Raw genomic sequence first — 129,941 nt, forward strand, 5'->3', positions numbered from 1 at the left:
AAAATGGGGTAGGAGGACAAGGAATCCTTAAAGGGCAAAAATTAGGTTGGATTTTGGAGCTGGGATGGAATCTACAGTCAAAGGGAATTTATTTTCTACCACCTGAACCACTAGTTAACAATACTATCCAATTTGGCTTCAATTTGGCTTTTTTATCACCTGGGGCCATTAGCCATGCTGGGAGTTGTGGTTCAGCGACATCTTCAGGGCCAAAGGATCCCTGCAAAATTGACCTCTGACTTTGCTAATGCGTAGGTAGACTGCCTTGCTTCTTTTTATTGCTGTTGTCTGCCTAAGTAGGAACCTACACATTCTGCTTTAAGGCATGAGACAAGCCTGGGTAACAGCTGTGCTTTGTCCTTTTTCAAGGTTTGCCATACATCCGAATTTTCTGGACATATCCAGAAAACTGTGGTTGGTAGCAGTAGCTGGGTGGAAATTGGGAAAATGTTCGGGAAAATCTGGATGCATGACAACCCCATGTCAGCAGTGTTGTTTTTGCTGATTTTCCATAAAAATAGCTCAACAACTTTTCTGTCCGGTTTTTCACTGTTTGAAATACGGCAGCCCTATTTAAACATGGGGACCAACCACTGCTTTGTTATTCTTGAATCCCAGCAATGACCTGACCTGCAACCTCCTTTTTTGAGACTGCTATGACTAAAATAAATGCAGACCTCATGGCTGCAACATTCACACCATTATTATTATTATTATTATTATTATTATTATTATTATTATTCCTCTTCCTCCTGCCACCTGCTTTGTCTAACATCCAGCCTGACGAAGAGTGAAGTTGGAAGCTTGCTCACTATTTCATGAGATCTGGCTTGCTCCCAACTATGAATTTTGAAGCACACAGTGCTTCCCACATTTCAATATGTTACAGGTTTGGTGTTTTAGCAGTTAAAGTTAGGATTTTGGTGGGAAAGGAATGTAGCAGGTGTTAGTGGTAATAAAAATATCCAAATGCTGTTTCTCTGCCCCACCTTTCCAGGCATTTGATGTTAATTCATCATGATTGAACATAATGTATATTTTATATGTTGTATGTCATGAAGGCTTCTAGCTTTACAATAAATTACTCACATACTTTAGAAATTCTGTTTAATCTTTGTGGCATCAAATGCCGCATACAGATGATTTTGTGGGAGTCTTCTTTCAGATTTCACTGGGAAGTATATCTATTGCTTCCAAAATAACCTTCCACCTCTGAAATGGATACAGCATGCCTAATAATATTATGTCATGGAACTTTAAAGTGATGATCTTCACCCCTGAACCATATCTGATAATAGGCTATAATTTTTTAACAGCACCCATTAATATTTTCTCTGCCTTCAGTACGTTTTTATTGGACATTGTGTGTGTGTTTTAAAATTGTAATGGGAACTGAAGACAAATGTAAATTGTTCATGCATCCAAAATGAGGCAATTTTTTCAGGATTTTAATTGGCTTTTTGGCATTGGGACATTCTTCCTTATCTTCAAGAAAATTGACACCTCCAAACGTTGTTTTGCAAATGTGACTTTGAAGGATGCTTTTACCTCTGTAACTGATGAATTGGAAGTGAATCCCCTGCTTTCGTCTTTGTTTTCCGCCCCAGCATCTAGAGTTGGGGATACTGGGAAAGGGCTGGGCTTTTGGGGGGGGGGTATTAAAGAGTGAGATGGAACAAAGCCCCTAAGTCACAGCAAGGTCCTCCCGACAAGGCTGAGCTTCCTCGCCGCTCATTGCAAAAAGTAACCACTGGTTTGCAACCAGAAATTAAATGGTCACCATAGGAAAAAACGACCCCGTCCCCTGCCTAAACTTGGCTTTGTTTGTTTCGTTTGTGCTGTGAGATCAGTTCGATTCGGAGGATGGGAGAGAAGGCGGGAGGAGGAGATTGTTATTGCAGGTTCTCTTTAAATTAAAAAAAAAGGGTACCTCTTTTGCACTGTGACTGTTTCCTGCTTCTGGGGTGTGTGTGTGTGTGTGTGTGTGTTCTCGGGAGCAGGAAAGAGGAGCTGCAAAACCAAGGGAAGTGAGTGCGAGGCAAGAGGCTATACCAGGCCAGCCAGGAATGAGATTTCAAAACATTTCCTCCTCCTTCCAGAAATGTGATCGCCGTTTTCTTTGGGCAACGGGGAGGTGTGGCGGAGCATCCTTAGGCCACAGAAGGTGAAGCCACCACGTGGGACGCGTGGCGGTTCTGCCAGCCTGATGATGATGGCACACTTCGTGGCGTGAGCCCTGGGGGAGGGGGAGAGAAAGAGAGAGAGAGAGAGAGAGAGAGAGAGATCGGCTGGATCTCGAGGAGGGGGAGAGAGAGAGAGAGACACCAAAGAGGGGGGAGGAAGCCCCTGAAGAGAGCCTCCCCCCTCCCCCCAGCAAGCACCCACTTCTACAGCTCCTGAGGATGGAGGATCTTTCCCCACCAAGCGGGGAGGTGATGTAAGTCCAACCCTCCCCACACCCTTAACCTCGCCGCCTCCCTGCAAAAATAACCGGGGGAGGGGGGTGTCGGGGGGAGGAAGAGGGGGGGTGTCGGTGGTTGCATAAGGGGCGGAGGGGAGAGCATCCGTGGGGGCAGCCGGTAGTGGTGCCTCCCCACCAACGCGCTCTCCCATCGCTGCGTCCTCCTGGTGGAAGAGGATGATGATGATGATGATGACGAGGCTGTTCCCGGGAGAGGGGAGAAGGTCCCCCCCTCTAACTCTGGGGTGGGGGCATCGCAGGACAACCCGCTCAGCTGGGGGCTCCGGGGCCTCGGCCCAGCGCCTGGTCGGCGGAGGCGCTTCCTTCCTTAAACAGACAAGATCGCCTTCCTGTTGCCAGGCTCGCTCCATCCCAGTTATTTGTGCGATGCTTGCCCCCCCCCCCCAGCATCTAACTGTATGGCGAGCCCCCAGCACTCCGTGCCCTAAATCTGCCCCTTTTGATCTCCCCCCCCCACCTCCCTATCTGCTTCTCTTGCATGCTGACCCCTTGCAGCTCTGCTCCCCCCCTCTTAGTTATTCCTCAGATCTGCTGACCAAGCGCCCCGTCGTCCCCAAGTGCCTGCTGCCCCTTAACTTAGCATTCTACTTCCCGCCCCCCATCAAGCCCACCCTTTCCCCCTTCTTGTCTAACTGCAGGCCAGGTGCTGCTCTCCCTCAACACCCATTTTCCATCGGGAATTATAGAACTGCAAGTTGGAAGGGACCCAGGGGAGGGTTGCATTCTGCCCCCTGGCCCAATTTCACATTGTCCCCACTCTGGGTTTTCTTCCCAGCTGGTTTACCCCACCTGGCCCAGCCCTGTCCCGGTTGCTTAGTGTCCATCTGATAAACTGCACCCGCTCCCTTTCATAGGACTTATACTAAGTCAGTATTGTCTACACTGGCTGGCAGGATCGAACCTGGGACCTTCTGCATGCAAGGCAGATCCTCTCCCATTGAGCTACAGCCCTTTCCCCTGACTCTCCCGCGTTCCTTACCTTCCACCCCAACTTCATTTGCATTTCCTGCTCCTTGGGATCTGTGCTGCACCATATCCTAACTGCATTCTGGCCCCTGTGCCCCCCTGGCTGCCCTAATCTCCTGCCAAGAATTAGGAATTAGGTTCCCACATTCACATTGTATTTGCTGGCCAGCTGTTTTCATTTCCTTCGCTGTTCAACTGTGCATACCGCCCTGGATCAGGGCCTCCTCCATTTACCTGCCCATTCAAATCGAATTGCATTCCTTGCGATTCCCACCACCCATGCTGTATGCTGGTTACTATCCTGCTGTGTCCCATAAACTGTATTCTGATTCCCTTACCCTAGACTTGCTCCCTTCTCATCTAATTGCTTGCTATTCTCCTTGTCCCAGAGATTTGTAGCACTATTCCAGTCCCATTGGACTTCAGGGAGCATGCTACCCACCCAAAAATATATATCCATGCAATTGCACGATGAATTTCCTGTTTGGTTGCTTCCATTTTTCCCTAACCTGCTGATTCACCCCACGCCCAGGAACTTATTTCAGTTCTTCCATTTTTAAAAAAAATATTGACCCTAAGCATATTCTCTACCTCTGCAAAGCTGAGTTTGGGGCTCACCCTTTGGAATTTGATTTATGAAGCAATAATAACAGAGAAGAATGCCTCTGAGTACATACAGAGTACAAATGCCTCAGCAGTGAGTAGCCACTGCTTGTCCCTACGTATTGAGGATGATGGAACTTAGCCCCAGCCAACCATCCTTCTGGGTCTGCGAAAAACAGGCCCCTCTGTTGTTTTCCTGTGGTTTTGCATCTGTTCCTTAATCATATGTATTGTTGAGCATTGGTAATATTGCCTTGTAACAGAAAAGGTGGGAGGACTGAGCTGGTGTGCTTGAGGACGGAGTGTTTTGTCTCTGAATCCTTCATCCCTGTGTTCTTCCATTCCCCGCCACCCAGCTCCCTAAACATCAGACTTCTGCGATCCCTTGCACCCACACCATGGTCCCTTGCCAGGGTTTAATGCCAGTGCCCCAGTCTTAAGAGGTGACCTTAGTTATATCCTTCCCTGGGTGGGAAGGCAGGATGCAAATTTAACAAATAAAAGGGTGTAGCATTTGCTAAATAGTGGTGCTAAATTATGTTTCCTACTCTGTTGCTCTTAAGCGGTGATCTGACAGGGCACAATCTGCTGGGAACTTCTCCAATGCAGCCCCCCATTGAGATGAATGGGATCTTCGCAATACAATCCTCTGTATTATTTTTCCAGTGCTGGGTCTGTGCAACATGTAATAGATGAGAATGCCTTTGCACATGTGCAGAGAGCTCATTGTAGACACTCTATGCATGAGCAGTCAGAGGGAGGCATAACTCCCTCCTAAACTTTCTACATGTTCATTTTTTCTATCTTATATTTGAACGAATTCTTAAACATTCATTGCCTGCCCCAGCTGTGGTCTGAGGCGACCAGTGAGATTTCTGGAGCATTTTCACATTGTCCCCGATTATAATTATTAATAATTATTATTTATTTAATTTATATACTGCCCTATTCCCAGAGGTCTCAGGGCAGTTCACAAAATAAAATCAAAATAGAAAAACCTCAAAATACATAATCAAAACAACAACAACAACAACCCAATAACACCCCCCCCCAAAAAAGCCACCCAACATTTTAAAAGGGCATAGGATGTCAATCAAATCAAGCAAAGGCCTGGTTAAAAAGGAATGTTTTTGCCTGGTGCCCAAAGGTGTATATAATGAAGGCGCCAGGCAAACTTCCCTGGGGAAAGAATTCCACAGGCGGGGAGCCACTGCAAAGGAGGAGGAGGCACACGAAGAAGGGCCTCAGAAGATGGTCTCAGGGTCTGGGTCTTCTTCGTCTTCTTCAGCAATCACTCATAGCCGAGTAGGTTCACATGGAAAGAGTCTTGAGGTACTGCGGTCTTGAGCCATTTAAGCATTTATAGGTCAAAACCAGCACTTTGAACTGGGTCCGGAGCCAGTGCTACCAATGTAAGGATCAGTGTAATATGCCTGAGTTCATCTGGCACATTTTGAAGGGTGAAAAAGTGTTTGCTTTAGCGATTCTTTCCCATGTTTAAGAGGCAACCTTCTACAGCAGTGCTGTGCTGGAATTTTTTTAAAAAAATTTAAGTGCAGCGTTCTTTCCCCTGCACGCATTGTGTTCACCTCGTTGATCATGGCCACATAGGGGAAATGGAGCATTTATGGTTTTAACATGAAATCCTCTCGAACATCTTCCCACTTAGTGGCTACTAGTGGGATCTGCAACAAAAGCGTGTGTCTCTTGTCCTGGGCGCCAGCCAGCCCTGCCCTGCCCTCCTCTGTTCCAGCATGCGAAGCTGTAATAGACTCAAGCAGGCCAGTTTCCCTCTTTCCCTTCCCTTTTCAATGTTCTGTTTTTCCATTTCAAGCCGGCATTCATCATTCCATGGCTCTTCTTGGTTACACAGAGTATTCCCAGTCCTCATTAGGCTCTTTGTTGTGTAGCCTTCTTGAGGGCATTTTTCTTTGGGCTACGCTTGTGGTTCCCCCAAACGCTTTGATAACTTTCCTATTGTTTATCAGTGGACCCATTATGGATCCTTTGCAGTTGGCTGGCGTGGGGGGGGGGGTAAGAGGTTCATGAAAAGAGGCAGCTGCCTTGCGTGCTTCCAGGCGGTCTCCTCTGGCCTGGCCTGATCTTCAAACCCGACCTTTGGGCTGTGCCATCTGTGCACCGAATCTACAATGGCATACGGAAGAGGAATTCTCGGCAGCTACCCCAACCGTTATAGACCTTCATATGTTATGCAGCAGCAAATTCATATTTGGGCTGTGTGTGTGTGGACAGCTCTGGCCAATCCAAGACTCCCTTGGCATGTGAACTTGTGTGGAGTATAAGCACATTTCTTGTATATCTTTTGTGTATAGCACCAAGTGCATTTTTTGTTTGCATAACACATGAAGAGAAAGCGAGCATGGACAGGTCTGTGTGGTTTCTTCCTTCACATCATGCAGGATAAAAAGGTAAAGGGACCCCTGACCATTAGGTCCAGTTGTGACCGACTCTGGGGTTGCGGCACTCATCTTGCTTTATTGGCCGAGGGAGCCGGCGTACAGCTTCTGGGTCATGTGGCCAGCATGACTAAACCGCTTCTGGCGAACCAGAGCAGCGCACGGAAACGCCATTTAACTTCCTGCAGGAGTGGTACCTATTTATCTACTTGGACTTTGATGTGCTTTTGAACTGCTAGGTTGGCAGAAGCTGGGACCGAGCAATGGGAGCCCCGAGCAATGGGAACCCCGTTGCGGGGATTCGAATCGCCGACCTTCTGATCGGCAAGTCCTAGGCTCTGTGGTTTAACCCACAGTGCCACCTGCGTCCCTTATCGTGCAGGATACTGACTGCAAAATGTAGCATTCTGAGAAGGTTGGCGGCTTCTTCTTCTTCTTCTTCATCTTCATCTTCATCTTCATCTTCATCTTCTTCTCTCATTGTGAAAATGTGAAGTTTCTAGATCTTGTGACTGTGTGACTGTCAATAGAAAGAATATGAAGAAAGCTTAGAGAATTTAGTACATAGATAGATATACGAATGGGGTGTTGTTGTTCAGTGACCGTTACAGCTCTTTCAGTCTGGGAAAAGTAACCGCTCTTGAACCCTGGAAAGCCATGACCCGTCCGGGTAAATAGTACTGAGTTTACATAGTCTGCTGGTCTGACTTCCTGAGTTCCTCTGCCCACCCTGACAAGTAGAAGCGGAATAAATTATGACGAACTGTGCAAATGTAATGCAGACATTCTGTTTCGTGAACTTTTATTGAAGGCTTCAGAATCCAGCTTTCCTTGGTCCAGAATTTTACCCTGCCAGATTCTTGGGTACAGGACATCCTGTCTGGGCCAGGATTAGGGGCTGGTCTACGTTGCCCCATGGAATCCTTCCCAGCTCAGTGATTTTAGGTAACACTGTGTACCAGCTGCTCTTAGAAAACAGTGTCCCTTCTGGCTGTGTTCCTTTCTGATGGGACCAGAGCTTCTTCCTTCCTTCTGCCAGTTACTTGGCTGTGACGAGGAAGATTTTTGCCTAATTGCTTTCAATTCCCTGGCCATCGTTCTTTTTCCATTTCGTGGCTGAAACAGCATTGGGCAGAAGGAGCGGAGCTGATTCTAGGGAGAGAGTGAGAGAGAACAACAACTCCAAAAGGTTTCACAGCCTATAGGTGCCGATATGTCACATTCCCAGGTCCGCTATAGAGCACACAGAGCACACAAAGAAAGGTGCCTTATAGCAGGTTAGATTATTTGTCTATCTAGCTCAGTTTGCCTACACTGACTGCCAGCAGCTCTCCAAGGTTTCAGGCCTCTGATCCCCCAACCTGGCACTCTCCAGATGTTTTACACAGTACAACTCCCATCAGCCCCCAGTTAGTATGGCTACCATGGCTGGGACAGATGGGAGTTGTAGTTGTTTTGGGAGCACCAGATTATGGAAGGCTGGCCTACGCTGGATGGCCCAGGAGGAAAACAGAAAGAGTGAGAAAGGGACCAAGATAAAATGAAATACAGTGGTACCTCGGGTTACATACACTTCAGGTTACAGACTCCGCTAACCCAGAAATAGTGCTTCAGGTTAAGAACTTTGCATCAGGATGAGAACAGAAATCGTGCTCCGGCAGCACGGCAGCAGCAGGAGGCCCCATTAGCTAAAGTGGTACTTCAGGTTAAGGACAGTTTCAGGATAAGGACGGACCTCTGGAACTGCCTTATACCACGTCAGACTGCCTATCTATTTAGCCTGGTATCTGCAGACTCTAACAAACTCTGGCAGTGGCTTTCCAGGGTTTCCAGCAGAAGTCTTCTCTATCATCTGCTACCTGATCGTTTTTGCTGGAGGTGTTGGTGATTGAAGCTGGGGCCTTCTCCATGTAAGCAGATGCCGTTATCCCTGGGGATGGACAGATTAGTTTGTTTCTGGCCCGTGCCACTGCTACATGTGTTCACTTATAAATTTGCTTTGTCCCTGATTCTACATTAATGCCTGATTTGTGTGGGTGGGGGGATAATCTGCACACACAAAAATCACATTTTAATATGCGTTTTTAAAACACATTTACCCTTGAAACATGTTTAGAAATGCAGATTTTATCTCAAAATGAGTATTTTTTAAAAAACACCTTTTTTATAGCTGAGAACTGCATCAAAGCATTTGGAAAAGTGCACAGTGCAGCTCAGAACAGAGCTATTCATTAGTCCAATAGTTGTGGATCTGGTCAGTCTGTATCAGAATTTGCAAACATTAGATTCCTCACGCACCCCTGATCTGTGGTTCCTTCCTTCCTAATTTAAGACTTGGAACAGCATCTTGCCTTGCTTTGTTCCTTGTTCTTGTCCCTCCCCCTTTTAATGTTTGGTCTTCGAGGCATGGGTGGCGTTCCTCTTTTATGTTGTTAATGATGCATTTCTATTCTATATATGTGCGTGGGCTTTTATTTAATTGAATGCATTTAAATACTAATTCTTTTGGTAACCACAATTCCAACCCCCCTCCCCAAACAGAAAAAGGCACATTAGAGAATGGGGGCGGGGGGGGGGAATGGAACGTAGAAGGGAAATAAATTATCTGCAACAAGAAATGCTATATAGGGGGAAACCCTTCAAAAAAACACACCCCATTCCTCTTTGCTTATCTGAATTTCAGTTTTCTTTGCCTGGGATTAGCTGGGAAATATATCTCCTTATTATCAACTCACCTTGTTAGGCAGGCGATTGGGCTGGCCGTTGATTTAATTTAGATATGTTTTGCTTAACACTTCTGACAGTTCCCTCACCCACCCATGGGATTTTGCCCATGCCAGCAAGGAGGCCATGTGACATGCAGGGCACTCAGGGAAGCCAATATACGGTATCTAAGTCCCATCTTTGCTAGGAAGTTGTTTGACAGCCTTGAGCAAGTCACTTGGACTTAGTTGTCTCTCTCCTCCCCCCACCATCACTTTGTAAAATGATCATAATAGCAAATCATCTCAATTTGCATGCACACACCATACATTCAACTTGCTTGGCTTCCCCCAAATAATCCTGGGTAGTGTAGCTTGTTAAGGGTGCTGGGAATTGTAGCTCAGGGGGGGTAAACTCGTGTTCCCAGGATCCTTTGGGTGGCAGCTTTGTTCTTTAACTGTATGGTGTGTATGCAGTGGGCCGATAAACCATCAGCCGTTTAATGGATTAATAACTTTGCTAGTAGGGATAGCTATATATAGGTGCTTTTAGAAATACTGAAAAAATGTGCAACAAGTTATTTGCATGCCCCCTTTCGCGATACAAACCCATCCAAGGCAGTTTTCAAGTAATGCAAAAATACATAAAATAAAATAAAAACCCACAGCAAACGAGAGAGATAGAGATGAATCCTTCCTACAGGGAAGTTAGTGGTAGACTGAATTAACCAAACCTAGCACTCATAGCCTTCTTGATTTTTTATCGTGTTCATTCGGAACTCCACGTAGTTTCCCACTTTTTTAAGCACATGGGTGACATTTCTCTCCATCCCCATGAGACAGAAAGAAGGTGGTCACAGAAACTGATGTTTCAAGAGACCTGGGTGAAGGTCAGATCCCTAGAATTACCATATCTAATGCTCACCTTTTCTTTGGCCAAATGACGTTGCGAAAATTAAGGTGCTCATTAGATTCTGTTAAGTTGTGGGTGAACATATCAGACGACACAGCGATTCTTCAAACAGCTCTTGTTTATTCACAGGCCAGAACAGAACTGAACTGAAGGGTTCAGCCAGCCTGCTTATATAGAGCTCCACTACAATGCAGCTGTAACCACTTTCTGTAACTATCCAATCACTGAATGTCACTTTCAGTCCTCTATTTGCATATGTGGACCTGAGTGAAAACTATCTACAGTATCCCCCTGCTGGCCCAGGGTGAGAACTTCAGTACATAACAGATTCGATGGCACATTTACATTCTCCACCAGCAAATGCTCTTTTTTTTTATTTTTGCTTCGAGGTTCTGAAAACTGATGCCGCATTAGATTCAAGTAAATACGGGGTAATAATACCTGTACAAGCCTCCAAAAGCCCATAGAGCTGAAAGAGGAAGTGGGAAACTTCCTCCTTTGGCTCTATGTACTTTTCAAGGGAGAGGGTTAAAAAAGGCAACTGGCCATTTAGGAAGGCTTAGAGGTTAGGCTTTAGGATAACAACATGAGAGCAAAATGCAGCCATCCTGTGGGTTTTGGAATTGACTTTGGATTTCTCTCTTTTTTAAAAATTCTCCTCCTCTCTCTGTTTCGGATTGCCAGTTTTTACCAGCCCTGCTCTTCTGCCTCCACTGCCAGCCTGACATGGAGGAATTTAGCAGGAGAAGCTAAACTTCTAAAGTACAGTCATACCTTGGTTGTTGAATGCCTTGGTACTCGGACGTTTTGGCTCCCGAATGCCGCAAACCCGGAAGTGACTGTTCCTGTTTGCGAACTATTTTTGGGAAGCCGAACATCCAACGGGGCTTCTGCAGCTTCCAATTGGCTGCAGGAGTTTCCTGCAGCCAATCAGAAGCCGTGCTTTGGTTTCTGAACGTTTTGGAAGTCAAACGGTCTTCCGGAACGGATTCCGTTCAAGAAGTGAGCGTGGCCGCTCAGTAATAAATGGGAAGTTGGCAGCCCAGTGTTCACAGTTGCCATGACAGAAGAAGAAGAAGAAGAGTTTGGATTTGATATCCCGCTTTATCACTACCTTAAGGAGTCTCAAAGCGGCTAACATTCTCCTTTCCCTTCCTCCCCCGCAACAAACACTCTGTGAGGTGAGTGGGGCTGAGAGACTTCAGAGAAGTGTGACTGGCCCAAGGTCTCCCGGCAGCTGCATGTGGAGGAGCGGAGATGCAAACCTGGTTCACCAGATTACGAGTCTACCGCTCTTAACCACTACACCACACTGGCTCTCAGGATGACAGGATACGTGGCTCCTCCGCCATGTGATTCTGGAGCCGCTAGGCCTGGACCCTCTGCTGCATTTGAGGCCTTTGACGCTGCCCCTTATTGCTCCCACAGCTCTTTCTGCCAACCCACCCAGCTGGGTGCTCAGCTTGCTCCACTGCTTCAGCAGTCGGAGACCAAGAGGGCACACCCATCTGCCTGGCTTCTGGCTCAGAAAGGAGTAAAGGTAAAGGTAAAGGTACCCCTGCCCATACGGGCCAGTCGTGTCCGACTCTAGGGTTGTGCACCCATCTCACTGTCCGGAGACACTTCCGGGTCACGTGGCCAGCGTGACAAAGCTGCATATGGCGAGCCAGCGCAGCACATGGATACGCCGTTTACCTTCCCACCAGTAAGCGGTCCCTATTCATCTACTTGCAGCCGGGGGTGCTTTCGAACTGCTAGGTTGGCAGGCGCTGGGACCGAGCAATGGGAGCGCACCCCGCCACGGAGATTCGAACCGCCGACATTTCGATCGGCAAGCCCTAGGCGCTGAGGCTTTTACCCACAGCGCCACCCGTGTCCCCAGAAAGGAGTAGGTTTCATTTATTGGCTGGCAAGGGATGAGAACCCTGCACGTCCTCAGAGGCACTTGCTACACCCAACATTTGTGGACTGAGCCCTGCCCAAGAAATCTGCGTTAAACTCCCTATTTAGCCAGATCTGACCCGGCCCCCTCCCCCATGCTGGAGTCCTGAGCTGCTCCCACTTTCAGTTGTTTTGACACAATACATGGTCAGTTTCACTCCCAAAGCTTCTACGCAGCAAAAGCTTCCTTGTCAAAATGTCTCTGGAAAGGGAGAGTCTCTTTCAGCTATTTTATTTATTTATTTATTTTTGGACTGGCTGTAGCTCCAGAGTCAAGCACATGAGAAAGGCTCCGGGTTCAGTCCCTGGTACCTCCAGGTAGAAACGGCAAAGACTCCTGCCTGAACCTGGAGAGAGCCATTGCCAGGCAGTGTAGACAATGGCGAGTGTCCTTTCCTCCCTGTAGCCAACCAAGATGGGAAGCCTGCAACAAGCACTCTTCTCACCTGTCCCAGCCACTATCTTCCAAGAATTTCTCCATTTCTCTTTTTTAAAGCCTTCCAAGGTCATGGCCAGAACTGCCTCTTGTGGGTGTGAATTTTGCTTAGCAGTGTGAAGAAGTACAATTTCACTTTCATGTCTTTCACTTTCTCCTTTGTTATCATTACCTTTCTCTCTCAGTAAGTAAAGGTAAAGGGACCCCTGACCATTAGGTCTAGTCGTGGCCGCCTCTGGGGTTGCGGCCCTCATCTCGCTTTATTAAGCTTCCGGGTCATGTGGCCAGCATGACTAAGCCGCTTCTGGCGAACCAGAGCAGCGCACGGAAACGCCGTTTACCTTCCTGCAGGAGTGGTACCTATTTATCTACTTGCACTTTGAGGTGCTTTCGAACTGCTAGGTTGGCAGGAGCTGGGACCGAGCAACGGGAGCTCACCCTGTCACGGGGATTCGAACTGCTGACCTTCTGATCGGCAAGTCCTAGGCTCTGTGGTTTAACCCACAGCGCCACCCGCGTCTCTCAGTATTCTATTATGATTTCTCTTAATATTATTTCTTACTGTGTTTGGGTAAGGAACGCCCTCCCACCAGATGTCAAGGAAATAAACAACTATCTGACTTTTAGAAGACATCTGAAGGCAACCCTGTTTAGGGAAGTTTTTAATGTTTGCTGTTTTATTGTGGTTTTTAATATCCTGTTGGGAGCCACCCATAGTGGCTGGGGAGGCCTGGCCAGATGGGCAGGGAATAAGTAATAAATGATGGTGATGATGAACAGTTTGAAGGACCCTGTGTGAGATACAGGGAAGGGAAGATCTCCCACGGTGAGAGGCTGAGATGATCCCAGGTGAGTGCTTGGAGGGTACATCTTTTTCTGTATGGGACAAAAGTTAAGGTACCCTTGTGAAATAGAATCTTGTATTCTTTTACAAGAATACGCTTGTATTCTCTTGGCTTCTTTTTTCCTTTCTATTATTCTTCGTGTGGGTTAGCTTGTCTTGTACAGTGGTACCTCGGGCTAAGTACTTAATTCGTTCCGGAGGTCCGTTCTTAACCTGAAACTGTTCTTAACCTGAAACACCACTTTAGCTAATGGGGCCTCCTGCTGCCGCAGCGCCACCGGAGCACGATTTCTGTTCTCATCCTGAAGCAAAGTTCTTAACCCGAGATAATATTTCTGGGTTAGCGGAGTCTGTAACCTGAAGCGTATGTAACCTGAGGTACCACTGTATTGCATCGTGGAGAAAATTTAATAAGATTTTTTTTAAAAAGTACTCTTTCACAAAATGCATGTAGTGGGATAGCTCAGTTGGTTGAGCATGAGACTGTTAATCTCAGGGTCCTGGGTTCAAGCCCCACTTCGGGCAAAAAGATTCCTGCATTTCAGGGGGGGTTGGACTAGTACTAGATGAGCCTCGTGGTCCCTTCCAAATCGACAGTTCTATGATTCTATGAATGTAGAGCTGCACAGAAAGATGCTTCTGTTTTGGCCTTTAGTGGTACAAGTCGTCCCAGGTTAAGCCCCCAGTATCTCTTGGTAGTGAAAGACCCCTGCTTGAGAGCCAACTGTCAGTCATTGTAAATAAACAGTAGCTTGGTTAGGTGACCTGATTTGGTATCAGCAGTTTTCTATCTTCCTTATCTGCACTGATAGTAAGTACAGAGCCGGTAGCTGGTAACTACTCCAGATTTTGCTTCTCATCAGACGAGGGGGTGTTCTTGTAAATGTGGCGGAAGATTCATTCATTCGTTCGTTGCAAAAATGCCCCAGCCTTTTCTGTTTTTTCCTGAATGGCGCCTGCAGCCTCATTCTTCTAACAAATGCACCCACACCATCCACCTTAAATGCGCTGTTACGCCGTCCAAGTTGCTGCAACACAGTTTGGACTCCCACCTTTTTCCTGCGTTTGCTGCTTTTTCCAAATCTGATACAGATTTCCCTTTCTTTGCTGTTGAGAGCTTTTTCCTCTTTTTTTAAAAAAAATCCTGTCTGCGTGGTGTTTTGTTTTCCCAGTTTGTGGCTATGACTGTTAAGTTCTGTGTTGTATGAGCTCGCCATCTGTGTGTTGGGTTGATTGATCCACCTTCTCCCTCAGTGTCTGATAGCTGAGAAGTCTCACTCAGTGGTTATGTCACAGATTTCCCTCTTCACTTTAGCAGGGAGGCATTCAAAACAGACGGTGAAGGAATATGTGTGTGTCTTTCTATTAGGAAGTGTACAGAGGCAGCTGCATCATGAAATGGGGCAAAATGGCTGCCTTGGGTATCAGGTGTTGGGGTGCTGCTAAAGGAAGGGTGGGGAATCCTTTTCAACCTGAGGGCCACAGTTTCACAGAGGCAAGCTTCTGGGAGCCACATCCCTAAGGTAGGTGGGGCCAGAGGCAAAAAGGGGTGGAGCCATGGGTGTGACTTACCTTTGTGGAGTAGGCTACATTCCAGCCATGAAAAATCCAGAGCTACACACACACACACACACACACACACACACACACACACACACACCTACCTCCACCCAGGAAAGCAAAAGCCATTCTTAAAACCCAAGGATGCTTAGCTCTGTTTCTTCCTTGTTTTGTTTTATTTAATTTACTAGCAGCCATGCACCTGGTGTTGCTTGGGAAATCTAAGCCCCCTTCCGCCAAATCAGTGCTGTTTTGAAATCTGTGGTTGAAATCATTGCATTTTTGAAAGGTTCAGTCTGCCATCTTGATTCAAAATGGCTTCCAATTGTATCCAAAAGCCTGCTCCTTGTTCTGAGGAACCAACATGCGAAATTTGGTTGCGATATCTTGAGAGATGTACAAATGCATGGCAGACAACTGATCAAAATCTATAATATTATATTATATTATATATTATATATTATATATTATATATTATATATTATATATTATATATTATATATTATATATTATATATTATATATTATATATTATATATTATATATTATATATTATATATTATATTATTATTATTTGTCTTTACCCTCCTGTATTCCAGGTGAAAACTGTCCCCCCAGAGCACTTCACAACAATTAAAGCCAGCGCTCAATGCCACTGGCAGATGCTGTGCAATGTGCATAAATGAAAATAAGACACAGGCTTCCAAACTATTTTTGAAAAAATAAAAATTCCCAGACAAAGGGGAGGAAAAAGCTTAGAAGAAGGAGCCATGCTGTGCTGTGTCTCACTCCTGTTTCTTGCCATCTCCCATAGCTGGAGTTTGCCAGGCACTGGCGTTTCCTGCTAAACGCCCGTCTGTCCCTGATTGTGCCATGGACTCCATGTTTGAAGATGACATCAGCATCCTTACCCAAGATGCTTTGGTCCAGGAGGATGACTGGCTGGACAGCCCCAATACTGACCTCTCCAGCGAGATGTGTTCTGCCTCCCACTTTGCTCTCATCACGGCCTACGATGACATCAAGAACCGCCTGACAGGGCTGGAGCGGGAGAACGCTAGCCTCAAGCGGAAACTGAAGATGTATGAGATTAAGGTGAGTGGCGGTTTGTAGATGCCTTTGCTCCTGTTTGCTTTCCTGGTGATCTGTTAATGGTTCGACGGGTCAAACCCGGTAGGTAGCGCAAGTGGCTGATATTTTAAGTAAATAAATAAGATTACATTAGCCTTCTCTGCTCCCAGTCCTTTATCATTTTCCAGTGCTGCTCTTGATGCTCAAAATGGGAGAACTAAGGGGGAGCAGGGCCTTTTGGATAGTAGCCCCCAAACTCCAGAATATCCTGCCAAAGGAAGTCCTGGTCTTTGCTCAACTTCATGTTTAAATATGTTTGATGGGCATTTTCTTTGAAATTGATGATCAGGGACTTCGAGACTGCAATCCAGTAAACGTGTACCTGGGAGCAAGTCCCACTGAAGTCTTACTTCTGAGTAGGCATGCAAAGGTTTCCCACTGCTAAAAAAAATGCGCAACACCTTTATGGCTGGTTTTGATAATTATTGTACATCACCTACTTGTTTTTATCAGTCTTCTGTTCAATGCTCCAGTGTGGCACAGTGATTAGAGTGTTGGATTACAGCCAGAGGGATCTGGGTTCAAATTCCCCCCCCCCCTTGGTCATGAAAATTCCTGAGTTGACCTTGCATCAGTCATACCCTCAGCCAAATCTTATCTCACAGGGTAGTTGTGAAGATGCTTTTTTAAAAGGTGTTGTTCCTTTTAATTTGGTATCTTGATTCATTTATTTTAGTAGTGCTGTTGTTTCTTATTTTTTACTGTTGATTTAATGCTGTTGCTGTTTTTATTGTTTATGTCTGTTGTACATTGCTGAGGGGGAGGTAATTGCAGAAAGGTGGCATAAAAATATTAAAACAAATTTAACATTGGAGGGGCTGAAGGCCATGCATGCTGCTTCGAGTTCACTGGAGGAAAGGTGGGATAGGGAATAGAATAAATAAATAAAATTAACAGCTCCTGCAATGAGAACCAGTGTGGTGTAGGGGTTAGTATGTCAGGCTTGAACCTGGGAGACCAGGGTTCAAATCCCCACTCAGCTATGAAGCTGAGTGTGAGAATGAGATAATATTGTGTGCGTTTATATATAGATATATATTGAATTAGTTGCTGGTTTTTTATTTTAAAATTTGCTATTGCGCCTGAGGTTTGGGCTGTGGCCCATGAAATGTTGTGCCACTACATGTCACTTTGTCTTTAACACTAACCCATGTTATATAAAACCTGTACAGTCGTGCCTTGGTTTTCAAACAGCCTCGTTCTCAAACATTTTTACTCCCGAACAATCAAAATCCAGAAGTTTTTGAACGTTCTTTTGGAAGCCGAACATCTGAAGCCGAACGTTCCATGGCTTCCGATTGGCTGCAGGAGCTTCCTGCAGCCAATCAGAAGCTGTGCTTTGGTTTTCTAGTGTTTTGGAAGTAGAATGGACTTCCAGAACAGATTCTGTTCGACTTCCAAAGTATGACTGTACATTAAATGCTTCATACTGCTTTATTATTGTTCCCCACTTTGCCTGCTTCCCCCAATATTTCTGCAATGTGCATTTTCTTTTTTTAAGAGAGTAAATGCTTGGTGTTTTTTTTCCTTGTGCTCCTGGGCCGCAGTTCCCACTGATTAGTGAGTTCGGAGAGGAGCGCATCTTCCCAGCCTACGACTCCAAGGAGGCCTCACTTTTGAAAAGCGAGAAAGCCAACCTGCAGCAGCAGCTGAATCAATTCCAGCGCGAGGTGAGCAGGGCTTCCCGACATGCTTGGAAAGTAGCTTTTAAAGAGTGAAAGCACTTGACTTGCCCATCTTGCCTCATGGCTTTTTGTGTTATTGTCTGTAATAGGTAAAGCGTACGGGACAATTGCCTCATGGATCGTGGCACGTTGCTCAAGAACATGTGCCTGCAAATTTAGTTATTAAATTCCTTTTGCCAGCTTGGTACCCCAACGAAATCACAGGCAAGGGCACAGTACTATATTAAGAGCCGCAGAAAATACTGAAAGGCATACAGCCGTGACAATGATTTATTTATAAGAAGAGGCAACTTTTTATTTCAAGTGTACGTTTCAACAGGGTTTACAAAGGTCCATAATAGCACAAGAATCATATTAAAGAATGCACTAAGCAGCTGGCAAATATCATTACACTTGGAAAACGTACGTCTCAGCAAGGCTTACAAAAAACCATTATTATTATTGTTGTTGTTGTTGATAATGCTCTAAGCAGCTGATGACAGGCTTCCGGATAGCATTCTGTTTGAGAAAATCTTCTCCAGATGATAACACCTGAAGTTCTCACATATGGGAGGATTTCAGGAATGGCTGTCTCTCCAAAGAAGTTACTCTATTCCAATGCAAGGATCCAAAATTTTGGGCAGGGTTTTTTCTTTTTCATTTTTGGTGTTTGCCAGCTTGCCACCCCCCTCCTGCTGTGACCAGCTCCCCTCTCTCAAAACACGCAGAGAAGTGAAAAGAGCATAGCAGAGGTTGTGCTACTTGGGAAAGACCCCGGAGAGGACGAGCCTTAGAAGGCAGGGACCTTTCAGTCCTCACAACTGCCTTCTTGGAGCAAGACCTACTGGGAAGAGCTTCTGGGATCACTAGGCCTGCGCTGTTTTGGTTTCCGGAATAAAGAGTTTCCACTGACGCCAGATTTTCCTTTGCTTGCTGAGCTATGCTTGACTCCAGCTCCTGGCACTGGTGTGCGGAGGGACTGGCTGCCTCCCCACATCAGCAGCCCAGGAAGTCTTCCAACGCCAAAGGAATCAGTATTTTAGTGGGGCAGCACCTGCCATGTGGAACTTCCTGCCTGCTGATGTCCCTACCTTCACGGTACTGTTTTGGATGCTTGCTAAAAACCACTTCTTTTTCAGTAAGCCTGTTCCAACACATGGCTCCGTTTTATTGGGCTCATCTTTGCTTTCGGTGTGGACAACTGAAGTTAAGACTGGGGAAAATACGGAACTGAAATTGGCAGTTCTAAGCAACCTTCAGGTCCCAGGTAGCTTGGCCACACAGCTCCTAAACGTGCTGCTATTTCTGCTTTTCACAGAGAAGGAGTTTGCTGGACTGTGTGTGTGTGTGAACCAGTGCTGAAGTGAGTCGTTCACACTACATATTTCCCTATTTAGGGGGGGGGGAGTGGACAGACTTTGCCCAGTGCACCTCTTTAAATCCACTGCAGTTTCGTGGCAAAGGGGGGAGAACACACTTTACTGTTTCAACTCCCAGAAATTCCATAGCACAGAACAGTAGCAGCAAAGGACAGGCAGGAAGATAGGGTTTCACATGTCTCAAAGCACACCTTCAAACTAGGTGAGGCTGGCCTGGTTTGTACGATCAGGTCCCTGCTTAATAAGCCATGATATGCATGAGCTGCGTACATGGAGATTCTCTGCAGCAGTCCCCCCCCCCCCCCCCCGCTTTCCCTGAGAGACTAAGCAAACCAGGACTCAGCTGTTAGCCATAGTTTCCTATTATTTGCAAACTATGGTTAATGGCTTGCAAACTACAACTTACCCGCCGTTTTGTAGGCGCACAGAATTGGTTAATTTTTGGATCCTGGCTTGTTAAGCCACTTACACGAAGGGCGGAGCAATGTGGCTGAAAAAGGATTGCTTGCAGCTGCACACCGCTCATTCATATTTGATGTACGCTTCTCAAATGACACATGTACCTGGCTCTAAATTCAGTGTGGCTTATTGCCCCTCCAACTCGTGCTTCAGGTGGGCTGCCTGCTTTGTTTTGTTTTCAACTTACCTACACAGTTATCAGCTCAGCTGTTGGTTTGGCACTCACCCCCTCCCATCCATAGCCATATAAAAAAACCTAAATCTCATCTGAGAAAGGCTGTGTGAGCATGTGGCTTTATGATCGACACAAGGGCCAGCCTGTCAGCTCTGTGCATTGTAGCCTTGCTTTCAGAAAGTTCGTTTCACGATTGATTCCCAGGGCTGGCAGGCCAGGTCTGTGCAGATCTGATCTGAGCCAGGTTGCCTGTGAGCTTAATCTGGGGCAGGAGATGGTAATGAATATCTAAAAAGGCAACGAGCGTGCTGTCGCCTTGTCTCCAGCCTTAGGGATCAGGCAGTTCCAGGATCATGTGTTGCTTCATGCTGCTGCTGCTGAGCCATGATTTCCGCCTTTTTTCTTCCCCTCCACCCCCGCCCACCAGCTGCAGAAAAGCAAGGAGAGGGAAGAACAGCTGGGTGAGATGATCCAAGCCTATGAGAAGCTGTGTGTGGAGAAGACTGACCTTGAGTCGGAGCTGGGGCAGATGGTGGGTTTCATTTAGCATTCTGGCCGGATGAGAGGCATGCTGTAGGCCTCCGTTGCATGTACCTGTTTGCATGACGTGTCTGTAAAATGAGATGGGGCTCATGTTTTGTAGCTGTGCTGGCTTGCAGCACAGCTTTGCTGTTGCTGCTGCTGCTGCTGCACACTTCTGTTTTGAAACGAAGATTTGGAGAATCTGCAAGATGTCCAACCCGGGGAGTTCAGTTTCTGATCAGAAGGAACTTTTTCTCATTTCAGCTGTTCTGGCATCAGGTGGCAGGTTTCTTGGGCAGTAAGAAAGGCTTTTGCTTTGTCTGATTTTATGAGAAGTTTTAAATTTGTGTTTTCCCTCTCCCCATAAAACAATCTGCCATGATTCTTCAGAATGGAGTGGTAGAAGACTGAAAAAATAAAAATGTTGACTTTGGATCACATTCATCATCCATTTGGACTCGCCTCTTATGCTCCACTTACAGTCAGCCAGAGTTTGCTGGGAAGTTCTAGGAGAGGCATGGTCTTTTGACAGGAATGATCAGGGAATTTAGGAAGATAAGTTGCCTACCAGTAAACCACTAAGCCTCTTGGGCTTGTCGATTTGAAGGTTGGTGGTTCGAATCCCCGTTATGAAGTGAGCTCCTGTTGCTCAGTCCCAGCTCCTGCCAACCTAGCAGTTCAAAAGCATGCCAGTGCAAGTAGATAAATAGGTACCACTGTGGTGAGAAGAAGCGGTTTAGTCATGCTGGCCACATGACCCGGAAAGCTGCCTGTGGACAAATGCCAGCCCCTTCAACCTGAAATTGAAATGAGCGCTGCAACCCTGTAGTCCTTTGACTGGACTTAACCGTCCAGGGGTCCTTTACCTTTTACATACACTAGCAGTGGTGCTGCAGGGTACCAGATCAGGAGTCTCTTTCAGCTCTACTTGGAGAAGCTGGGGATTGAACCTGCGACCTTCTGCATGCAGTTCAGATGCTCTGCCACCGAGCTACAGGCCATGCAGTAGATTTGTGCTGAAAGAAGGCATATACCCTATTTTTCTGTCTATAAGACTAGGTTTTTTCCCTAAAAAATGATGTAAAAAATTAGGGGGCATCTTATACACGGATAGTGTCGAGGGTGGACTGGCGATTGGTTGTTGCCCCCAAAATAGTGAGCGTCTTATACATGGGGGCGTCTTATAGACAGAAAAATACAGTAAGTTTTTGAAACAGATTTTCAACTTCTGCAAGTAAGTCCTTATGCAGTGCTTGAGCTTCTGGTTATTGTTGCTTCCAATTACAAAAAACAAACAAACAGCTAATTTCCTTAGCCTCATGACAATTTGTTATTTGTGAAAGTGCTCCAGCAAAGGACATAACAGTTTCCCTTCCTGGGTCACGATCATCTAACTTCTGGAAGCTCACTAGTAGGTGAGGTAGCCATCCTGGGTTATTTGTCCTATCGTGTATTGATCAAGGCAAACTGCCTCTGGATAAGGAAGTCCAATCAATGTTTGCCATTCTTGGCTAATACCCAGGAAGGTGTCTTGTTTAAAAGGCTCTCTACAGTAGTAATGGGACGCGGGTGGTGCTGTGGGTTAAATCACAGAGCCGAGGACTTGCCGATCAGAAGGTTGGCGGTTCGAATCCCTGCAACGGAGTGAGCTCCCGTTGCTCGATCCCTGCTCCTGCCAACCTAGCAGTTCGAAAGCACGTCAAAGTGCAAGTAGATAAATAGGTACTGCTCCAGCGGGAAGGTAAACGGCGTTTCCGTGCGCTGCTCTGGTTCGCCAGAAGCGGCTTAGTCATGCTGGCCACATGACCCAGAAGCTGTACGCCGGCTCCCTCAGCCAATAAAGCGAGATGAGCGCTGCAACCCCAAAGTCGGCCACGACTGGACCTGATGGTCAGGGGTCCCTTTACTGTTACCTTACAGTAGTAAAGGTTAAGAAGACAAAAGGGCAGAATAGGGAGGGGAAATTGAAAATTGAAGCTTGCTTTTAAAAAGCGAGCAAAAAGAAGAATAGGAAAATGAGGTTTGAGAACTAGAGTCAGGGTAAAACAAAAAGTGAATCTTGTTTAACAGCATAAATGGAGAAGAAAGAGACAGAGGAGGCAAGCAGGTAGAATAGCAAGATAAAAGAATTAGGGTTCCCCCCCCCCCTTTGATTTGAATCAGCTAAGCTGTGGGAGAGCCAGTTAGTTGGTTCAGGGTGCCAAAAGGAAGGAGAAGCTGATGGCGATCAAAGCAGAATTGGGTGTGAAGATTTCAGAGCCAGGAGGATGGGAAATTGGTCTTAAAATCGGGAGCTGTCTTAATTTTTTTCATCAGTTGGCTTAGTGGCAGCTCATTGTCAAGACTTCTGTGCACCAAAGTTAAAGACACCTTCTTTTTTGTTGTCTTTGTCTTCTTCTTTTTCTCTTTCTCCATTCCGGCCTTGTTCCTCTACAGAGAGCTCTGGTTGAGACACATCTGAATCGTATCCGAAGCTTAGAGCAGCAGTTGAGGCAGAGAGATGGCAGCTCGTTCCAGAATCTCAACTCTCAGCTGCAAAATCAAGAAGTCCAGTATCTGTCGCTTCATGGGAGCCACGGTGATTTTTTTAAAATAATAATTCTAGTCTGGCAATTCCCCATCCCTTGTAGTCACCTCTGTACTCTTCCCCGTTCTGAAATTTGACAGGACATTTGTGTCCTATATTGCCTGAATTGGGAGGGAGGGTTGAAAATTTAACTCTGAAGGAAGGCTGACGATGTGGTGTGTCTACTTATGAAGATCATGGACTTGGGATGTCTCGGATTCAGATTTCACCTCAGCCATGAATTGACCAGCTTGCTTTAGGCTGAATTTTGTTCCTCAGCCGCAGCTGCTCATATACAAAATGGGTAATAAAGAGCCATAATTAAGGTCACGGTGTTTTATTTCCATGGTAGGCTTTTAAATTTCGTTTGTCAGAACTGAACCACTCAACTGCAGCTTATCTCAGAGTTACTAAGGCCTGAGAGTCCTCCAGAAGTACAACTCCTGTTGTCATCAGCCACCATAATCGGTGGTCAAGGATGATGGGAGTTGTAGTCCCAAGGACATTGTGATGTTGGCTAACCCTGGTTTAATTGACTAGTTGGTTTGATTCATCAGTTCAGGAACGTTTAAATCGAATAAACAGGTGCCCCCAAGTAATCAGGCAGCTAGTTAACAATTTGTCAAACATTCAGATAGGAAGCATCATCTTAAAAGAGGGGTTCCTTTTCTCCCCTCGGTGTGAATGGAAATGTTCTTGCTATGATTTTGCTTATCTATGACTATCAGGCCGTAGACAAAAGGAGGTCACCCGCAGTTGAGGGGTCTAGTTCAAGAGAACCAGAGGCAGTTGACATGGACGAAGCCAAGCTAGTGATCAAGGTCTGGATGGAGGGCAGACCAGATCCAATGCATTGCTCACACTGAGGAGCTGACTTGGATGTGAGGGCTTGATGTGGCCTGGTATGTCTCCATTGACTTCCATTGATCACAGGGTGCCCTTAACTACAGAGGCTCAAATCTACCTCCAGAATGCTCTTGTTAATTGAGGTTTGCTAGGCCCTGTTGCTTTGATGTTTTTGGGAGGTTAGTAAAATCCCGGTTGTTATTTTTAAAGTGCCGTATTTTTCGCTCTATAAGACGCACTTTTCCCCCTTCAAAAATTAAGGGGAAATGTGTGTGCGTCCTATGGAGCGAATGCAGGCTCCTTGGCTTCAGCGATAGCAACGCGAAGCCTCTGAAGCGCAGAGGGAGAGCTCCCCCCGCGCTCCGGAGGCTTCGTGTTGCTTTCGCTGAAGCCGCCTGAACACCCCCAGAGCGCAGGGAATTCCCACTGCGCTCTGGGGGCTTCAGACAGCTATCCGCAAGCCTTCGGAGCGCAGCAGGAGTTCCCGCTGCTGTCCGAAGGCTTGCGGATAGCCGCCTGAAGCCTGGAGAGCGAGAGGGGTCAGTGTACACCGATCCCTCTTGCTCTCCAGGCTTCGCTTCGCTGGAGAGGCGCTACACAGTTTTCCCTCTCTTCGCAGCGCCCCTTCAGTGAAGCGGGAGGAGAAATGGAAGGGGCTCCGTTTCTCCTGCCACTTCGCTGAGGGGGCGCTGAGCAGAGAGGGGGAGAATTTTTTTTCCCCCTGTTCTCCCCCTCCTATGGTCCAGTGTGTCCTATAGAGCGAAAAATACGGCATTTTAATTTTATGATTGCTGCCCCCAGGTATTGTAAATTATTATTATGTCAGTGTGGTGAGCTTTTTATTTTTTGGTTTGTTAGCTGCCTTGGGTTCCTTTTGTAAGTAGGGCAGGATATAAAATTGTCCAAATAAACGATCGGTACATTGGCCCCTTACACATCGTACCATCTAAAAACGGCATAAGTGCACTTTTTTTGTCTCATGGTGACTGTTTTCACTCCTATGCAAATTGACGCAGGTTTAATTGATTCATTTATATTCCTTGGCTTAGCTAAGAGTCTTAGTAAGAATACAAGGATTCATACTGTAAAGAATAGTCATGTACATGCCTACCTGGAAGTAAATCCCACTGAACTTGCTTTTGAGTAGTCATACACAGGATTTTGCTTTCAAAACAATATACGTTAAGTGTTTTGAACACTAAAAATGTGCTTTATAAATGCTAAGTGTCAATATTAATAAATATTCAAGAAAGGTGGACTATCCTGAATGTGGGTGGGGAATTGTGTGAGCCAGTGATTGTTTTGCACACAGTTCCCTTCCTGGATCAGAGTGCTAGGATTGTCCGTTTGTAGGCATAAACACACACAATAAAACTAGATTCCCACTGATTAACTATTTCTAATCAGAGATAAGTGGCTGGATGAATTGCAGACTGCACTAGCTAGTCCCAGAGTGTCCTGTGGTACATTTCCAGGGGCCTGGAAAAACAGTCAATGCATTTGTGCCCAGAGGCAAGAACCTAATTAATCAGGCCGGCATAATCTAGTTTGTCAATTCTCTCTCAGTGTGTGTGTTTGTGTAAATGCAGGATTTATTTGTTTTGAGACACAGGCTTTGTTTCTGCCCGGTAGATGGCACTGTGATTCTTGTTTTCTTCGTACATGAAATAGCGTCCGTTTTCAAAAGGTTGCAGAATAAACTTTACCCCCCCCCCCAAGTAGAGCTTTAAAATGAATTTCCCACGGTTGGCCAAGGTTGCAAGGTAGTGATTTTTGTGTGTGTGTGTGAGAGAGAAAAATTAATAACAAATTTAGCAAAGAAATAACAACGCAGGAAGGAGAAAGAAATGAAGGAGGAGGGCGCACCTTCCAGCAGATGCAATAACCATCAGGACATCAACATTTAAGTTGATATAAGCCATCCCAATTCCCAGGAATATTATTATGTATCTATTATTATGATGTATTATTTATTGCATTTATATTCCACCTTTTTCTCCAAGGAGTTCAAGGTCAAATAATAATAATAATAATAATAATAATAATAATAATAATAATAATAATAATTTTATTTATACCCCACCCTCCCCAGCCAAGACCAGGCTCAGGGCGGCTAACACCCAATATAAAAACAAATTGATTTAAATACAACATTAAAACATTAAAATACAGCTTCATTTCAATGGAAAACTCAAATCAAAAACTTTTGGGGGGATGAAAACGTCAAGTCTTCACCAAGGCTAACTATCCAGACTGGCCCTACATGGGCCAGAAAAAAAGCCAGGGAAGTCCCCAAATAGGAGTTCCATCACAGGAGGAGAAAGGGGGGAAAAGGGCACGGTTCTTCGCCTCCTCAGCTAATCCTCACAACAACCCTGTGAAGTAGGTTAGGCTGAGAAGCAGGGACTAGCTACCAGCATTACCCAGTGAGCTTCATGGCCAAGTGCCTGTTTTTAATGGGAGGTGTTTTTCAAGAATATGATGCCACAGAACATTTTAACACGTGTCAATTTTTAAAAAAATATGTTGCTCAAGACTTCCTGCGACTCCAGCTGTGAGGAATTGTCAATGAAATGGCTGCTTGTTGCAGCTACGTTTGGCCACTTCGCAGCCATGTGGAAATATCACTCACCTAAGCTTAGACCTCTTGACATTAAGGGGGGGGGGGAAGATTTATAGCCATTGCAGAACAGTTTAAACACCAAATTTGTTTTTTCCAAGGGACGGTCAAAGCCAGACTCATTTTTCTCAGCATGGCATAGCTTTTAAAAAACACAAACAAAATAGTCTGTGCAAGACCACCCCAATCCCAGAATACGCATTTGGAGCAATGTGTTTAAAAGAATGAACAGGCCAGGCGTCCATTACTAGAAATGAGCTCATTTTTACTCATTGTAACAATATTGGGTAACACGATGATTTTACCTGTATTTCTTGTTACTAAGATTAATTAGTGATGCTACAGCTTTCATTAAGGTTTGTTTATTCATTTGTGCCATTTGTATGCTGCCCCATAATGTCTCTGAGCGACCTAAAACAAAGTAAAAAACGGGGGAGACGACCAAATTAAATACAAAATAAAACATGAACCAGTCAAAAGCTACATAAATATAACAAAGACAAACCTCACCGCACCCCCTAAAATTAAAATGCAGATTTAATAATTATAATACTAATACTACTAATAGTAATTTATTATTTATACCCTGCCCATCTAGCTGGGTTTCCCCAGCCACTCTGGGCGGCTCCCAAGAGAATATTAATAATAAGAATAAAAAAGCGACAAAAATCAAAACAGGGCTGCCTTCAGATGTCTTCTAAAAGTCAAATAGTTGCTTATTTCCTTGACATCTGATGGGAGAGCATTCCACAGGGCGGGTGCCACTACCAAGAAGGCCCTTTGCCTGGTTCTCTGTAACTTCACTTCTCGCAGTGAGGGAACCGCCAGAAGGCCCTTGGAGCTTGACCTCAGTGTCCGGGCTGAACAATAGGATTGGAGACACTCCTTCACATATAGTGGAGCGGTACAGGTGATCTAAGTTCTTTAAAAGCCCCAGCTGAACAGAAAAGGCTCCCCTTGACCCTAACAAGAGCACAAAGATGGCACTAGGAGGGCCTTCCAGGAACACAGCTCCTTAACTGGGGTACCACTCCTAAAAAAAGCAGTCGCCCACTTCTGTTCATTTGATGGGGCCACTCAGCTGGGCTTCTGAAGAGGCAGGTATGAGAGAGTAGCAGGGTACACACACTATAATAGGATTTTTACTTATTACTTGTGTTGAGAACTTTCCAAATGGCAGTAGCTTCGCCCAAGAACCCTGCCCACCCCTCTGCTACACTTTCCCCGTTAACTTATTTCCTCCCGCATCACCCACCCTGTTGCTATCAAAGGGTTAAAAGGTAGCAGAAACGCTCTAATCACTGAGCAGCTGGAGGTCATTAGGCTTCCAGGAACATGAGTTTGTATAAATAGTCTCCCGTGTGTTTGTTCTCCCCTTCTCCCCTTTGGGCGTATTTGCTGATATGTGTGGTTCGTCGCCGGGGTGTTTTTTTTTTTTGTAAAATAAACCTTTCTTTGAGTTCCAAAACCGCTTGCTCCAAGACTCCTCTTTGGAAAAAAAATACTGCCTCTCCTGCCCTTCTTAAACTGCTGCGCGAAATGCTCTGCTGTAATGGGACTTGAGACGATGGAAGCGCACCGGACATTTACTTTGCATTAAACTAATTAAAGTTTAATGGGACACACCCAACCCTTGCCTGCCTCTCGTGTTTCCTAGTGCTGGATTGCTCGATGAACTGGCAGAGCCCCAGGGGCCTCGAACAGGTGGAGGGGCTGGAGGTGCAGAGGCTGGAAGTGGAGCTGGAGGAGACGAGGCAGGAAGTCCAGAATTCGCAGCACCGGGAAGAGCAGCTGAAGGCCGAGTGCGAGAGGCTGCAGGCGGAGGTGAAGCAGCTGCAAGAGACGCGGGCTCAGGTAAATTTAATAATAATAATAATTTTTATTTATACCCCGCCCTCCCCAGCCAAGGCTGGGCTCAGGGCGGCTAACAAGCAATAATAAAAACAAGTTGAATGAATACAACTTAAAAGCAAGATTAAAATACAACAATTAAAATATTGAAACATTAAAATATTAAAATGCAGCCTCATCACAGGAGAAGAAAGGACAAAGAAAAAAGAAAGGGGGAGGGAATCAAATTGGCTCCAAGCTGAAGGCCAGGTGGAACAACTCTATCTTACAGGCCCTGCAGAAAGAAATCAGATCCTGCAGGACCCTGGTCTCATGAGGCAAATTTAATTTAAATTTAAAGCCGGTTGGGAGAACGCGATGCGGTGGGGATATAAAGGGTGCAAATTCTGGAATGGTTTCCGCGGCTCCGGAGCTGCTTATTTACATGGGAGACTGTGGCAAACTGAGGAACGAAAATGTATTTTGAAATATATGCAAGGTGTGACCATAAAGTTTGGCGAATGGTCCCGGAAATCGGACAGCGAGAAATATTCGAACATATAATCGGCATCGGAAACCCACGAAATGCTCACAGTTGTGTACGGAGATGAAGCTGTAACTGGAAAGACAGTGTGCAAGTGGTTTAAGCGTTTCCGTGAAGGGCGGCAAACCGTCGAAGATGACCCTCAGTCTGGCAGGCTGTCGACGAGCAGAATGGCGGCAAATGTCGACAGAGTTCGTGAGTTATTGATGTGGGATCAGCGTTTGTCTGTCCGAATGGTGGCGGAAGAATTACATATTCCGCATAATATCGTTACTGAGTTGTCCCACCCTCCATATTCTTCCGATCTGGCCCCACCGGATTTCTTTCTTCTTCCAAAACTGAAATCTGCACCGAAAGCGTACAGATTTTCCAACATTTCACACATCCAAGCTGCTGTGACGAGGGAACTGAAAGCAGTACAAAAAGAGGACTTCTCCAGAAGTTTCCAGCAGTTTTACAAATGTTGTCAGCGGTGCATTGTATCAGAGGGGGGCCTACTTTGAAGGCCTGTAAGGCATGTATGTTCGAATAATTCTTGCTATCCGATTTTTGTGACCATTCACTGAATTTTCTGGTCACACCTTGTAATTCCTGAAGGTGAGTTTGATTGTGCACCTAGCTTTTAAAAAACAGACAGTCTTCGGGAGCATGTATACTGCAGGCCTAGGCTTGTGTACAGACCATACGTTTAAAGCACATTTCCCTCCGCTCCTCAGTGACTCCTGGGAACTGAAGGATGCTGGCAATAGTCGCTCTGAGGGATCAACTACAGTTCCTGGGGTTCTTTAGGGAGAAATGTTCTTTAAGTGTGTGATCTGTACACAGCTTCCAAACATCTTGGATGTTTGGGGCTCTTGGAAAATCTCAGAGATGGTGGCTTTGTGAGGGGTGAAATCTCTGTGGGAAATTTTCAAGCCCTCATAGGACCAGAGAGTCCAGGGTGCTGTGGGAACATCGAGACCAGATGACTTGGTTTAAGTCCATAGCACAGGTGTGGTTTTGTCATGGGCTGCGAGACCTGTGACATCGGAAGCTTACCTTTACACCTTTCAGTTAATATGCAGCTAGCTTGTGATAAAGATCAGTTCACACCAACATAGTATATGGTGTATATTTTGTACATATTGCTGAGAATGCAGGGTTTGGGTTTCAAGAATGAAAACAGTTGCCCTGACTACAAAGCAACAACAAGCTATATAGGAATAGAGATAGACTTTCATTTTACAGAGTCCAGAAATACAGATCAGTGACAGTTTTATATTGCCACTCGCACAGATATGTGTGTCAACATGAAAGCAGGATGTTGTTAAATTTAATAAAAATGATTGCTGTGGCTAAAGTAATATATGGTTTCTGGATTGATTGCACAGTACTCATTCGAGACAAGTGGCCTGGTAAAAGTACAGCTGCTTCCATTTAGTAGGCTTTGCTATTTTCTCAAGAACTGATGCGTAGTAAGTCTATTCTGAGATACCTGCAAGTGAATGTATGGTGTGGGAGATGATATACTGCAGGTGTTGCTGGACTACAGCTCACAGTATCCCTGACCCTTAGCTGTGCTGGTTGGGGCTGATGGGAGTTGGAATTCAACTACATCTGGAGAGCCACAAGCTACCTTTCTGTGGTGTGCTGTGACAAGAACAAGACAGATGGTTGAGAAAGGGAGATGAACCCAACACTATATGTAATATGAGGGGAGTCGGACTAAGTATGGATTCAGAAAGCCCATAGCTTCACCCTGGCCAAGGACAAATTTAGATTTAAAAAATCTGAAGATTACTGACAGTTAAATTACCTAGGGTTTCCTAAACTGGAGTCTCCAGCCATTTTCGGACTACAATTCCCATCAGCCCTGACCACCAAGCTAAGGATGTTGGGAGTTGTAGTCCAAAAACAGCTTTGTGAAACCCTGGGCTACTGCATGATTTAACTGTCAATAAACCTTTCCAGTGTATCCTGGCTTGTGTAGTCTGAAAACCCACACTCTGGCTCCGTTTGCTTTTACAGTATACACTTCCTATAGTGCAATTTTTTAATTGCCATCTAAGTCAGTTTTGTCTTTGCATTATTATTGTGAGATGCTTTTGGGGGCCTTATGATGAACAGGCCAGATTAAGATGACTTTTAACAAATAAATACACTTTGCCTAATATATTCCAGTTGCTCCTCTGTTTGGATTATTAGTATGGAAGTGTGAGGTTGCACTTGCTTCTTTCTACTCTCCCACCCTATTATATAACAGGGATTGTCTTAATGTTTCCTAGGACCTTGCAACGAGTCAGTCGGAGAGGGACATGGCATGGGTGAAGAAAGTTGGAGATGACCAGTAAGTGTCAATTCATATCAATGGGTGTTTTAAGTTTGGTGGGTTGAATTCCTTGGGCCCCCTCCAGACGCCTACACTGTTGTAGCTGTATGCTGCAGCAACACACTCCGGTCACAATAATAGTGCATTTGCGGTGAATTTGTTTTGCTTTGTGAGTTGTTCTGTGATGCTTTCCCAATGGAAATTCAGGTCAGCGAGGCCTTGGGACCTTGGGAGCCAATACCTGACCTGGCTAACCTGCCTTAAACTTGCTCATCAACAGTTAGCACCTGGAAAGCAAACTGAGCAGCCACAAAGCTGGTCATAGTCCTTCCCTCTATGGAGAGATGTATTGAATTTCAATTGAAATGGCAGTACAGTGGTACCTCTGGATACGAACGGGATCTGTTCCGGAGCCCCGTTCGCATCTAGAAGCAAATGTAACTAGTGATGCACGTCTGCGCACGCGCACGTCGCTTTTCGCCGCTTCTGCGCATGCGTGTGACGTTATTTTGAGCGCATTCGCAAGCGGCAAAACCAGGAATTAACGCGCTCCGTTACTTCCAGGTTGCCGCGGAGCGCAACTTGAACGCGCTCAACCCAAAGTTCATTCAACCCAAGGTATGACTGTAATGATTGCCAAATGCGCTTCTATGCATATAAATTAGTACATGCAATTTTTACGCAAAACTGTCTTGTCTTTTTGGTGGTATATTTTGTTTCAGGGATAGTATGGATAAGTGACCGCCCTACTTGCACCTCGCCACAAGAGCTTTTCAATAAGGAGCCAGCTGTGTGCTTAAATATATATGTTTCTAATATTGTATATTAGAAATGTTGTATATTGGTCCTCACCCTGCACTCAGCTCTCCCTTGTGGCTCCTAGACGCTGTCAGCATGTGACAGCAGCCACAGCCCAGGAAATGGCTTTGATTGGCTAAGCCAGGTGAGGGTAGCCAATGGGTCTCAAGCCCTTGTTGAGGTGGGGCTTCCCGTCATGCGAAGACAGGCTCTGGCGTATTGAGCAGATGAGATCAATAGTGGGTCCAATGGTCTGGAAGGTGGTTTCTGCACTTGCTGTAAGTGAGGGGCAGATGGGGCTCATCAAACTGGGAAGGTAGCCCATCTAGGAGAAGGAAAACTCTGATCCTAAACCTCCACTGCCTTGTGGGATATCTTTCGGAGCAAAAAAGGCTAAGTAATCCAGAGTGGAGTCCCTAAGATGGTTGGATGGCGCCTTGAATGCCTCCTTCCAGCAACTCCTTCAAGCAGGCAGGTGCCAAAAGTATTGCTCTGCTTTCCTTTGGGGCAGATCAGTGAGGCCAAGAAGGGAGTCTTGTTGTCTGGGCAGCCCAGGACTTCCATATGCACTTGTGCCCAGGGGCAGTCACTTTGGTGCTGCTAATGCAGTGGTGTGACTTCACCCCCAGAGGTGCACTCCATTGTCTCTCAAGCCAGATGGATGCCAACAAGATGGTATATAAAATCATAAGGATGTCATCATGCTGCAGTTCACTTGGTCACAGGCAGGCGGCACTGTGAACTATAGTTTGATAACCCTCTGGGCCATCCAGGGGAGGGGAGAGATCCAAAGGATGGAGGTGTGGACAGGCAAGTGGCCCATGGGAGGTATAGCAAGGTCTGAGGGTTGTTGTTGTTTCGGCGACGTATAAAGGGAGAAGAAGGGTGTTGGCAAGCAGTGGCGCAACCCCTACTGTGTATACATTTAGAATCCGCCCCCCACTAACTTTCTGCCTTGACAGTAAGCCTCCAAGATGGCTGAGAATAAATTCATACATAATAAGTTATTTGTGTATGGCAGTGGTCACAGATGAAGGCTCGTTATTGGGGGGGGGGGGAACGGAAGGGAGGGAATGAGGATGTAAAATGACGGCTCCCCAGGCCATAGTCTCTGGATTTAATGGTCTGACAGGAGGAGGCTCTCTTTATATAGTGATGTGCCTTACTTTGCTTGATGCAAAAGATGGGAAACCATTCCTGCTCTATTGGGGGCCTTCTCTCTGAGGGTCCGGCTCCGAGGACCTTCTGGCGGTTCCCTCACTGTGAGAAGCAAAGTTACAGGGAACCAGGCAGAGGGTGGTCTTGGTAGTGGCACTGACTCTGTGGAAAGCCCTCCCATCAGATGTCAAGGGAATAAACGACCATCTGACTTTTAGAAGACATCTGAAGGCAACCTTGTGTAGGGAAGTTTTTAATGTTTGATGTTTTATCGTGTTTTTAATATTCTGTTGGGAGCCCCCCAGAGTGGCTGGGGAAACCCAGCCAGATGGGCGGGGTATAAATAAATTATTATTATTATTATTATCCCTCTCTCTGTTGAATGGGGCACTGGGCATCACTGGTGAGATTGTGGTGGAGACAGAACACGTGGTACTGTGTGCACAGACTAACACAGGGCAAACCCTTTGGAAATCTGGACAAGTTGCAATATTGTAGGAAATAATGCCCCCCCCCCGACATTAGATGCTCCCTTTTGTGGCCAGAGAACCAACCAAAATGGAAACCCATATAGAGGGCAGAAGAGCCCGTGTTTTTTTAATTATGTATACATTTTAGCAGCTCTCATGGCAAACGTTTGGTGGTGGAGGAGGTTTGGGGAGATGTGAGGGTTTTGGCTTTTGCTTTCTTGAAAAAAACCAAAAAATGTAGCATTTCGATTTGCATGTTCTTTTTAATTAATTGAGGTTTGAGGGAGGAGGAGGGGGAGAGGGCTTGCAGAAAGGGGGTGTGAAGTGTGAATTAAAAATGTGTCAAAGGGAGTCGATGTGACACCTACCTCCGCTCTTTATTTGTGCTGAGTGAGAAAAGAGGCCTCTGAGCCATAGATCTGTTTGAACTCTGCAAGGAGGCACAGAAGGAGAAAGGGGACGATGGTTCTGAATGAACAGTAAGTGTATTGCTTCCACTGATCACCTCCTCAGTAAAACAAGAACTGCTTAGTCACCCTCCTGACTCAGCTGAAATCCAGCCAAGACTATTGTCCAGTGGCTAAGAATCATTTTTTATTCTCCCCTCTTCCGGTCATTTCCCTTTACTGGGTCTCACAGCAGCAGGTTGCGGCTCATCTCCCTCCTAAGGTTCATATTAACAGGAGCATTAATGGGCTGGTAATGCTGTTTTTGAGCTTGCCGTTTCAAATTCGTGACTCTGTCCCCCCTCAACATAGCAGCTCAATAGCATATCCCAGTAGCTTTTACCTCAAACCCACCCCCACCCCCCACAAATCGCTAACAAGATGTGCCTTGAGAGAGGAGGTTGGGGGTCCATTTTTTCAGTGTGCTGCTTCTCTTTCCCTCTCCCCAGAAAAAATAAAGAGTATAAAGAGATGTGGCAAGAAAGCTAGAGTGGCAGCTTTGTTTGTTGCAGAGTGGTAATGAGGGTGGCCTTATTATAATGATGTGAGAGGGCAAGGACTCAGGGGGGCCGTGTGTGTGTGTGTGTGTGTGTGAGAGAGAGAGAGAGAGAGAGAGAGAGAGATATGATGGGAAGGCTTTAGGTTTTAGGTTTGATGAGGCCCTAACTCTTTGGGTAGGCAAACTAAGGCCCAGGGGCCAGATCCAGCACAATCACCTTCTAAATCCGGCCCACGGACGGTCTGGGAATCAGCATGTTTTTACATGAGTAGAATGTGTCCTTTTTATTTAAAATGCATTTCTGGGTTATTTGTGGGCAGTGGCGTAGCGTGGGTTGTCAGCACCCGAGGCAAGGCAAGTAATTTGCGCCCCCTAACCCGGGGCAAGGCAAGTAATTTGCGCCCCCTAACCTGGGGCAAGACAAGTAATTTGCGCCCCTAACCCCTAACCTGCCGCCGCTGCCAGCTTCCTCTTGCTGCTGCCTGGGCTGGGGTATTTACGGTAAGGTAGCCACGGCGGCAGCGGGTCCGTGTCAGGTGATCTGAGGCGAGTTGCCGCTGGCGCTGCCGCCCAAACGACGCCGCTTGCCCAGAGGAGGAGGAGGGTAGAGAGGCGAGGAAAATGCAACATGGCCCAGCAGCTGCAGCTGCAGCAGCAGCAGCGGTGGCGGGGCTGTGAGGAGGGGCTGCTGGCGCGCCCTCTGCGACCAGCGCTGAGAGCCGCTGCCTGCCGGACGCCTTCAGCCTGGACACACGCCCAGACATGGGGCTCTGCTACAACCTGCGCCCGAGGCTCTTCGGCGACTCCGGAGGCGGCGAGCGCGCCCCCCCAGATGTTGCGCCCGGTGCGGCCGGCACCCCCTGCACCCCCCACGCTACGCTACTGTTTGTGGGGCCTGCCTAGTGTTTTTACATGAGTAGAATGTGTGCTTCTATTTAAAATGCATCTCTGGGTTATTTGTGGGGCATAGAAATTCGTTCATCCCCCCCCCAATATAGTCTGGCCCCCCACAAGGTCTGAGGGACCGTGGACTGGCCCCCTGCTGAAAAAGTTTGCTGACCCCTGCCCCAACCTACTGAAGGTAATGGGGCCCTTTATATGTCCAGCTGTCCTTTGTCAACAACAAATTGTCACTGCTTTTTGTGTTGAATATATGCTATATGGTAATTTATGGACCTAATAGGTATCTAAAGCCATTTGCCACTGTTGCTGTATGTTTTTTATCTTATATTTTAGAAATGTACATCCAGGTTTCCCCCCCCCTTAATTTTTTTTGGGGGGCCCCCAAGAGAGTGGGGCCCTTAGCGATAGCTTATTTAGCTTATACGTAAATCCGGCACTGGGAAGGCCATAGGAACGTAGTGAAAAAGGACCCAAGGGGCAAGGAGGAAGAAGAGGGTGCAAGGGAAAAGGGTGTTGTTGGGAAGACACTGGGGTCCTCTGTTCATACTGGCCCTCCTACCTTGCCTGCGTCAAGTTCCACATCTAATAAATGTAAGAAGAGTGCATATAATTAGCTGGTTGTTTTGGGCAAATGCTGAAAGTGCTTCACTTGCGCTCTTAGCTCGGTACAGTCGTCTCAGGCGAGGCAGAATTTGCACAGCTGCCTTTGTATCTATGGAATCCACTCCCACAAGAGGCAGTGATGCCCATCACCTTTAAAAGAGACTTAGACAAATTCCTGGGGAATAAGGCTGTGTCAGTGGCTACTCGTCACAATGGCCACGCTCCGCCTTCACATTCAGAGGCGGGATGCCTGTGAATGCCAGTCGCCAGGGGTTACAAGTGAGGAGAGTGCCGTTGTGCTGAGGTCCTGGCTTGCGGGCTTCCCATAGGTATCTGGTTAGCCACTGTAGGAATAGGATGCTGGACTAGATGGGCCTTTGGCCTGATCCTGCAGCAGCTATTCTTATGTTCTTAATTAGGTTTATTCTGTTTGCGGGGGAGGGCGCCAGGAACAAGGAGCAAAATGAAGCCGAGAGAACAATTTGTCACCCAGTGCGCTGTTGAAAAAAGATTTGAACGGGGGACTTCCAGCACATGGCACGCATGTTTAACAGCCTTGATAAGACCATTGATGTCTGGTATAACCTCATCTCCCTTGCATTGATTTCTTTTCTCCCTCCCCACCCCCAATTATTTGTTGAACTTCTCCAGTGACTAAAGCATTAATATAACTGATGGGAAGTCTTTTGAGACAACTACCACAACCTTCTTCAGAAAGGGATGGGGCCTTCAAATTAAACCTGAGGCAGTCTGAAACAGCATAAGAAGTCTTAAACTTTGCCTCACTGCAAACTGCTGTTCTGGTTTTGCAGGATGTCATTTCTTCCATTACAGTGGTACCTCAGGTTACATACGCTTCAGGTTACATACGCTTCAGGTTACAGACTCCACTAACCCAAAAATAGTGCTTCAGGTTAAGAACTTTGCTTCAGGATGAGAACAGAAATCGTGCTCCGGCAGCGCAGCAGCAGCAGGAGGCCCCATTAGCTAAAGTGGTGCTTCAGGTTAAGAACAGTTTCAGGTTAAGTACAGACCTCCAGAACGAATTAAGTACCTAACCTGAGGTACAGCGGTACAGATGCTGTTTTGTAACAGCCCGAATGCTGTTTTGTAAGGCACCTGAATGAAATCTCAGTTCTTTCCAAATTCTTGGTTTAGCTTGTGAAGGAAAACTGGGAGGATTCAGCAGGCAGCAAGTGCATACCGATAAATTTGTATATGCCCCATTTCACTGTGAACCGTGAAAGATTCTACTTTTCAGGGAAGAGGTGCTTTGACTGACAAATATCTCAGAGACATGGCAAGTGCACAGACCAAACAATGCTTGCCCACTTCCCCTTTCCCCTGTGCATTTACTATAGTTGCATCCAAATATAGAAGAAGCTGAGCAGAACATTTGTTCGAGGTCTTCATTATTTCCCCCTGTTCTTTTATTTGTGCCCCTGGCGAGCACCTGAAACCGCACAGCAGATCAGTTGCAATTAATTTTGTCACAGGAATTTATTGTTGTTGTCGCTTAACGCTTATAAAGCACCTCAAAATTCCCATGCATGATGCATGAATGCAAAAGATGAGCTGGTCCCTGCCTGCACGTTCGCAATCTGGATACAAGATACCAGAGGTGCCAACTTGAATAAAATATTGGGGGGGGCCTAGGTAGGTCCCACCCCACATAATTGATCGCATAATGTGCTGCACATACACTATTCAAATGGCAATGCCCATCAATTTTGGTGGGGTCTGGCCCCCTCAAACATTTTATTGAGAGGGCCCAAAGACTCCTCGGCCCCTAGGAGTTGCCTCCTGTGCAAGATACAAAAGGAAAAAGAATGAGGAGGGAAGAGGGAAGTAAGCACTCGAGTGAGCAGCTGCCCCTTCACCGACTGGTGGAGAAATCCCCAGGGCAGTTTACAAAATTAAATTTCAATAAAAAGCATAAAAAACTACAGAATCAAAGCAGGAGGATCTTAAAAGAGCAGTGTAAGAACATGGATCTGAAAACATTTTTGGGGCAAGCTTTTACATTTGAAAAATGTAAAAACATTGACCAAACATAAAGTGTTGTCTTCCAAGACATAAATACAAAAAAAACAACAAAAAACCCATAAAGATAAAAGCAGTTTAGATGGAAAGGCCTGATAAAATAACAGGTCTTTCCCTGCTGCTGAAATGACATCAGTGTACGTGCCAGATGAGCCTTCCTGTGGAAGATTTTCTACATTGGGGGCATCATAAGTGTGAAAGTCCTTTCCCTGGGAACTGCCACATGACGGGAGAATTCAGAGCTTCTGATCCCATGGATCACTGAGAGAACCACAGGATCACTTTTAGCATTCTTAAGACAGCTTTCAGTTTGCCCAGTTTTAAGTTCAGCTCAGTAGCTGATTCCCTAACTTATACAGTGGTACCTCGGGTTAAGAACTTAATTCGTTCTGGAGGTCCGTTCTTAACCTGAAACTGTTCTTAACCTGAATCACCACTTTAGCTAATGGGGCCTCCTGCTGCTCCCGCGCCACCAGAGCACGATTTCTGTTCTCATCCTGAAGCAAAGTTCTTAACCCGAGGTACTATTTCTGGGTTAGCGGAGTCTGTAACCTAAAGCGTCTGTAACCTGAGGTACCACTGTTCTGGGAGAATTTGACATTGTTATAGGTATTGTCTCTTCCTCCTTCCCCCCTTTGAACCTGAAAAAAACCCCAAGCAGATCTTCCTGTCAGCCTTGGCTTGAGCCAAGTTGCATTTCATGTTTTGTGTCTGGGTTTTCATTTTATTTGTTTGCTTTTATCGATTGCCAGCACATCAGGTTTGGCCTTGTCCAGATTGCTCGCAAGGTGCGAGAGGATCCTTGACAACTGTGTGTGCCGTGCAAACGGAGAGAAGACAATGGCTTTTCATAAAACCAGATCAAATGTGCCACATTGTGTGTAGCGGGGGGGGGGGGGGCAGGGCAGAAGTCAAATAGGCAAAGCTGAGCTGTGGACAGATAGAGAATGACACCGTGTGGAGGGGCTAATGTGGAAGTGTTGGAGTGCAGATGGCAGAGAGGAGCTAGAGGGTTCTGTTCCCCTTTGTTTCTGTTTTCACAATAAAGGAAAGAGCAATCCGTTTGGAGATCCATTGATTTAATGGAGATTTGCACAAAGAAGACAGCTGCGGGGTTCATATATATATATATATATATATATATATATGCGCGCGCAACTTAGGGGAAATGAGGTCACTTGCTGAATTTTGTATTGCTGTAAGAACTAGATCCATCAGCTGTATGCGTATAAAAAAATGGGAACCCAGTGGTCTATCTAGAGCTGAACGTCCCAACACTAGCAAGTCCACTAGGAGGAGCGTTGCTTTTGAGACAGTGGATCAACAGAACATGGCCCCAGAATCTGTTTTCCATGGCACGGGGAACAGCCAAGGAATTCCAGTGCTGCCCCTGAGCATCTGCCGCCTGATGACGTCGACCCACTTTGCCAAATGGTAGGGCCGGGCCTGGGCAACGTCTGCTATCAGTCTCCCTGGAGTTGATGACGCCTTCAGTATTGGAGGGAGGCTGCTAAGGAGGTCCCAATATCGACAAGCTGAACATGCTGTTTTGACCTCTGTGTACTTTATTCTGGCTTCCTATTTATAACTCTGTGTTCCAAATGCCCATTTTCATGCAAACTTTGCTGTCTCTTCCACCTGCCTGCCTCTTGGTTCAGGCACTGCAGCTCCCGAAGCATGCAGCTGCTGCGGTTAACTTTTCTTCGGTTCATCCTATTACAAATGGCCTCTGGGGCGCAGTTGTGGTCTTTCCTTTCATTTCCAAATGTGCAAGTTGGGCAGCTGCTTAGTACTTAGTTGCGTTCCTTCCAAAACTTGTCTTTCATCTCCATCCATCCATATAACCATGCCTCCATCCAATTTATACTTCTGACAATTGAATCGTTATTTCAGGGGTCCCCCCCACCTCAACCTGGCATTAACTACAACAATACAAGTAAAGAAAAAAGTAAGGAAGGGGTATGTGAGGCTGGCACGCTGGACTCTTGGTCACATAGATGAGCTGATATTTGCCCATAATTTGACGTGGACAAATGCACATGGCATGTCCCCACAGTGCCACGTTATTTAGTCCATGTAGGCATCGTAAGATTGGCAGCAGTGCCAGTCCTTGAGAGGAAGGAGCGACCAGCGCTTGCAGCTTTCTTGTAATTGCCTTTCTTGTAAATGCAGTTCCGTTTTTTGTAAACTCTGCTTTTCCATTGCTTGGCAATACGGAGGGCACAATTTAATTCTAAAAAGTTTTTTTTTCTTTCCTTTGGTCTTTTAAACTTCCTGAACTAGTCACTTCTCCCCAAAACCTTAGCCACAGAAAGGCGGAGGGAACTGTAGGTTTTTAATCACGTTCTCATTCGTTCATTATCTCTCCCCCCCCCCTTCCTTTCCTTTCATTTCTCTCTTATTTGAAAATGAAAGCTCCAAGTGGAGAGGGACGGTGGGAGGGAGAGGCTTATCCCACATACCTGAAATTCACTCTCGGGTCATGCTAGCTGTGCCAGCTTTTGCCAAAGTGCCCACATAGCTTTTTCGCGCACTAGAGTTGTAAGGGGTGGGTGGGGGCAAACTGGCCTTCCACCCTGGCACGAGGCGGCTCAGGCTCGCGGCAGGAACTCAGCAGGGGCACCTAAGCATAGTCGAAAAAGTGAGTGGCAGTTTGTTTATTCAGTTTTTAATCTATAGCATCCCAAGGATTAGGGGTGAGTAGCAGTAGGTTTAAACAGAGAAAGGGCCTTCCAAAAATTTAAGCCAGAACTCTTGGATTATCATATCCAGAAAAGAAAAGAAAAAAAAACCTATATATATTATGCCAGAAGATTCTTTGAGCAGCTTTGCCCTTTTCCAGGAAGCCTAAGTGAGTCACAACTCCTCTCTCTTTTGCATCTCTGGGGGGTGGAATCTGATTGCGTTTTTATCATGCGCTTGCTTGCTTTGTTTTTAACATTTTTATCGTCAGCTAGCTTGTGAGGAGTTACCCTAAAAGACACAGCCAAACTAGGAGCAGAGGAAGCTGTCTTGTGCTGAGTTGGACCCATGGGCCCATTTAGCTTAGAAGAAGGAGGAGGAGGAGGAGAAGGAACAGGAGGAGGAGTTGTTTGGATTTGATATCCCGCTTTATCACTACCTTAAGCAGTCTCAAGGGACGCAGGTGCCTAGGACTTGCCGATCAGGAGGTCGGCGGTTCGAATCCCCGCGACGGGGCGAACTCCCATTGCTCGGTCACTGCTCATGCCAACCTAGCAGTTTGAAAGCACGTCAAAGTGCAAGTAGATAAATAGGTACCACTCCGGCGGGAAGGTAAACGGCGTTTCCGTGCGCTACTCTGGTTTGCCAGAAGCGGCTTAGTCATGCTGGCCACATGACCCAGAAGCTATACGCAGGCTCCCTCGGCCAATAAAGTGAGATGAGCACCGCAACCCCAGAGTCGGCCACAACTGGACCTAATGGTCAGGGGTCCCTTTACCTTTTTAAGGAGTCTCAAAGCGGCTAACAATCTCCTTAGTCTACACTGGCTGGCAGCAGTTCCTCAGGGTTCTGGCAGGGTCCTTTCCCCATCCTACCTGGACATGGCAGGGCCTGAACTATGAACCCTCCAGCATGCAAGGCTGATGCTCTGCCACCTAAAGCTACAGCCCTACCTCTGCCGATTGCTAAAAGAACAAAAGCAGGAGCAATAGTGATGATGTTGGAAGCGTGAAATGGTGGATTCCTGAGGCCAGACAGCTTCTACACCAGCCCCTTGAGCACCGTGGAGAATGATATGCTGGGAAATAGCCCCCGCAGGTGCCTCATTGAAATGAATGGGGACTGTGCAAGAGCCACCTGTTAATTTCAGCGGGGCTTTCGCAGGTGAATTTTGCGGTGGTTTGAGACCCTGTGGGGCTAAATCTGCCTCCTTCCGACGCCTGCAATGGCTTTCTCTGAAGGGCACGCAAATTCCCCCCTTCACACATTCCCCGGCAACAATCAGAAAAGGAAACATGACTCATATGTGCTTCCTCTACGAGCTTTTGGGTTTCATACTCCAAAGGGCACTAGAGTCCACTGTTGAAGGGCAACCTCTAAAACCCATCATAGTCCTCCTATGTTGGCTATGCATGGACAATAAACTAAAGGTGGGGAATCTGTGGCCCTCAATCACACACTGTTGGGCTAGACATGGATTCCAATAATATCTCGAGGGCCCCAGGTTCTCCATCCCTCCATGCTTTAAAAAGGATGTGTGCTTGCTTGAGGTTGTGACACGAACTGCAGCACATTTTTTTCCCTTACAAAAACCATATACCGAGATCAGCACGTGCAAATTTTATGCAGAGCCGTATCCCGCTTTTGTCCTCTGTTTTGGCAATGCATAAGGAGCCACCCTACCGGCATAGATTATAGATTGGTCTGATTTCAAGCTGAAAAGAGCCTCCTTTGTTTCATAGGAGGACAGAAGAAAATAGTCTTACGGCACCTTTAAAGACTAGCAGATTTATTGTGGTGCAAACATTCACGACATGCATGAAGTTTTACCCTTCAGTGACTCCAGGGTTTCCCAAACTTGGGTCTCCAGCTGTTTTCGGACTACACTCTCCATTATCCCTGACCACTGGTCCTGCTAGCTCAGGATAATGGGAGTTGTAGTCCAAGCAGCAGCTGGGAAACCCTGAGTATGTATATAGACTAGAGAGAGATGGTAAATTCTGGGGCCAAACGTGGACTCTACTCCACAGTAGCCTGTAGTGCAATAAATGGCTTAGTCTTCAAGGTGCCGGAGAACATTTTTGTGCGTTCTTGCTGTAGCAGACTAAAAGGCCTACCCCTCTGGCTTTCATCTCCTCCCTCCACCCCCCCCCTTTCCATCCATAGAAGCACGTTTGAATTTTGCAACCACATTTTGCTGACCTCGCCCTCTTGTGGAAAACGAGATACAACAAGGCCACATAAACTGCTGCTGGGCAATATCTCATCTGCCCTCCGTTGCAGTTGGGGAGGTGGGTGGTGAAGCTTTGACTGAATTCCTGGAGCCTGGCTGCTGAGGTCGGAGGAAAGAATAGGTTCTTGCAAGCTTATTGTTACAATAGAGGCTTCACCGGAACTTCGTTCCAGAGCAGCAGCAGCTCAGCCCTGGAAGATGTGAAAAATATGAGTTTGCTCTTGAGAGTGCGTGGGGAGACTTTCCCGTAGCCGCTCACCCACTCGGAACGACTGCAGCCGCCTTCCTCATAATGCCAGCTTGGCAAGGTGCCCAAGACAGAAGGTGAGATGGCTTGTTTATTTAATTTTTCACACTTTACATCCCACCGTTCCTTCAGGGAGATCAAGGTGTTATACACAGGTCTCCTCTTTCATTTTATCCACACAACAACCCTGCGAGGGAGACTGCCCATGCCATGAGCCTCATGGCTGAGTGGGGATTTGAACTCTGGTCTCCCCCCCCCCCGGCACTGAGGCAGTCTGTGCTTGCTTAGGGTGGGGAGTGGGGGCTAAGGAAAGGCCCTCTGCCCATGCTCAGAGGCATTGTTTCATTTCTGCTCCACATGTCCCAGACTTGAGGTCTTGCTTTGGAAAGAAGTTCTGAGGAGCCACCTCCGATAACAAGATTACCTGCTCATTTTGGCTACCTTAAATCACCAGTCCTAAACTTTGCCAAAATTCATAATCTGGGCTTTCTTGTGTTGTTGCTGCTCCTCATCTTCCAAATGCTCATTAGTCTATTTTTCGGGTCAAAAGCACCTTCCCTGTCCCCACTCCCATTAGTTAATACAGTGGTACCTCAGGTTACATACGCTTCAGGTTACATACGCTTCAGGTTACAGACTCTGCTAACCCACAAATAGTGCTTCAGGTTGAGAACTTTGCTTCAGGATCAGAACAGAAATTGTGCTCCGGTGGCGCGGGAGCAGCAGGAGGCCCCATTAGCTAAAGTGGTGCTTCAGGTTAAGAACAGTTTCAGGTTAAGAACGGACCTCCAGAACGAATTAAGTACTTAACCCGAGGTACCACTGTATGCAGTGTGTAAGCAAGCACCGACAATCTTTAAAATAAAACAAGAAGCAGTGGGAGTATCTGTGGCTGGTAGCCCCGTGCATTTTCTTGTATAGTTTTTAAATTTATTTTAAGGGGTGGTATGTTAGTTCTGCCCGGCCATTTCCTCTCCCCACACAGCTCTGCTCTCCTGCCCACTGAGCCACGCCGAGATGGTAGATAATGCTGTGGTTTCGTGCTTTTTCTCATTTGGTTGTGCGGCAGGCCTGTTTACGAGGCTCGCTCTTCGCTCCTTCCACCCGCAGTGGCTATAGATTTAGGCTCCCCCCTCCCCAGCCACATAGAAACCACCCACACAACCCTGTGTTCCATTGCACTGCCGGCGGGGTGGGATGGAGGGGCTTGAGGAAGGAGCCAAGCAGTGGTGGGAGGGGAGAATATCTTGCTCAGCCTTCATTTGCAAAGAAGGGGGAACGCCTTGAAATATACAGTGCAACATGCTCACCATTTCTTGCAGATATAATATATACATGCTCAGTATAAAAGACCAAGCAGTAGGGATAAATTCAGTTCAGCTTGTATCTAAAAGCAAGCTTGCTTAATTTGCACGCTTCCATACAATACACAAACACACTGAAACACCTTTGAAATTTTTCACTTCTGTGCAGGGCTTTTTTTCTTTTCTTCCAGAGGGAATTCACCAGAATTTTGCATTGCAGTTCTCCAGCCAAATTAATGTGTGCAAAAATGCATATCCTGGGTTGAAGTGTGTGTGTTTGTGTGTGTGTGTATATGATTTTCTAATAGCACATTGTGAGACCTGCATGTACGGTATATAAATAATCCACAGCAAATATACTTTATCCACGTTTGATTAATTTGGCACAGTTATCCAACTTCTGCCAGCAATGAGAAGGGGCAAGGTGCATTGCAGATTAGGATAAACCTACCTAGACTCTTGGTGGAGCCGTATGGTCTATAAACTTGTTTCTGGAAAACAAAAACCCTGAAAAGTAAGATTCTCTCATGCTACTAGATTCTGAGGTTACGTGGTGCATGAGTACCGTTGCTTTTGGTGGCTTGTTTTGGTCCTGTTGTTTACATATGTGCTACCTCCTCTTGAGAGTGTGGGCGATTGTTGAGATCAGGTTAATGGAAATAATGCGAAATGCACAAAATAGTTGTTTTTTTAAAAAGCAAAAACCACTGAAAAAACATTCCTCAAAATGGAATGCTTGAATTTTTTTTTTTTAAAAAAGGCTGATGTTTTTAAAGTTTAGAAGGTTTTGATTTACCAAAAAAAAAAAAAAAGTCCCATCAAGCTGAAACTGGCAAATTTCTCACACTTTGGCACCATTTATTGTATTGATAGCAACCCTGAAAGAGGAATGCAGAAACTGGAAATGTTTGTTTATTTATTTTATTTTATTATTTTATTTATTTTATTTCTATACCGCCCTATATCCGAAGGTCTTGGGGTGGTTCACATAAAATAGCAAGTACATAAAATCAAAACAAAACCAACAACCCAATAAAAAAAACCCAAAAGATCCAGCATTTTTAAAAAAGTATAATATACTTCTTAATTTTATTTCAGTTCAACAATTACTTTGATAAAATACATATTTTGTTATGTACAAATGGCTTTCTGTTAGGTCCATAAATTACCATATAGCATATATACAACAACAAAAAACAGCGACAATTTGTTGTTGACAAAAGACAGCTGGACATATAAAGGGCCCCATTACCTTCAGTAGCTTAGGGTCTCATCAAACCTAAATCAAGCCCTGGGAGGGAAGGAAGGGATCTGGTGTGAAACTTTAAAATTGAAAGTCTACAAACCGAACTAAAAAGAAAGGGAGACTGCAGTATTTCTTTTTACGTTTGCAGTGCTTAAATTTTTATTATATTATGTGCTGGGGCTCCTATATACTTGTGTCCCATATGATACGTACAGACCTCACTGTTTTATTCCTAAATGTGTGGAGAGACTGTGGCTTTTCGTGAGATGGGAGGGGGAAAGGAGGAAAATGCATTTTGCACATGCTCAGAGGTATGCTTCACACTTTGCATATTACAGAGCTGATGTTTTGTTTTGGAAGAATTAAAACACACAGTGCCTGCCTTTGAACAAAGCTCTACTTTCACAAACCGATCCTGCTAACATAACTTGCACTGGGGAAGCAAGATTCTGTGCAGGGATCAAGACACCGCAAATGTTCAGAAGCTGCAGCATGCAGCCACACAATTTACGCATGCACTCACACACATATTCCCTAATGCGCTTCCCCCATGCAGTTTCCGTGTGTGTGTTTTTGTAAGCTGCACAGAGCATAAAAATGGCATTTTATAAATACAGCTGTCCTTTGTCAACAACAAATTGTCGCTGTTTTTGTGTTGAATATATGCTATATGGTAATTTATGGACGTAGTAGGTATCTAAAGCCATTTGCACATGTTGACACGCAACCAGCCCATGCAGAATGTAGGCACCCTATATATAGAAAGGAGCAAACCAGTGATATTTTAGGGAGCAGGCTAGCAGGCAGGGTCCATTACTTACATCATAGGAGCCTACACAACACAAAACACTGTTGCTGTATGTAGGTTTTGTTTTAATTGTTTTTTATCTTATATTTTGGAAGTGTACATCCAGGGTTTTTTTTCCTTTAAATTTTTTGGGGGCCCCCAAGAGAGTGGGGCCCTAAGCTATAGCTTGTTTAGCTTCTACGTATAACTGGCACTGCGTACAGCCACACTTTCCCTAATGCGCTTCCCCCATGCAGTTTCCATGTGCGTTGTTTTGTGAGCTGCACAGAGCTTTTATCAAGAGCTGGTAATAGTCGGGAGGTTAAAGGCACAAGCCATAAGCAGGAAGCCCCTGCTTCACCTCGCATTTCACATGCGAACTTGCTGAGTGGCCTTAAGTGAGCTGTTATCTCACATCTTTCCACCGCCTCCTCCCATCTGTAACATTTAATACGGGGATTAATAATACCAGCCTTCTTAACAGAGCTGTTTGTAAAGTTTGCTGAGAGCAGCATCTGTGAAATGGGCTGAGTACTTGGGCATTGGGCAAGCAGCCCTCTCTGTGCCCATGGGCTCTCTGGATCGGGGCTCTGAAATGCAAAGTTTGTGGTTTTGTCAGTTTCTAGGCGAACTTTAGTTTAACCAAGCTTGTAGCTAAGACCACACACACACACAGAGAGAGATAAATATAAATCTACAGGGCTGATTCCTGGTGGTTGCAGACGGGGCTATGAAACCACAGCTGTATCACTTCCAACCCCTAAATATGCCTCTAGTGTTAAAAGCTTCTCCCCCTGCCCACCCACTGTGACCATGAGGGCTAGAAACCTATATATAAAGAAACAGGCTTCTATCATTTAATAATAATAGCTACTTTTAAAAAGATTAATGTTAGATTTAAAAAAAACCCTTTGATTAATGTCTAGCCCCAAAGGAGAAGCAAAGACTCTGTAATAAATTGTTTGATGAAACCATTGCCTCTTATGAAGGAAATGTGTTATGTGCAGGGGACTTCAATGGGATTATAACCCCAAAGTTGGACATAAGACGTTAAACTGGAAACACCGAAAGTACTCTTCCTCAAAGCTTTTTTAAGGAGATCCCAAACTTTGCATCTGATCGATGCATGGCTTTTTATAAATATATATCTAATTTTTAAAAATCACATTGTTCAATATCAGACCAAGCAAAAACACAAGTTTACTTTTGAAATTCTCCTTTATTTGCTTTATTAGCTGATGAGCTACTATCAGAAATGGGAATTCAAAGCATTTCTGATAATGGGCCAAGATGTTTAACTTGGGAAGGAAGAACAGCGTGTTTAAGCCTCAGAGTTGGAGGTTAACTATATTCTTATTACAAGATTCGAGAATTGTACAGACAATACAGAATAATCTGCAAGAATTTTTCCCCAACATAATGTCACTAGTGAAATAAATTGGAAAATAATTTGGAATATGGCAGAGCTTTTGCATGAGGTTTGTTAATAAATATGTCAAGTTATTTGCAGAAACAGCGCACCACATTAAATAAATAGCTGTTTGAGAAAATAAGAAATTCAGAACAGCAACACAGGGTTGTGATGTCAGATAGTACGTATGCAGAACTTGAGAAATACAGAAATATGTTAGAACTGCGAAATGTTCATGAAGCAGGAAAAAAAGCCTTTAATTTTACTCAAAAATATCTTGAGAAAGGAAGGAAAGCTGATAATCTGTTAGCATGTACACTAGCAGAGGAGCAAGTAAAAAAAAGCCCTGATTCCACATGTATTTTAAAAAGAACATAGAATATCTAAAAATATTGAAGAGACAATTAAATTATTTTAAACCTTTTTTAAAAAAAAAAAATAGACTATACCCATCAGTACAACCCCATCAGTACGACTACGCAACCAAAAGCGATAACAAGTCCCATAGTTTCCATCAGTATTATGATTGGACCATAGGCAATATATGGGTGTGCTGAATTGGCATCTAGTACCACCTGTGAACCACTTTTAAAGTACTTTTTCTAATATATGCAGAGATGGATTTTGCCAGGGCCAAGAGCCATCATTTTGTCTCATCTATTTCTTGCCCTAAATCTGTTTCCCAAACCCTTTTCAGTCCAGTCAAGACCCCTGTTTGGTTGCTAACTAATGCCTTATATATAAAAATAAGGCTTCTGCAGTTATAACAAAAGGATATCATCTTCAAACCCTCAAGCTATGTCATCGTGTCATAGTCTTAGAGTGCATGTAATTTAAACCAATTTCTGAACAAGAATGGGGATGGGATTTTACTCGGGAATCAGCACAAACTCTTTTTGCTAACATACAAAAAAATCAATACGAACCGCTCTATGAATGGTACACGACTCTACAAAGATTGAGTAAAATTCACATTCTCTGTGGTAGAAAGTGTTGAGAGATGTGTACATTTGAAAGCAGATATTAGGGTTGTCATACATCTGGAGGTTCCTGGACATATCAGGAATACCACAGTCGTCATCAGTGTCTGGGCAGAAATCAGTGCAGTATCTGGGGAAATGGCAGTCCATGTTGGCAATACCGTTTTTGCTCAACAACTTTTCTGAACAGATTTTCACTGTTTGAAATATGGCAACCCTAGCAGATCTGGAACATATTTGGTGGACCTTTCCGTTGATTAAAATCTTATGGGGAGAGGTAGTAAAGATAATATTGTTAATAACATTTTGCACTTTATTACAAATTATTATTGTATTTAGACCCAGAAACATAAAGAGTTAATGGGGAATTTAATAGTAACTTTTGCATGCTTGTTGCATCATCAACATCATCATCATCATCATCATCATCACCATCATTTATTTATACCCCGCCCATCTGGCTAGGTTTTCTCAGCCACTCTGGGCGGCTTCCAGCAGAATATTAAAATACAATGATTTAATGGAAAAAATAGGTCACCACCCACAGTGAAAGAATGTTTAACAAAAATTTGGAAGGTAGCCATTCAAGGTATAAGCTTACGGGCTTGATTAGAGAGAGAGAGAAGGCAGAAAAGAAAGATGAAATTTTAAAGATAAATGGAAACTCCTTATTGAGTTTATGAGGTATAAATGTAAGTATGGACAAATATAGCATTTTACTATGCGGAAAAGCCAAGTATAAATATAATTATACTAAGTTAGTTATTGGTATGAGCTTTCATGTGCATGCATACTTCTTCAGATACATCTATTTGAAGAAGTGTGCATGCACACAAAAGCTCATACCAATAACTAACTTAGTTGGTCTCTAAGGTGCTACTGGAAGGATTTTTTAAATTTTGTTTTGACTTTGGCAGACCAACAAGGCTACCTACCTGTAACTATAATTATACTGTATTTCTTGTTTGTATGTATTTTGCTATATTGTGGATTTTTTTATTTATATGTATATATGGGATCTAGTAAAGTTTGTTTTCTTAAAACCAATAAAACAGTTAAAGAATAGTTGTGGGGGGACGGGACTCCCACAGTCATTAAACAAATGCTTCAACGCTGCTGCCCCACAAATGTGTAATTAATTTTGGACTCCTATGAACCCATGATTGTGTGAGTGGGAGATGGCATATAAATAAAAACGTGGAGATCCAGGTTGCGAGGAGAAGGAAGAGTGGTGAGCTTTAAAGCTGCCCGTCTTGGTATCTTTAGATGCTCTAGAAGTGCATCTTGGATTGTAGCCACAGAGGTGATTCTAGGTGGGACACTTCACCATCTTAGAAGCAGACATACCTTCTCTATCAATAGGATACATCCTCTGTGCGCACGCTCCATGCTGCTTGTCAGGCTCTGACAGTCATTCATAACCAGATCTTTCGGGACATTTCAGTTCATCTCCTATCACAAGCCCTCAACGAAAGCTTCCAAATGTCAGGAAAAACATCCGCACCCCTCGAAGGGGAATTCGCTGTCCCTCTTCACTCGAGAGAAGAAAGAAAAGAGAACACAATTGAATTTTCTTTGGGCAGAATTGAATAATTCCTCCCCCTGCCCCTTTGAGGAGCCTTGAAGAGACAATTGGCGACAAATCCATGGAAAGGGGATAGCTGTCTGGTACAGTTAAGTGCACCCCATCTCCCATGTCCTGCCCCCCCTTGTCAGAGCCATTCAGTTTAACTCAATGGCTTTCTCTGTGCAAGATGTCCACGTGGTGACGTGCCTTTCGTAACGTCATCAGACAGGTTCTCCATTCTCATAAGCGTACTCAATATGTTATTTCAAGGTGACATAGAAGTTCAGGGCAAGACCTGACTTCTTCTTCTTCTTTTCTAAAGGCTTGATGGTTTTGTCAGGGCGTTGATGGGCAGTGAGTGGGTCATCCCCTAAAGGGAGGAAGTGTTTCCACAACATCTCATGGTTCAAGACAGTATTGTGATCGTAGGGCTGGACTTTTGCAGCCTTCTCTTATCTGCCATACCTGAAGCTATTCTCTGACTGAGGGTCCTCATTTCTGGCTAGACTGAAGTTCAGAATTGGGGACTGAGAATTCTCTGGGAACAACACTGACTGCTCGCAAAGGATGATGATGATGATGATGATGATAATAATAATAATAATAATAATAATAATAATAATAATTTTTTATTTATACCCCGCCCTCCCCAGCCAAGGCCGGGCTCAGAGCAGCTTACAAACAATAATAAAAACAAGAAGAATGATTACAACTTAAAAACAAAAATAAAATACAACATTAAAATAATGGAACATTAAAATGGATATGGCTTTGTCAGTGGTGGCACCCTAATTATGAGATGCCTGGCACCTTCATTAAGATTCTTGTGTGTGTGTGTGTGTGTGTGTGTGTGTGTGTGTGTGTGCCAAGTGGAAACCTTTCTGTTTGATTGTCCTTGGCCTTTTAGAACTGTGTTTCTGCAAGGGTTTAAATGCTGCCATGCTGCTAGTGCTGGTTTATAAGCTGGAGATTTACAAGATTGGTTTTTAATGTGTTTAACTGTACTCTATGAATTCTCCAAGGGCTCTGGGGACTGGGTGGGCCAACAAGTGCTCTAAATAAAGATGTGTGAAAAGGAACCGGGGGTGAAGGTTGGGGGAGAGAAGTAATGTGTGTTCACATTACTGTTTCGGAGCACAGCAAAGTTGGGTTTTCCCATGGTGTGTTACACAGCCCTTTCCCCTTTAGCTGTTCACACTAGTATGGCTTCGTTAGTGTCAGATTAATTTCTTCTTCTTGTGCAACCTTTTGTAGGAGCAAATGCTTACGAATAACTAGAGAACCCGTGCAAAATTTGCACAGACCTCTGGTTTGTTTTCCTTGTGTGCACCATTCTTCGGATGCAACCCGGTAGTTTGGATCAAAAGTGTATTTGGGATATCTTGCCAATGATAACAAAACATGAATTGAGAATAAAGCTGTGACCATGACCAGGAATGCTAACTTGGCCCTGCGATTGTGGGTGCCTGGGGCCATAGGTGCCATGCAGCGTGCATGTCCCTGGCACCGAAATTTGTGGGTGCCTGACTCCTTCATGGGGAATTTTGTGTGTACTCAAGGGAGTTGGCATCTATGGCTATGACTGATGCTGTGAGCCTAACATCAGATCATGCCCTGGCAAGCGAGCCAGGGAGTTGGGAATTGGAAACCACCTGAATAGAGATACAGTGGCAGCTCTCCTCCATCTCCTTGGAGTGAGCATGGTGTTCCCTGCAGCTTCTTCCCGCACTGATCCAGTAGTTTAATAGAGGAAGGAACCAGGTGGGTAGGCCAAAATACCTGGTTCCTTTCCACATAAAGGTTGTAAGCTGATGTTCATGTAGAACAGGGTTTCCCAAACTTGGGTCTCCAGCTGGTTTTGGATTACAGCTCCCATCATCCCTAGCTCGCAGGACCAGTCGTCAGGGTTGTAAGCTGATGTTCAATTGTAGAACAGGGTTGTAAGCTGATGGGAATTGTAGTCCCAAAACAGCTGGAGACCTAAGTTTGGGAAACCCAGATGTAGGAAGCAACGACATAATGACCTAGTTGCCACAAAGAGCAACTAAAGTGGTTAAACATGTTTGTGGACTATACCCCTTTGAACACGTGAAGTTACTTCTACCGAGCTATTGCTCCATTTATTTCATGGGGTGGGGAAACTGTGCCCTTCCAAATGTTGCTGGACCACAACTCCCATCATTCCTGGCTCCAGCTGATAGGAGATGACTCCCAACATCTGGAGGCCCATAGGTTTCCCAAGACAGTTTTTAGCTCTATATTGTCTCCTGGCTGGCAGCTGCTTTCTAAGATCTCCAGGCCAGATGCCTTTCCCAATATTGTTGCCTGAGATCCTTTTACCTGAAGGTGGTGCAGATTAAAATCCAGTGCCTTTTGCATGCAAAGCAGGTGGGAAACCACTGAGCTATGGCCCCTGAAGAATGTAGGTAAAGAATTACATGGTTGAATGCTCCTCCATTTGAATGGGTGGAAAAGGTTAGTGAAATGTCTCACCCTGCCTTCCTGGCACTGAAACAGCCATTCAGGAGCCAGACAAGGAGTGCAGTAAGTAGTGTTGCTACCACTGCCATGGCAACAGCAGCATTGGGTCGTGTGGGGGGGGCATTCATGCACTGGCAGAGGGTGGTCAGCAGCACCAGGCTGAGAGGTCCCTGAAGACTTGGTGCCAGCCCTGGCTATGGGCCCAGCTCCTAGTTTAGTGGATCACTGCTAGATTGATTTGTTTTACTGTGGTGTTCATATCCGGAAGCTTGACTTGCAGGAGGAAGGTTAGGAAGGGTGGCTATTCTGCATTCGCTTTCTGCCTGTGGTGACCCACTGAAGATCACAACAGATGGCAAAGGTTGCCTCCAAAGCGGTTGTATAAATCTCGCCCATCTCTCACCCTCCAAAGAAAGTGCCTCCTATTGCAGAGGCTGCCGTTTATACGCCTTCAGGGCTTTCCCCCTTTTCCCCTCTTTTGTCAGGGTAAACCTGGCCCTTGCCTACACGGAGCTGACCGAGGAGTTGTGTCGCCTGAGGAACCTGAGTTCTCTCCAAAGCCAGATTCTCCGGACGCTTGTGCAAGAGCAGGCCCTCAATGGTGGTGAGTGGGGCATGGGGGAGGGAAAAGCCAGGGGAGGCACGGGGTTTGGGAGCAGGTCAGAGGAAGAAGGAGCTGTGATAACCAGTGAAACCAGGCAAGTGTGAGTGTGTTTATGAGACCTGGAAAGGGCCAAAGGCAAGGCAAGTCTGCCCACCAGCCCGAATTACAAAAAATAAGAAGAGCCATGGTGAATCAGACCAAAGGTCCATCTTGCTGAGAGGTAGCCAGAGTGGTACCCTTTTGATGCGTTTCCGAGCACAATTCCAAGTGTTGGAACTGACCTTTAAAGACCTAAATGGCCTCTGGCCCTGTATAGCTGAAGGAGCGTCTCCACCCCCATCGTTCAGCACTGAGGTCCAGCGCCGAGGGCCTTCTGGTGGTTCCCTCACTGCGAGAAATGACGTTACAGAGAACCAGGCAAAGGGCCTTTTGTGGCAGCAACGCCCTCCCTGTGGAACGCCCTCCCGTCAGATGTGAAGGAAATAAATAACTCTCTGACTTTTAGAAAACATCTGAAGGCAGCCCTGTTTAGGGAAGTTTTTAATGTTTGATGTTTTATCGTGTTTTTAATATTCTGTTAGGAGCCGCCAGAGTGGCTGGGGAAACCTAGCCAGATGGGCGGGGTTTAAGTAATAAATTATTATAATATTATTATTGTAAGTACTTCTTGGCGCAGCGAATAGTCAAATGATGGCTATGCTCCACCTCCGCAGTTGAAGGCAGTTGGAACTGGAAACCACAGGAGGGGAGAATGCTCTTGTCCTCCTGTTCTGGTTCCTCATTTCCCACAGGCTGACCCCCGTGAGAACAGACGGACCATTGGCCATGATGCAGCAGGCTCTTCTTATGCTCTTAAGTGACCTCTTACTGGTACAGTGGTGCCTCGCAAGACGAAAAGAATCCGTTCCGCGATTCTCTTCGTCTAGCGGTTTTTTCGTCTTGCGAAGCAAGCCCATTGACGGATTAGCGCTATTAGCGGCTTAGCGGCTTTTAGCGGATAAGCAGATAAGCGGCTTAGCGGCTTAGAAAAAGGGGGGGGAGGGGGAAAAAGTTGGAAAAACTCGCAAGACATTTTCGTCTTGCGAAGCAAGCCCATAGGAAATTCGTTTTGCGAAGCACCTCCAAAACGGAAAACCCTTTCGTTTAGCGGGTTTTTCGTCTTGCGAGGCATTCGTCTTGCGGGGCACCACTGTACAAATCAGACGAATGGTGCTGGAGGTGTTTTGCTTGCTGGTTTTGCAGACAGCTATGTGGGGGAGTGGGGAAATGCAGCCTCAGAGCAACTGCTGCCTCTCAGTTTCGAAGCAGGATCCTTCTCTGACTTGCTCCTGCTCTGTTCCAGGTCAGCGGCACTCTCCTCATTCGCAGCGCCATTCCCCCGCTCAGCAGCGTCGATCTCCAGGTCCTCAGTGCTCGTCTCCAGCGCAGCAAGGGAGATCTTCATCTGTCCCTCAATGCCAGTCTCCGGGCCTGCAGAGACGGTCGCCAGCACCGCCCCCTTGCCAGTCCCCCGCGCATCAGCGCCGTTCCCCAGCGCCGCCCCCTTGCCAGTCCCCCGCCTCGCAGCGTCGTTCACCTGCCCCGCTGCCTGCCCAGCCTCCTGCCCCGCAGCGCTGCTCGCCGGGCCCCAATTGCTCCTCCCCCGCCATCACCTCGCAGCACAGGTCACCGGGTGGCGAGAGGAGCATCATGGATCTGGCCTACTCCAAACCCTTGAGCCACCACATCAAGGCGAGCTTCCAGGGTCGCCGGAGCTACTCGGAGGTGAGCGATGCGGCTATGTACCAGCAGAACCGCTCCCTCTGGCTGCAGCCGGAAGCTTCCACCTTACCAAAGCACCGTCCCTACGGCGAAGTTTACGCCAGAGACGCCTTCGAGGAGCACTTGCGCTTTGAGAAGCAGTCCTCGGACGAAGACGACTGGGCCCTCCCAAGTCCCCCCAGCCCTGAAGCGGGGGGCATTCGCTGCGCCTCCTTCTGTGCAGGGTTCCCTATCCCCGACACCTCCACACACCGGACTGATGCCTCATACTCCAGGGCTGAGCATGCCCAGTCCTGGCCTTCAATCAATGTAAGCAGCACCCAGTGATGTTTATATGCCATCATTCCAGTTCAAATGCTATCCGGTCTCATGGAAGATCATCCACACAGATATTCTTATATTGCTTATTTTATTTATAAATTAAGTTTTGTGCTTGTTTTTAAAAAAACATTTTCTGGGATTTTTATAATGACTATTTGAGTGGCACAGGCAAAAGACTTGAGTTCCTATCTGCACCATACATTTAAAGCAGTATTATATCACTTTTTTAAACAGTCACAAGCTCACCACAGAGAATCCTGGGAGCTGTAGTTTGTTAAGGATAGTGAGAGTTGTTAGGAGACCCCCTATTCCCCTCGCAGAGCTACTACAGTTCCCAGAGTCCCCTGGGAAGAGGGACTGGTTTTTAAATTGCTCTGGGGGTTAAAATGGTACTCTTTGGCTTTAAGGGGGCTTAATACTGTAAATGGGTTGGTGAAATATCGCAAATGGATGTTAGCAGCAGGGCTGAGTGTGCTTTAACATACTGCAATTTCCCCAGAAAGAATATATCCAGATTAACTGGGAAAATACAACATACTGTATTTTGATGACAAGAACAGCGTGTGTGAGCACGGCATTAGTTTGTGCGGTTGAGTGTATAGCCACATCACCTCTGTAGCAAGAGGGGCGGGGAGCCATTTTCAGTATTCCATTCTGGACAGCCTTTTGAAGACCACATAACGGGGTGGACGGAGCCACAGGCAGAAGTGGGTGGAGCAACAGATGCAGATTCTGCCATTGTACAGAAGAGTAGTTTCCATGCACATTCCCAGATACCTCTATATCCTCCATCCAGAGACGCGAAAGGATGTGTTCCAGCCAAGCAAAAGCATTTGCAATTGGGTGCAGGGCTGGTGAGGTGTGTGGCCTCTGGAGTGGGGGTTTATGCTTAGGGAGAGTTCTGAGGGTCATATGGAGAAACTTGGAGGGCCACATTTGACTCATAGACAGAGGTTCCCCACCCCTACTACAGCACTCCCCTTGTTTTAATATTCCATTTTGTAGGGGGGGGGGGTTTGGGGATGTTTCTCCAGCACTTAGGGGGAGTGGCAGCAGAGGTCATCCAGTTGCCTGGAAGAATCAAGAGGTTTTGGGTCCTCCTGGAGGAGGAGCCAATGAATGGGCCCAAGCAATGAATTGAGGAACTCAATTGGAATGAGCATGATATGATGCCTAGGGTGTGTGCAAGTCTTCCAGTTTTGTTTTATTTTAATTGAAGGGAAGGGGTTGGCTGGAGGCCCATCCACCATGCACCACCTAATTTTAACAGTGGGTGTGGAGGACAAGTGGTTGCTTCAGGTTTAAGGAAATTATATTACATTGATAATTGCGTTAAGAATTAACAGAAGCAAAACCAATAGCAAATTGGAAAATACCAGAGGGGGAATGCGAAAGAGGCCCTTGTGTTGGAGCATCCTAAGTCTTCTGGAGTAATGAAACGTTAAGATGTCAAACGTATTTTCATTCTGTATTTTTATTCCCGACTTGTCTTGAGTGCAGGTGCTCTGGTTCTCAAAAGTCATTCATAAATGTAAACTTTTGATCTGAACTCACAGGTAGTTGCTGCTATATAGAAACACACCATTTAAATGAATACGTTGTTTACAATTTTATACCTGCAGTCAATATAGCAAGCAATATATGATACTACCATATTATTATTATTTTTTACTCCCACTGGGCTGTGCAGAGGATTCTAAAAATCACCGTTCAATGAGCTGTACATCCCCTGTGGGAGTTTCCCAGATACAGCCCCATGTGCTTTCCCTGCCGCGCTGCACCCCCCGCCTTTTCTGTGACAGAAGCCGATCAGTTTCTGCAACAAAACAGTTTCCCTTCCACTCTTTATGACCAGCCAAGCCCTGCTGACCAGGCACATATTAGGAAGGATCCAGCTTTTTATCCTCCAGAACACTTAAGAGATCTACTTTTAACAAGCAATTAATTTTCTTAGATTTGTTTGTTTTAAAATGATGTCTTCTCTCATCTACTTCCTTCCCCGACCTGTATCCTTTAGTTGCTGATGGAGACGGTGGACTCTGACATCCGAAGCTGCCCACTCTGCCAGGTGGCCTTTCCCATCGGTTACCCAGATGACGCTTTGATAAAACACATTGATTCACACCTGGAGAACAGTAAGATCTGAGGCCTGCACACCTGCCATGCCCTTCCTCTTCCGGCTTCCTTAGTGAGACCCGTCCACCTCACTCACCAGGCCCCCCCTCCCACCCACTCAACTTGGATGCTGCATGAAAAGTGGTGGTGCAACAGGGGCTCGCTCTAAAATACCTCCAAGTCTCCAGTAGACTGAACCGGAAGAAGAGTTTTGCCTCTCCCTCTCCCTCTTCTCTGCCTTGGTTTCTAAAGTGGGTTTCCTCTTCCTCCTGCTCTTGATGAGTAGGGCCTGCAATATTTCTCCAATGCTTGAACCAGTCGTGGAGGTTGTGGGGATAGGAGGCGAGAAATGCGCTTCGGCCAGGCTTAGCAGACAGAGCATGCCGCCGCTGCTCTCCATCTGAACGCTCAGAACTGAGGGCAGAGGATGACTCTTTATCTACGTGGTTCTGGTTTGGGTGTCTCTGGAAGATCTCAGGGTAGGAGAAATCTCTCGGGGTTGTGTGTGTGTTTTTTGGGGTGGGGCAGGGGAAATGGGCTGAGGAACTCTTGGACTTGCTGAGGTGACAGCCTGGCACTCAGGTGAAAGAAATCGGAAGGTTTCGTTTTTGTGCCCCTCCCGCGAGCAGGAAAGTCCCAAGTGGGTCCAGTCTCCCTGCCTTTTCTGCTACTAAGGAGGACGTTCAGGTCTCACTCCTTGTTGACCATTAATTATCAGACACAGAAAGCCTTGGCCTCCAACTGCTGGTTCAAGTGTCTTGGTCTTTTACATTAAAAGCCCACTTTAACGATGCTGCTTAGAAATAGAGCCAACTTCCAGAGGTGTAGCATGGATGTTCTTATGTTATTGCACTGGACATTAAAACACACGGAAGCTTTTTTCTTTCTTTGTCTTTTCCACAAAAGGAGCTGCTCCTCTCCTTCTCCTTGCCGGTCTCTTGTGAGTTGGCACTGGAGGAAATGTGCACTGCTGACTTGAGTCGAGCTCCAGAAAGCGTCCCCACGTGACTGTCTGTGTTCTCTTTTGGCGACTGTTCTTCCACCTTTCTCATGAAACAACTTCTCACCTTGCTTTGGGTAGTTAGTTCCAGTATAACAAGAAGTGTACTTGCCACATTCTGCGTCACTGTTCTCCTGCAATGACAGCATGTTGACACTGTTTTTGACAACTGCATAAATGTAAACACCCTTCTCATATTCTAACATCCACTGTTTCTCTTTCTCTCTCTCTCTCTCTCTCTCTCTCTCTCTCTCTCTCTCTCTCTCTCTGGCCTTACTGAGCATATCTTTCTCTGTACTGATCTAAAACAATTGGCATGTTTTGGTTCTTCTATCGCTTCCGGTCATAAGCTCCCTCCGTATTGTGAGAAGTGTCTCCTTGAACAGCCTGTCCATGCATCAGGCTTTGGTAAGACAAAACAAAACAAAAAGATCTGTATGGGACTTCTTCTCTTGAGGCAACTGTCTTCCTATCACCCCGTTCTTTACTAGCCAATGTATGTGCTGAGATTTATAGCCTGCCTTATCCCAAGGGCTCAGAATGCGCAGTGGCAGACAGGGATGGGTCTTTGTGGCTCACTGTCCAACCCATGTGGGAACTAAGAGGAGAATAGAATTTTTTTTAATGAAATGTAGAATAGAAAGGTTTGTTGTTTTTTTAAAAAATAGTTCCTTTATTCCCTCTCCCTTATTCCCAGAAAACTATTAGCAGTCCAACCCAGTTCGTTTTTTCAAAGACTTCAGTCCATCACAAACATACCATTTTCCTCTTCTTCCTCTTCCCTGTCCACACTATGATCTGTCACAATTGGCAATTCCTCCTCAGCATTATATCCATCCTTTTATTGAGCTCCTCTTCGGTAAACTAGATGTGGTGGCAACAGACCCATGTCTTCAAAGGTGAGTTGCTGCCAAGCCACTGCCAAGTGTGGGGTGGGCAGGTGATTTCAAGTGAGGAAGTAGGTGAGCTGCAGGAGAAGAGGTAAGCCCATTTTCTTGCCCTGTGCTTCCCTTCTGTTCCCGCTCTCCCTAGCCACATGCACCCACATCATCTTGGTTCACATTTGGAGCTGGCCTTCCGACATGGTCAGGCCACATGCTGAACGAGAACATACCCACCTCCTTTGTCAACACAGTCAGTGTTCTTGGACGCCGGTGCAGCCCTGCACTCCTCACTGTCCTCTGCCCCTCCCACCCCAGGACAGTTACGGGACTCTCTAGGTCAAGCTGCTTGATTGAGGGTTCCCCCAAAAGCTGGAACCAACCTTGCCCCCCTGAGATGCATTAAAAGGGGCGAGGGGAGACAGAACAACTGTTGACTAGGATTCATGCATATCAGTCCTTTTGCGCTTGCAAGCCAAGTTCTTCGTCTGATTCCCAGCCCATCACTTCCTGCCTGTCCCAAATAGAGGGAAAGCTCAGTTGGCTAGAGTGTGGTGCTGATGATGCCAAGGTTGCAGGTTTGATCCCCGTGTGGGACAGCTGCGTATTCCTGAATTCCTGATGATCCTCAGGGTCCCTCCCAACTCTGCAATTTTATGATTCTGTGAAAGGTGTTTCATTGGAAGCTGAACCCCATGGACAGTCTTCAGACCCTTTGTCCGCCCCCCTTCAGTCTCCTCAAAGTCTCAGGGGCTGAACCCTTCTCTGCTTCCCTCTAGTAAGTAGCAGTGCAGAGGGGTGATTGGGGTGTACCTCCTATTCATTACAATGATGCCTGCACCAGGAGAACTTCCAGTAAGTCAGGTCTGTCAGTCTCCCACTCTGCTGCCCTTTAATGGTGCCCCATTAAAGTCTCTGCTTCAGCCAGAGCAAGCCCACACTGTCTGCAATTTAGGGGAGTTTTTAATCATGTTTTATCGTGTTTTTAATATTCTCTTGGGAGCCCCCAGAGTGTCTGGGGAAACCCAGTTAGATGGGTGGGGTATTATTATTAGCCATGCATCTCCCGCATACTCTTATAACGAAGGGCTCTTATACCCATCACAGCTTCCACACGGAGACCCCACGTTTTTAATTTTTTGGGGTGAGTTGTTGCTACAAAATGGATCAGTTCAAAGCTCAGGCAGTACTATTGATGCCTGTGCAAATGGTCCCAAATCACAAAGGCTCTGGGTAGCATGGAGAAATGTTGTGGGCCATTGTACTCTCAGGCACAACTCACCCAATGGGGGTCTTTAAAGGGACTTCTGCTTGACAGACATGTTGTGGGGACCTTCCCTTAACATAGAACCTGAAAATTAGCCACGGAAAAAACCTTCATCCACACAAATCACATTATTTCACAGATTATTTGGGGATTTTCTGAGTAGGAAGAGAGCCACGTTCTGTGGAGCAAGGCTGAAAATGCATCTCTTCCAACTTGTAACCTTTCTTCCATTTCTCTATGGGAAATCTACCTCAGAGTTTATGAGAAGCAGGAATGATAATCAAGCAAAAAAAAATAAAAAAAATGGAGGGAGCTGTTGGGTGATGGGAAGGTGTGTTTTTTTTATTATTCTTATTTTCTGTAGCCTGCCATAACCTAAGGGCTCAAATATTACCCATATATTTTCCTTTGCCCTAAAGCTTCACAATCTTTAAAAAAACCCCAAAACTGAACCAAAAAACTCGAGCAGCAATGGTAAAAGGGGGCAGCAATGCCCATGAATATATAAAAGTAATTCGCTACCAAGAGCCTTCATGCCTGTTAGCATAGAGTGGTGGCTAAGCTGCTGAACTGCAACCCAGAAGGTTCTTACTTCAAATCTCATCTTTACCATGGACTTGTTAAGTAGCCTTAGGTAAGGCCAAAGAAAATCCATTCTCATTGTGTCCATGAACATCCCACCCTACTGATCCTCTGAGAAATGCACAGGGAATTGTTTTAGAAGACTATAAACATGAGGCTGACAAAGAGTATTCCTGTTTCTCTATTAGGCACTACTATTATGCACCATGGTTCATAATAGGAAAGTGTCCTGTAAGGGACATTTGCAGATGGTTGCCACTTTCTGAGTGGGATTCAATTGCAGACCTGCAAATTCAAGTGAAGTGATGGGGAAATGTGTCGAGAAGTGTGGGATAATAGTTGCTTGATGCACTATCATATAACAGGTCAGAATGAGTGGCCAATAAACAGCTGACAGCTTATAGCCTCCCTGCAAACTTCGTGCAAACAAATCAGGAAGAATGCTCAAGAAATGGGTCATGTGGAAGTGATCCTGGACTAGGGAGGTCTTAGCAGTGCTTAGATTGATCTTTGGGGCAGGTTTTCATCTTAGCATGATGTGTTGACCTTTAAACATAGTATCATCATCGTGGTACCTTCCTTGTTCTCACAATGGGCATGGTTAAAGTATGGGTGACTCATTCCACACACTTCACAGTGCATGTTTATGAGAGTGTCCTTCCAGCCTCTTTGTTTGTTTTATGCCTTTTGTTCCATATCAGTTTAACGCAGATACCAATTGCTAATACAGATTAGAATCTCCACTCAAAATGCCTTTTGAAAGTGTAGCCCTTCGCTTGCCACTATTTATAATGCTGCTTACAAAACAAATATAAAGTTGGGTAAGTGTGTTAAGGAGTAACTGATTCATGTTAAGTGCTCTTGTGAACAAGCTCCCCAATTGCTGTCGCTTATGACCCCCTCATCTTTCTCCTTAGTATTTTTTTTTTTCTTAGAAGAAATGCATTCTTTGTTACGTCACTTGTTAGTCAGAAAATAGACATCTCTGCTCTAGCCCCCATCTCTCTAGCTTGATTGCCCCAAATGTGAAGATGCAAGGAAGGCCGCCTTAGATACTTGGCTGTGGAAAACCCTCGGGAGAGAGATTGGTCTGTCTGTATTGTTCCCATCCCTTTCTTTGGTGTGTGTGTGTGTTTTTTTTCCTTCTGAAGAGACTCTGTGCTCTGTGATTCAGAATAACTCCAATAAAAGTTGCCAATTGGTGAACATTTTCATTCATGGCTGAGTGTTTCTTGGGTTGGCAGTGGAATGTAGGAAGCTGGCTTACATAAAGTAAAACCACTATTCATTCTACCTCAGTTTTGTCTATTGCACCAGTGTTCCTAAGCCTTGGGTCCCTAGATGTTGGACTACAAGTCCTGTCATCCACAGCCAGTCAGGGATAATGAGACTTGCAGTCTGACAATACTAGGATGCAAGGCTGAAGAACACTAACAGCAGGTCTCCAAGGTTTCAGGTGTCCCCCCCCCCCATACACACCTTTTTCAGCACACCCAATTCCGCCACCTTTCCCCCCACTTTTGCATTTCTCCCCAAACAACTTCTTTTTTCCTCAACTCTTTTGTACTTGTACAACCTTCCTGCAAGCTTGGTGATATCCCCATCATTTGTGGGTGCTACTGTTTCAGCTTCATGATGTAGAAAAGAAATCAATGTTTGGGCCAGGTAAATTTCTCTGTGGAGAGCATTCCCTGCCCAGGGTGCCACGATTGACAAGTTCCTGTCTCCCACCTAACTTCAGAAAGGAGGGGGGAGCGTTTCAGGTGAAGAATGCAGACTTCTGTGGAAGAAGACAGTCCTCTAAGTATTGCTCCATTATGCTCAGGGATACCTAATACATATCAAATCTGGAGCAGCACTGGCCCAAGACGCTTTGGTGATGGGAAATCCATGCAGCACGCTCTCCCACTCATTAATAAGTGTCACAGTCCTGTGGGAAATTCTCCTGCACAGGTCTTACTGAAATGAACAATATCTGTGCAAGAGATCTGGGTTCCTCTTTCTTTCAGTGGGACTTGTGCACAGGTGGGGATGGGCAAAAAAACTCAATTTGGCTGGAAAGCACAATTCAGAGTGTGAATTCTGAAGGATGGCTGCGTTTCGGCTAGTGTATTGTTTTGGAACGTGCAAATCAGGCAGGTTCACCCTCAAGTGTTAACAGAATAACATTTCTCCCCCCATCTAATATACACAGGTGACCTTCTCAGTCGTTTTTGCCCATTTGTCTCCCAGTCTGCTGTCCTTAATAGCTCAGCAGGTCCACTCCTTGAGGAAGCCATATCCTCTTGACATGTGACAGTACCACCTTTGCCCTCATGAGTTTGTAACACGTATGTGGGGAGTTCTTTGGCTTCTGATCTCTGAGGTAACCATCTCTAATAACAAAATGGGGCCCCAGCAATAAGCAGCACTTCTGAGGTTTAGGAAGTTAATAATACATATACCCACAAAACCTCCCTTGTTAGTTTCAAGCACTGTTTCTAAAAGTTCAAAAGAAGACTTGAGGTTTTGATGAAAATCAGAAGAATGGCATGGGGAGGGGGTGATTTTTTTTTAACTTAAACTTATGGCCAACTTGCAGCCAATTCAAGGCCAGCAAAACAACAACAACATTTTCACACAATGTATAATTAAATTAGGGACTTCACTAGCACATTGTGTGCTCATGAATGCCGTAACTTCATTACACATCTTTGGGAAGAAGTTCTCTTCCCTGCCTCTCCCTTATTTTGGTCTTGACCGTTTGGTCTTTAATCACGGTGCTGCCACCTCTGATCTAGAGCAATTGTACAAAGCTGTTGGGAAGATGGGTCACTAGCTTAGACAATGCAAAAAGAAAAGTGAAAGAAACAGCACAATCCCACACATGATTCTATTCAGAAGTACGTTCTGCTGTGAACAATGGGCTGTTGTTGCTGGTATCTTGAGAAGGGTGGGAGTGGCTGGAGATGGCATATGACCTGAGGGGACTCTCAGGCCAAATATGTTTGGAAGGCCACATTTGGTTCCTGGGCCTGAGGAATCCACCAGTTATATTAAGTCGGACCATTGGTCCCATCTAGTTCCATACTGGTAACACTGATTGCGGCTCTCCAGGGTTTTCAGGCAGGGGACATTCCCACACCTACGTGGAGATGCTGGGATTGAAACATGGGACTTTCTGCATGCAAAGCAGGGACTCTTGCAGTGACTTTCCCCTGGTCCATATGTGTCAGGGAACTGACATCAGAGCGAGAGGTGGAGGCAAGGCTCCAAAACGATGCAGGAGAGGGGACCAGCAGGGGGGAAGGAATTCAGCGTAACACCAGTAGAGAAGAGAAGGAGATGGAGGATTTGGAGACAGGCTCCAAGACCCTTCACCAGAGACTAGTGGGGAGAGCGCTGACATGCCTCTGCCTTCCCCTTACTTGCGCAGATGAGTTCCGCGCAGGGAAAGTAGGAGGAGACTTGGCGTCAAACAGCTCTTATGCTGGAAGAGGTTCAAGAAATGCCCACTGACGGATTCTGCAAGTGACTGACCGGCCAAGGGGTGTGAGCCGTCAGCCAAAGCATGGTTGGCCAGGCAATCTAACCAAAACTGAAGGCAACTTACGCACAAGTAACCCCTTACAACCATTACAATATGCAATGTGGGAGAAAAAAGCAACTGAGCTCAGCGAAAGAGGGGTATGCATTTCTTTAAAAGACCTCATGATTGGATTACTGCAATGTACTCTAAATGCGGCTAACTCTTGGGGTTGGAGCTAAAGCTGATGAAGAATGTGGCAGCTAGGTTGCTTGTGGGGGCAAACTACCACCAGCATCCTGCTCACTGGATTTGAACCAACCACTAATCTGCTTCCAGGCCATGTTCAAGGTGTTGGTACTGTAAGATATAAGTACAGTGGTACCTCAGGTTATAGATGCTTCAGGTTACAGACTCCACTAACCCAGAAGTAGTACCTCAGGTTAAGAACTTTACCTCAGGATGAGAACAGAAATCGCATGCTGGCAGCTGTGGGAGGCCCCATTAGCTAAAGTGGTACCTCAGGTTAAGAACAGTTTCAGGTTAAGAACGGACCTCCAGAACGAATTAAGTTCTTAACCCAAGGTACCACTGTACTAACATGTAAATCTCTATACAGCTCAGGACCAGTAGGTGGTTGTGGCCTGCAAGAAAGTTTCTCTCACAAGTTTGAAAGATCTCAGAAGCCCACTCTACAGCAGCTTGGAGCAGGGCTCTTAGCATGGCTGCCCCTGTTCTGTGGAATAGCATTCCTGACAAGATATATGAGGTGCCTACTATCTGCACTTTCCAGAAACAATTGGAGGCATTTTGTTCTGGATAAACGTGGTTGCTCACCACAAGTGCCCACTTGTTAGGGTCTCAGTATTGCGCCAAATGTATTTGTTGTTTTTCTTTTTTAAATTATCTTACATGTACTTTGTTTTCAGGCGGTGGTTTAGAAGGTGATTAATAAAGCATTAATTAATTAATTATAAATTCCAATAATAAATTGATCACAGTCCAAATTGCAAACAACATTAATAAGTCGCTCAAGTCACACGTCTGCATTTGTATCTGTTTGCGCAAATCTTGATAACTGGCTGTACACAACAGGACAATTCCTCACAAACTCTTCTGTTTTCGAAATAGCATCTGTTATTTTCATAATGATAAAAACATGCATAAACATTACAGAACTAATGCAGCGTATCAGAGCCAATGAGGTGCATCACATCATCTCGTCTACACTCCGAATTTCCTAGTTCTGCTGAAAGTTTTTGCTTCCCCTTTTAGACTGTCCTATTTCTTATTACCCCACCCCAAATACATTCACACACACACACACACACAGAGAGAGAGAGAGAGAGAGAGAGAGAGAGCATTTTGTTCTAAGATTACCAGCGTGTGAAAACTACCACAGTAAATCTGAAACAAAACTGAGATCAAGCTGATTCAAGCATTGCTGCTGTCAGAATACTGGGTCATTTTGCAACAGGGCTGTGTAACACCCCGCCCCCCAAGCAATACAGTACCCATAATGCCTTCCCAGAGCAAAAGGGTTAAGAATGTAAGAAGAGCCTTGCAGCTGGATCAGGCCAAAGGTCTGTCCAGTCTGGCATCCTTTTCCCCAGCCAGATAGTAATGGAAAGCTAGCAAGAAGGACATTACAGTGGTGCCTCGCAAGACGAAAATAATCCGTTCCGCAAGTCTCTTCATCTAGCGGTTTTTTCGTCTTGCGAAGCATCCCTATTAGCGGCTTAGCGGATTAGCGCTATTAGTGGCTAAGCGGCTATTAGCGGCTTAGCAGCTTAGAAAAAGGGGGGAAAGGGAAAAAACTCGCAAGACTTGCAAGACGTTTTCGTCTTGCAAAGCAAGCCCATAGGGAAATTCGTCTTGCGAAGCACCTCAAAAAACGGAAAACCCTTTCGTCTAGCGGGTTTTTCGTCTTGCGAGGCATTCGTCTTGCGGGGCACCACTGTATTTCTGCATCACAGGGGGTTGGACTAGATGATCCTTGGGGTCCCTTCCAACTCTGTGATTCTATGAAGGGCAATAGCATTACAGAGTGGGGTCCCTCCAACTTCTACCTGGAGATGCCAAGGATTGAACCTTGGACCTTCTGCAGGAAGAACAGTTCTCTACCACTGAGCCCTGGATAACCGCACCTTCCACAAATGTGTCTCTTCCCCCTGTAAATCCATCTAGGCCAGTGGTTCCCAGTTGGGGGTCTGCAGACACCAGGGAGTCCATTTAACCCACCCAAGGAGTCCATGGCACCACCCACATAACAAAAGCTACCTAAGAGATATCAAATGTAGGGAGGTCCATGGCTTGGCTTTTGGGGAAAAAAAACAGGGTCTGCAGTACTTAGATATCTGAGAACCACTGAACTTGGCTAAAGGCCATCACTAGTTGAGTCTGAGACACAGAGAAGAGAACAAATTCAAACTGGGGACTCGCTGATTCATAGCGTTTAGTCTCTTCATCACTATACTGCACCACCTAGATATTGTGGCTTTTAACAACTAATATAATCTGAATTGCAAAACTATCTTGGTCTGAGTGTTGCCAGAACTCACCATGAACACCTCCCTTGTTCTCTCATAATGGCAATGGAGCCCACCTGAGAGGTGCCAGAACTGAGTTCAGGCTGGAAAAAAAAGCCCTAGATACACAACCTTGTTAAAGCAAATAAATAAATACAAGGGAGTAAGCTTCCACAGACCACTGTAAGACTTATTTCAAAGTAAACGTGAGCAGGAGTTTGCAATACTGTATAGAAACACAACACATATTTTAAAAGGGGTGTTTGTGACTCAACGGCATGCCAATGTGAAGTATCTTTTGTCTATTTCCAGAAAGTTTAAAAAACTTTATACTAGGTATCTGAGGATATTCAGCAGAATATCACACGCTTTCTCAGTGCTAGGTCGAGCATATCTTTCTGCTGTATTTTTGGGGGCAGAGGGGGATTTTTGCCTTCTAGGCTTATAGCACCAGGCACTTAACTATTAATAAACACTTGATGCTGGTTGTGGTATTTGGATAGTCCCCCAACAGCCGGAATTCACAAGGTTATTTTGAAGGAAGGTGAAGACAGGTGACCCCACCTAGGCCTGAAGTCACCCCCCCAACCAGGCCTCTAAACTGTCCAAAATTCCTTTGTCTTCTAAAAATCCAAAACAGCTTTTCTCACAAGATGCTGTGGCAAGGGCAAACCATTATTTTTAAAGGCTAATGAATAGGCTCTGTCATTGCCAAGAATACTCAGGCCTGAGAACTGAATCTTATCTCATTCTAGTTGCAACATCTTAGACATGCAAGGCTTCTCACCCCCCTTTCCTGGGAAAGGTGCCAAGAGTCCAAGAGTCCCAAGACAGCTTTCTGTTCATGCTCAGAGGAACTCATGGGCAGGACTCTGAAAGGAGGAGGAGAAACGGGGAGGGAACTGGAAAGGGGTATATATGCTCTGTGCACATGACTGTGAACCCGTGCATGCTTTTTGTGAGTTATCACACTTGCTCCTTCTACCAGTTCATGGATGGTAGAAATAAAGCCTTTTCTCTGAAACTATTCCTTGAGTGTCTGTTGACTCCCACTTCCCTTTCCCGGGCGCAATATTTTTCCCACCCGAGGGCAAAGCCTCATAAGGCTACAATTTGACTATCTAAAATTCCAGTATAGTAAAAGGAGGCCTCCAAATACTTATGGAAAAAATAACAGTTGGAAGGCACATGTCTGAAATAAGTTGGGCGGGGAGTATATAAAAACAATTGGCTGGTTTTTAGGCCTCTGCCTGTAGTTAAATTAGCAAGATGGCTTCCCCTACCACCTCACAGGAAGCTTCCGGAAACAGGTGCGGGGCAGCGCTAATGAAGTCTTCTTTAAGAATAAGGCGTCATACACCTGCTTGTGAATCAGATGTGTTAATGGAAATCAACTCGCCTGGGATAATTAGAACTTAATTAGTGGCTGATACTTCATGCTCGCTGTGGGTGAGGAACATACCACCCTAACCCAGGCAGTGCAGAGGCCTGTTTCATTATTAGGAATGTGGGGAAGGTGTTAATAAGCTCTTCCTTCTTTGGGGTAAAGACGGTGACACCTCCTTCACAAAGACACGGCTGTTCGACTTCTCTTATTGTTGCTAAGCATCGCTGACCCAATTTGACTCAAACGAGAACTACTTCTCAAGGAGGAGTTGAAGGGGTTCAGGGTTATCCGAAGCAAAGCAAATGAATTGAGTGTTGCTGAAGAACTGGGAGCATTGCTGTTGTTCTTGCAGATTCACATTCATTACATGAGGGCTCCATCGGAGTTGGAGCTTTGTCACCCTGATCGTGCTTTCCATTCCAAGGAGGATCTACATCAACCATCTTGTTGTGATGTTTCATTTCCAGTTTCAAACTTATATCATCATTTTTATTGTCATCATTTCCTCCAGAAACTAATGGGAACTGTCATTTGGTGCGATGTTGAGAATTCTCAGTTTGAGGTCCCTTGTCTAACCTCACAGAACTACAACTCCCAACATAGGCGCCAGGTCTAGGGGGCCCTGGATGACAGGACGCCCACAAAAACGTGACTTCTGTTTTCTAGCCATGCTGTTAGATTTGATGGAAGATGTGAAGGGCACCATGTTGGGTATCTAGGGCTGCCATACGTCAGATTTTTCCAGGAATTGGTCAGCATTTTGGTGTCCAGGGAGATTTTTGCGGAATCAGCAAAATATCTGGGAAAATCTGGACGAATGGCAAGGGAGGGGTTAATTTTTTTTTAAGCCCCCAAACTTTATATTTTGGGGGAGATGTTCCCCAAAAAAGGGCAACAACTTTGTTTGAGAAAAGAAAAAAGAAAAATATCAATATCTGGATTTGTCCAGATTTTCAGTTTGAGGAATATGGTAACCCTAGTATCTCTGCTTTAAATTTTAAACTGAGCCCAGAAGCAGACTGACAACCAGCAAAGCTCACACAAAACTGGTGTGATATCCTGTTTTATCCTCACAGAAACCTTATGAGAGAGTTGAGACGGAGATACTTTGACTAAGATCAGAATTCTGAGTTTGTCCCCACAGTTCAAAACCAGTGCTATTCTTTACACCACCTGGGCTTGCTAATGGCAAGAAAAATTAAAGCGCTTATGTTTGCCTTGCTTGTTTGCCAGGGAACAAGTCTCACTTTGAGAAAACTTACAACACGTGTGACATACGGCATTGGTTCAGAAAGAGAAAGGGCCATTGCCAATGATGGAGGCTGAAACAGTGGCTAACAAAAGGGATTGCGGAAACATTTGTAGCTCATTAGTGGGGAAAACAGCTAAACTTCACACATTAAATTTCTGGTGTACACACAAGGTGCTTGATGCAGAAAAAGTTAAGCACTTTTACATCCCCTTGAAGTTTGAGCTGTTCAGTCACCATCTTTCAGCACTAATTTACCTCACAGGGTTGCTTTAAGGATCAAATGGAGAGGGGGAAGAAGCGTATATGCCACCTTGGATAAAAGGTGGGATATAAATGCAATAAATAAATATACAGTGGTACCTCTGGTTACGAACTTAATTCATCCCGGAGGTCTGTTCTTAACCTGAAATGGTTCTTAATCTGAGGTACCACTTTAGCTAATGGGGCCTGCCGCCATGCGGTTTCTGTTCTCATCCTGAGGTAAAGTTCTTAACCTGAGGTGCTACTTCTGGGTTAGCGGAGTCTATAACCCAAAGTGCTTGTAACCTGAGGTGTTTGTAACCCGAGGTACCACTGTATAACATTTAAAAAAAAAACAAAAACAGCCCTCTGATTAAAATCAATGAAACTTGAGAGCTCTTAATTGTGGCTCTGTTGTACCTAAGAACTTTTAATGTGTACACCTCACAGGGCCAGCCCTATTATTAGGCAGTGACACAATGACCTCAGGTGGCAGAGGCTGGCAGGGGCCTTGCTTTGACTGTAGCCCTTGGCTGGAGAACTGAGGGGTATGTGTGTTGCAGAGCCTGCACACCTGTATCTAGCTTACTGCCCTCAGGTGTGGTGAAGGATGCCCTCTCATTGCCAGTGATGAAATAAGTTCCAGCTGCAAAACCAGTCAGCTTTCGTACATGGAATGGCGAGGATGCCATTTTGTCTTTCACTTCAGGCAACAAAATGTCTTGAGCCACCCCTTACATCTATAAAAAACAACTACCGAACACTGGATGCGATGAGCATTTAGAAGCACATAGGCAGGTGCTATAATAACTGAGAGGGGGGTAGGCCACAGCTTCCTGTTGAACGGAGTCTCAGTGGCAAACTCAGTGGGTTGCGATGTGGCCATATAATTTGTGAAGCAGCATTTCTAGTTTCAGCTGGGATATCTGAGATTGGAGGCAGTTAATAGTGTTTAGGAGTGATTTTGTGGTTAAATAGCTTGGGCAGTTTTTTGAATAAATGCAAAAAACAAAAACAAAACAAAACCCTGTTTCTCTGGCAGGAAAAATGGGAATGGTGTATATGCCTCAATCCTTCTTTCAAACTATCTTCACGTTGCTTGCGCAGCTGAGTGGGTTTCCATGATCACTGAACAACTTCCACAACCCCCCTGCTCCTCTTCCTTTGACCCAGGAGAAGAGGGAAGGCTTCTAAGCCAGAGATCGCTACTTTCAGACAGGCTTGGGCCGCTGGCACCTTATCAGTGTGACAGTGAGGGTTGCCAGCTTCTTTCCCTGACAGAGGCTCCTGTGCTGTATGATTCAGAAGTTCAGCAGCTTCACAAGTTTCCCCCGCCCACCTTTGCAGTTTCGGTGACTCCAGTGCACCTGTTGTACCCCTTCCTGTTAAAGGCACAGGTGCTTCTCCCAGAAAAGAAGTTGGCAACCCAAAGCACTTACGCATATGCAGATATGCATTAAAGGGGAAACAACCTCAACTGGGGTAAGGTATTTAGAACCTGGCTTGGGAGGGATGATTTTGAGCGTGGAAGCCAGGGGCTGTAAAGGTTAAGGAGTCTTTCACCCAATCCATCCGTTTAAACTCTCAGCCTCTATAGGCTGCTTTTCATTAGCACCACTGGAGCTTCATTATGTGCATCTGTGTCTGACATGTGGTCTGCCCCTTCGGATGCCTACATGAGGGTTCCCCATAATCTTTAAGCTGTGTACACATTGCAGTTTGTCGTTTCTAAAGCTGCAGACATCCAACAGTACCCTCAATCATATCTACCTTGTCGTTTCTTGAGAAATACTCCGCTTTGAATGTGTTGTCGCCTCAAACCAGCTTCCACTTGAAGCTCCCGAACGTAAATAGTGGTTAAGCTGGGGTGTGTACATTTGAGACAGTCATTGCACATGTGCAGATGACAGCTTCACTGAATAGGAGTTTGGGTGTTGCGGGCGCAGGGAAGCAAAACTGATAATCCACATTGGGTGAAGGCATGCCCACACTCTCTCTGGTGTGTACAGCAGTGCAAAAATGCGAGTTGACCCTGCTACATTTTAAGCCGCTATTGTGTACGTAGCCTTATTTGTGGTCCCACTTCCCACTCCTCTAATTTCCCCCACCTTCTTTGCTCATCTTGATTCTGAAGATCTTTTGTGGCTTGCAGAGCAACAAACCAGCACAAGGCCCTGGCCAGATGGTGTGAAGGAGATAACCGAGCCTTTCAGCCTTGCCAGAAAAACCCAATCTTTACATTTTAAGAAAGAGACAAGAACCCACAGCGAGAAGCACTTTCAGCTTCCTTTGCATGAGGCTGCAAGGAGAGGGCAGCCTTCACCAAGTTGGTGCTCTCTGGGCATTTTGGTCTACAACTCCCATCAGCGCCAGCTGGCCCAGGGTTGATGGGAGTAGTAGTCCTAAATATCTGGAAGGCGCTGCATCAGTGGAGGCTGGGGACTGGGGTAGAAGGTGGGGCTTCCAGATCAGAAGGTTTTAACACATCCAAAGGCAATGTGTGTGAAAGTACAAGAGGCAATCTTTAGGCCTTGTAGCAGCATTAAGTGTGTGAATAAGATGTCCACCATGGGATGAAGACAGTGTATCAGAGGACTCAGCTATACAGTTGCAAATAAAACGTTTTAAGTGTGTTGTAAGGTGCATTATGTGGGACGTGGGTGGCGCTGTGGGTTAAACCACAGAGCCTAGGACCTGCCGATCGAAAGGTCGGCGGTTCGAATCCCCGCGGCGGGGTGAGCTCCCGTCATTCGGTCCCAGCTCCTGCCTACCTAGCAGTTCGAAAGCACCCCTAAGTGCAAGTAGATAAATAGGGACCGCTTTCTAGCGGGAAGGTAAATGGCGTTTCCGTGTGTGGCGCTGGTGCTGGCTCACCAGATGCAGCTTCGTCACGCTGGCCACGTGACCCGGAAGTGTCTTCGGACAGCGCCAGCTCCCGGCCTCCTGAGCGAGATGAGCGCGCAACCCTAGAGTCGGTCACGACTGGCCCTGATGGGCAGGGGTACCTTTACCTTTACCTTAAGGTGCATTATACAAATGTGACACTAGATGGCGATGGTGAGCTATGGCAAATTCAATATATTTTTCAAAACTTTTTTTTAAAGCATTTTCACAATGTTTTTTTATATGTGTCTAGATTCCACCAGAGTGTCCTTTAAAAATAAGCACACTTAGAGCTCAATCTGATAACCCAGGGGTGAGAAATCTCAGAGTGGGGACTCTGTCAGGGCCACATACCCTCTCTCCAAGCCATACCCCTCACCAACCCTCTTCCTCACTCCCCTCAAGTCAGGGGTGCCAACTTAAATAAAATATGGGGGGGCAGGTAAGCCCCACACTGCATAATAGATCACATGATGCCACACACACACACACCAACACACACACACACACACACACACACACACCATTTGAATGGCAATGCCCATCAACTTTGGGTAGGCAACCCCACAAAATATTTTATGGGGGTGGGGGCTAAGGAATCTTGGCCCCTAGGACTTGTCTCCTATATCTTAAGTGCTTTAGGATTGTGTCCCTGAACTCTGCTAATGTCACTTGCTTGCTTGCCTGGGTGGAGTATAAAGAGTTTGGGCAAAAGCTAGCCTATTGTAGAAATGTAAAAATTTGTTCCACCTGCTTCCAAATCTAATCATAAGGCCTCAGGTATAGGGTTGCCATATTCCCAAAACTGAAAATCTGGACAAAGTTGCTGAGCTGTGTGTGTGTGTGTGTGTGTGTGTGTGTGTGCGCGCAAAGCATCAACTAATGTCCTGGCAGCCACATTCTGCACTACCTGAAGTTTCTGGACTGTTGTCAAGGGCATCCTAATGGAGAAAGCATTGCAGTAGTCCAGCCTGGATGAAACTAAGGCAAGCATGACTGAACTGGATATCATTCCTCCATGTCAGGAGCAGCATTTTGTATCTGATGGATATTCAAAGTTCAAAGTTCAGTGGGTCTTTTGCTACAAAGCGGTGTTGCAGAGAATTGAAGTGGCTACTCCTGCCGCCAGGTAGGTCCATCAAGTAAGCCCACCAGCATTGGAGAAGGCCCATGAGAGGCGCTTGACAGAGAGAGCCCCTCACACCTTAAGCTTGTCAAGGACCTGTCAGGCCACAATATATGGCTCTGAGTCTGAGCTGCATTTGGGTCACGAGCTGAGCCAGCCTGCTCTGCGGAGCTGGTTTTTGTAAACACATCGCTGGTTCATGATGAGAAGGCCCTTCTGTTTTCCTAAATCACATGATAATACTTCAAAGCCACCACAGTTGTTGCGATTTGACTTGCAATTACTCACTTGCCTGGGCAAGGTTTCCAGTGAGGGCAAAGCGTATGAGTCAAGGAGGAGTATGAGGGAGGCAGTGTGCGGGGAGGGGAAGGAGCCTGCCTCCGTTTGATGATTTGCTAACATTTATTTTAAACTCAGAACCAGTGTTAAACCTCGAGTTTCCCAAGCAATGGATGTACACTCTGGCTTAAGATGCAGAGCTCAAGCTGCCACTCTCCCCTCTGCTTTCTATGCCTTTAGCAGTCATCTGTGCTACGGAGAAATCCAACAGGTGCCGCTCTTCCCAGCACAGGGATGCTATACCGGTTGGAATTCTTTCTTCTAGGCTACCTTTAAAAGTGCAGCTTCAACCTGTGAAGAAATTAGCCCTTTCAAACCTAAAGTGCACAAGTCTATTAGTTAATAAACAAAACAACCCACCAAGAAGCAATCTTTCCTCCAATTCTAAATGCTCATCAGGGCTTAACCTCAGGAAGATATAAGAAGAAGCTGCCAAAAAATTTAATAAAAATGCATTTCTCTCACTGCTGCACAAACTTGGCTTAAAGGCCATGGTTTTCCAGGCAAGCTTGAGCTGCAACACCACTCTTTACAAATTAATCCTTGGGAATTATGCAGAGTACTTACAAAGTTGTAGCTTCAGCAATTGGCTTGTTTTTAACAAGTTTCTAGTCCTTGTGGCGTGGAAATACTTTTGAAGACATCACTTCAGCGGCATGCCACCCAAAGGGTCCAGCATTTCCAAAAGGTGGGGTCTGTATACCCCTGCAGAATCTAACTGACCATCCTTCATGACCTCAAAAAACCAATAGCGATGTGCTTCACATACCTGTGTAAGTTAGTCCTTCTCTTTTTGTTGTTTATTGAAGACATTTATATGCCACTTAATTATTTGAATTTCTAAGTGGTGTACATAAAAACAGTCCTTTCTCATGCATGCTAAGAGCATGAGTGGGGATGAAGCCACTAGGTGCATCAGCAGCGAGGACTCCTAATCTCTGGACCCAGCTTCTCACATTCAGGAGAACGCCTGGGAGATGGGCCATTCAGTGAACAAAGGAAAGGTAATGGGCCATAAAGAAAGCAAAGGCTCTATGCCAGATGCCAGAGCCCTGTCCCTCAACTCATAGCTAGTTAGAAGGCAAAGCTAGAGTTTGAAGTAGAGCTGGGAGTTGACTGTGAGGTGACCTAGAGCAGTGGTTCCCAATTAGGAGTCCGTGGAACATACCCAGGGGGTCTGCGGCCTCAACCCTTGCCTCCACCCAACTAATTTTTATTTTATTTTTGGTCATTTTTGCATGGTAAAATCACAAATGTTATGGTCTGTTTTAGCGCTGTACAGTTTTTCAATATGCTGGCAAAAATCAGTTTTGAAATCACACCACAACACCAGCAATATGCAGCGATATATTGTGAGGGAGAGCAGGGCATTTGATTTCAAGGCACTGCCAATATCACACGATAATCTCAGCTGATATATTGGAATATTGCAACGTTTAGCTGCTGGTATATCATGATGGTGAAAATTTTAGTATACCTAAAATCCTTTGCTACCCCACATTTTGTTCAAAAATTTGCTTTGCAGAGGTAACTACCATAGAGTTATCAGAGTTTCCAAAAGCAGGGGGTCCATGGTTTGCCTTTTGAAAAATAAGAGGTCCTCAGTATTTAGTTAATTGGGAACCACTAGCCTAGAGGAAAATTGGCTGCAGGCTGGTAAAGTTAGCGAGCTGGAGAGAGGGTCAGAACACAATGGCTGATTTCTGTTGGAAGCCAAGGCTGCGACTATGGGAGAAACTAGACCCTTTTGGAGTGTTAATACTGTGAACCCCTTCATCATAAGCTCAGGTTATATATACAGTATGTGTAAATTAACCATTTGTCATAAAGGCATCACAATCTGCACTGTGCCGCATTTCCAAAAGGAAATACGGACCCTGGGACCCCTGGAATCTCACAGCACTCAGTGATTGGTGTGGTGTGCAACAATATGCCTTTATTTTATTATTTTATTTTATTTATATACCCCCGTCATTTTTCCTTATACTGTAAAATTCCTTTAAAGCGGCTTCCAAAAATGACTAGAAAACACAATACAACAGGTGAAATTACTCTAAAAGTGACTTAAATTGCAGTGGAAGCAATTCTGATAGTCTGAATTACTCATATCCGTTTGGGGCATTAAAACCAAGAGGATAAAACCAGCCAGTGTACACCCCAGGAAGCAGGAATTTATCCTACTCTAACAGCTTGACATTTATTAATTTATTTATTTTAAAAGGTCTTAACAGCTCAAAGTCCAAAACTTAAAAATCTGATATGGAACTTCCATGTTCAGAGGAAGTACACATGAGTACCAAGTGCTTGGGACACACAACGGTGCTGTACTGCTTGTGGACTTCCCAGAGGCATCTGGCTGGTAGCTGTTGGGAAGGAGATGCTAAATTTGATGGGGATGCGGGTGGTGCTGTGGTATAAACTACTGAGACTCTTGGTCTTGCTGACTGGAAGATCAGCAGTTCGAATCCCTGCAACAGGGTGAGCTCCAGTTTCTCTGTCCTAGCTCCTGCCAACCTAGCAGTTTGAAAGCAAGTCAGTGCAAGTACATAAACAGGTACCGCTGCAGCAGGAAGGTAAACGGTGTTTCCATGCGCTCTGGTTTCCGTCACGGTGTTCTGTTGCTCCAGAAGCGGTTTAGTCATGCTGGCCACATGACCTGGAAAGCCGTCTGTGGACAAACGCCGGCTCCATCGGCTTGAAAGCAAGATGAGTGCCACAACCCCATAGTCACCTTTGACTGGACTTAACCATCCAGGGGTCCTTTACCTTTACCTCAACCTTGCTAAACTTGGTAGACTTTTGGTCTGATCCACCAAGGCTCTTTTCCTTTGTCCAAGCTACAAAGGTATAAAGCACCCCAGCCCAGTTTACATCCATACAATAAACTTAAAACAGGTGTCATACCACTTTAAGTAGTCATCCCCCCCCTCCCCGCAAAAAACCTGGGAACTGTAGTTTGTTATGGATGTGGGGAACTGCAGCTCTGTGGGGGATAAACTGCAACTCCCATGATTCTTCACATGGGAAGCTACAAATGTTAAAGTGGCAAAAGAAGAAGAAGAGTGCTTTAAGCGTATGGGGTGGATGGGCCAAATGTCTGGTGCAGTCAGCAACCCTGAGGTAAAACCAAATCAGTAGATCAGGAGAATGAGGTGATGTACACATGGTTTGAGAGAAAGCGCATCAAGCAGCAGTATTTCTCAATGAGTTCCAGGACAGCTCTTTTGCATCATGGGTGACCGTGTGTGTACAGGGATTCCAAAGCCACTGGTGGGATCGCTATGAGCCAGAGTAAATGATGTACGCTGCCCGAGTTTCATGTACCCTCCCTTTAGTTTACAACCTTCCTGTGTGTTAAAACTGAAAGCCGCCATCTTTTGATTGATCTTTAGCCCAAACCACAATTGAACGCTGAGGTTTCACCTGTCCTTTTGTGAGATCATTTTACAATGTCAAGGCAGGGACAAAAGAAACGTCTCCACAGAAACCACCACTTTTGTACCCCAAACATAATTTGGCCTCTTCTCTCCCCCCCCTTCCTCTCTGTGCATAAGAAAATTATAGCTATGTGGTCAAGTTACCTAATTAACTTTTGATAGGGTTGGAGTGTTGAAAATGGTTTGCAAGGAGTATTTAAATTATGTTACGCTGGGAGGCTTAAGCACTTCAGTTTGGGGTCAGTGCTCAGCATTCATATTACCGGTACACTGTGTTCTCTGGCCCACAAAGGCAGAGGATTAAAAGAGGTACATGAGGGGTGGGGACCCTGTGGCCCTCCAGATGTTGCTGGATTACAGCTCCCATCACAGTCGAATCATTGCCCATTCAGGCTGGGGCTCTGGAGTCAAACCTCTGGAGGGCCACAAGTTCATCACCTCTGATATGCTAACTCACAAGAAATAAGAAAATTGGAAAGGTGCTGTGCATCATTCCATGAAAACCAGCACAGCTGCCTTGTTAGTCTTAGGCAGTGTGTACACACTCCGGTTTAGTCTCCCACTTCAGGTTTGGGAAGTGGTGTACATATGACACTAGCCACAACCCACATCTGTCTTGTTGTTTCTTACATACCCTCCAACATTTCTCCGATGAAAATAGGGACATCCTAAGGAAAAGCTAGGGACACAGGTGGCGCTGTGGGTTAAACCACAGAGCCTAGGACTTGCCAATCAGAAGGTCGGCGGTTCAAATCCACGCGACGGGGTGAGCTCCCGTTGCTTGGTCCCTGCTCCTGCCAACCTAGCAGTTCGAAAGCACGTCAAAGTGCAAGTAGATAAATAGGTACCGTTCCGGCGGGAAGGTAAACGGCGTTTCCGTGCGCTGCTCTGGTTTGCCAGAAGTGGCTTAGTCATGCTGGCCACATGACCCGGAAGCTGTACGCCGGCTCCCTCAGCCAATAAAGTGAGATGAGCGCGGCAGCCCCAGAGTCGGTCACAACTGGACCTAATGGTCAGGGGTCCCTTTACCTTTACCTTTTAAGGAAAAGCTGGACATTCCAGGATCAATTCAGAAACCGGGACGGCTTCTTTAAATCTGGGACTGTCCCTGGAAAATAGGGACACCTGTTCTTATGACATACTGCACTTTGGTGCCCCCCCCCAATCTGCTTCAATCCAAATTGAGGAAAAGAACAACCCAGCTGTGTTTAATGGGTATCTAGCCTTTGTTTCCTTCCGAAAGGTTGGAGGACTGAGATCCAGCATAACTTTATTCCGTGCTTAACCACAAGAGGGCTGGAGCCAAGAAGAGTTCCTTCTATCCTGAAAGATGAGAAACTTTATACCTTTTATGTTATCCAACCAAATAATGCCTGCAAAAGATTGTGCAGAGTGACACAGAATTCCTGATCAGGCAATCTATGCATAAATGTGGGTTGTTTTGTTTTTGCTATTTCCCCTTCAGGTGAGACACATGCATTTTTTGCAGGTAATCCCCCCCAAATTAAATACAGGGTGGGGAGTACTCAGAAACAGCACTTCTCTTATAAAGAAAGGGCAGAGTTTCTCCTAGGTTCTGGGCAAATTAGCAGCTCGTGTTCATCACCATCACTACTACCGCATCTTGAAAAGTCCTTACGTAAGAAGCACTGACCTCTTTTGTTATGTTCCAATGCTCAGCTTTGGCACTGCAACTGTGGGAGCCAGAGAGTTTCTAGGTGGAAAGGTAAGCAGGAGAGTGAGCCAGCAAATGAACAAGCAAAATGTCAGAGGTGTTTGAAAGGAGACTCAAGAACACCACTTGCCCTCCTGCTGAACCCAGGCCTGGAAGTAATACCCTCGTATCTGTGGCTGCGAAGTGCGAAGCACTTAGTGGAGCACCGCTGGGAACTCTGGCCTGCCCAGCCCAAGTGTGGGCAATCGTGGGCGAGGTTCACAGATGTGTCAGTATCGATTGAGCCCGGCCAACGCCTGCCACGTGGCAGCAGTGAAGGTGAGAAGTGCAAAGAAAAGGAAGAAAGGGGCACAGAGAGAATATGGGAAGCTTTGTGTGTATTTATAAGGGTCTCCTATGCCCCCTCCCGGAAAGGTAACAGGGCCCTTTGGCCTGTGTTTTCTCTGTTCTTGAAATATCCATGCTTTTCTCTTCTCCCTGCTCCTCCTTTCCTTGCATTTAATCCTAGCACAACAAATCCACTTTAAAACAAACAAAACAACAACAACAACAACCCCAACCTTAGTTTTTGTGCTTAGGAGAGTGAAGGGAAAATGCACTACGGCAGGTGAGATGAATGCGGGACGACCTGCAAACATCCTCCAAGCAAATTGGGATGAATCCTCATTGTCGTATGACCTCCCAGCAAACAAATCAAAACAAAGCTAAATAAGGACTGGGCATCCACACACACACACACACACACACACACACACACACACACACACACACACCCTAGCATTTGGAAAGGGGGATAAATTCAAGATGGTTAAGATTTTATTGCAAACTTACCCAGCTTATGCTTTCCGAAACAATACACAAACCGGGAGCACAGCCGTCAATCAAAAGTCACACTTCTCTGAAATCTGTGATGCAGCTCCCCAACCAAACAATGTGTACAAAAATGTGTATATCAGGGGAAAGTGTGCATTTAAATATGCATATCAGAGAAAAGAACATATAAAGTGCATTATGCCAAGGGGAAATTGCCTGCAAAAATGTGTGAATCAGATAATATTGCATACAAAAATGTGTACATTTAGAGGAACTTCCACTAAAACTGGATGAGTTTTAATGAGGAAACTGATGCAGAAATCTAGAAGAGACCATAGTGGAATATGCTGTGGGGCACAATCAGTGCTTGAATTATTGTGGGATGGGAGTGGGGGGAGATAGATAGCCCCTTTCTGAAATCTACAACCCCTAACTCATCCAAATTTTAGCCAATTTATGCCCCCTACCCAGTATTCTAAAAACAATCCCTAAGCATGCCTTCCAACATTTCTCCGATGACAACAGAGACGCCCAATTCAACAACAACAATTATTTATGCCCCACCCACCTGACTGGGTTACCCCAGCATATAAAAAACCCCAGAATAAAACATTAAGCAACTTCCCTATAGAGGGCTGCCTTCAGATGTTTCGTAAAGCTTGTATAGTTACTTATCTCTTTGGCTCAGGGGTCGCATAAATCCACACCCTCCAACATTTCTCCAATGAAAATAGGGACATCCTGAGGAAAAGTGGGACTTTCTGGGATCAAATCAGAAACTGGGATGGCTTCTGTAAATCTGCATCTGTCCATGAAAAATAGGGACACTTGGTCCGCCCAAGGAAGTCACCAGGTAAGGGGACTGGGCCTTCTTTTCCTCCCCTGCCTTTCAAGGAATGGGTGGGAGGCGGGGAAACCAGGGATAGCAATGCTTCAGGAAAGGGACCACATGCCTGCAAGATATTTGAGGAAGTAACTTACTGAAAGGGCAGCTCAGTCCAAGTCCAGTTTAAAGATCCAGAACCCTAAGACTTGCTTCAGGAGCCTTGAAGTTGCCCATCTGCAGTGCACACTTTGGCAGCAATCTGAACAGGTGCAGAGCAGATTGCAGAAGCACAGTCCTCCCTGCTATGGTGAGATGTATTTCAATTTATATTCAATTTACACTGTAGTCATTGTTTCTAAATTTGTACACATAGATGCAAATCTGTGTCCTCTGGTGCATTTCCTCTTATTTGCCAACACAGATGTGGCCACCCAAATGCTATGCCTATTATTACTATGATGTAGTATACAGTTTTTCAAGCAGTGTTCTCAGAAACAACGGTATTTCTATGAAGCTGAGCAGGAGGTGTGAGTTCCTCAGTGAGAAGTGGCAGCGATGGCAGATAAGTTTCCCTGAAAAACAGGCCTGCTTCAGGTTCGAAGCGGTCTCCAGCAAAACTTAATCTAGCTTTGCTTAGTTATAAGTTGCTTTTCCACAGTGGAATGTGCCCAAAGCAGCTGGCTTTAAGCTTCAAATAAATACCAAATACAAAGTGGTTTTCTATCAAGTAAGCGGTCTATAAACTATAAATTCGGGACTCTGTGGGACAAAGGGTAAAGGTAAAGGGACCCCTGACCATTAGGTCCAGTCGTAACCAACTCTGGGGTTGTGGCACTCATCTTGCTTTATTGGCCGAGGGAGCCGGTGTACAGCTTCCGGGTCATGTGGCCAGCATGACTAAGCCACTTCTGGCGAACCAGAGCAGTGCACGGAAACGGCGTTTACCTTCCCGCTGGAGCGGTACCTATTTATCTACTTGCACTTTGACGTGCTTTTGAACTGCTAAGTCGTCAGGAGCAGGGACCGAGCAACGGGAGTTCACCCCGTCATGGGGATTCGAACTGCCAACCTTCTGATTGGCAAGTCCTAGGCTCTGTGGTTTAACCCACAGCGTGAAGCCATTATTAAGAGTTTTCGTGACAGTCCCAGAATTTTCAGGGCTGTTGGAGGCTATGCTCTATGAGACGGTGATAAGACCCAGTGGTGGCAGGTGCCCATTGGCCCTGGAAGAGCAGGGAGGCCAGTGGAGATGGAGACAGGCAGAGCCAGTTAATTCTCGTTTTGTCCCTATCCACCTCCTTGCTGAGTTCTACAAGAACAAAACTGAGATAAAGGAGGAAGACTCTGACACCCAAGGGCAGGCTTCCTCAACCTCGGCCCTCCAGATGTTTTTGAGACTACAATTCCCATCATCCCTGACCACTGGTCCTGCTAGCTAGGGATCATGGGAGTTGTAGGCCAAAAACATCTGGAGGGCTGAGGTTGAGGAAGCCTGCCCAAGGGCATGCACTGGGCTGGTTTAAAATAAGAAGGGAGACAGCTGAAGGAGGTCAGTGGGCCAGTGCCCCATTTGCTCCAATGGACCAGTTTTCATGAATAAGACTAGCTTGTCTACCTTGGGCCACATCTGCCTCCTACATTTAAAGCTGCATCATACCAGTTTAATAGTCAAGGCTTCCCCCAAAGCATCCTGGGAACTGCAGCTTGCTACATCTGCCTCCTACATTTTAAAGCATCATCATATCACTTTAACAGTCATGGCTTCCCCCAGAGCATCCTGGGAACTGTAGTTTGTTAAGGCCTCTGAAAGTTGTTAGGAGACCCCCCCCCATTACCCTCACAGAGCTACAATTCCCAGAGTTGCCTGGGAAGAGGGATTGACTGCTAAACTACCCTGGAGAAGTCACTGCCAGTCTATGTGGATCAAGGGTTGCCACTATGGGGCCCTCCAGATCTTGTTGGACTCCTGATCCCATCAGCCCCGACTAGTGCAGCCAATGGTCAGGGATTATGGGATCTGTAGTGCTACAGCATCTGGGAGCTACCACATTGGCTACTCCTGGTGTGAGCAATAAACTATACTGAGATGGATGGGACAGCGCTCTGACTCACGCCGCATCTATAGCACACTTTTAAAGCATGTATCTCAAACCTCCCCCTCCAAATAATTATGGGAACCGTAGTTTGCCAAGTGTGTTGGGAATTGTAATTCTGTGAGGGCTAGTCTACAATTCCCAGGGTTATTTGGAGGGCGTTGCTATAAATGCATGGTGCGTACACCAGTATAAGTTACCTTCCAACATTTATTAAGGCAGTCATTTTTATAATAAATTTAGGTAGGGTCTTCAGTCTGAAAACTATTTCTCTAGTTAGTGGTGATGTAAGAGAGCTCACAAAGGAAAATACCCAAGTTCCCGGGAAGATGCCTTTGGCCCCTGTACTCCCATAATCCTCCAGTGACTTGTCTTTCTGCCTGCCTTGCTGAAAGAGGCAAACATCCACAGAACCAGATTTCGGTCTTGGCTTCCTCTCCGCATATCTCTCCCCCCACCCCACCCCGCCCAGCTTCACAGGCCCACTTGGGAGAGCCTGCGGCTTATGTCACGGGACTCCCAGACCAACGCACCTTGCTGCCTTCGCTTCAGGGAAGCTTCCCTTTTTATAGGAAACCAGATTCAAAGCTCTGCAAAGAAATCGCTCTCACTCTCTCACAACGCTCCACTCACCTGTTGAGGGAGTCAAAACCGCTTTCCCTCCCTCCCACAGCTTCCTGTCCGCACGCAGGCAGGGATGAGTCAGCCCTGAAATGTGCAGTGCTTAAACCACCCTCTTAACCTGCTGTGTCATGTGAACTGGAAGAAAGGAATAAACTTTTCTTTTATCTCAAAGGTTGTGCAGGGGGAAAAAGAAACCAGTTTGGGGGACCGCCAGAGGGGCATAAATTCTGCTTGTTTTTAAAAACTGGAAGGCATTATGCAAATGTCTGCTTGTGTGAGATTTTGTGTGGTTTTTTTATTCTTCAGGGAAACAGGTTGTGTTTGAGAGTTTTAAAATACTTTTTAAAAGAAGAAGAAGACGACAAAGGTTAATTAGTTGATAAAGCTGGGGAGGTGATGCCCTTACCCTCAGAAGCATACTTTTACCTTCACAATTGCGGCTTCACTGTGGCATGGGCCGGATGGTGCCAGCCCAATACATTGTGATACCTGAGCTAGAATAGCAAATGGCACCCCCAAGTCCAGGTGCACAATGCCTACCCGAGCAGCTAGAATAGCAAATGGCACCCCCAAGTCCAGGTGCACAATGCCTACCCGAGCAGTCACCCAAGGCAAACAATTCCACAAATTCATGAGGAGTCAAAATGGAATAACAATAATAAAATAGTTTGCTGTCTTGCCCCTCTTGTGTCAAAGAGGTCGTTTCTGCTGAAATATGCTCTTCTGCACAGCTGTTAAATGTGCAGGAGCCCTAGCCACTTTTGCATCTGGCTACCCTACCTTCGGCAGGGACGCGGGTGGCGCTGTGGGTTAAACCACAGAGCCTAGGACTTGCCGATCAGAAGGTCAGCGGTTCGAATCCCCGCGACAGGGTGAGCTCCTGTTGCTCGGTCCCTGCTCCTGCCAACCTAGCAGTTCGAAAGCACGTCAAAAGTGCAAGTAGATAAATAGGTACCGCTCCAGCAGGAAGGTAAACGGCATTTCTGTGCGCTGCTCTGGTTCGCCAGAAGCGGCTTAGTCATGCAGGCCACATGACCCGGAAGCTGTACACCGGCTCCCTCGGCCAATAAAGCGAGATGAGCGCCTCAACCCCAGAGTCGGCCACGTCTGGACCGAATGGTCAGGGGTCCCTTTACCTTTACCTTTTTACCCTACTTTCAACACAGCAAAATTCATGTTCCTTTCATCCTTCATGCTCTTTGACTTTTGCTCCCTCCACATTAATGCCACCAGCTTCTGCTATAAAGGCCAGCTTCACTGCTGTGATTTTCTCTCACTGCTTCAGAGTCTCTAGAACGTCAAACTTTTTTGAACTCTGAACTTCTTTGAACTTAGAACTCTTTGAAACTTAGGAGTTCCAATAGGAATGTCTCCTATTTTCATCAGAGAAATGTTGGAGGGTGTGGAGTTATGCGGCCCCCCAAGCCAAGGAGATAAGTAGCTATCCATCTTTAGAAGACATCTGAAGGCAGCCCTGTCTAGGGAAGTTTTTTATGTTTAATGTTTTTAAATGTTTTTATATAACTTGGAAGCTGCCCAGAATGGTTGGGGCAACCCAGTCAGATGGGTGGGGTATAAATAACAAAAGTATATTATTATTATTATTATTATTATTATTATTATTATTATTATTATTATTGGATAAGATGTCCCCATTTTCATTGGAGAAATGTTGGAGGGTGTGGAGGTACACTGTCTGAAACCAACCTTTTGTGCACGACTTTTAAGGTAATTGTGTTAAAAGTAGCTCTGATTTCTTTTATATACCTTTCTACACCAAAACGCCTAAATCCACCACTATTCATAAGTGGAAATGCAAAAAAAAGTAATAAACAATTCTCATTGGGGGATATAAATTTGGATTTTTGCAAGCAAGTCTGAGTAAGAAGAATGAGTTCCTCAGATATTTTCTTCTTCTTTTGCAATATCTTCTGTGCAAAGTTGCTTCCTCCTGATTTTTGTTTTCTGCCTTTTTGGTTTGAAGTGCCCAGATTTCAATTTCAAACGCTCTACTACAAAAAAGCCCTGGCACAGCTCTATATTTGGGTGTCCCTTGGGATTATAAACCTCGGAGCACAAAGTGAGGGAGGAGCTATATGAATCTCTCTCCCTCTCTCTCTCTCTCTCTCTCTCTCTCTCTCTCTCTCTCTCTCTCTTTTACAGGATCACAGTTCCTATCCGTCACCCTTCCCATTCTTAATGTGAGAAAATGGAACGTGTTTCTCCTATTATCACCTTCTAGGTGACGATGAGCCTCCAGGGACAGGGGGGTGGGGATGGAGGCGGAAGAGGAGGAGGAGGAGGAGGGAGGCGCAGCCGAAATCCACTGCGGGAGCTCACCCTCCCTGTCACAATGGATCACATGGTTCATAGTCAACGGTAGCGCTAAAAATCCTTCGAGCGCCACTAGGCCAGAGGGAGACCAGGAGAAAAGGCCTGGTTCATCTATCAAAAGAAAGCACTAAATTGGTTCGCTTTGTATGTGAGATGGGGAAGAAGACAGTGCATAGGCTAATGAGATGGGGGGGGACTGGAAGGGGAGAGAAAACCCTCCACTTAAAAGAGGAGAAACCCAACTAACAAGGAGAAGTGGGGAAGCAAAGTGAGATGCCAACTTCAGGCACAATCCATTGGGCAGTTCTTCTGTGCAAGCCTCATTGAAATGAATGAGCTATGGTACAGTATGTGGGTTGGGCAGCCATCATGCCTGGGTACTCTTTGGATGTGTTGGGCTACAACTCCCATCACCAAACCTCCAACCGTCCCTATTTCCCCGGGACATTCCCAGAATTGCAGAAGCCATCCCAGCTTCTGATTGGATCCTGGAATGTCCCGGGGATGACCCATTGCTGGGGCTTGCAGTGGTACCGTGCTCTCACATGAGTCAGCCGGCTCCTGCGAGACCGCTGCATCAAAAGACATGTGCCACAATAGTCATCAGAATTATGTTGGAGCGTTACCCATCAGATGCAGCCAGCACTGGTTGGGGCTGATGGGCACCAAAGGTTAGCAAAGGCTGGGGTAGATGATTGCCCCTTCTGCTACCCATTAATCACCTGCTGTCAGATCTGCTGAAAGCATTCCACTAGGATGGGGAATCTGTAGCCCTCTGAATGTTGCTCAGCTCCCTTCAGCCGCTGACAGAACGTCTCCACCCCCATCGTTCAGCCCGGACACTGAGGTTCAGCCTTGAGGCCCTTCTGGCGGTTCCCTCACTGCGAGAACTGAGGTTACAGGGAACCAGGCAGAGGGCCTTCTCGGTAGTGGCACCCGCCCTGTGGAATGCTCTCCCATCAGATGTCAAGGAAATAAACAATTATCTGACTTCTAGAAGACATCTGAAGGCAGCCCTGCTTAGAGATGTTTCTAATGTTCGATGTGTTATCGTGTTTTTAATATTCTATTGGGAGCTGCCCAGAGTGGCTGGGGAAACCCAGCCAGATGGGCAGGATATAAATAATAAATTATTATTATACTCCAACAACATCAGGAGCCACATCTCTCCTGTGCACAGGCTGATGGATCAGATGGCAGATTCCAATGGGGGAGCTATTTTCCTGTCTCTCCCGCCTCCATCCCGGACCATGTGTCTTTTAAAAAATAAAAATAACTGTGGAAGAAGAAACACTGAATGTTAATTTCAGGTCTGAAGACTACATAGGGAGCCCTGCAATGAGTTTTACAGCATTCCTGGTCTCTGTCAGATGTGTTGTGTGGGCCTGGGCTGAGCTATGATGCTGGCCTGGTAATGGATTCCCACATAAGCCTGCTTAGATTTCTGGGCCCATATACAAACAACCTCAGATTCCCTGCTGCCATTTTGAATTCAGAGTGTGCATCTGAGAATGGAAGGGAAACCAAGGTTTCTGAGGAACATGGCCTTAGCCACACTTTATAAAGCCCAAACCTTTTAAGGGTTTTACGATTTTCCCTTCCAACCCCCGGTCAAGCGGAGATGGTGGTGTTGGCCTTTTCATTTTCTGAGCAGCCACCGGCGGAGGAGTTTGGAGGCGCTTGTTGCAAAGGCGAAGCAAGTCCTCTTCCCCGTGCCCCATTGCCAAGGGATTTGTAGCAGTCTTTTCATTCCCCTGCCCCCCAGCCACTGACACCAATGTGAGAAGAGTTCCCTTTCACAGCGCCAAGCTCCCTCGGCCCCAGTGGCCAACATTTCGCTCCTTCCCCAGAAAACATATCAACGTGCGCTAGAGATCAAAGGCCGGTGACCTAAAATTAACTGCGGAGACAGGCATGGATCTGGCATGTGGGCACATCTCTCACGGATCACGGGATGCTGAGGAGGAAGGTGGGGGGTGGAAATGACAGGCCACAGCTTTGGGGGAGCGCTGGGACCCCCCTCCCCTCAAATCGTCTGTGTGTATGCGTGTTAATACCCAAGACACAGAGAGCATGGAGAGGCCGCAGGGCAAGTGATCTCACTGTCAGGAGGTGACAGAAATGAACTTCCCATGACATTACTATACATGACTCTTCCCCCCAAGACTCCCCCTTCTCTCTCTCTCTGTATAGTATATATATCTCCCCCTTCCTCTGGTATGGACAATGCCTGATCAAACCCAGCCAAGGGGGTAGATCTCAGCTGTCAGAGCTGATCTATGTTGGGGGTAACATTTTCCAAAGCGGTAAGTGGGGTTAAATTTAGGGTCATCGGTATCAAACATCAAAGAGTGTTTGTTTATCAATCCAGCCTCTCCCGCAAGCTCCCCCCTCGCCATGTCAGCTGCTGCCAGCCTCCTTCCACCCCCACCCCGCCAAATCCAAGGTGCTTGTCTGAACGGACTCCTTGGGATTCTTTTGCATGTGCATCTCCTTTTGCTGGTTGAAGGCCTTTGGCACCAGACAGGGGGAGAGAGAGGAGGGTGGGAAAGACGAGGAAAGCAAAGGAAGCAAAGCCAATGGGAAATGGAAATCGGGAACAGCGGGTGGCATGGAAATATCTGTGGCAGCCTCCTTTCCAGCAGGGAGCCTTCCCTCCCTCCCTCCCTCCCTCCCTCGGCTTGTGCCCTTTGGCACCCAGAAACACCAGCTGCTGATCTTGTTTTCCTTCACCACAGCCTATATAGAATTTGATTTTTACTTTTTTTAAATATAATCTCGAAAGTTCAGAAGAGAAAAGAGAGCACCCTCCAAGAGCCGGAGAGTTACACTGACTGAACAGAGTTCTGATACCTTTGCCATGGGTATGCTCTATGGCCTTTTGAACAATTGCCTAGCCTCAAATTGCCTATACTATGGACTCATCCACACTCCCCATTGTCCCGTAATTTCTAGGTGCGGGTCTGAAAGGTTTTGCTTTGCTTTTCCCGGGAAAACCCACTGCTTACCACTGAACCAGAACAGACATCGTAGAACCGTAGAAAAGCCGATTGACTTTTTTTTCCAATTCAGCAGTAACAGGCCCTCCAAGTGTCCCTATTTTCCAGGGACGTCCCTGATTTAGAGAAGCCATCCCGGTTTTTGACTTGATCCTGGAATGTTGTGCTTATCCTTAGGATGTCCCTATTTTCATTGGAGAAATGTTGGAGGGTATGGAGTTATCCAGCACCCAAGCCGTCTGAAGGCAATCCTGTATAAATAGCAAAATTGTCATTATAGAATGAGACTTCCCTATTTTCATCGGAGAAATGTTGGAGGGTATACAGTAAACAACGGGATTTTCCAGGGAAAGTGGCAGAATGAAAGAGAAACCTATCGGACCCATGCCTGGAAATAATGGGAGGAGATGTGTGGATGTGCTCTAAGAAATGAAAATCTGCACCTAACTCTTAGGATTGTTGTGAAAACGGGTGTCTTAAAAACTTGTAAAAACTAGCTGTATATTATAAAGACAACTGAGCAGTGTGCAAAACAAAACAAAAGTAAAGAGCCAGAGTGCAAGACAGCTTGGATAAGCATGTACGTTTTAAAGAGGTGTTTAAATATCATTACTGTCTTCACCTCCTAAATTTCCTGATGGAGGACACTCCAAAGGACAGGTGCTATTGCTGGCCACATTTGCACCATACATTTAAAAGCAGCATGACCCCACTGTCAACAACCATTGCTTCTCCCAAAGAATTCTGGGAGCTGCCGTTCATTCACAGTGGCGAGAGCAGTTAGGAGGCCCCTATTCCCCTCACAGAGCCAAGATTCCCAGAGCGATTTAACTAGGGTTGCCATATTTCAAAAAGGGGAAACTTGGACACAAAAGTTGTTGGGCTGTTTTTGCAAAATTTTGAGCTATTTTTAAGGAACTAGACTTCTGATATGGGTTGCCATACGTCCACTGGCAGAGGAAGGCAGGTGCGGTGTGTGTGTGTGTGTGGTGCGCACCAGGTGTCAGCTGTAAGGGTGGGTGACATCACCCCACCACAACCCACTCGCTGTGCGGGCGGCGCTCCTGGACACTTGCCACGCGGGCAGTGCCCCCGGACGCTCGCTGCGTGGGCAGCGGGCCACTAGGGACGATGCTGCCGCGGGCGGCTAGCGGTGCCCTCTGACGCTCATCGCGTGGGCGGCTAGCAGTGCCCCTCCTGAAGCTCACCTGGTGGCAAGTGGCTAGGGAAGCTCGCCACGTGGGCGGCAAGTGGTACCCACCCTCGCCACGCAGGTGGCAGGCGGCTAGGGACACTCACCGTGCGGCAAGCTAGCCCCACCCCCGCACCACTCCGGGTGCCGTGGCAGGTAGCTCTGCCCCTGTATACGTCCGGATTTTCCTGGACATATGGCAAACCCTAGATTTAACCATCCTTCACTCTCCACAGGGAACTCTGAGAATTGCAGCTCTGTGAAGGAAATCTCAGCATTCTCAGCACCTTTAACAAACTTCACATCCCAGAATTCTATGGGGAGAGTCATGAGTGTTAAAACTGGTGCCATCGTGCTTTCATTTTATGGTGTGAATGAGGCTGCTATGAAGGCCCTCTTCTGCGCTGCCAGCAAGTGACAATCCACTTGGTGTGGAACAACAACCTGCTTGTTTATTTAGCCAGGGAGGTATCTGGTAGGCACCCCAATCCCAAGTTGCTCAGGGCTTTAAATGTCAACAACGAAACCTTGAACTTGGCTCAGCAGCTAATAGGCAGCCAGCACAGATCTTTCAACCCCACTAAGCCTTCTAGCAGCTGCGTTTTCCACTAGCCGCAGCTTCTGCATCAGGCACAAGGGAATACCCGATACGACGCATTGCGAGGTTACCGACGTATGGGCCAGCGGCAGAGCCGTCTTTCCTATTGGGCTTAGTGGTGCGTTGCGCCAGGGCGCCAGCCTCTCAGGGGCGCCCCAGCAAGTGGGGGAGCTGCGCGGCTTTGCCGGCGGCCTCCCCTTTCCCTGCACGCCCGCCAGCTGTGCCCCATCAACCATATGGCTGGCGGGCGTGCAGCATGCCTGCCAAGCCTCCGCGAGAGGAGAGCGATCCCTGCAGAGGCCTGGGTAAAGGTCAACAACTCAGGGAAACGGGGGGGGGGGTGCCGCCAGAGGGATCTTTGCACTATGGCGCCGGATATGCTTAAAATGGCCCTGGCCAGCAGGGCAAAGTCATCCACGTCAAGGAGCATTTTGGATCAGGCACTGTCCAGAAACATCTGGATTTGGTAAAGGCCACTTGGGCCTCTAGTGACAGTGATGGATCTAAGAGCACACCCAAACCACGCTACTGTTCCTTCAGAGAGAGGCCAACTCATTCAGAGACACCACACAACCCAGGTCTGCATGCAACATTGAGGTGTCTTTATTTTAACTCCAAGTGGAAGCAATGTAACGTCAGCCCGTAAGTCACAACATATGACCTGTCGTGCTTGCTACTCAATTTTATCTTATGAGGAGAGTGCTCGCTTCGGCAGCACATATACTAAAAAAATATCTAATACTAAAAAAAAAATGAGGAGAATTTCTGGATTATATCACTTCAGTCTGGAGGCAGGGGCTCCCTTGGTAGACTCACCTTCCATGCAAACATCCCTGTAAAGGTAAAGGGACCCCTGACCCTTAGGTCCAGTTGTGACCGACTCGGAGGTTGCGGTGCTCATTTCGCTTTACTGGCCGAGGGAGCCGGCGTACAGCTTCTGGGTCATGTGGCCAGCATGACTAAGCCGCTTCTGGCAAACCAGAGCAGCGCACGGAAACATCGTTTACCTTCCCACCTATTTATCTACTTGCACTTTGATGTGCTTTAGAACTGCTAGGTTGGCAGGAGCAGGGACCGAGCAACGGGAGCTCACCCCATCGCGGGGATTCGAACTGCTGACCTTCTGATCGGCAAGTCCTAGGCTCTGTGGTTTAACCCACAGCGCCACCCGCGTCCCAAACATCCCTGTACATACACGTAAATTTATTTTCCCCCTGGGCAATGGTATTGCTAAGAAATAGGGTGTTTGCCTCCTTGTCTGTGAGACCAGGCCTTAACTGAAGGCTTGAAGAAAGGCAATCTTGCAAAGTGTTTGTTTTGTTCTTGCAAGCTAAACTCTTTGGTGGGGGCGGGGAGGCGGGACGGTGATCAGCAAAAGAGAAACTGACCAAAACGAAAGGCAAAAGTTAAGAGATGAAACTTTACAGCAGGAGGGTGGGAGTTCCATCTTTAAAAAGTGAATTAACATGAACAGATACTGCTCATCTTCCCAAGAAATGAAACAGCTAAAATCAGAAGCTGTTTCTTACCCATTGATTGACTGATTTAGAAAGGGGGAAAAAGAGGTTCTGGGCTCAGAAAGCTATGAGCTCTAACTTGGAAGTCCTTCTCCCTAGACTAGACATGGAGGGGCTGGTTGTGATTATGTAGTTGTGCAGCAAATGCGCTTTGCACATGCCCATTGGACTCTTTCCTCAACCCACATATAGCTGAGCCTTGGAAATTAAAACTGGTTCCCACCTGGCTGACTCTTCCCTGCTAAGCCCCGGCTCAAGTGAAACTTTCCCGTCTAGTAACCAAGCAGTTCAATGAGAAAAGAGCAGCATCATTTCCAGCTTTCTGAAAGCCAACACACGGAAACCAGCCCGGTGTATCCGAGCACATTTCACAGCGTACCCTCCCAATCTGAAATAGATACTGGATCCGAAACCTCAGGCTAAGGACTTGAGGAGTTGGGCAAAAAAGGACATGTCAATGGAGAGGTGTCAAAATCCCAGTGTTGTGAAATGTGTTTGAGTGCCGGGCAGTTGCTGTCTGATTTGCTCAGTCTCTGTTGGCCATAAATGCCGAGACAAGATCACACGTGGGGCTCGTTGAGAGGATATCAATCGGCAGGCAGGGCATTGGCACAATTGGGGAGCCAGCAGAGCTGTTCAGAAAGGAGATTGATTTCTATAAGAGGGTGGTAAAATGCTGCTTAGGGATGCAGGTGGTGCTGTGGGTTAAACCACAGAGCCTAGGACTTGCTGATCAGAAGGTTGGCGGTTCGAAACCCCGCGACGGGGTGAGCTCCCATTGCTCGGTCCCTGCTCCTGCTAACCTAGCAGTTCGAAAGCACATCAAAGTGCAAGTAGATAAATAGGTACCGCTCCAGAGGGAAGGTAAACGGTGTTTCCGTGTGCTACTCTGGTTTGCCAGAAGCGGCTTAGTCATGCTGGCCACATGACCCAGAAGCTGTATGCCGGCTCCCTCGGTCAGTAAAGCGAAATAGCACCGCAACCCCAGAGTTGGTCATGACTGGACCTAATGGTCAGCGGTCCCTTTACCTTTACCTTTACCTTTACCTTTACCTTTACCTTTACCTTTACCTTTACCTTTACCTTTACCTTTACCTTTAAAACGCTGCTTGCGAATGGGGGGGCGGGCACCGGGAAGAGGACAGTGGTGTTTTCTCGCACAAGATGCGCCCATGAGAACCACAGCAATATGTGGAACACAGGGCAGATCCACGCCGTGCATTGAAAGCACATCAAATTTGAAATTCTGTACAAATGCCAAGTTATTATGATTTACTAGTCAAGTTTAGGGACGCGGGTGGCACTGTGGGTAAAATCTCAGTGCCTAGGACTTGCTGATCGTATGGTCAGCGGTTCGAATCCCCGCGGCGGGGTGAGCTCCCCTCTTTCGGTCCCAGCTCCTGCCCACCTAGCAGTTCGAAAGCACCCTTAAGTGCAAGTAGATAAATAGGTACCGCTTTATAGCGGGAAGGTAAACGGCGTTTCCGTGTGCTGCGCTGGTGCTGGCTCACCAGAGCAGCTTCGTCACGCTGGCCACATGACCCGGAAGTGTCTCCGGACAGCGCTGGCCCCTGGCCTCTTAAGTGAGATGGGCGCACAACCCTAGAGTCGGACACGACTGGCCCGTATGGGCAGGGGTACCTTTACCTTTACTAGTCAAGTTTATGTTATATCTGTGTATTCATGAGTAGATCTACATTCTTTCCTGATGTTTCAACAGCTCAATATGTGTTCGGAGCTATTTAATTCTCTTACCATCGGCACCTGGGCAGGATTTTCTCTTCCTTGACCTGTGAGAATCTCATGCCCTTAGGAAACAAGCTTGTGGGGACCTGGGGCTCCTGAGAAAGAATAGGTTTGAAAACCCTGTTCAAGTTAGGATTGGCTCTCCAAAGAGATGCAACCTCCAAAATTGTGTTTCCCTACCACCCTTAAACAAGTCCACCCACTCAAATGTGGTGGGATTAATACAGCAGCTGGATTTGTCTATTTTTAAACGCAGAACCGTGTTTTGAAGCGGCAGCTGTTCTTGATTTTGTAATCCTACCATGACACACCTAGCGTGGCCCTCATTATATCTGTCATTATAGAACCTCGTGCCATAATAAGCCCTGATGAAGAATCTGGAAGTTGGGGTGAGGGGAGAAGCAAGCAGGCAGCAGAAAAATGTCGGAACAGGACAGTTGTGAGAAGAATCCTTTGAAACATCCCAAGATGTTTCATCAGATGAAGACGACAAAGCTTTCAAGCGGAAACAGGAGGAGGAGCAAAACTAACTGGATGAGTTGAAGGCAAAAGCTGCTAGCAAAGGCCCACTGATTGGAGCTGGGATTAGGAAATCTGGTAAGAAGGAGCAGATCTGATCATAGAATCATAGAATCATAGAGTTGGAAGAGACCACAAGGGCCATCGAGTCCAACCCCCCGCCAAGCAGGAAACACCATCAGAGCACTCCTGACATATGGTTGTCAAGCCTCTGCTTAAAGACCTCCAAAGAAGGAGACTCCACCACACTCCTTGGCAGCAAATTCCACTGTCGAACAGCTCTTACTGTCAGGAAGTTCTTCCTAATGTTTAGGTGGAATCTTCTTTCTTGTAGTTTGGATCCATTGCTCCGTGTCCGCTTCTCTGGAGCAGCAGAAAACAACCTTTCTCCCTCCTCTATGTGACATCCTTTTATATATTTGAACATGGCTATCATATCACCCCTTAACCTCCTCTTCTCCAGGCTAAACATGCCCAGCTCCCTTAGCCGTTCCTCACAAGGCATCGTTTCCAGGCCTTTGACCATTTTGGTTGCCCTCCTCTGGACACATTCCAGTATGTCAGTGTCCTTCTTGAACTGTTGAGTCTTCGTGACAAGAAAAGCATTCATTTTCATTGGTTGCTGGGCAGTAGGGTGGATTTCCAAGCTGATGTTAAACATTAAAACAAATTAAACAAATCAAAACATTAATTTGAGCACCTTTGTGTGTTTTGTTCAAACAAAATAAATAGTGCTTTTTTTGTTAAAAAAAAGAATGTGGAAGTTCCCGAGAATAGGGAGGGAGATTTAAGATCATGATAAGGGCCTTGTTGTGATCTTCATCAGATATAAAGGGACTGTCCAGACTGGTGTTTTATTGTGGGTGCATTCCGCAACATGTTCTTGTCACAATAATAGCGCATTAGTGGTGGATTTATTCTGCTTCAGTTTCGAGATGCTTCCCCAATGCTACCACCCTGTGCCCAGCTGCCATCTTTCATCCGAACCTACCTCACAGGGTTGTTGCAAGGATAAATGTGGTGGAGGGGTCCATTTACATTAATTTAAACATAACTTTCTATTCATTTGTTATTTAGTTGTTTTCTGAAAGATGTTTGTCAGCTACGTTTGAGTCTGAAAAGAAAAATGGAAAACATGGTTTTAAATAAATGACACTCTCTCTGTGTGTGTGTGTACACACACACACACTTTCTTTCTAAATATAGTCCATGCCTGGCAGGTTGCAGCAGCCAGATGTGTCAATATAAGCTGTTAGTATCTCGATTAGTCTGAACTTTTTCTGACCCTTCTGAGGCTAGAAGGGTTGCTGACAATCAAATGAGTGCAATGCAATCAGGAGGGTTAGATCTCTGTGCTCAATAAATGAATTAAACACACACACACACACACACACACACACACACACAACATCCAGATTCAGCCACACATGTAAGGCTGCCTGCAATCCTATGCACACTTCCCTAGAAGCAAATCCTGAACTAAGTGCATTGACTTTTGAACCGCCCTTCATTATCTGATCAGGATTCCAGGACGGTTTACAAAAGACTTGTTAGAAGACCATCATTTAACATGCCATTTAAGCAAAACATTAAAAACAAGAAGACGACAAAGCTGAAATTTAAAACGAAACCAACACGTTTGTAAGCAGAGTGGCAGTCAAAAATTGCCCTTGGACCGGAACAATTTCTTCCCAAAGCATGTGTGAACATGTCACGTGACCTCAGCTCAGTAATGGAGATGGTATTGGCGTTTGGTACATATGTTGCAGTGGTTTGCAGAAAGAAGGAGTCTCGTAAGAGACATAGGGCCGTCTTTAGCATATGCACTGCTGGGGTGCAAAGATCCACCCAGCGCCCCCAAATTTAGTTTAGCTGCTCCCAAATTAACTTTCATTGATCTTTTTTGGGAGGGGGGAAGCCAAAGTTGTTGACCTCGCTCACTTGTAACAACGACACAGCGGGGAAAACTGCCTTTGTTTCCTGACTCGTCAGGAATATTTTACGCTATGGAGTAACAGAGTGACAGAGGGGGGGCGGGGAATTTCGCTCCTTTGCTTTTCACTGCCGCCAATCGAGAGGGACCGGTATACAGCAGGTATACATTTGGCGCCCCCCGGAATTCGGCACCTGGGTGCACTGCACCCCTTGCACCCCTGGGTAAAGACGGCCCTGGTAAGACAGCTGGTTGAAAGGATAAAGAAAACTGAAGTTTCTTCCTCATAGCAAACAAAGCCATTCTACGTATCTGTTTTACTTGTGGCCAAGGTGGAACCAAAAAGCTAACGATAAGCACATGTTAACTCATTCTGAAGAAGCATGAAAGGAATCAAAGCCTGAGAGGAAGAGATTATGCTTCTACCAGCGATGAGTTACTAAAAGAGAAGGACTCAGTGAGGAGAAGGGACAGATTGCCTTTTTGTTTATCACCAACTCATTCTGGTAACTTATTACAAGTGTTGTCGCTTCACAGAAGCCACCCATACCTTTGTGGCTCAACTTCTCAGTAGAAGAAGAGAAAAGAGTTTGGATTTGATATCCCATTTTATCACTACCCGAAGGAGTCTCAAAGCGGCTAACATTCTCCTTTCCCTTCCTCCCCCACAACAAACACTCTGTGAGGTGAGTGAGGCTGAGAGACTTCAGAGAAGTGTGACTGGCCCAAGGTCACCCAGCAGCTGCATGTGGAGGAGCGGAGATGCGAACCCGGTTCACCAGATCACGAGTCTACCACTCTTAACCACTACACCACACATGCATAGGACTGCAGTTTAAAATGGGAAACATGACCACATTGGGGAGCATGAAGTAGAAAAACCAAATGGACCCTCCTTTTCTACTAATAAACACAGGATGCAATTCAGTGGGAATTCATACAAGTGTCCTGCTCAGATGGAGCAATGATGATTTAATGGGTGCATTTTTAACCCAAGAAGCTCCTTACCACTATTGAAGTAATACTAGCCTTATGAGTTGGAACAAGGAACCCTTTGAACCTCAAAAGCTAACACATTTCTTATGGCATTGCATTTTGTGGACTACAGTCCACTTCCAGGAAAGTTTATGCCTACTACTAATAATAATACACAATATCCTATGTGTACCATCTAATTGAAGACTAAATTTCATGCATCTAGGGTAATGTATTGAATGCGTGTGAGAGTTTCCCCTCTGATATCTGTCTTCAATAAATAATTGCATCGCATTGTGTTATGTTAAATTTTGCATTTTCTCCCTTTTTCAAAGGTGGGTGGGGTCCAGCTGACCACAGAAAAGTGTGTATGCAAGCTCATTCCATACCTTAACATTAAAAAGCACCATCATTTTACAGACAAACATTGCAAACAGAATGCCAGACTAAATTACTTCTTTTGCTCCGTCGGATTTACAAATTGGCTTGATTTGCATAATTTATACAGGTTGCTGAATTCATTTTCTCTTGGTGCAGGATTTGGGTTGTTTAACCATAGAATTGCGATTCCTTGTTTTTAGCAGGGTCAACGCTCAAAAGCACACTGAATTATTCCTGTAAAGTGAGAGCAGGCAATGAGAGACTTGTGATTCTCCCTATGATATTGGACTACAGTTCCCATCATCCCTGACCAGTGCTTTTTTTCTTAAAAAAAATGTTTAGGGGTACTCTCATTTTCCTACTCATATAGAAATACTGCCACTCAATAAGGCCAAACTTACATTCACAAAATGTTTAGGGGTATGCATCCCCCTGTGCCCCCCCTCGAAAAAAGGACTGTCCCTGGCCACTAGCTATGCTGACTGCAGCTGATGACTGAAGGAGACCAAGAATACCTGTGGTTAGAGGTAAGGATGGGGAGAAATCCAGTTCAATTCACATCTTAATGTGAACCAAAACACAACTATCCTTCAAAAATCACACCTCAGAATTTTGAATGAAGTTCTCCAATTTTTTTAAACAAATGTACAGAAAGACATATATTGGGGAAAATGTCCCCAAAAATGCATATAGTAGTGACAAACCTATATAGCATCTTAAAAAGCAGAGACATCACCTTGCCGACAAAGTTCCGTATAGTTAAAGCTATGGTTTTCCCAGTAGTGATGTATGGAAGTGAGAGCTGGACCATAAAGAAGGCTGATCGCCGAAGAATTGATGCTTTTGAATTATGGTGCTGGAGGAGACTCTTGAGAGTCCCATGGACTGCAAGAAGATCAAATCTATCCATTCTTAAGGAAATCAGCCCTGAGTGCTCACTGGAAGGACAGATCCTGAAGCTGAGGCTCCAATACATTGGCCACCTCATGAGAAGAGAAGACTCCCTGGAAAAGACCCTGATGTTGGGGAAGATTGAGGGCACAAGGAGAAGGGGACAGCAAAGGACGAGGTGGTTGGACAGTGTTCTCGAAGCTACGAACATGAGTTTGATACGAACATGAGTTTGACTGAGCTGCAGGAGGCAGTGGAAGAGAGCAGTGCCTGGTGTGCTGTGGTCCATGGGGTCAAGAAGAGTCGGACACGACTAAACGACTAAACAACAACAACAAAGTGAAAATACAATAAATGCAATTACATTAGGGGAAGTTGCTTGCAAAAAAATATGTCTATTAGGGGAAATCACATACAAAGATGTGTGTAATAGAAAGAACCACACACACAATTTTGTTGTGAGGACTTTATTTTAAAATTTCATTTTTTTAAAAATTGCATCAGAAAAACTGGGGAAGCACAGATATCCCAGGGTAGCTGTGTTTCGATTTGTGTATTGTTTTAAATATGTGTGAATTAGGCTGAACCAATTTTCTCTCCCACTCCTCACACGACTTATGCCAAAGGTCACACGGCCTGTGTTGCATGGATCTCTCTGCCTCTTTCCCTCCGGGAATCTCACAAACCTGAGTGTCCAGATTTGATAACCCACTTAAGTTGCCCCATTTCACCTCTTGTCATAGGGCCTGGCCAGTGTTTCCGATCAGCTGCCACCATGTGGGACTTGTGTTTTGAGAATTTTGCAAGTGAGAGAAGGGAGAGATGGAAGCCCTTACGAGTGGGAGGGAGAGAAATGTTACTGAACTAGCTGCTGAAATTAAAACTGCTTTTATCTCCTTCCTCCTGACCTATTTCTAACATAGGATTGGACTGAGTTCCCCACCACCACTTGAACATTAGTCATCCCCTTCCCCTCCCCCTCCCGCCTTCTCCCCAAGTTGCCATGTCAGCCCAGCGTCACATCAATTAAAGCACAGGGACCGTCATTTGTCACTTTGAATTTTCTCGCACAACACCAAACGCTTATCCATTTCTCTTCCCATCCCCGCCACTCTGCTTCCTCCAGCTGCATAGGACTGAGTTTTTATAGCATTAATGCGTGCCCATCCACTAATTCTTGCTATTAATTAAGAGCCAGGTTTATTTCCCCTCTGACCATTGTGTGGCCTTGCTCACACGACAAACAGCAAGAAGGAAGCGCTTTTATTTCATTTATTTATAGCGCATTGTTAAGTCGAAGTTATTCATTCATTTATTCATTTATTCATTTAAAGTGCATTGTTAAATTGAGGTAGATGTTCATAGATAGCCTCAGTCTTAGCAGCTGTATTTTGGCGCAACTTTGGCCCCCTCACAGCGCATATCTACTCAGATGCGTATCTACTCAGGAGTAAAGCCCATTGGCTTCAATAGGACAGACAACAAGGTAAGTTCGTGTTGGATTGCAACCATGATCCCACTTTTGTGTCTCTCTCACACAGAGAGACACAGGTAGGCGTCTATTTCAGTTTACACCTTTCTTTCAAGGCACTGGTACGTGATTCTCCCACCTCCCCATGTTATGCTCACAAAAGCTGTGCAAAGCAGAGAAGGCTGGTCTGAGGGAGAATAAATTTCCAACCTATATAGTTGATTATCCAACATTCTAACAACTAAACCACACTGGCTTACCATTGTTTGAAGTGAAAGAGGCGATAGAAGGCCGCGAGCAGTCGGGGAATGGGCTGGTCATGTATCTGTCCATAGATGCTCCTGGAATTACAGTGGTACCTCGCGTTAAGAACTTAATTTGTTCTGGAGATCCGTTCTTAACCTGAAACTGTTCTTAACCTGAGGTACCACTTCAGCTAATGGGGCCTCCTGCTGCCAGCACGCGATTTCTGTTCTCATCCTGAGGTAAAGTTCTTAACCCAAGGTACTATTTCTGGGTTAGCGGAGTCTGTAACCTGAAGCATATGTAACCTGAGGTACCACTGTAGCTTCTCATTTTTCCCTGGGCCACTGTATAGGCCCAGGAGAAAATGCAAAGCGTGTGACACTAGGCAGCAGCTACTATCCAAAATGGCTGTGTGCTCCCTCCACTGTGGGAGCTCTGAATAGCAGGAGCTAGGAATCGCAGGTGTGGAGGGTGCCCAGCTTCCGCTCGCAAGCTACCTATGGACCTCTGCTGCCTTAGCCACTCTGAGAAAAGGTTGTTGGACTAGATGGGCCTTTGGTCAGATCCAGCGAAGATCTTCTCATGTTCTTAAGCCAGCAGACTTTCCGCACAACATCTTCTAGGTCAGGAGCAGCTATAGGAGCCAACTCCTAGGGGCTGAGGGGGCCTCACCCCCCCATTAAATATCCCCCCCCCCAAGTTGATGGGCACTGCCATTCAAATGGTGTGTGTGCACCACGTCATGTGATTGATTAAGCTGGGTGGGACTTACCTGGCCCCCCCACAATATTTTATTCAAGTTGGCACCCCTGGGAGCAGCCCAGTACAACTTTGCAATTTCAGCAGCTGTACCTACACCAGTTCTTAATTTATTTAAGTGCCAGTTTCTGGGAGAGATGTGTACTTGGGAGCTTGTCTTGGAAACTGAAAGGGCACTGGAGGGCTAGCATCAGATTTGAATAGATGAGTCTGTTTCTCATTGGTCAGTTTCACTTCCTTTGAACTGAATCCCCTCGCTCGTGGTACTTGTCACTGGGTAGTACAAGGCAAGAGATCATTCTGGCTCCTGTGAGACCAGAGGTAGCTCTCTGGTTGAATGGGAAATGGAAGAGCAGTTGAAAGCAAAGAGAACCGCTGCCTAAGTACATGAAAATCAGAGGCCGCTTTTGATTAATCAAGGCCAAAGCGTGCTTTTCATTTTTAATCATTGTTCTTCTTCTTCTTTAATCCAGTGTTGCTACATCCGTTCATATGGAAAATACAGCCTTCCCAGACTTGGTTGAGCAATTTGCTGTCTCAGGACTGATCCGCCAACTTCCTCGCTGACGTGAAATTCCCCAGCGCCACCAAGTCGCGTTCTGATTCGGGAACGTGGTCCACCAGGTCACCTGGAAACTCTTTGGCACCGTTGCAGATGCATCTCGCTGCAGCATTGATGAAGACAAGGGGACAGAAATTATCAAACTGCCACACACACACACACACACACACACACACACACACACACACACCACCACTTTTTATCCTTTCCATTTCTGGATGGCAACTCACCGAAAGCGGAGTCTATTTATTTCATTTCCAACCAACCCATCTCTGGGAGAATAGAGTGACTTATATAACTTTCTTTTTAAAAAGGAGAGCAGAAGAAAGGAGAGAGAGAGAGAGAGAGAGAGAGAGAGAGAGAGAGAGAGAGAGAGACTCAGACATGTAAAAAAAAAACAAAAAACCCCAAACCCTAAAGTTATTGTGGCATTTCTACAATGAAATCTGGCATGCCATCACACCCACAAAGGGCACATGCTGGAAATCTCAGTTTTGGGGTGCTTAAAAGGTAAAGGGACCCCTGACCATTAGGTCCAGTCATGGCTGACTCTGGGGTTGCAGTGCTCATCTCATTTTATTGGCCGAGGGAGCCGGTGTACAGCTTCTGGGTCACGTGGCCAGCATGACTAAGCCGCTTCTGGCGAACCAGAGCAGCGCACGGAAACGCTGTTTACCTTCCCGCCAAAACGGTTCCTATTTATCTACTTGCACTTTGAGGTGCTTTCGAACTGCTAGGTTGGCAGGAGCAGGGACCGCACAACGGGAGCTCACCTCATCTTTGGGGTGCTTAGCCTGCCAATAAATAATCACTCCTAGAGGCCATGCTCCTGAACTTTGATACTCTTTGGGATTTTGGGATTTGAGAAGGATTTGCAACATTAGCCAGATCAGGGCAAGGAAATTTTGTTAAGGGCCACATTTCCTCAGATGGGGTATAATTTGTTTTCATCTCTTTCTAATGTTGTATTTTAAATCATTGTGACCCGCCCTGGGACCTTAGGGTGAAGGGTAATGAATCAAATTCTTCATCATCATCATCATCATCATCATCATCATCATCTCCATGAATAGTAGGCCTTAGAGGCTGTAGACATTTCTGATTACCTCTGTTCATGACATCTCTAGTATACTCTTCCTCCATGTAACTGGAGCTACTACCACATTCTTCTGAGATAGACAAGGCTATCACTACATACAGACTGAACGGTACTTTTAATGCACATTCAAAACAAATTTTCCTTCTCAAAGAATCATGGGCCCTGGAGTTTACCCCTTACAGAGTGACACTTCTCAGCAAACCCTAACAAACTACAGTGGCCAGAATCCTTTGAGGGGAGGGTGGAATGTGCTTTGAATGTGCTTTCAAATGTATAGTGTCAACACAGCCTTAGAAGGAATGATTGACCCAAGCAGATATTTTAAATCTGGGTCTCCCTGGCCCAAGTTGGATACTCTATTCACTCATCCCAGGATATGTTCTGAAAACATATGAGGCCACCACTTTTCTGAAGATTACTTGGATCTTGTCAGTGCCTGGGTGGGTGACTTCCTAGGGACCACATGCTCACCACTTTGGCTTCCATAATGGAAAAAACCATAAGAAACATAACATAAGAAAAACATAAGAAAACAAATAGATAAAAATAAATCTACCTACAACCTGGTGGCCATATGCAGCCTTCCAACTTCTTCCATGCATCCTTCTCCAGGCCTGCTTCAGGTTAAGAACAGTTTCAGGTTAAGTACGGACCTCCAGAACGAATTAAGTACTTAACCCAAGGTACCACTGTAATTCATTTCAGAGGTCGGTTCTTAACCTGAAACTGTTCTTAACCTGAAGCACAACTTTAGCTAATGGGGCCTCCTGCTGCCACCGCGCCACCAGAGCACAATTTCTGTTCTCATCCTGAATCAAAGTTCTTAACCCGAGGTACTATTTCTGGGTTAGCGGAGTCTGTAACCTGAAGTGTATGTAACCCGAGGTACCACTGTATGTATCTTTGTGTGTGTGTGTGTGTGAGAGAGAGAGAGAGACAGACAGAGACAGACAGACAGAGACAGAGACAGAGACAGAGACAGAGACAGAGACAGAGACAGAGACAGAGACAGAGACAGAGACAGACAGACAGACAGACAGACAGACAGACAGAAACAGAGAATGATGGATGAAGGAGAGAGAGGTACATCACCCATTTTGTTATTTAGCCCCACCCATTTTAGCATTGGCCCCACCCACCACTAGTGGCATGTGAACCCTGCCTATTTCCTCCCCATACGAATGCAACCTTCTATTTAAAAAGGTTCCCTTCCTGCCTCCCTTGCTGGGTCTCCATGTCTGCTTTCCTTCAGTTTTTCTATTCATACTTGGAAGAACAATTCCTGTGCATTCTGCCCCCCTGCCGCTGCTGCCACATAATTTGCTTCTATGGCCTTTAATGACCTGTATAAGCCTGTTCGAAACCATTCCTGACTGTTGCCTTGCTAGTTTCCTCTCCTTTCTGTGCCAGTCTTCTTTGCAGGAGCCGCGCGACATATGCTCCTGTGTCACTGTGTCCTCGCTGCTTCTGCACAGAGCAAAACTGACCACAGCACTCATGTCGCCTCCTACACAGAAGTGACAGCTGAAGGAAATATGTGTGGAGTGAAGCAATGAAATTAACTCAACATTTCTCCATTGGTGCTGGGCTGGAGCTCTCCAAGGTACTGATTTCTTCACCAATGTAACCAAATTCTTTCTTAGCCTTCAGCTAAGCCACTCAGCCCAAGGACTCAGGAACACAGGAGTCTAATACGGAGTCAGACCCATTGGTCTATCTAGCTCAGTATCGTCTACACGGACTGGCAGAAGCGCTCCAGTATTTCAGGCAAGTTACTCTCCCAGCCCTACCTGAAGATGCCAGGGATTCAACCTGGGATCTTATGCGTGCAAGGCAGATTCTCACCCACTGAGCTATGGCCATTCCATGCTCTTAAAGTAACACTAAAGAGGGTGATTCACGCAAAATCCTCTGGAATCTTCAAATGATTTCAGGTCTCCCCTGCCCTCTGCTTTCCAGAAAACTTCCATGAGGCCTCCTCCCCAAAGCCCTTCTTTTCTGTGAAGTATTTGGCACAACTTCCTAGTCCCTAAAAACCCACTGCAGCCTTTAGCCTTTGCTGTGTTGGCTTGGGCTGACGGGGGTTGTTGTCCCAAACAGCTGGAGGACACCAATTTGGCAAAGGCTGCCCTGCTGAACCTAAGCCTGACTGCAGTCACACTGTCTCCCCCCTGTTAACCCCGGCCTTGGTTTCCTTCCACTTTCTCGGTCATCTCTCTTATTTCCTTTTCTAGATTCTTGTCTCTCTTTGCTTCACCCTCTTCATTCCTCTCTGTATTCTGGGATGGGGTGGGGGGAGCAGGCCGCAGCAGAGACTCCCCGGCTTCTTCAGAAGAAGAGTTTGGATTTGATATCCCACTTTATCACTACCCTAAGGAGTCTCAAAGTGACTAACAATCTCCTTTCCCTTCCTTCCCCACAACAACCATTCTGTGAGGTGAGTGGGGCTGAGAGACTTCAGAGAGAAGTGTGACTAACCCAAGGTCACCCAGCAGCTGCATTTGGAGGAGTGGGGACGTGAATCTGGTTCACCAGATTACGAGTCCACCGTTCTTAACCACTACACCACAATGGCTCCCAACTCTTCACCTCATCCCTGTCTCCTGGCCCCCCCTCTCCTCCTCTGCACCACTCTCTGCCACAGCTTCTTCCTGCTCACTAAACCCTGTTACCTCTTCAGCTTCGAACACCTGCTCCCTCTTCTCTCTCTGTCCGCACATCATCCTACTACCACTGATCTCCAGGCTCTGAGCCAGGGGTGCCAACTTGAATAAAATATTGTGGGGGCCCAGGTAAGCCCTGCCCCACATAACCGACCACATGATACAGTGTGCACACACACTCCCATTTGAATGGCAATGGCCATCAACTTTGTGGGGGCCCAGCCCCTTCAAATATTTTATTGGGGGGCCCCGAAGCCTCCACAGCCCCTAGGAGTTGGCTCCTTTGCTCTGAGCCTTCCTCCCTTAGGGGTTCCCCAGCTGTTGCCTCCACCACTCCTCTGCATTCAGCCTGCCCATGACATAAAGGTATGGCAGCCTATGGCCATGGCCAGCTTTAACAGTGAGGGATGGTTGATTTACTTTATGCTGTGCCTTTTCTTCATTGATTTCAAGGCAATATTCCTGGTTCTACTCCCCTGTTCCCCCAGAAAAACCCTGCAAGGTAGGCCAGGCTGCGAGATAGTGACTTGCCCAAGGTCCCCAATGAGCTTTGGGGCTGGGCAGGGGGATCTGAGGCTGGCTCTCCCCAAATCCTAGTCCACTACTCTCACTACTAGCCCAGCACACTGGCTTTTTGAATCTTTGAAAAGGAAGAAGCAAAAAGGGGTCAGGAGTATTCAAGGAAGGGACTTGGAATCCATGATGGGATGGACATTTCCAAAAGATGCTCCTGAAAGTACTGCAACTACCATAGAAACAGAGAATGGTAGAATTGGAAGGGGCCACAAGGGTCATCTAGCAGGAACCTTTTGCCCAACGTGGAGCTCAGCCCCAAGACCCTGAGGTTAAGAGTCTCATGCGCTACTGACTGAGCTGTCCCAGCTATACCACCGCCCACAATAAAATGGGTGTCGTGGTTATACTTCTTGGACTGAGAATCTAGTGTGGTGTAGTGGTTAAGAGTGGTAGACTCGGAATCTGGTGAACCGGGTTCACTTCCCCACTCCTCCACATGCAGCTGCTGGGTGACCTTGGGCCAGTCACACTTTTCTGAAGTCTCTCAGCCCCACTCACCTCACAGAGTGTTTGTTGTGGGGGAGGAAGGGAAAGGAGAATGTTAGCCGCTTTGAGACTCCTTCGGGTAGTGATAAAGCGGGATATGAAATCCAAACAACAACAACAACAACAACAACAACAACAACAACAACTCTTCTTCTTCTTCTTCTTCTTCTTCTTCTTCTTCTTCTTCTTCTTATCTGAATGCCACAAAAACAGCAAGAGGCACAGTGCAGAAATGTTGATGGGGCAAGTTAGAAGCTGCTGAGAAGTCCAATGTGTGGGAGGGCCTTTGGAGGCAAAGGGGAGACTGCGACCCCCTACCCACTCTGTCCATGGGACTGAGAGGGAACTATGAAGAATGTCAATGCCCTATTGGTGGGTTCTCTTCGATTGAGAACCAGCAGCGGCCTATTGGAGCCCTCGTAGCTTAGGAATCTTTGCTAATGAATCTTTCCTTACCTGGTCAACCATTTCCAGTAGAGGGGGCCAGAGATCTGCACTCCAAGGGGTGGGGTGCAAAGGCAATAAACAGACTTTTTTGGTATCACAACAATTTTTTATTTCACACAACACCCCTCAGATTTACTCCCTGTCTTCATCAACTGACATTGAAAGATTTTTATTTGCTTCTCCAATGGAGCATTGCATCTGCCTGGGCAATAGTACTTAGTATTATTCTGCCTTCCTCAAAAGGGATAACTTCCTATTTATAATTTCTCCTTGCAACATCCTTCCTTCCTTGATTATATGCAGGGCAAGTTGGGTTCAGGAAGGCAGTGGATCCCTAAATATTACAGCTACTGCTGGGGTTTCGGTTTCCATTCAGGTGGACTTCATTTTTGTTTTTAAGCTTGTGTGGTAATTGATACTCCTCTCCTCTCCTCTCCTCTTCCATCTGAAACTATTGAGTATCACTTGAGAGAAACTATGATCACGTCACAGGAAACCACCAAGGTAGGGTGGTTATTTGTCAGAAGCCTGTGTGTGTGTGGGAAGACATGCTACTGTAGTTACTGCTACTGTTTGAAATTTTCTGCAGTTAATAAGTGTATACATGGTGATGTTGTTGTCGTTTAGTCGTTTAGTCGTGTCCGACTCTTCTTGACCCCATGGACAACAGCACGCCAGGCATTCCTGTCTTCCACTGCCTCCCACAGTTTGGTCAAACTCATGTTCATAGCTTCGAGAACACTATCCAACCATCTCGTCCTCTGTCGTCCCCTTCTTGTGCCCTCCAACTTTCCCAACATCAGGGTCTTTTCCAGGGAATCTTCTCTTCTCATGAGGTGGCCAAAGTATCGGAGCCTCAGCTTCAGGATCTGTCCTTCCAGTGAGCACTCAGGGCTGATTTCCTTAAGAATGGAGAGGTTTGATCTTCTTGCAGTCCATGGGACTCTTGTCTCCTCCAGCACCATAATTAAAAAGCATCAATTATTTGGCGCTCAGCTTTCTTTATGGTCCAGCTCTCACTTCCATACATCACTACTGGGAAAACCTTAGCTTTAACTATACGGATCTTTTTTGGCAAGGTGATGTCTCTGCTTTTTAAGATGCTATCTAGGTTTGTCATTGCTTTTCTCCCAAGAAGCAGGCATCTTTTAATAAGTGTATACATGGTGGTAGTTATATGTTTTACATCCTGCTTCAATTCTCAACAGAAATCTAAATGGGTTTGTATATCCCAAGAAAAAGGGAGTCAGTACTAAAATAAAATAAAAATAATGCAAGACAAATCCCACATCCAAAACCAAATAAGAATAATTCCACATTTTAAGTAACAGTAATTTAACAATAAACATCTCCAAGCAATGCACAAAAGGAAATCATATACAAAAAGATCAACCTGCACCTTTGAAATGCAACATAATTTCACCCCTGATGCTCCTCACCTCATCACAGGAAGCACCCCAGTCAATCAGACAAAAGCAGATGAAAACAATCTCCCTGAAAGAGCAACAATGCACCTAGGATAAAGCCCACAGAAGTGGCAGAATCCTGCCGATTAAAATCTGATTTGCAAGACTAAAGTAAGGAAAGGGGTGGGGCCTGGAGCAGAATAGAGATGAGCAGAACTATTCAGACCCCGGGGGGGGGGGGAGCAGAATGGCAAAAATTACAATCTCAAGTTTTAGAATTAAGAGGATGATAAAGTCGAGAACACTTTCCGGCATTTTTTATATTGAACTTGTTTGCCTAGAACGTAGGAATCTGGCTTCATTGGACCAAACTTCATGTTGGGGTGGGGTGCTGCAAGAATATTTTCTCACAATTCTCTATTCTCACAATTCTCCCTGTAAAACCAAATATCTGTCTATCTATCTATCTATCTATCTATCTATCTATCTATCTATCTATCTATCTATCTATCTATCTCTGTCTATCTATCTATATCTATATCTATCTATCTATCTATCTATCTATCTATCTATCTATCTATCATCTATCTATCTCCCTGCTCTTAATAGCACCCACAACCTGCCACTTGAGGATGCTGTCTCGCTCCCTGGCGCCCCCCCCCCCAATTGCAGGCATGCATTTGAATCCAAAATAAAAGGGGAAGACTGTGGCTTGTGTTTTCATCATGTGGAGAGGCCTCTTCAGCCTGCCATCCTTTCCACCTCTCCCTCTAACCTCTTGCATGGATTCTGTACACCACAATTTGTTTCAGAGGGAACCAGATTGTGTCTGAAAACAAGCTTTCCCCCCTTTCTAACCGCTTGTGGGGTTACTCCAAACCCTGTCGGCCCGACTTAGTGTAACTCTGGAAAGCAGAGTCTTTGGGGCGGATGGCCAGAGGGGCTGCTCCTTTCATCAGAAGGATTAAAAGGCGAGGAAATGATGGGTACTGACCGCTAAGGGAGAGGTGGGGGGGCGGGGATGGGAACTGGTAAATATAACATGTGTTACAACTTCTTAGAAAGAAAAAGCAAAAAAGGGTCAGTGGTCTTGTCAGACGCTGATCCCTGCCTGCACCTTCTTCTTCCTTCGTTCTGGAATGTGGGCATCAGGGAATTTGGGCGGGTGAGGAGGGGGAAGGAGGTGGGTGCATAAAAAGAAGACAGAGATGGAGGGACAAGGTAGAAGATGGGGAAGAGATGGGAAGAGGCAAGATGGGAGGGCAGGAGGAGTACTGGACCAGGAATGAAGAAGATGGGCAACAGAAGAAGGGAAAAGATTGGTGGTGTGATGAGGTAAATATAGACTCTGGTTGTCTGAAGCATCCCTTCCCCGAGCTTCAGGTGATACTGCTTCAAAATATTGTGGCAATCCTGCTGCATTTGTGGGGAGGCCCTCCTTCTCCTCCAATAGCAGGGTCCAACAGCAGGGTTGTGAGGCAAAGGGAAAACCAAACAAAGCAGAGTGGTTCAAAATGGCGGGAGTCCGAAGCGCAAGGCCCATCACGGTAGGCAACAGGAACAAGAAGAGTCAAAGGCCGCCTTTGACTTATGAATATGGTCACCTGGACCTTGCCCAGACCCAACTGCAACGGGTTAACCCATTCAGATCACACCAATGGCCTCATCTCATCCAACATCCTGTTTCCCCACAGTGGCCAACCAGATGCCTGCAGGAAGTTCACCAGTGGGGCCTGAGGAAAATGGCCCCGCCACTTGTAGTTATTCTTCAGGGGCTAATATTCAGAGGCTCTGTGATCCTGGCAGCACAGTTCTGCCATCATCAATCGCTTCATCCTCCACAAACTTGACTCCTTTTTTTTACAGTTGCCTAAGTTGGTGTGCCAATGTCGCTGCATGAATACAGTGGTACTTAATTCGTTCGGGAGGTCCGTTCTTAACCTGAAAGTGTTCTTAACCTGAGGTACCACTTTAGCTAATGGGGCCTCCTACTGCCACCGGAGCACGATTTTTGTTCTCATCCTGAAGCAAAGTTCTTAACCCAAGGTACTATTTCTGGGTTAGCGGAGTCTGTGACCTGAAGCGTCTGTAACCCGAATTGTCTGTAACCTGAGGTACCACTGTACTTCCTTTTGTCTGCCCTGAATCTCCCACTTGGTTGGGTGGCCCTGGGTTCTTAGTGTTGGAGGGTAAAATAGTCCTTTCCCCAGATGTGGAATAATAATCACATCTCTCCGTTGGAAGCCATACATGCTTCCCAGCCTCCACCGCCGGCATTCCTCTCCTGCGGTTCCAAGGAAGCTGACATTCCAGTTCCCCTCCTGAGCTGGAAGGACTTGGCAAATTGGTCACACATATTCTTCATACTATAACTCTTGGAACTGGAAGCGTTCCAAGACGGGTGCCTCCCTCAAATCCCTCTCCAATGTTTCCTTGCCAGCCCTCCCCCCCCCCTGGCCCCAGGGCTCTCCTATCTTGTTTCCAGCTCTTCTTCCCTCCCTCCCCCCTCGCCCCCCCCTCTGCTGCGGGCCCTTGCAATCTCTTGCTTTAAAAACCAGGAGCTGGGAACTTTGGGTGGCATTTACTTCAAGGTTCAAATGCCGGCCCTGAAGGCTGTTTCAGCCTCCAGGGCTTTGCTCAGGGGCAGCATGTCTCTGAGCATCTGCAGAGTGCCTTCCGCCCAGAGTGCTGGATTACTGTGCAGCTGTCAGGAAGGCAAGATCACGCTACAGCTGTTTCACAAACTTTACACAATCCGTAAAAGGTACTTACTGCTTCTGGTTTCATTTGTAAATGTCTCAAGGGAGACTCGGAAACTGAGGGAAAATACTAATACGGCTGATTGGACAGGATTGTAAAGCTGGGTATTATTTTGATTTTCGAAGCATTTCTGCTGCTCATTCCCCAACACCACCACACACATCCTTACCCTCATTACTGTCTGCAGGACAATTCCACTATACAGTGGTACCTCAGGTTAAGTACTTAATTCGTTCTGGAGGTCCGTTCTTAACCTGAAACTGTTCTTAACCTGAAGCACCACTTTAGCTAATGGGGCCTCCCGCTGCCGCTGCACAGGCAGAGCACAATTTCTGTTCTCATCCTGAAGCAAAGTTCTTAACCTGAGGTAATATTTCTGGGTTAGCGAAGTCTGTAACCTGAAGCGTATGTAACCCGAGGTACCACTGTACATGTAAATAAATCACACATATGCTGATTTGGGAAAGGCCAATTATGCCCATAATCAAATTGTGTGTTTTATTCAGGCCAAAACCTGGCAACGGGCTGCTAGTTTAAAGAGCTTTAAAAAGGTGTGAGGGTGGGGAGGGGAGATGAGGCAAAATCATCAGTGGAGGTTAGGTCCATCAACAACTGAGCCACAATAGAGCCTCCATATTCAAAGGCAATATACCTCTTAGTGGCATATGATGACGACAAGCCAGAAATGGAGGGGCCACCTTGCCCTTGAAGTAGGATTTGACCTTGTCTGTCCTCCCTTCATGTCCAACACTGGAGAAGAGATGTGACTGGAAAGGGATTAACCCTTGGGAATCTTCTCTGTCTGTCTGTCTGTCTGTCTGCCTGCCTGCCCCTCTCTCTCTCCTCCCCCCAATTTCAAGCTGTTTTTGGATGGCATTAACTGAGCTATGCTAATGGCTTTCCTTCCTGTTCCTCTCTGTTTACACTGGCAAGGATCAGGTTGTGCTCCTGTAACTGAAGCTCACTTCCTTCCAGAAGATTAAGGAGTGCTTGCCTGGTAGCCCTCTCTCTCCAAAGGATGCTGACAAGGAGCTAAAACTAGTGATTAATATCCCAGAACAGGTTCTTAGATCTTCACTTCTCCCTCAGCATGTGGGCCAATATTCATTCAGCTGTGCCCCCCCCTTCTCTAAGCCACCACAGTACTGTGTAACAAAACCTTCCCCGCTTGGCTCAACAGAGCCTGTTAATTCCTTTAGGAAGCTTCTGCTTTCAAAGCAAGGAGGGCTGGAGAAAGTTTTGAGGCCTGCCTGGCTGCAACAGTCAGTCACAGAACAAACTCTTATTTATCTGAAGAAAGCCTTGGGTTTCTGTGCAGTTTCACAGCAGTGAATCTCTAGAATTTAAGGCTCAGGAGCCCTTTCAGATTTGTCTTAAGCAATGAGGATTAGAAACATGGTGCCCCACCCCATATAAATAAGTAAAAACAGAAATTGGAAGGACACCTATTCAGAAGCTGCTGGGTTTTTTCATTACAGAACCATGACTTATTTTCTTTGTGGCACCACAGCAGTTGTATGTGTTTTCAGATACTCCTCACCTCAAGAGATTCCTCCAATCTTAAACCAGCATAATGATGACTTTATGCACACTGGCTTCCACAGAGCAAGGAAATGGACTTATATTTTGGACTTTCCAAGCATGTTTTTGGGATACAGTGGTACCTCGGGTTAAGAACTTAATTCGTTCTGGAGGTCCGTTCTTAACCTGAAACTGTTCTTAACCTGAAGCACCACTTTAGCTAATGGGGCCTCCTGCTGCTACCGTGCCGCTAGAGCACGATTTCTGTTCTCATCCTGAAGCAAAGTTCTTAACCTGAGGTACTATTTCTGGGTTAGCGGCGTCTGTAACCTGAAGCGTCTGTAACCTGAAGCGTTTGTAACCCGAGGTACCACTGTACTAGAGAGTCCCATTTTTAAGGCTCTGGTGGAAGAGAGCAGCATTTAATTTCTAAAGGAGAGTTCATGTGGGATTCTCACACCTTCCTCTCAGCCTTTTGAGTCTGCTCCCAAAGCTCAGTCAGTAGAGCATGAGACTCTTAATCTCAGGGTTCAAGCCCCACATTGGGTGACAGATTCCTGTATTGCAGGGGGTTGGACTAGATGATCCTTGTGGTCCCTTCCAACTCTACAATTCTGTGTTTCTAAGTGAGGGGTGGCGGTTTGGCCCATGGTTTATTCGCTATTGGTATGAAGACATTCTGTTTATTCTTAGAAGCACTTTCTTCATTCAAAATATAGGTTGCCTTTCCTCACATTTAATGACCACACACACACAGAGAGAGAACAAAAGAACCTGATTCCCTTACACTGGTTGCTTTCAGACAACCTGTCTATTAAGGATTCTTCCTGATTTGTTCGCAGGAAGGTTAGATAAAGTTGCATCGGGCAGGTGTAAACCATACCATTTCCCCAGCACAAAACAAAAACAACAACATCACAATTTGGGGAGCATGAAGCTTGTTGCACAGGTTCTCCAAATCAACTTTGAAGGTGAAACCTACATTTGTCAGGAAGTGATTGAATCCCACCCCCAAATAGTAACAGTCTGGAAGTGTCCTCTTCCTGGAAAGCGTTTCCTCCCCCCCCCCCCCTTTTAGTGTTTTAGTGTTCCATTTGGGTTTCTCATCTGGGTTATATTTAGGGTGGCCACTTATGCATTGCCAAAAAAAGAGACAACAGAAACGAAAGGGATGGGGCTATTTGCATATCATTAGCATGGGTTAATTTATATGCCTATGTAGAAATTATGGTGACAATTTCAACAGAAAAAAACAAGACATCTCACCATAGTGGAGAGAACTGTGACCAGGGATCCTGCTCAATCTGCTGTCCAAGTGGTCACTGAGGATTGACCACTTCCAGCCCCCTGCTCGTTCTCCCTTCTGAAGGTGCCCTACCTTTAAAATGACCTTAGACCAAGGCAGCCCTTCCAATAGAGGACCCCTTCAAATACACGACTGTCCTCTGATAAGTAATGGACCATAGGTAAAGGTAAATGGACCCCGACCATTAGGTTCAGTCGTGGCTGACTCTGGGGTTGTGGTGCTCATCTTGCTTTATTGGCTGAGGGAGCTGGCGTACAGCTTCTGGGTCATGTGGCCAGCATGACTAAGCCGCTTCTGGCAAACCAGAGCAGCACACGGAAACACCGTTTACCTTCCTGCCAGAGTGGTACCTATTTATCTACTTGCACTTTGATGTGCTTTCAAACTGCTAGGTTGGCAGGAGCATGGACCGAGCGACGGGAGCTCACCCTGTTGCGGGGATTCGAACCGCCAACCTTCTGATCGGCAAGTCCTAGGCTCTGTGATTTAACCCACAGCGCCACCCGCGTCCCTATGGACCATAAGGAAGGACAAATGATAACACAAGTTATACTTACTCCAAAAATAAAACAAAAATAAAAATAATAGACGCAGGTGGCGCTGTGGCCTAAGCCACTGAGCCTCTTGGGCTTGCCAATTGGAAGGTCAGCAGTTTGAATCCCTGTGACAGAGTGAACTCCCGTTGCTCTGCCCCAGCTCCTGCCAACCTGGCAGTTCGAAAGCACACCAGTGCAAGTAGATAAATAGATACCGCTATGGCAGGAAGGTAAACGAGACTTCATTGTGCTCTGATTTCCATCACAGTGTCCTGTTGCACCAGAAGCGGTTTAGTCATGCTGGCCACATGACCCGGAAAGCTGTCTGTGGACAAATGCCGGCTCCCTCAGCCTGAAGTGAGATGAGTGCTGCAACCCCATAGTCGCCTTTGACTGGACTTAACAGTCCAGGGGTCCTTTACCTTTTTACCTTTTTTTACTCCAAAAATATTGGGTGTGATCTGTAGTACCTGAGGATGTCTAGAGACCTTTCGGCACAAGGTAGGCTTATAAATAACAAGTGTGGGCAGGTGAATTGAGAACTGCCGCCCCAATCCAGGCCACAGCAGGTATGCATGCCTCTTCAGCGAGCAGAGCTACGAGTCACCTTCGCCAAAAATGTATGCCATTTCACCACCACCATACATCTGCTGAAGCTGAAGGCAGCTGGGCAAAATGGTCATTTGAAAAGAAGCATCTCATAAGCCAGACTGATATTGCACACCCCAATCACCAAGGCCATGTTAAAAACTAGGTTGTGGGACATAGATCGTCAGGAACTAATCTCAGCTATGGAAAAAACATGTTCCCCTCTTTTTTTCGACTCTCTTGGGCGCAGGAAATTAACCTTAATTATTTACATTTTTTGTTTAACCCGCAAGAAAGAAGGGCTTTTTCGCTGCCTAGGTTCAATTCTAATCCTTATAACCTCCCTTGGGGTAGGTTTGTGGGTATGGCAGAAGGAGATAGGATCTGCCCATGTGATGCCCACCTGGTGGAAACTCTAGCTCACATGGCCCTTAAATGTATGATGATCTCTGCCATCAATTTTTAGACCATCTATGTATTCCAACATGGAAACCAGAGACAGAGGTTATACACTTCTTATTACAGGGGAGAGACCAGGAGCTCACCAAGACAGGACCTAAGTTCCTCTATTTGATTTTTTTGTCGCCGAAGTACGCTACAGGATCCTGCCCTTGCTGGAGACCCACAGAGATGAAATAGATTGCTCGGCTCTTCTTCCCCTTGGCAAATGACTGTACTGTTGAAATGGCAACCAGATCGCACTGGCTTATTTATTCTGAATGTTTGTAAGTGATGCCAGTAAAGGTTTGATGATGATGATGATGATGATGATGATGATATTGCACAGAGATGGTTTTCCAAAGAAGATTAAGCATGCAGCTTAATCACACAGGGAATGTGGAGGTTCGGTGGTTCCCCTGTGGCCTAAGTGCAGGCTTATCCACCTGCCGGTATTTTACAAGTTCATCCAATCTCGACAGAATACCAGGGTTTGGGTTATGAGAAGTCAACAAAATACAGGTTCTGATCTTGACCTTTCTCTTCTGCAGTGGCTCTCTGTTTGTGAAATGCTTTCCCCAGGGATGTTCACCTGGCGCCTTCATGACACACCTTTAGGGGCCAAGCAAAAACATTCCTTTTCAACCAGGCCTTGGGCTGATTGACATCTGATGCCTTTTTAAATGTGTTGGGGGGGGGGGTTATCGGTTTGGTTCTGTTCTTAATTTTATTGTGCATTTTGATTCTTTTATATTGTAATTTATACAAATTTAAACAACAACAAGAACAAGAACTTTTACCTCGCTCCACCTCATCCCCTCAGATTTCTCTGGGTTCCACCTTTCACCACCTGGGTTCTGTCTTTGTTCCACCTGTGCTGGGCCACAAATGGGAGCAGTATTTTTTTAGACATAACTAATGGACGTGGGTGGCGCTGTGGGTTAAACCACAGAGCCTAGGGCTTGCCGATCAGAAGGTCGGCGGTTCGAATCTCCGTGACAGGGTGAGATCCCATTGTTTGGTCCCTGCTCCTGCCAACCTAGCAGTTCAAAAGCACATCAAAGTGCAAGTAGATAAATAGGTACCGCTCTGGCGGGAAGGTAAACGGCGTTTCCATGCGCTGCGCTGGTTCGCCAGAAGCGGCTTAGTCATGCTGGCCACATGACCTGGAAGCTGTACGCCGGCTCCCTTGACCAATAAAGCGAGATGAGCGCCGCAACCCCAGAGTCGGCCACAACTGGACCTAATGGTCAGGGGTCCCTTTACCTTTGCCTTTAATGGGCGGTAGATCCTTGGTGCGAAAGAGTGTACACAGGTGGATTTGATAGCCTTTCAGGGCCCTTCCTGGCCTCCCCTTTTGAAGCGTCTGGGTAAAATTCTGTTTGGCAAGACCTTCCAACTAGCAAGCAGGGAGGCCCCGGAAAACCTCCTGCATCTCCAAGAGTGGTCCTTTCTGATGAGATGTGACAGCTTGCATCGAAGGCAGGAGAACGGCCAATATCTTGGGGGCAAGCATCTTGCAGGAAGTGGCATTCACACACAGACGAACAGACGTACACTGAAGCTGAGTCAAGATGTCAGGCCTGAAACGTAACAGTTTGTAATTTCCTTAACCTTATAATTAACGGGCGATTCTTCTGAGCGGCGTTGCACGGCCCTCTGTTTTTGTGTGCGCGCGCACTCGCTTGCATGTGTGGAGAAGACAGAGTGAGGGCTGTGTGTGTGTGTGTGTGTGTGTACAGAGAGACAGTGTTGTGTTAAATTTGCTTGCAGGAGAACAGCTGCCTCGCTTAGGGATATATTGCACTGCATTTGCAATGACTCTTTGCAGGCAGAAATGCAAGTCCACCACAGTGTGGAAAGCAGCTTGAACATGATACTGCCTAGCAGATGGGGGTAGATTGGGGAGGGGGGAGAGGGGTAGGGAGGAAGCAGTTCCTGAAGGTCTACCCACATGCTGTATCACATGCACACAAAGCTCACATATGCAAGGAAAACACAAGGAAGCTGGCAAGCTTGCTCTGTTGGCTCCAGGTTTAATTTTTTTTCCCATGAGGCATTTTGGGTCCTTCTTTTCAGGATCATATTCCTGGAAAATCTGCACAGTGCAAATATCTCCAATCCAATCAAGTCATTGAACCAAGTCACATAAGAATATAAACAAAAGCCCTTCTAGGTGGGGCCAGCTTGTCTTCTCCTGCTCTGGAGGGTAGAGCAGGAACCAATGGCTTCAAATTACAAGAAAGGAGATTCCCACGAAACATCAGCAGGAACTTTCTGACAGTAAGAGCTGTTCAACAGTGGAATGGACTCCTGCAAGACTCCCCTTCCTGGGCGGTTTTTAAGCAGAGGTTGGGTGGCCATCTGCCATGGATGTTTTAGTTGAGATTCCTGCGTTGCAGGGGCTTGGACTAGATGGCTAATAATAATAATAATAATAATAATAATAATAATAATTTGTACCCCACCCTCCCCAGCCTAGACTGGGCGGCTATAAAAACAATTGATTAAAATACAACTTAAAACTAAGATTAAAACACAACATTAAGATGCAGCCTCATTTCAGTAGAAACTCAAATCAAAAACTTTTGGGAGATGAAAGGGCCCTTGGGGGTCTCTTCCAACTCTATGATTCTGAAAGTTTATCCAAGCTGTGTACACTCTGCACATTTAAAGCACATTTCCCCATCTCAAAGAATCCTGGGAACTGTGTTTTGTTAAGTGTGCTGTGATCTGGCACCCTGTTCCCAAGAGTGGCCAATCAGATGCCTTCGGGGAGGCTGCAAGCAGGACCTGAGGACCACAATACTCTCCCTGGCAACTGCTATTCAGAGGCATCTCCTGCCTCCGATAGGAAACCCAGCCAGCCCTGCTGCAGGGAGCAGATTGCAGCATGAAAGAACAGGTTCTCAGAGCTCAAGCCACACTCTTGCCCAGCTCCCATTCATCTCAGTAGGACTTGTGAAGGAGAACTTCCCGGTGGATTGTGCCCTTGAGTTCTGGTGAAAGCTCGGCTGAAAGGCATTCCGTAGCCTTGTGGCTAGACTCTTAATACAGTGGTACCTCGGGTTAAGTACTTAATTCGTTCCGGATGTGCGTTCTTAACCTGAAACTGTTCTTAACCTGAAGCACCACTTTAGCTAATGGGGCCTCCTGCTACCGCTGTGCTGCCAAAGCACGATTTCTGTTCTCATCCTGAAGCAAAGTTCTTTACCAAGGTATTATTTCTGGGTTAGCGGAGTCTGTAACCTGAAGCGTATGCAACCTGAAGCGTATGTAACCTGAGGTACCACTGTAATGCACCCACAACGAATTCACTCAAATTGTCTTTCATGCACCTGCAACTTTTCGGCTGGTCTTAAGCTGCCAGTTGTGTGTGTGTGTGTGTGTGCACGCATAGACACACATGTGCAGTGACTCAGCAGCTATTTCAGTGTGGGTATTGAACTGGTTATTTCCCAAGGGGGTTGCCAGCTGTTACAGATGCAGCCTTCGCCAGTGAACGATTTCTGCTCTCATGCATCTGTGTGCTTAGAAATGAGAAACATTAGGTGAAGTTTGATGCAAATGCTCCCATGTGGGTAGGCTCCCCGCCCATTTCCACTCCGAGACTCAGGTTAGCCATAGTTTGTTTGGTGTTTTCAAAAATGAAACAAAGGTCTTTATTAAGAATAAGAAGAAAACGCCCACAACTTCCCCCACTTTCCCCAGTTCACTCAACCTTGCCTCCATATCGCTTGCTATCAATACACAATGTGGTTCAAAGAAGCTCTCAGACCTATAGCTCTTGTTTTACTTGTTTCAGTTATTTGTGGATTAAAACTAATTCTCCAGAGCAGCTTCCATTAAAATAAACGCAACAGTATACCAGAGAAATGCACCACAGTGGAACCTCAGGTTAAGAACTTAATTCGTTCTGGAGGTCTGTTCTTAACCTGAAACTGTTCTTAACCTGAAGCACCACTTTAGCTAATGGGGCCTCCCGCTGCTTCTGCACCGCCACCACACAATTTCTGTTCCCATCCTGAAGCAAAGTTCTTAACCCAAGGTACTATTTCTGGGTTAGCGGAGTCTGTAACCTGAAGCATATGTAACCTGAAGCATATGTAACCCGAGGTATCACTGCATCTATCTATCATCTATTTATCTATCATCTATCTATCTATCATCTATCTATCTATCTATCTATCTATCTATCTATCTATCTATCTATCATCTATCTATCTATCTATCTATCATCTATCTATCTATCATCTATCTATCTATCTATCATCTATCTATCTATCATCTATCTATCTATCTATCATCTATCTATCTATCATCTATCTATCTATCTATCTATCTATCTATCTATCTATCATCTATCTATCTATCTATCTATCTATCTATCTATCTATCTATCATCTATCTCTATCTATCTATCTATCTATCTATATCTATCTATCATCTATCTATCTATCATCTATCTATCTATCTATCTATCTATCTATCTATCTATCATCTATCTAATCTCTATCGTCTATCTATCATCTCTCTCTCTCTTTCTCCCTCCCCACAGGAACATAAAAAAAAATCAAGGGGGGGGAGGAACATTTTTTAAAAATGACAGTGAAGATACAATGGGACACCTCCCAGAGTAAAACTGTTTTCAAATGCCAACAAAAAACTGGAAGGGAAGGGACTTGGTCAGCCTTCCGGGGGGTGAAATTCTGTGTCAGGGACTGGCTCGATGAGAAAGAGTGGGGGAATCCACCGACCAAGAGCCCCCCAGGGAAGGTGCAGAGGAAGAGGATTTTGAACCCAGCAACTGGTGGTGGGACACTGGCCATACCTAAGAGGAGGGGAGAAGCTGGGAAGTGCTAGAAGCAGAGGGCTTGAGGGATAGTGAAGAGACTGGAGCAGACAGGTATTTTGTTAATAATGAATTAACTCGCTCAGTGTAATTTACTGCTGGTTTGCCCTGTTCTACTTTCCCCCTTACTCACCTGAACTAAAAAAAAGCCCCCAAACTTGTCACCTTTCACCACAGAGGCCTGGTATGTCCCAGTGCTATGTGGCCAACATGAGTCAGGGTAGAGTTGGGTGCTTGCTTGTTTCAATGCAGTGGTACCGCCATTTACGAACTTAATTCGTTTCAGAAGTCCGTTCTTACACCAAAAGCGTTCTTAAACCAAGGCACGCTTTCCCCAATGAGGCTTCCCACCTGCGGTGCCCTTCCACCGGTCAGCTTCCATTCTTCTTCCAGGGCAAAGTTCGCTAGCTGGAACACCTACTTCCGTTTTTGCGGAGTGCTTTGCTCGAATCGTTTGTTAACAGGACTGTTCTTAGACCGAGGTACAACGGTATCTACAGACTTTCTATATACTGAAGGTTGCTTCGGGGCCTACAGGGCTTTGCAGAAACAGTTTGCTTGGAAGTGTCTCCTTCCTGGAGCACAATGAGACAACAGAAGGCTTGGACTGGGCCATTTTCCCAGTACATTAATTCATATACTGTATATATTTTTAAAAGGGGGCAAGTGTTTCCATTAAATAATGGTGAAGTTAGCCAAGAACTGCAAGCAACCTCTCTACAAAGACCTGAGGAACGAGATCATCACCCCACTCGTACTAACCATCCCAGGGCACTCAACCACTGCCACAATGTGCGTTCTTCTATCAGATCAAAATGAGCAGATAACAGCAAAGGTTGCTAGGTTCATAGCAGGGGCAATCAGAATAAGGGCCTGCTGACTGCTGATTCAGGACTTTAAATTGTGCTCTTATATCAAATTTCCCTTTCTGCGTATACTGTAATGTTTTATTGTTGCTGTTATGTACTGAAGTTCTCACCCTGGGCCAGCAGGGGGATACTGCAGATAGTTATGCAAATGAAGGATCGAAAGTGACGTTCAGTGATTGGATAGTTTGTATGCAAATGAAGGATCGAAAGTGACGTTCAGTGATTGGATAGTTTGTATGCAAATGAAGGATCGAAAGTGACATTCAGTCATTGGATAGTTTGTATGCAAATGAAGGATCGAAAGTGACGTTCAGTGATTGGATAGTTTTAGAAAGTTGTTACAGTAACAAGGTATTGGAGCTGACTGAGCCCTTCAGTTCAGTTCTGTTTCAGCTTACAAATAAAGAGCTGCTTTGGAAGAATCTCTCTTTATTTGTAAGAATTGCAAATAAAATTTTATCTATCTCTCTCTCAACAACTTCATCTGCAAGCAACTGTGGGGAAATGGGATTAGGACTCGAGAAGTGCCTTGTTGGATGAGACCAAAGACCTACTGAGTCCAGCTGCTTTTTCCTCAAAGTGGCCAAACAGATGCTTCTGGGAAGCCCAACATCAAATATTGCCAATTTGATCATGAGTGTGTGGGAAGGAATGCACTCTTGCTCTAGTCTTCAACCTTCTCAGATGGGACCCACCTTTAAACCAAGCATACATTGGGAAAAAACCTTTTTTAAAAACCGCATATTTGAATTGCTGGTAGTTCTGCTATTATGACCCATCTTGAATTAGGCCACGATTTAGCAGTGGGTCCCTCCTTCCCAAAGACCAATGCAAAAGGGTCTGCAAACAGTAGAAGCAAAGAATCTCTCCATAGCTCAGTGGTACAACACCCGCCCTGCGTGCAAAAGGTCCCAAGTTCAAACCCCAGCATCTCCAGTTGGGCAAAGACCTGTGGCCAAGACCCTGGGGAGCTGCTGCCAGTCAGTGTAGACAATATTGAGAAAGGCTGATCTTTAATGAAATGAAAAAAAATGTTTAGAGTAACCTTTGTTAAAAAACCAGAAGCCTTTTTATTAGGTATTGTAGAAGTGAAGATTCCAGAAGACCAGAAAAAATTGTTTATGTATGCTACGACGGCTGCCCAAAGATGGCAAACCAAGTTAATGGACTATGCTGAAATGGCGAAACCAACTGGAAAGCTCAGAAATCAAGATGACAATAAATTTAAAAAAGAATGGGAAATGTTTATTACGTATTTGCAAAAGCATTGTAAACAGGTTAATATATTGGCAGGGTTTTAAGAGCACTTGTCATTTTAGAAATAGTATAGGAAATTTGAGGTAGAAAAAATAATCTGGAGTAGAAATGATATGCAGTTGAAAAGGAAACTTAAGGAACCGGGGGAGGAGGGGAGGGAAGTCATGGGATTCGGAGAATCCCATTTTATGGATTTATTACTGTTTTGGGTATATTTTCCCTTGTTTGTGTTTGTTGTGGTGGTGTTTGTTGTTGTTTGTTTTTGTTGAGAATTTAATCAAAATATTATAAAAATAAGAGAGAAAGGCTGACTCAGTAAAAGCAGATTTGTATGTCCTTGAAGAAATCCAAGATGGGCAGTCATCATACTAACTTAGGTTGGCTGAAGGCAGGGGGATTTCTTCTGTAAGGATGTTATGCTTTACTTTCTTCCCTTCCTGGCTTGATGACACAAGGTATTCATTACATTTATTTATATTTTCCTTTGCCGAGGAGAAAGTAAAGCTAGAATGAATTAACACATTCTTACATCGAGGCCGCATCTCGTTATAACACTTTCCCTTCTCTTCCTAATGAGTTCTCACGAACAAATTCTTCCCAACACAAAGGGCTGGGCTGGGAATTATAGAGGGAACATTATCTTCTGACAATAAACAGAAAGTAAGCAAGACACATCTTTTTGTGAAGCCACCCTCCCTTTGGAGAAGCAAACCTCTGTGTTACACAGAACCCTTTTGCAGACTTCGGTGTTGAGAGGAAATGTCCAAACACTCTCTGAGAGAGCCAGTGTAGTAGAGGGAAGGGATAGGGAACTTGTGGATCTCCAGAAGATGTTTATGGCCTCTGGTCTTGCTGGCTGAAGTTGATAGAAGTTGGAATCTAACAGTGCCTGGAAGATCACAGATTATCCACTCCCACCCTCAAGCTTTTGTATACAGTGGTACCTTGGGTTACATATGCTTCAGGTTACAGACTCCTCTAACCCAGAAATAGTGCTTCAGGTTAAGAACTTTGCTTCAGGATGAGAACAGAATTCGTACTCCGGTGGCGCGGCAGCAGCAGGAGGCCCCATTAGCTAAAGTGGTACCTCAGGTTAAGAACAGTTTCAGGTTAAGAACGGATCTCCAGAATGAATTAAGTACTTAACCTGAGGTACCACTGTACAGTACTGCCCATATAACTCTGAAGCCAAAGGCCTTGTAATATAATGGAAACTCTCCAAGAAATACTGTTTATGCAACACCAGTGTTACCCAAATATTTGGTAGCTGCTGCGGCACACTTTTTACTGAATTAAAAGAATTAACACATTGTTGTCTCCTCTTTGTAGCTCAGTAGTAGAGCACAGGCTTTGTATGCACAAGACCCCAGGCTCTCTATTTGGCACATATTGCTAGGGCTTGGAAATACTCTATCTGAAACCATGAGCTGGACAGGTTGACATAAAGGCAGTTTTATATGTTCCTAGTATGTTTTAACTTCCAGGCTGCCTTTCTGTGCTTTTGATTGCTGTGTATGGGGCAGGGGTGTGGGTATGGTTAGACAGAGAAACTGTGTGCAATAAGGTGGGGGTGTAAACATACTAAATAATTTAAGCAAATAAATAAAATGAGAGCAAGGCATACTTTTCAGGCTCATCCAGCTCAGCCCCACTTGTCCCATGGGTCTAAGCAGTTTTCGCTTTGCCCTGCTACTTTCCCCTGGAAAACCCACGCTTTAGCGCTAAATCAGACCACACGGCAATTGGCCCTGTATACCTGAAGGAGCATCTTCACCCCCATTGCCCAGCCCGGACACTGAGGTCCAGCTCCGAGGGCCTTCTGGTGGTTTCCTCATCGTGAGAGGTGAGGTTACAGGGAACCAAGCACAGGGCCTTTTCGGTGGTTGTGCCTGCCTGGTGGAATGCCCTCCCAGCAAATGTAACACAGATAAACAGCTATGTTATTTTAAAAAGACATCTGAAGGCAGCCCTGTTCAGCGAAGTTTTTAGTGTTTGGTGTTGCATTGTGATTTTCCTATTTTTTGTTGGGTGCCGCCCAGAGTGGCTGGGGAAACCCAGTCAGATTGGCAGCATATAATAAATTATTATTATTCTCTGAGGAAAACCCGGTTGCTGTTTGTTCCAATTCAGTGATAAATCATGGATTAGCTGTGGGGAAAATTTGGGGCGGGCGGGTGTGAATGAGCCCTTGATCTGTGTAATTGTGAAGAGTAAGGATTCCCACTTTCAAAGAAATTCGTTCCCTGTGTTTCTGTGTGAGCCACTGTCAGCCCAAGAGTGCCTCTCCAATGAAAAGAGTGATTCATTCAGAGAGGCAAAGGGGTCACACTTTCCAATACCTTTCTTGCCACTGGGAGCAACTGAATGGGAGGCAACACCTGATGGAGAGACGAGGCCAACCAGTGGAGGCTAACCGAATGCCACCAAGGCCAGAGCAGTGACTCATGGAGAGATGCGGTAGACAGCCTCTTTTTGAGAGAGAGCCCTTTCAGAGTTCCCCCAGATAATTTCTTGCAGTAAACAATTTGGGAGTTACTGTGCCAGCTTCACTTGGGGAGGCTGAGAATGCCACATCTTTTCCCCATGTGTTGCATTGTAGGTCCAAGTAGCCAAAATGACTTAAAACAAAAAAGGACATTTCAGGAATGTCAGTGATTGCAAAAGATCCAGGTTTTTTAAAGTACACGTTGACACTGATTTCAGCTGAGCTCTGTCACCCTCAGTTGCCTGTGGCTCTTGTTAGAAGGAGAGGCCACTGCAGGTTCATCTGAAATGGAAAAGTACCTGCCAGTTTTAGGTATATACTGGAGATGGAGGGGGCTGAGGATCAACTGTAATTTAAAAAAATAAAAATCTATTTGTATTTGCTAATAAGTGGTTTGTTTTTTTTTAAGGTAGGGGAAAAAAACTTTCTGCAAAAGGATCCTCAAATGGCAGGGTAGGAAACCTGCCACTTTGGCAGTGATTTATTTTTGGTTTTCCCCCAGCAAGGGTGGCCATGTGTCCTTCTTTACAGAGGACTGTTCTCCGTTTAAAGGACTGTCCAAACTGGGATTAAATATACAGAACCCTAAGAAGGGAGAGAAGAGGATTCAGGAGAGTTAAAATGAAGTACACTGCTCATAGCTAAACTATGGAACTTGCTCCCAGGGGATGCAGTGATAGCCACAGACTTGGGTAAATTCATTAAGAACTAGGCTAGGCAATCAGTGGCTACATGAGGGCTGTGTTTTGCAGTAATGCAGTAATAGGAATTGCAGGCGGGCAAAGCGCAGTTGTGACAGCAGCCACAAAATTAAAAGATGCCTGCTTCTTGGGAGAAAAGCATTGACAAACCTAGATAGCATCTTAAAAAGCAGAGACAGCACCTTGCCAACAATGGTCTGTATAGTAAAAGCTATGGTTTTCCCAGTAGTGATGTATGGAAGTGAGAGCTGGACCATAAAGAAAGCTGAGCGCCAAATAATTGATGCTTTTGAATTATAGTGCTGGAGGAGATTCTTGAGAGTCCCATGGACTGCAAGAAGATCAAACGTATCCATTCTTAAGGAAATCAGCCCTGAGTGCTCACTGGAAGGACAGATCCTGAAGCTGAGGCTCCGATACTTTGGCCACCTCACGAGAAGAGAAGACTCCCTGTAAAAGACCCTGATGCTGGGAAAGATTGAGGGCACAAGGAGAAGGGAATGACAGAGGACGAGATGGTTGGACAGTGTTCTCGAAGCTACCAGCATGAGTTTGACCAAACTGCGGGAGGCAGTGGAAGAGAGCAGTGCCTGGTGTCCTGTGGTCCATGGGGTCACGAAGAGTCGGACACAGCTAAACGACTAAAAAACAACAACAACAACCTCTTTCAAGGCTTCCCACAGGCCAATGTGAGAACAGGATGCTCAACTTAATCCTGGAAGCTGCCCATCAACAGTTAGCAAGCCAGACAGCAGACTCAGCTGTCAGATTATCTGGCCTCAGGCACCTGCACTATGGTCCTTCTGTTGAAATTATTTCTTAATTTGCATCTATCTGCATATCTCAGTACACATTATCTGGTTTTTTTGATGATGCAGGTTTATTCTGCAGCATGGAATCGAAGCATTAATGACGCACTGGTGGTGGAATTATACTGGATTGTCCACACTTCCTTCTGTTTTATTAGCTGCTCTGTGATATTCATTGTTACCACATTATTGTCATCTGGAGGGGCGACTCTTGCAGTGTGGTACAACAAAAGTGGGGAACAAAGCAGCGTTGGAACATTGGAAGTGTACAAAGTTTCAGGATTCTCAGAAAGGAAGTTACAGGACAGGCACTGGTTGCAACTGAAGATGTGTGACCACCCTGAAACATCTGCAGATACAAACAGTGTTGAAACCAGGGTCAAGTATAAGCACTCCAATTTTGTTTGCACCAGGGGCAGACTTGGGTAATAAGACTTTGGTAATGAGGGAGAGTCAAATTTGGCGCCCCCTGCTGCAGCAGCTCCTTGGGCCCTGTAGAAAAAGTTCAAAGAGGTCTATGTACTTGGAAGGGACGCGGGTGGCGCTGTGGGTTAAACCACAGAGCCTAGGGCTTGCCAATCAAAAGGCTGGTGGTTTGAATCCCTGCGAAGGGGTGAGCTCCCAATGCTCGGTCCCTGCTCCTGCCAACCTAGCAGTTCGAAAGCACGTCAAAGTGCAAGTAGATAAATAGGTACCACTCCGGCGGGAAGGTAGTGGCATTTCCGTGCGCTGCACTGGTTCGCCAGAAGCGGCTTAGTCATGCTGGCCACATGACCCAGAAGCTGTACACCGGCTCCCTTGGCCAATAAAGTGAGATGAGCACCGCAACCCCAGAGTCGGCCACGTCTGGACCTAATGGTCAGGGGTCCCTTTATCTTTACCTTTAGCAGTGCTGGAGGGGCAGGGAAGAGGAGGTGGAGGTGGAGGAGAGCCACCTGCCCCCTCCAACCCAGGGCACACAAGCACCCAACACTTAGCTCCCCATCATGCCAGGATTTTTGTTAGGGGAGACGCAAAAACTTGAGCTTTTTGGGGGAGATCGCAGGTAAAAAATCCTCCCCAAATAGGACGTTACAGATGGCAGGCATTTGTTAGGAGGCCAGGCTTCTGCTAGGGGGTGCAGAAGCCCCTGGTTGGCTATGCCAATGCCCCTCCCTCACCTATGGAAGCACCTGTGGCTCCCCCAAGCACCACCTACGCTTGGTCCGGAAAAATAAGTGTCCTGGCTGCAGGAGCCCCCTGATAGTGCTAGAGAGGAGGAATCAGAGGCTGGAGTCTCGGGGTGCCCCCTCAATCTGGTGCCCCGTGTAGGGGAAATGCCCTCACCGCCCTAAATCCAGCACTGGTTTGCATCTGCAAATGTTTCAGAGGAGTCACACTGCTTCATTTCCAACCAGTGCCCGTCCCGTAACTTTCTGCTGAACTCCTGAGTGGTACAGTGGTACCTTGGGTTACAGATGCTTCAGGTTACAGGCGCTTCAGGTTACAGACTCTGCTAAATAGTACCTTGGGTTAAGAAATAGTACCTCGGGTTAAGAACTTTGCTTCAGGATGAGAACAGAAATTGCATGGCGGCAGCAGGAGGCCCCATTAGCTAAAGTGGTACCTCAGGTTAAGAACAGTTTCAGGTTAAGAATGGACCTCCAGAACGAATTAAGTTCTTAACCTGAGGTACCACTGTAGTTGCCGAGTCACACTACATGTGTCACCCAGTGGCCACCCTATTTTCAGCTGGTTCAGAGGAGCACTTCAGTGGCACACTTTAAAAGCATTTTGCAGTATTGTGTGGCATAGGCACAAGAAAGGAGCAGCTATGTCATTTCTCCATAGTGATGTCAGAGTCACTTGTCCAATAGGAGCCTGAGAGGCCACATTCCTCAAAGAAAGTAGCCACAACTCCTGCAGAAATAACACAGGTTGTATGTGGAATCCTGAAAGACTGGCATGTTTATGTTGGCATAAACCAGGGATGGGGGAAACTTCCAGATTTTGTTGGATTCCAGCTCCCATCGGATTCAACCAACGGTCAAGGATCAGAGTTATAGCCCCCTCTATGCACTGCTTGGGTATTCCTTGAGGGTGGAGCAGTTTATACGTTCTGAAATAAATAAACTAAATTAACATCTGGAGGGCCACAGGTTCCCCGCCCCTGCAGAAAGCTTTAGTGGAGTAGAAATCACTGCATCAGAGGTTTTAATTCTATTAATGTTTAGTTGTTTTTAAATTATATTTTCCCTGTTTTTAGTGATTCTTGTTTTTATCCATAAGCTACCTTGATTCCTATCAAGGAAAAATGTGGAGTACACTTTATTTCTTTATTATGTTCTGTCCTATGCAAAACAATTCATTGGCTACAATAATGCTTTAACTCTTAAGTGCTATGCCTTTTGCACCAGGCTTGGGTTAGTTATGTGTTCTAGTAAAGAAACAAAGCGGAACTCACAAATCTGCCGTTCCCTGCTCTAAGGTGCTTCAAGATTCCACTGGCTCTTGAAGCAGACCTGCTTAGTGAGCATTCATTCTGGTTTGTTTGCACAGAAATTATCTGAAATCACCCAACATTGCCTTTAACCCACTTTCTGGTGCATTTTCCCATAATTTTTCTTACTGCAAAAATTCCATGGGTTTCTTCTTCTTGTTGTTGTTGTTTTGTAAGTGAGTTTGTTGTGCTAGTATGCCAAATCCACTATATTCACTCAACCTAAATTGCATCATTAAGCCATTTCATAATTAAATCATTCTCACAAGATACAGTGGTACCTCTGGTTACAGAAGCTTCAGGTTACAAACGCTTCAGGTTACAGACTCTGTTAACCCAGAAATAGTAACCAGAAATAGTAGCTTGGGTTAAGAACTTTGCTTCAGGATGAGAACAAAAATCATGGGGCGGTGGCGCGGTGGCAGCGGGAAAGTGGTACCTCAGGTTAAGAACAGTTTCAGGTTAAGAATGGACCTCCAGAATGAATTAAGTTCTTAACCCGAGGTACCACTGTAG

The 129,941-nt window shown here is 46.0% G+C and overlaps 1 protein-coding gene across 2 annotated transcripts; it reads left to right on the forward strand.

Moving 5' to 3' along the window:
• The first annotated feature begins 1,901 nt into the window (after positions 1-1,901).
• On the forward strand, positions 1,902-62,510 carry TBKBP1 (TBK1 binding protein 1). 2 transcript variants are annotated; one of them, XR_014150695.1, is made up of 11 exons: positions 1,902-2,437; positions 15,678-15,958; positions 17,542-17,664; positions 20,099-20,203; positions 22,630-22,771; positions 27,883-28,079; positions 30,864-30,925; positions 53,251-53,369; positions 54,712-55,439; positions 57,469-58,045; positions 58,473-62,510. XR_014150695.1 is itself a non-coding variant. In XM_081837880.1 (10 exons), exons 2-10 carry the CDS (start codon positions 15,737-15,739, stop codon positions 57,595-57,597), a joined length of 1,827 nt encoding a protein of 608 aa, XP_081694006.1. In that variant the 5' UTR covers positions 1,902-2,437; positions 15,678-15,736; the 3' UTR covers positions 57,598-62,510. The 2 variants fall into 2 exon arrangements, 1 of the variants encoding a protein (XP_081694006.1); XM_081837880.1 differs by having other exon boundaries at positions 57,469-62,510.
• The last annotated feature ends 67,431 nt before the right edge of the window (positions 62,511-129,941 follow it).

Source organism: Podarcis erhardii (assembly GCF_964252035.2).
Source record: "Podarcis erhardii genome assembly, chromosome: 13".
Lineage (NCBI taxonomy): Eukaryota > Metazoa > Chordata > Lepidosauria > Squamata > Lacertidae > Podarcis > Podarcis erhardii.

Bases quoted from the DNA above. Each gene is read 5' to 3' on its own strand.
- TBKBP1 (XM_081837880.1), top strand. From the start codon at position 15,737: ATGGACTCCATGTTTGAAGATGACATCAGCATCCTTACCCAAGATGCT. The intron at 20,204-22,629 runs GTGGGTTTCATT...GTTCCTCTACAG, and splicing joins AGTCGGAGCTGGGGCAGATG to AGAGCTCTGGTTGAGACACA. The intron at 53,370-54,711 runs GTGAGTGGGGCA...GCTCTGTTCCAG, and splicing joins AGAGCAGGCCCTCAATGGTG to GTCAGCGGCACTCTCCTCAT.